The following is a 121,896-nucleotide window of genomic DNA, read 5'->3' as shown; positions in this document are numbered from 1 at the left end:
AAGAGTTATAGGGGAGATGCTTTCAACCTATGTTGCTATCCCATTCTTTGTCCAACTTTCACCCAGGAGATTTAGCAAACACTGATATGTCTTGTCTGATGATTGCCAAATGGTGATTTTCGAATTCCATCATTCCTTCTAAGTTTGTTTTTTTTTAAGAGAGTGATAGAGGATGCACACTCGAGGGGGGGGGCAGGGAGGAGGAATAGAGGGGGAGAGAGAGAGAGAGAGAAGGAGAGAGAGGGAGAGAGTCTTAAGTAGGTCCCACACCCAGCACGGGGTCAGTGAGACCCTGACGTGGGCCCCGATCCCACAGCCCTGGGATCCTGGCCTGAGCTGAAATCAAGAGTTGATGCTCAATTCACTGAGCCACCCAGGAGCCCCTATTCCTTCCAAATTTCTAGTTGCATTCTATCCTAAGGAAGACCTGTCCCTTTTCTCCTCACTTATTCATTCATTAAACACACACACACACACACACACACACACATCAGCGTGGACTCATGGATCCTATTTTACTCCATGGGACATAATCTCCTACTATCATCATTTATTTTGATGTTCCAATTTCCCAGATTTGGCCAGCGGGAGTCCCTTCAAACGGACTACGTTGTTGTTTTGAAATGTCTCCTTCACTCTTCGAGCATTTTCATGTTTTCTGGCACGACAAGAAGGTCGAGGCTCACTTACGCTTTCTCTGTCCCAACCGTGAAATCAGGTATTTCTTCAAGGATTCCCGGTTCCTTTTAGCAGAAGATGGTGTTTCAATCTGGATGTTAGGTGTTCTCCTGGATATAGGGCTGCTGCTCCAGGGTTCTTTCAGCGGACAGAGCTAGGAAGTATGTACACATAGATATACTTTTATGTATACTGAAAGCCTTAGGTTCACATCAGTATCTCCAATTCCAATCTGACCACTCAAGCCTTCTTCTTTTCTCCTTTCAATATTTGTAACCCCATTCTCCAACAGTGAGGAATGTGGCTTCTGTGGTCCTCAATATAGCTTTTCATTTGCAGAGTCCCCTTGTATATACAATTGGCTGCCTGACTTTGCAGGACTGCACCCACCTTCCTTGTTTTGGCTCTGATCTCCACGCTGGGCTGACTTCCTAGCTGAATAGCGGGACGACTGTATTCTCCTGGGTAGATGGAAAAGCAGAGAGAACCAGTCAGTAGAGAAAGATACACAGATAAGTAGACACAGAGGGGGAAAAAAAAATCACAGAAGGATATAGAGAGTACCTTTGAGTTCCTGAAAGCTTTCCAACTCCTGGGTCTACTCCTTTGCTGCAGCTGTATTCCTGCTCCCGGCTTCTGTGAGAAGCGTGTGCAACCTTATGATACAGTTCTTCCCTTTTGGTTAAGCTACTTCAGATTGGTTTCTGTTACTTGCAAACAAAGAGTCTTAAGCAAAGGTACATTTATATCCTGACTTGCCCTACAAAAAAGAAAACAAATTATGGAAATAATCAGGGCAGAGGGAAAATAAAAAAATTTGCCCACCGAAAATGCATACCACATGGTACTATACCGTTGCTTAACATGGGCTGAAATATTAGCTCCAAGATTTCTAGTGATCCAAACAAAGTGTGAAACACTATCCCTGACAAGAGTTTATGTCTCTGGATTTAAAAACAAGCCAGCAACTGGAGCATGAATAGATAGATCATTGGAAGAAAATGCAGAGTCTACAAGTGAACCCTTCAACAAATGGCCAATAAGTGGCAAACCGTGTAGCCATCTGGAAGAAAAAGAATTTGGATCCATCACTCATCCCATATACTCAGTCGCTGCCAAATGGATGGATGTTTAATTGCAAAAGACTGGAGGTCTAAGTGCCCACCAATAGAGAATTAGTTAAATAAATCAAGGCACATCCCAGCAATAAAGTGTTATGGGGATTGAAAAAAAATAGCAAGGGGATGCCTGGGTGGCTCAGTCCGTTAAGCATCAGACTTCAGCTCAGGTCGTGATCTCACGGCTTGTGAGTTCGAGCCCCGCGTCGGTCTCTGTGCTGACAGCTCAGAGCCTGGAGCCTGCTTTGCATTCTGTGTCTCCCTCTCTCTCTGCACCGCACCCCCCCCCCCCCCCACACACACACACTCTGTCTCTCTCTCAAAAGTAAGTAAACATTAAAAAATTAAAAAAAAATAGCACAGACCTCTGTATATATTGCTGCAAAATACCTTCATGCTATATTATGTAAAGAAGGCAAGGTAAAGTAAGTGTGTAGAGCATGCTACCATTTTTGTAAATGAGGAAGTCTTGGCTTGTATGCACATGAAAAAATTCTTCTGATGAATGAGAAAGAAATATCTGCTTGGGGACAGGTGTGAGAGGTTCTTTCTACTATATACATTGTTATGCTGAGGGATGAACCATATGTATGTACCACTCTTTTTTTTTAATTAAAAAAAAAAAACTGGTGAAAATTAGACAAATCCGCTGATGGAGAAGACGAGCTAGTCTTGACAGATTGAACGGACAGCAGGAGGGGCTAAAAGTTTTACCTGCCCCCAAATTCCCACTGCTAGTGCCTATTTTCACCCTGAGAAGCCATCCTTTTCACAAAGGATTATCTCCCGAAAGCCTTTATTGTGTTATCGGGGAGGTGTGTTGCCAGCAGTGCGGTACACGTAAGGAACGTTTTTATGGAGGTCTGCCCAAAGCATTCTATTTCCTAATTTTGCCCATGAACATTCTATGTTAAGGCGAAACTCCAAGCCTAACTATGGTAGATGTATGATCAAAATTTGAGCACAGTAGTGATTGACAGCACGCCAGTCCGGAAGCCAGACTACCTGGGGCTCTAATCTCAGTTCACTTATTAGCTGTTGGAGGCTAGTCAGTTTCTCCATCTGTTAAAATGGGGCCAGTTACAATGCCCATCTCCAATTTATGTCAGGAGCATGTGCGCCTTAGGGCAGCCAGTCCAATGGCAACAAAATGTGGCCCACGTAAGACATCACAATTCTTCTAGCACAGCAAAAAAAAAAAAAAAAGAAAAAGAAAAACAAGTGAAAATACTGTTTATCCCGCTGTGTAAAATACATGATCACTTCATGTCATCAGTAAGATTATTAGTGCGATGTCTTACAGTCTTTTTTTGGTAAAGCACATATACATCTATAAGTTCCAACCAGCACATCCCACTTGGGACTGGCCAATTTTTAAGTGCTCAAGAGCCACACGAGGCTGGTGGCGGCTGTAGAACACCGGCTATCTAGCACGGAGTAGGTGCTGAGTGCTAAAGTTTAAATTGGAAGCATCCCCTGCAGTGTGCACCAGCCTACCCCATGAGTCCTCTGGAAGAGATGCCTACATTTGGGGGTAAATTAATAGGATTCTCTTTAAGCCCACGATTTACTGGACCTCCATCCACTCTTTAATTCACAGACACGAGGTGTGGCAGAGGGTTGCAACCTATGCAAAGGAACAATTTACATAAGCGCCCCCCCCCCCCCCCGTCTCCGTCCCATTATCCGGTTATTCCTATTCCGGGGCGGGGGTGGGGTCTGTTGTCTCCCCAAATGCGGAGGGCCCGGCACCACCACCGCGGGGAAGAAGCAGGCGAGTGGGAAGGCCCTTTAAAAAGGGGAGGCGGTGGTAAGAGGAGCGCTGAGCCTCCGGAGAACAATTACGGCCGTGGAGAAGGGCCACGTTTAGGGGGCGGTGGGTGTCAGAGGGGCAACGATGGAGGCGGACGAGTTCCGAGAGGCGGGAGGTTCTGCCGAGCCCGGCGAGCGCTCGCGGCCCCGGCGCGCGGGCCCAGGAGCGCGGCGAAGGCGCCGGGCCGCAGGCGGTGGGTCGCCCCGGTCCACTCCCGGCGCTGGGCCGCAAACGCCGCCTGGCTTCCGCCTCCCGCGTCCGCTGTCTCCCGGCTCCTGAATGGCTGCGGGGCCGGGATTAACCTTTCACCGCCGCGCTCTGTCCAATCACAGGCTCGCTCTCATGCCGGCGCGGGGCGAGCGGGGCCGAGCGGAGCGTGGGGGCGCGGAGGGGGCGGCGCGGGCGCCGGTGGGATTCTTCAAGCGGCTGTGCGCCGTTGCCGCGGGCCGTGCGCGGGCTGCGGGCGAGCCGGGCTCTGCGCAGTCTCCGCAGGCGCGGGCGGGAGGGGTCGAGGCGGAGGCGCGGCGCGGCGCAGGCTGCTCCAGGCCCAGGTGAATGGAGTAACCTGACAGCGGGGACGAGGCGACGGCGAGCGGGAGGAAATGGCGGCGGCGGCGGCGGCGGCGCCAGGCGGCACCGGGAGGCCTGGGCTGTGACGCGCGCGCCGGAGCGGGGTCCGATGGTTCTCGAAGGCCCGCGGCGCCCCGTGCTGCAGGTGAGGCGGGCTCCCGCGGAGCCGCTTTGTGTGCGGGGCGGGGAGCGGCTGCGCCCGCCTCGGCGCGGAGGCCCGCGTGGGCGCCCGGGCCCGGACCCGCCGAGGAGGGCAGCCGGCGCGGGCAGATGGCGCGCGGCCTCGCCCGGTCCCGGGCGGCGCGGCCTGCGAGCCGGGCGTCCACCGGCCCGGGCTCCGCGCCGCCCGGCCCCTGGCGCCCCTCCGGAGTCGGCGCCGCGGAGGGCCGCGGTGCGGTCGCGCTGGCGGCGGCCGGGGCCGCGGAGCCCGCGCTGCCGCCCGCCGGGCCCGCGGAGAGCAGGCTTTGACAGGTCCGGTTACGCACGCGGGAGCGGTGCGGGACCCGCGGCGGCGTCCGGGGAGCATCCTCGGGACCGCGCCGGGCCTGCTCGGAGGGCAGGGAGGCCGGCTGTCGTTGCTGGCGGGGAAGCGCGAGCCTTGGGGTCCCGCCCGGCGAGGATTGTTCGTGTTTATTGGCAGGTGACCAGATCTGGGTCCCCCGGGGCGGGTGGCCGGGGCCATCTTTTCGCCCCTCCCCTCCGATGTTTTTGTTGCCAGAACGCCTGAACCCTGCAGAGGAGCCTTTCTGGAGGGTTTTTCATCCCCGGGAAGTCGGTGTATGTTTTTAGGTGAGCGCATCAGATTCATGGGGATGGTCTAGAAAAACCGAGCTGCCCCGAAGGCTTTGCCCGCAGCAGAGCTAACACACCCCGTAATGTGTCTTTAATTGCCCGGAGATTTGTAAAAACAAGGATGAGTGAGGAGTCCTTTGCTCTTCAGGGTTCAGTCTGTGCGTTTGTGAAGAAAAGTCATTCTTCCGGGGACCCGCTGCTGATCCACATGAAAAGTCTGAGCATTTTTAGGATTATCACGAGATAAGCATTCATCTTATTAAAGAGTAATTAACTTTGAAGCCCGTGCCGCTGGGAGGTGCTTCTGGCTTTGAATTTTCTGAATCTTTACCGTCCCGATTTTCAGTTGTCTTCTGTTGCTTGTCTTTCAAGTGCAGCACACTCAGTGAATGGAAAAGGACGGGCGTTAGGAGTTAAATTACTTGGAAAGTACATATTTTTTAATGTGCTCTCGTAAGAGGTTCACTAAATTGAAAATGTATTGATGTAAACATGTTGTTTTCTCAGTAAGAACCCATCTGAATCGAGAGCTCCAACAATTTTTTTTTTTAACGTTTATTTATTTTTGAGACAGAGAGAGACAGAGCATGAACGGGGGAGGGTCAGAGAGAGAGGGAGACACAGAATCGGAAGCAGGCTCCAGGCTCTGAGCCATCAGCCCAGAGCCCGACGCGGGGCTCGAACCCACGGACCGCGAGATCGTGACCTGAGCCGAAGTCGGACGCTCAACCGACTGAGCCACCCAGGCGCCCCGAGAGCTCCAACAATTTATTGGACAATGGATGATGGTGAAGGATTCTGAATGAGACTGCGAGGGAGTAGTGATTTTAGGACTGTTAGTATTTGGGGGAGTGTCATTAATATCTGGGCTCTGGAATAATCAGTTTATTTCGCAGTGTTGTCTTTGGAGCCAGTTAGCTACCTGTGGCGTGTGTACGTTACATAGAATATGTGGTCTACACACAGACATATATGGACACGTGCATATAATTATTTCAGAACTTCATTTTAGGTCACATAAAACTTACTCTCTTTATAGGTTAGAACTACTATAAACATTGCTTGTAATATGATGGTCACTATAAACACTTAAATAGCAACATGGGTTAATGGATTTATCCATGGTATACACATGCTGTTTTAAGAAAAGATGTATTCATCAATTTAATTCGGGGAGAAAAGATCTTCTTTTCCTGCAGTTAGTTTAACGCGATCAGCTCACCATCAGAGGTTAAGTTCTGTCGACTGTATTATGCCTGCGACTCTTCTGTATGAGTTGGTACAGCAGGGTTTTTGCCATTGCCAAGTTTTCTTGTCTTGGGTTTAGAAGACGTTTTATTTTGATGTGGCTCCTGATTCTTGCCTGGTAGTGATTTGGGGGGTGGTACATAGGTGGCAGCTCTTTCGGTGTAGTGCTGCCTTCTAGGAATGACGCTTATGACCCTGGGACTCTCCCCTGCCACCATCCCACGTGCGAGATGCTTGTTTCATTTGAGAAAGTAGGTATTTCGTAGAGGTTCCCTCACTTGTGACCCGGTTAACATCCTGTGGTCATTACTTGTGGCAAAGGAAAGAAAGGAAACGTTTATTGGTAAAAAGTGCCTCCTTCTTCTGTGCCAGGATGTTTCGGTTGCTTTTATATACCTGCTCCTTCAGACCTCCCTGAGACAAACGCAGTATCGTCCTTCTTTTACATGCAAGGATATGAAGACTCCGATTATTGACCTGAGTTGTCAATCTAGAAGTAGCAGTCAGGAGTCAGTCGTGGTTTGATTTCAGAGTCCTTGCGTGTGGGCTCTTTGCAGTGCACTCCGTTACTGCGAGTGGATTTTAGGAGAAAACCTGTGTAAGACGCGGGTGAGTCCTGGGGCGCCTGGGTTGCTCAGTTGGCTAAGCATCAGACTTCTACAGCTCAGGTCATGATCTCATGGCGCGTGAGTTCGAGCCCCACGTCGGGCTCTGTGCTGACAGCTTAGAGCCTGGAGCCTGCTTAGGATTCTGTATCTCTGTCTCTCTCTGCCCCGCCCCTGCTCAAGCTCTGTCTGTCTCTATCTCAAAAATAAAAGTAAAAACACTAAAAAAAAAAAAAAAGACAAAAAAAAAAGACAGGTAAGTCCTTAGTTAATATTTGTTGACGGGGCACCAGAATGGCTCAGTCGGTTAAGCATCTGACTGGCTCAGGTCATGATCTCAAGGTCAATGAGCTTGAGCCCCGCGTCGGGCTCTGTGCCGACAGCTCAGAGCCTGGAGCCTGCTTCCGATTCTGTGTCTCCCTCTCTCCGCCCCTACCCTGCTTGTGCTCTGTCTCTTGCTGTCTCTCAAAAATGAATAAACGTTAAAAAAAAAAATTTTTGTTTTAATTGCTGAATGAATGGAACTTTCTCTAACCTTAAATATTCTGGTGACCCCTGATTATCGGAATCATTCATATTTTTTTCTTTTTTTGTGGTAAAATCGGCATAACAGAATTTGCCTTTTTAACCAATTTTAAATGAGCCGTTTGGTGGCGTTAAGTACATGTCTGTTGTTTTGCAGTCATCACCATCATCCATCTTCAAAACTTTTTCATCATCTTCACCTGGAACTCTGTCCCCATTGAACATTACCTCCCCATTCCCCCCTCCTCCCACACCTAGGCACCCCCATTCTGCCATCTCTGTGAATCTGACTGCTCCAGAAACCTAGTATATGTGGAACCATACAGTATTTGTCCTTTTGTGACTGGCTTGTTTCAGCTGGCATAGTCTTCAGGGCTCGTTCATGTTGTAGCATGGGTCAGACCCTCCTTTTTTTTTTTTTTTTTTTTTTTTTTTTTTTTTTTGTTAATGTTTATTTATTTTTGAGAGAGAGAGAGAGAGCGCGAGCGCAAGTGGGGAGGGGCAGAGAGAGAGAGAGAGGGAGACACAGAATCCGAAGCAGGCTCCAGGCTCCGAGCTGTCAGCACAGAGCCCGACGCAGGGCTCAAACTCACAAACCGTGAGATCATGACCTGAGCCGAAGTTGAACGCTTGCTTAACTGACTGAGCTACCCAGGTGCCTGTCCGACTCTCCATTTTTAAGGCTGAATAATATTCCTTGTATATGTGTATACACGCCACATTTTTTTTATCTGGTTTTTCATGGATGGACGCGTGGGTTGCTTCTGCCTTCTAGCCTTGTGACTAACGCTGCTGGGAGCATAGATGTACAAGTGTCTGTTAGAGTCCCTGCCTTCACTTCTTCTGGGTATATACTCAGAAGCGGTCAGGCTGTTTCTTGATCATCAAAACGCTAGAGTCAGAAGTTACTGCAGTATGAGTTTTCTGAGGGTTGCTCTAGGCGGTTACACTATCCTACAAATAATTCCCCTCTGTTCAGAGATGAGTTTAGTCTCCCTGAGTCCCAGGATGTACTCATTTTTATGATCTTGCTTCCTATCACTGCTTGGTGAGTAGATGTGCAAGGAAGTGAATTCATTCAGTTGATTCATCGTGGGGCTTTGGAGTGCTCTGATGCTGCCAGAGGGCGAAACTGGGAAGGTCTGTGTTCAACTTGTGTAAACAGTAAGTTGAAGCCAAGTGATTTATCTTGTTTCCCTTGTGCTCTCCCTTTTGGACATTCAAGAGTTTACTTCGTTCAGAAAGGCCAGTGGATGTATGTGTGTTATACCGGGTCTTATTCACAAGTTTCTTTGGAATATTTTTTCCTTTCGTTACGCGCTTACAACTTGCCGAAGTAGGTGATGATCTTACGAAGCAGCACCCTGTCTTTTGCAGTCTACCTCCTGAGCCTGTGAGGTGGATCTTTTGTTCTTTATTTTCTGATTCTTTGATGTTCATCAAATCCTTTGCATGCTACAGGCTGATTTTTTTTTTTAGTTACAACTAATTTCCGCTAAGGCGATTCTCGTGGTAGTACAGTCTGTGTAGACATAGCCATTTACTACTTTATTATTTGTCTACTTTGAGAAAGGATTTGAGACTGTCTTACACTGATGGACTGATTTGAGAAGACCGAAAACAGTGGCCTAAGTGGAGGGGTGGAGTGTGGACGTTGCTGGAAGGAATTATCGGTGAGAGGCTGAGGGCAAGGACAGCCTCAGCATCTGCATGTAACCCAAGAGGTTTTTTGTTGTTGTTGTTTTGTTTTGCTTTTAATTTTTATTAGTCAAAGCAAAAGAGGAAACAGAACTAATTATATAGTCGGCATTGACTAATGAGAGGAAGTAAGCCAGGAGAAGCCGACTTCTCTCTCGTATGAAGAAGAATCCTTTGGATTCTTGCATAAAATGACATTAACAATAGATGGAGGAAATGTGTTGCATTTTACAGATAGGGAAACATTTTGCACCTGCCATTTTAGAGAAAGCGGAGAAAAGCCTCAGGCTTCAGTAGTACAGGTGTGCCTCGTACTGGTAATTTGATTCGTCAGAGTTTAGTTAATTTATCTTTCAGGTGATGTCCCCGCAATATCAGTGGTCTCATTCAGGCTTTTGGCCGATGCTGAATCACGATCCAGTCACAAATGAACCCTTTTCTGGATAGCGTAGGCAGCCAGGATCTTCCAGATTCTCTCTGCCAGTCTTTAGGAACGCGTGTCAGTTGCCTTTCTTACGTGGTGGTGTATACTCAGTGAATGAATACAGAGAGCAATGCATTATTTTTGAGGTCAAGTCCAGCTGATGAAATTGAAATCATCAGTCATATGAAAAGGCCTTTGTTAAAACAGATCCCCGAGTACAGAGTGGCTTTCTCGTTCATCTGAAATTGTCAATGAATTGTTAGGATTCCTTTTCATACACAAAGTTGCTTTACATTTTAAATAAGTGACTAAGAAGATGCCACAAGAAAACATTGTCAGAGGAGGTCCCTAAGCCTGTTACTGGAAAGAAGACAAAACAATTAAGCTTTGGCCCTCGCGTTCTCATCTTTGAGGCTCATGGTAATAGTAAGTGTTGGCTGCGTTAAGGTTGATAAGATAGTAAGGGTGGAATAGTGCCTGGCATAGAAGGTGCTCAGATTTGCCTAATGAATTGATTAATTTATATTTACTTTTTTTTTGGAGTCGTCCTCAGAAGCCAAGATAGATTTACGGAGCACGATGTTGCTTGTGTATTAAGGCTTTTAGAAAGATCATCGTTCTTCTTCTTTTGGACAGATCATGCCATCTGTCCTTGAATCTGATTGGAATTCTGTCCAAGAATCTGATTCTTGAGTCTCCTCCATTTGTGATGTACATATGATTAAGTGCGTAGAAACATTGTGGACCAAGAGAAGTGTTAAGAAACTCATAGAAGAAAATTGCTATAAAAATCGGGAGTTGTACCGGTATCGAAAGCATTCTCATTGTTGAGGCAGCCTGACTGTGGTTGTTGTGACGTTGCTTCTGTTTTTGCCGACAGCCCGATGTACGCAATGAGGTAGCGATTTAAAAAAACACGTTTGGAAAATTCCTCTGGGAATTAGGTGTCTACAAACCCATTCAGAATTTCAAAAACGACGTATTGAACTCAAGTAATGAGAGGACGATCTCAATGTAAAACTCGATCTTTGAAATGATGTAGAAAGGTTCTTTGACCAAGGAGTTAGATCAGCAAGACGATTGGAAGGGGAAAAGAAAGGCAGCAGCAGACTTATCTAATACTTTGAGATTCCAGGACTTGTGTCTTTCTGTTGGTTACGGCCTAGGAGGGCAATTAACCTGTCAAACCCAAAGATTTGAAGGCCTCTGGTCAGTGGTATTTTAAGCTTTTTCCACCTTGGAGAATTAAAGATTAATATTTTACTATAGCATCATAGGGATGTCCACACTGTATCAAATAGTGCAGCTATCTATCTGACTTGGGTCTCTGTGATAGAGATACCAAGTGTACTAATGCCTTTATATTGCTAACTCTCCCTAAGTAACCATTATCCTCCTATTATGCATGAATAAAACATCATCCTGGAATCTGTATTTCACACCATCATGAACTGTTTATATATCTGTCACACATCCTTGGTGTAGGCCACTGGTTCTTACTCTGTAGACAGAGACTACGGATTTGATGAAAGATGTGAATCTTATTTCCAGAAAAACGTACATACTCATAATTTCACATAAAATTATACGAGGTGCAGGGATCCCTCCTGAATCCTATCTGCACGTGCTTGCTTAGGCCGTGTCTACACAAAGACAACTAAGAGGTTAACTAAGGAGCAGTGACGAAATTCTGGATGGTTGACGCACAAGTTCCACACGATGGATGGAATCGAACGAACAGTGCAGAATAACGTGTGGTCAAGAAGCCTCTGTTCTAGTTGGCTTGACTTCTAAATGACTGGCCGTGTGGTAAGCGCAAGTCACCTTGGCCTTTCTAGATTTTAACTTTCTCACTGGTAAAATGAGAACATTTGCAAGCCTCTAAATATCTTCTAGTCAGTAGTCTTTAAGGCACCCCTAGAACTCCGGGACCTCTCCATTTCAAGCGGAGGGTTTCGACTGAACATGAGGCGTGGAAAAGAGAGGCTGCATTTTTCTTGAGTATTAAGGTTTGTATACAGGGACCACGGGAAAGGAGACCACGGAATTGTGGGCGGGTCTGAGCAGGGAATGTAAAATGCAAACGTGGAGAAATTGTCTTGAAAAGTATAGAGAGAGCCAGATTTTGCCTTGACCGGATGGCAGACTCTTTCAGACACAGTTGAGACTTTTCGTCGTCTGTCTCTGCTTCCAGTACAGCTCAGTAAATGTTGGTGAATGAGGAGAAAATTTCACAGAAGCGGTTTGAAGCCTTCTACCCGACCAGTATGGTGAGGAGCCAGTAACCCATCAGGAGGCCCTGGGTACTATTAATGAGAAGAGTGTCTACTGGGAACCCTGGTACTTTAATTTTAAAAGCTTTTATTTTGTGTTGAACACTGTACTGAGAGCACCTAGCTTCTTTCCCAGTCTTGTATAGCTAAACATTAAAAAGGGAAACTCCCAAACCTATAAATCTTTAGATGTACCTGCTGCATATACTAAACCCAAGTGATTTATTGATCTTAGGCCAAACATAATTTGGGGTGTGTTTATTCTTTTATTTTTTTATTTTTGATAGAGACAGAGCGTGAGCAGGGGAGGGGCAGAGAGAGAAGGAGACACAGAACCCGAAGCAGGCTCCAGGCTCCGAGCCGTCAGCACAGAGCCCAACGCGGGGCTCGAACTCACAAATTTCAAGATCATGACCTGAGCCGAAGTCGGACGCTCAACCGACTGAGCTACCCAGGCGCCCCAATAATTTGGGGTGTTTTAAGGAAAAGGCAGAATTTTGTTGCTAAGAATATGTAAACAAATGATTAAACAAACCAAACCAAACAAAAATCACCTAAGGCATTGGAGTGCAGTAGGTAAAATGAGCCGGAGGTAAGGCAAAAGCTGTAATTTCTTGTCTAAATGCAATTAGCACCTTCAAAGGAATGATTCTTTTTTTGCTTATCTGATACATGCCTTTAGTGTTCAGCCCTTCTTCGCTAAAATATGGGAAATAGTCACTGCCAAATAGTGCTTCCCTTTGGGGATATAAAAAATTCCCATCGACATACGATGCAGTTCTAAAGGAGAATGTTGTTTTGACACTCAGTCTTTGTAAACACCTAGCTTTTGTGTTGGTGAACATTAGGAAAAGAGAATTCTGGGAAGTTTGTTTTACTTGTGAGCTGGGTCTGTACTTTCGCCAAGAATAGGGAAAGAAGTAATTGTTTTAAAGCCTTTCTTTAAAGCACGTGCACAGATTGGCACACACATAGCGCGCGTACATATACACGTATAATACACGTATACGTGTATGAAGCCTGTATTATCTAGGTCTCTGCAGCAGATGCTCGGTTAAAGTGCTTACTTGTGTTTTCTGTATCGAGTGAAGACCAAAATCACACAGTGCGTGGTAGTTTCGGGAATATTAATTTCTCTAGTTTATTTCACCATGTCTGAACCCCCTTCATGATAGCAGTCTCGTTTCAGGTGGTACTTTTTATCATACTAGAGAAGTTCGTTTTGTAGTGTTTGTATCAGGTAGTCAATTGTGTTTAGTCATCAGTCGAATGGAATAAAGATACTAGAAGAAATGGCGGGATATCAGTTATTGTGTGTTTATCGAGCACCTGGGTTCCTAGACTAGAAAGGCCGAGAGGAATGTCAGTGGCCGGGGCTGATTTCAGCTGCCAGCGGCTTTAAAATTAAAGCAGTATTTTTACTTAAATGTGTTTGTGCAGATTCAGCTGAAAATGAAACATTCAGTTTGCTTCTGTTATTTTTAAATTGCATTTTACTCTTTTTCAATCCCCTGGGGAGATCAAAGGGACCATATCCAGGAGCACCTTATTTTGACTAGCAGATCGGTGTTAATCGACCCCTCCTTTGAGATTATCGAGTATTGTGTATTGTGGAAATAAGTTGGGAGTCAGAATTCAGGTAGAATTCCACCTCTCCCATTTATTGGTCAGTTGGCCTTGGGTAGGTTATTTCAAATCCCTGTACAATGGAAATGACACTTGCTTCAGGGCTGTTTTGAGGATTCAATTAGATAATAGATAATTTAATGCTCCATTAAGGTAAATCTTCTCCCTTCCCTCTTCCTGTGGGAACTTCCGGTATTTCATAGGTACCATGGTAAATGAAGAATTTTTGCATATTGTATTAAGGATTTTTACTTCTCTTTTAAAATAAACTTTAAGTGAAATCAGTTTCAGCTGATAAACAGGAAAGTACCTAAATCACAAGGATGTACAAAGTGAACACGCCCAGATCAAGAGCAGATATGACCAGTATTTTACAAGCTCCTCTCAGTGCCCCTCCCAGGCAATTACCCCCCCCCCCCCCCCCCCCCGCCCGCCCCGGTCCCCTGCCCAAAAAAAAAAAAAAAAAGCAAACGCCGTACTGACTTTTCCTTATTTCTAACTTTATGGTAGTAGAAGTTACATGGTATGATTTTGTGTTGGGTCGCTTCACTTAACATCTGAAGTGCGTGAGATTCACAGTATTCTGTTGTATGAATATGTCCATGTTTACTTGTCTGTTGTATTGTTAATTGGACACTTGTCTTGCTTTCAGTTTTGGCTGTTAGGAGTAGTGCAGTTCTTTTGCATGTTTTTTGGTGAATATGTGTCTATTTCAGTCGGCGTTCACTGAGAATGGAATTATTTGGGTTATGGGATATGCGTATATTCAGGGCAGATACTTCCAATTTACAGTTCTCCTCGCCTTGTATGAAAGTTCTCCAAGCGTCACATCCTTTCCCACACTGGATACCATGTGTCTTCATTTTGACCGTTCTGATGGGTGTGGTAGTAGCTCATTGTGGCTTAATTTGCATCCTTCTAATTGCTTCTGAAGGTTATTGGCCGTTTGGTACCCTGTGCTGGGAAGTCCTTTGCCTACGCTCCATTTGCTTCTCTGCCTGTTCCTTACCGATCTGTAGAGATTGTTTCCGTTTCTCCTACCCTGGCTTGCCTTTTCACTCTTAATCGGATCATATCATAAACAGACATTTTTAATTTCGACGCAGTCCACTCTGTCCATTTTTTCCCTGTATGATTAGTACTTTCAGCGTCTCGTCTAAGAAATTTTTGCTTACTCCAAGGACATGAAGGTATTCTCTTAAGTTGTTTTCTGAAGACTTTATTGTTTTACGTTGCACGTTTAGAACTACAATCCAGCTGGCACTGATTTTTGTGTATGACTTAGGAAGGAGTCAAGACTCACTTTTCCATCTGGATACACAATTAACCCAGTTGTTATTTGAAAAGACCATCCTTTTTGTACTACACTACAGTGTTGTTTTTGCCATTAATTAAATAACTCGTATGTTTGGGTCTGATTCCATGGCCTGTTCTGTTGCATTGTTTTGTGCCATTACCCACACTGTCTTATGTATTGTAGCTTTATATTAAATATTAAGAAATCAGTTGACCTTTTTTTTTTTTAGAGAGAGTGCACGTGCACTTATGCTCATGTGTGAGCGGGGGAGGGGCGGGGGGAGAGAGACAGAGAGAGAGAGAGAGAATCTTAAGCGAGCGCCATGCTCAGTGCAGTGTCTGATGTGCGTCTTGATCCCACGACCCTGGGATTGTGACCTGAGCCAAAATCAAGGGTCAGATGCTCAACCGACTGAGCCACCCGGGCGCCCCTAAATCAGTTGACTCTTGAGTGTTAAGCCATCCTTGCATTCCTGTGATAAACTAACTGGTTGTGATGCATGATCCTTTTTATGCATTCCTGGATTCAGTTTGCTAACATTTTGATTAGTATTTTTACACTTTTGGTTTGAGAGATAGGTCTGTAATTTTACTTTAACCATGATCTCCTTGTTGGATTTTGTTGTCGAGTTTATGCAGGTCTCACGGAAAGAGTTGGAAAGGATCCCTTTTCATTTCCGTCCTCCCGAAGGGTTTGTTGTTAAGATTGTAGTTGTTTCTTTAAATGTTTAGAAGAATTCACTCTAGTGAAGCCATCTGGGCTTGGGAGTTTTTAATAATCTTTTTTTTTTTTTTTTTTTTTTTTTTAAAGCTATAGGCCTCTTCAAATTTTTTGTTGCTTTAGATGTTAATTTTGGTCGGTTTTGTTTTTCAGGGAATTTGCCCCCTTCTGAAGTACTTTCTTTAGCCGCTACTAAGATGTAACTGATACTAAAAATAGAAATAACCAGATAAAACTTTGCTCCACTTGGAAAAATTGCAACTTTTTAAAGAGATTGTTAAGTGATTTAACATGAAGAATACTCTTCATTGTGGTTCATGGAAGAATAAGCAGTGGTTAATGCCACTCGAATTAAGTTTTTTAAATACTCTTCCAGTTCGGGCACAAGTGTGATTTATGTGGACAAAGTTAGTTCCCTGAAAACAAATTATATTCAAAAGCTATTGTTATGTGGAATCTGTAATTAGATTCGGAGCTAAATTTTTAATCTTTGGCCACATTGCATTTTGGATTAATTTGACTAGTGAATTATAATTTAACATGTTCTTGGTTCTTTGCAGGATTGTTTCCAAGTGATAGTAAAAATAAAAATAAGTCGTTAAAGTAGGAAGTAATAGCACCTTAAAAACATTTTGGGAGTGGGGCAGTCCATATTGAAATAACCTCTAGGATTGGTTCTTAGTGGTAAGAATTGTCAGCATTTATTCATTCAAAAAGATCCTGCTTGTGCCTGGCACCCCAGTTGGTTCTGGATATATAGATTTACTGTCTTTAACTGAAACTGTTGACTTTCTGAAAAAGTGGCACTCGATGAGACCTACAGTTGAGGCTGAGGGGTGGGGGTGGGGGGGTGGTATATGCAAAGGCTCTGGGGTAGAAAGGCCCTTGGTGGATGTGTCTGCAGGGAGGAGGTAGAATTACACAAGTCCCAGTTAGAGATGGATGCAGGGCCGTGTGCAGTAAGGATTTTCGATTGTATCCTCTAAGTGCAGAGGGAATGCATTGAACTTTTGAGCCATCTTGCTATACTGGTTTGACTCACGTTTTCCCTATACCTAGTTACATGGTGCTTTGAGCTCCATTAATATTCTTCTGTTTTTAATCGCTTTCTTTTCTTCCCCCTACCTAGGACTGATGGTTTTTGGTAGTCCTTGGCAGGAGGCTGGGTCTGGCAAATAACAAACATTTACTCATGCTTTTGGTGTTGAGTGCATTCAGACAGTTCACTTACTGCCTCGGTCCCTTACAGACCTCAGGCTTTATCCATACAATAAGGCGGAAGCAGATGTAGAAAATTCCAAAACACATTTGGGGTGTCCTAGTGGCTTTGCTGGATTCTGGTAGTATAGGAGGTTAACAACACATTGCCTTTGCAGGGTTTGGTAGCTGCCGGTTTTTTGCCCTTTGGTCTAGTGTGGATTCTTTTCTATGTTTTTTTTTTCTTTCTTTCTTTTAAGAGGGCTGTAAATATTCTGAAAGATGTGAGCCTGCACGCGTAGTTTTGGTTCCTGCTTCTTTCCCATCCTTTGTAGTCCCCAAATATGTCAATAATGTCACATGCTCTTAATTGTGCCTCACGCAGCGTGTTCTTTAGTGAGGCTCTTGCAGTGTTTCACCTCCTCCCCCCAGTACCCAAGTTCTCTTTTTCACGCCTAACATTGTATCTATTTTTTTAGTGATTTGCCTATGTGATGTAGCCACTGAATTAAATGTAGGTGTTGTGGGATGATGTAGGAGAGAGAGAGGAGCCAGAGGCTGACAGCTCCACAGACAGTTCCCGTTGTAGACCCGAGGGGCTCCCGGGTGGCTCAGTTGGTTAAGTGTCTGATTTCGGCTCACACCATGATCTTGCCATTCGTGGGTTCGAGCCCCCTGGCGGGCTCTTTGCTGACAGCTTGGAGCCTGGAGCCTGCTTCAGATTCTGTGTTTCTCCCTCTCTCTCTCTGCCCCTCCCCAGCTCGTGCTCTGTCTCTCTCTCTCTCTCTCTCAAAAATAAACATTAAAAAAAAAAAAAAAAAGAAAGAAAGAAGGCAGAGGCTGAAAGGCAGATGAGGTCATGTGCCCAAGATCTCGTAGCTTACAAATGGATCCCGTCACCACTCTGACTTTGGAGCCCACTTCTTTTCCCCTCTCATCTGGATTCTTTCTGTAATGTGTGTGTTCTGGGTTTAATTGTAACTGAGTGAAATAAGGGCGGTGACCTCAGGAGGCTGCATTTGTTCTGATGCTGCTTCTCTTCTCTTTTTTGAAGCATCTCTCGAATTTCCATAATGGACATATATTTTTTTTAATTGTATTTAGCAGTAATGAATCTCCATCTTTCTTATTAGATCAGGTTTTGGAACAGCCTGAAGTTCTCTTGATCGCCAAGTGTGGATCTCCAAGTAGCCATGAGGTAGCCAAGGATAGAGAATCATCCCGAGAGAGAGAGTGACCAGCCATCCTGCCTCCTCCACGGTTGGGATAAGTGGGTGCGTAGTGCCTGGGACAGGGGACTTGCAGTGTGCAAATAGAGAAAGTTCCTGTATGAGTAGAGGCAGTGATTACAACGAGGAAAAGGAAGGTCCTTTCTAAAGGAAAGAGTAAACTTCACAAGTTCCTTGTTTTATCCGTCACCGCTCCTGCCTCTGGGCCTTGGAGGGCCTCATACACAGAGCCCTTGGCCGAGATGAACTAGGTGGGAGCCCTTGGCGTGTGCTGAGACTAGAAGAGCAGAGGCCCAGATCTTGTTGGAGCCCGCGGGTTCTTGGCCCTGGTGGGGCTGCGCGGGAAGCCCTTTAGGCTGTGGCTCCTGCTTATCCTAACCTATCCTGCTGTTTGGACACTTGTGTGGGGCAGGTGCCACGGCACAGGGCTTATGATGTCCTCAGCGTGACTTGCCTGGTTTCTTTTCTTCACATGCTGGCTCCTCCCCCGCATGAGGCCCTGTTACTGTCCCCTCCCGGACTGAGTCCCTCCAGGACTGAGCTCCCGCCCGGCGCTCACCTTCTCCAGAACACAAGCCGGCGGTACGGATGTCTCGCTCAGTAAATATTTGTTGAATGAATGAATAATTCAAGGGGCAGGAGGCAAAACAAAGGTCTTTTAAGTGGGGAAAATCACCTTAAGCGCCCCCCCTTTTTTTTCCCCCCGTGTGTTTTGATAGTCAAACATCTGTATCAGTGTTTACTAGGGTTTTGTTTTTCACTTTGTTTGAAAAATATTGTCAAACTCATGAGCTATAGGAATAGTCTAAAGAGTTCCCACACCATTACCTACATGTACCAATAGGTAACATTTTGCCACATTTGCCTTCTCTCTCTGCATTCCGTTGTTACTTTTCTGAACCTTTTTAGATCAAGTGGCAGGCCTTACACTCTTCACGACTGAATACTCGAGGTAGATTTTCTAAGAACAAGAGCAGATACTCTTACATAATCACAGTGTAGTCACCGAATTCGGAGACTTTAGCATTGATGATGACGGTTACATTTCACCAGTGTCTCTGTGGGGGGAGGAAAAAATCTTTTCCTCTGGTCTCTTCACGGATGGAGCCTGTGAATTAAATTGACAAAGGCCAGATGAACCAGACAGAAGATTTGTTTGGCATATGCACACTGGAGATTCACCCGGGAGGAGTGAAAACCCAAGGAAGCAGTTAGACTTGAGAGCGTATGTACCATTTTAATAAAGGGCGATGTATTTTGGACGCGTGACAAGACAAAGGAATGAGAGTTGGGGCTTCTGGGGATGGTCAGTCGTGGGAAGGGAAATAGATGAGGGAGAGTAACAGGGGCTATGGTAGTAAGGTTTGTTTATGCAGATTCACATCCTCCGGGTCTCTGGGATAATTAACGTCTCTTCCTGGTACTGGAGTAGGGAGGAGGGACACTTTCACAAAGCGACGTTTATGTCCTGCGTTGAGGCAGAGAGGGAAAGGGCAGAGAATTCCTCCCGCAGCTGCTATTTCTCCGTTGCCTTCAGCCCAGAATACTCTTTACGCCAAAGTGGCCTGTTTTCGGGTGGCCTGTGCTGCTTCAGCCCAGTGATGTCCTTTATGGCCGTTGTCCTTCTATTGTACGGGATTCAGTCCAGGAACTGCACCGTGTGTGTTGCATGTAGTCGACACGTTTGTTTCCACTTGGAATCTGGAATCTTTTCTCAGATTGTATCTTCTGTGATGCTGACATCTTTGAAGAGCAGGAGCCAGTTGTTTTGTGAAATGAACCGCAAGTTTCGTTTCCATGTTTCCTCATGATTAGATTCAGGCTTTGCAACTTTGGGCAGGAAAATCTACATAAATGACGTTTCTTTCTCAGTTCATCACATTTAGAAGTTACATGTCCGTTTGTCCCAGTCCCAGTTTGTCCCAGATGTCACTGTGGTTAAGGGTGTCATCTCTTGGGTGTTCCAGGGGCAACGTTACCAGTTCTCATTAGGGTTCGTAGGTAATCTGTGCAGAGATCCTTAAGATGACGTAAATATTCTTTTGTAAACTTCACCCAGCATCTTTAGCATCCGTTAATGACTCTTGCCTCAGTTAGTAACGTGATGGTTAAAAATGGTGATTTTTTTTTTCTGTCTTTCCTCTCCGTTTATTAGTTGACGTTAAATAGAACTTTATCTAGATTTCACACCTAATAAAACAACGTTTCTAAAGCGAGTCTTTGGGTTTTCCCAGTTAGTTATGTTGTAACTTTAGAACTGTACATTATTGCTGAAACATTTTCAAGGTTTCTATCCAGTCAGGTTGCGTTAATGTGCAAGACGATTTTGCCGAGGTTCGGAGCTCTGGGAGGACAAGGCTGGCGGGATAGGATAGCTGGATGCTGGCAGGATTATCATTGTGCAGATGGGTGCCTCTGTACCTTTGATGGCTTCTGATCAGCCCTGAACTTTTCTTTGTTGCGGGACGGGGCAAGGATGGGGTGTTAAACTTGTGAAAATAATGTGGGTGGTTTAAAGTCTTTTAAAAGTAAGAAGTATCCAAATTGAATTTGTTATTTGGCCTGCAAAAAGATACATATTAATTTAAGGTTAGATCAGTAAGGCTTTTTTCTCTACCTGGAATTAGTTAATGAAAACCAAATTTATTGATATTTCCAGCTTTGCTTTAATTCTGTGCAAGTCAAGTATGAGACGACCTTTCCTTTGAAAAATCTTACAGTTTTGGGGAGAAATCGCTATAGCAATAGTGTCTAATGTGGAGCAGAAGATACAAATTAAGCCATGATTTGGTGGTAGGGTGGGCCCCTGTGTGCTGCGAGAGAGGGGAGTCCAGTGATAGGTTTCAGGTTCTTTGGGGTGAGCGGCAGGTGGGGGCCCGGAAGCGGAAGCTCATGTGAAGGCTGGGATACACGAGTCCTGGGCTTCTGGGGAAAGCGGAGAACACAAGTGGGTGCCCGACTTGCGCTCCAGTGCTTGGTGCTTCCCCCCCTTGCCCGGAGCTTTTAATATGTTTCTTTCCTGACTCAAGTTGACTAAACTGAACGGCCATCATAGTCCGCGGTCTCTCAGACTCGTTTTGTCTCAGGACTAGCCTCTCTTTAAATTTGTTTTTCTTTTTAATGTTTATTCGTTTTTGAGAGACAGAGAGAGACAGAGTGTGAGCGGGGAGGGGCAGAGAGAGTGGGAGACACAGACTCCGAAGCAGAGAATCCGAAGCAGGCTCCGGGCTCCGAGCTGTCAGCACAGAGCCCGACGCGGGGCTCGAACCCACGAACTGCGAGATCATGACCTGAACCGAAGCCGGACGCTTAACCGACTGAGCCACCCGGGCGCCCCAGGACTAACCTTTCTTTAGTATTAAAATGTTCATGTGTTGTATTGTGTTAAAACAGCTTAACATAGAAAATGGTGGCCTTTTTTTTCTCTCATGGATGTTCTTATGTGATATGTAAAAGACAAGAAGAGGGTCACGAATTGAGTAAATTCTAGCACTTGTTGAACAGTGTTTTTATTGAATAAAGGACAGACTCTTGAAATCAAACAGTAGCCTTAGAATTCACCTTGAAAGTTAGCGGTGTATTAGGTATTTACCTCTTGAAACAAACTGAAGGGTAAATGTCCTTGTAGGTAACCTGAAGGGGAGGGACAGTTCCAAGTGCCATTTTGGTGTGTAGGAATGTTGTCTTTTTAAGAAATATTCCAAGTACGTGGGCCACTGGCCGGCAGCCTAGAGATACTTTTTATGTGGAGATTTTGATGGATGATATTTGTTAAAATGGTGTTTGACCTGTATTCAGTTTCGGTTTTGGACAGATCTACTTTTAGGCTTTATGACATTGAGATGTAAACATAATATGTTTGTTACAGATTTACAGAAACCCAGAAATTTGGTTCATAGAGTAGTGCGAGAGAAGGAAGCTAGTGAATTTGTGGTTTAAGTCATAGAAGCTAGGGTAAGTTTTACCACATTTAATGGCTTAAGAAGGGAGAAGTTTAAAAAAAAAAACTTTTTGTTTTCTTTGTTTTTGTTGGTTTTAATCTAAAGTCTAAATTATTTCTCTCTAGATTTATTTATTTAAGTAACCTCTACGCCCAACATGGGACTTGAACCCATGACCCGAGATCAAGAGTCACATGTGCTACCGACTGAGCCAGGCAGGTGCCCCCGGAATCATTTCTCTCTAAACCGTGGTCTTACTACAAATCATCCTCCACGTGAAAGCTTGTTTTCCAGTTCTAAAAGCAATAAATTGTTCGAATTGCAGGAAATTTTAGAATGCAGAAAAGTTTTAAGGAAAAAGATGGCTTATGGTCATAATCCTATCCTCAATTTTTGGATGAATTTTCTCTCTCCATTCTTTCCTCCCACCTTTTCTTCTTTTGTTTAGTTTGTAATTTGACTTTGTCATGATCTTCCTCTAAATAAAAGTGCTTTGCTGTTTTCCATTGTATTCCATACTGTAAGCAGTTTTGTTCATTACAAATTTTAAATTTGTAATTAAAATTTTTTGTTAACATTTATTTATTTTTGCGAGACAGAGTGTGAGTGGGGAGGGGCGGAGAGGGAGACACAGAATCTGAAGCAGGCTCCATGCCCCGAGCTGTCAGCACAGAGCCTGACTCGGGGCTCGAACTCATGGACTGCAAGATCATGACCCGAGCCGAAGTCGGACGCTCAACCAACTGAACCACCCTGGTGCCCCCAAACTGTCATCATTTTTTAAATGTTCATTTTTGAGAGAGAGAGAGAGAGAGAGAGAGAGAGCGAGCGTGCGGGGGAGGAGCAGAGAGAGAGGAGGACTAGATAGGGATGGCAGTGTGGTTGTATAAATCCTGCCATACACTGAGCATTTTCTGTGTCACAAGAACGTTTTTTCTACCAAGCTTCATATACGTGATCTTAACCAGATTCTCAATAATAGCTTAGTATATTTTACAGGCAAGGAAACCACCTTAGAGGGAGCCTGATAAACCGGGGTCTTCTTGAGACTGGACCCCTTGTTGGCTTTCAGATGGTTTTTAAATGATAGATACTTAAAAAAAAAAAACAGTTTGCTTTCCGGCTCCCCAGGTGCCCTTACCCCATGCCCCTCCCACGTGGCGGGCCTCGGAGAGGAGTGACTGTAAGTGAGAAAGTATTAAGGGGTGAGGGCATCACCTCGGCTTCTGAAGGTCAAACGGCTGAGACTGCTCGTGCCCCGACTCTAACTTAGAAAAGGAAGGTCGGTGGGAGTGGTTTTGAAACAACTTGGGTCCTTGCCGTGCACAGAATCCTCTTTGAAGGAGCCAAGCTTTGGTGCGCTTAGCTCAGTCATCATTTTAAAAGCTCCTCCCCCTAACGTACTTGGATGGCAAACTCTAAGATTTCTCTAGTATTCAAGTTCCAAGAAATGGAAGTTTGTTATTTGGCATGGATATTGTTTGAGAATATATTTTATGGGTTTGTTTTGTTTTGTTTTAAAGACGAGTGTTGAGGAAATATAATTGAAAACAGAACCTCCTCTTTCACCCAGAAAAATCTGTCCACGCAGGTAGAGGGAAGAAAACAGTTTTCTTACTGGGTAAGCATTAAACCGGAGGGCCACGGGCCTCACAGGCTGTCCGCTAAGCAGGCTCCAAAGACCAAGAGATGCCACTCTTCTGTACAGTCAAGTGGTTATGACACTTGACATCCATGTTTTCAAGATAAAATTCCTCATTTCCTCATATCTTCATGACCAGAGGTAGGTTTTGCGGTTTGGAGTTCGGTGACAAATGAGGCCCATCTTTACCTAGGAGACTGGGAGACGTCGGGCCTTGTCTTTCTTGAGGGTTAGGTTTCAGGGATACCTTTCAGGTGCTAGGAAAACGTTCCTGAGATGGGAGACCGGCTACAGGCTCTTTGGCTTTTAAAGAGATTCACTTCCGTTTGGAAAGTGTGGAGAAGGAAATTGTGAACAAAGGGAGGGAGGGAGGGAGAATCTCTTCCCTTTATGATCCGCTGGGAGAGGGAAGCCTCTTACTTGTAACTTGCCTTTATGCCAGTAATCGTCTAGACCCATCACTTTGCATCTATAAGCACGGACTCCCTTGGTGATTTCAGGCTTGGTGGGTAAAATGCCCCGGATCTCCGACATCGTGTTTGTTGCTGGGATCCAAAGGCTCTTCAAACAGTCCTTAGTTTTATCTGTTTTCGCTTACAGGAGTACTTCTGACAGCATTTTACCGTCACGGTGTTAACGCGTGGTTTTCTTTGCTTCACTATGGGACTTTAGAGTAGTCGGCACGTGCTGGGCTTCGTGAGAGTAGGAAGGAAATCCGGACAGCGATACCTGTGGAGTTAAGAGTGTCGGCACCTGTGACGCGTGACGATGAAGTGACTGAGTTGCAAGTTGTGTTACCGGTCTTGAAAATGTGTACCGGCAAGCTCTGGATGCTTCTGGACCTTAGATCAGAATGGTTAAGCTGTCTGTTGTCACAAGCCTTTGTCTGAAGGGCTAGGGCTGGAGTTAGATGCTAGTTAATGTGGGTGAAGTTTGTTGGTTCGGACTGAACCTTGACCGAGTGTCTGATACCTGGCATGTCTTTTTCGGAGCTATCTAAAAGGGGCTTCTCAAACAGGAGTTTGCATGTTTGTAGTCGAAGTTCTGATCATCAACTAAAATGAGAAAACTTGACCTGTTGGCTCTGTATCTGTGAACACGAAATAAGTTTTCATTGTACTTGGTGCGTTAACTCTCTGACGTCAGTACCGAAATGCCTAAGGAAATAATTTGGGTAACAGTGATTTTGTAAGAGTGGAGCTGAATTTTAAAGCATTGTCAGCTTTATTATTTTAGTTAATGGTGTTTTGAGAAAAGGTGCGAGCGAACGTGAATGACAGCGGGGTGGAGCGTGACAGATGAGGCCTTGATGGTGGACTGAGTCTGTATCTTCCCAGGTGGTGGGACAGAATGCAATTAAGCGTCACAGTAGGAGGTAGCTTTAGAAACCCACACAGGCGCCAGGAGAGGGGAGATCTGCTCCTGGGAACCTGGGAAGCATGGTTACCGACCCACATGGTGTTCCCGCAGTTTCAAGGTCAGATTTTACCGGCGGGGGGGGGGGGGGGGGGGGGAATGGAATTTACTGCCAAGAATTCTCCCTTCTATCTAACTGGATTGTGCCAACAACCTGCACGCGTTCTCAGTTGTACTAGAACATAACAAAGGCTAATTTTGAAGGCAGCTCTTTCAGGTGTGTACTGTTTTCTTGACTCTGAGTAGAAAAATAAGTCACCAGGAATCTTACTCTGATAAGTATGCAAAGTTTGTCGAATAGGAATTTTCTTAAAGTTGGTTTTTAACAACGAGTTTAATGTTCTAAAATATTCTCTCTGATTGCTTTTAGGTTACCTAGGGTGTGAATTAATACAGACTTGGAAACTGAAAGAACTTAGAATCAGCATTTTGAGGTAAATATGTACATACTACAGCAGTGCTAAGACCTGCTTTGTTAACTGACTAGCAAAACGAACTTGTCTGTGAAATGAGAAAGCGTCACCTGTGCTCGAATGGCCTTCGCCCGACTAGACCAGACACGGATGAGTTTCACGGTTTCTTTTCCCGAGCCTCTGGGAGTGGAGACACTGCAGTCATTAGCGTAATGAGCACGAGCAAGATTTGGTGTCAAAGCCGACAAAATCAACATTTGTTATTTAAATGAAGCTTCCTGTGTTAACACACTTCCTTAGTTTTTGATCTGTGATCTTTTACCAGAACCGCACTGAATTTATAGTTCTTTATAACAGTATTGTTGGGGTGTGTTCTGAATTCTTTTATTCATGAATGAATTCTGTAAGAGAGTTTATAGTGTGGATTGAACTGTTGTGTTTTTAATTCCATTCTGATAAATTGAAATTGCTGACAGATTTCATGGCACGTATCGCGGTGATTGGGATTTCTCAGCCAAGTGCCTCTTTCGGTGATCTTCGTTTCTTTGGTGTACGTGAATTTAGGAAGTGACATATACGTGGCCTTGCCATTTTTACCCCCGTTATTCTAGCTGCTATCTTTAGATTTTGTTTACTGTGTTTGATTTTCTTGTATTCCTTTTGCGGCCTTTTCTTGAACTTTCCTCTAACTTTTTCTTTTCCCCAGATCTCTGGGAATTAGGCATGCTATTGTTGCCAGCCCCCACTCTCTTGTTCTTTGTTTTAGAATAAGACTTCATATCCTAAAATAACCCAAATGTCTTTTGTTTAAAATGTAATACAAAATAATGGTCTTTTATTTAACTCTTCTTATCAATGGCGCTTTCTTGTAGATGTGTTTATATTCAGTTTTAAGTACAGGAATCTTAGACTTGGCTATTTTTGCATTTATTTTTAGAGCAGAAGCTTGGGCATGCTGTGATTTTCCAATAAACTGCTATCACAATGTCAAAATGCAGCTCGGACAACAGCAACACAGAGATCTCAAACATTAAAACGGTAAATCTGTGATTTATCTATCATACGTGGAAAGAGGAAGAGGGTTTGTTCGTGTGTTTTACTAAATTATTTCTGAGAAAATACTACGTAGAAGCTACACAATGGCCTCACCAATTTCGTGGATGTAAATTGTTTGTCCAGAAACTTAAACTCTGTCATCGAGGAGCCATCACAAGGCATTGTCTGTTGGCTCTGCGAAAGCAGTTAATCAATAATCAGTTCATCTGTGAAACTACAGAACGTTTACTTACCAGCAGGGATTCAGAGCTTTTCCTGAAGACCAGCTTAAGGGGAAAAAAAAAATCTACTTAAACACACCAAAGAAAGTAAAAATTGGCAAAATTACAGATTGCTCTGTTTTCACATTATTGGATTACCTGTTGAGGTTTTTCATCTTGGATTCGCTTTCCCTAAATAGGAAGTATCTCTGGGGCCAGCCACTGTACATTCAATCGGTGAAGATGAACTTAACTATTGTGACCTTACGGAAAAGCAGGTTGAGAGGGTTAAATCGCGGTCCCCTGTCTCCTTGCAGACCCTCTCCCGCACCCGCCCTCCCAGGAGAGGGTGTGGGTTTCCAAAACCTACACAAATACCTTTGGAACTGTGACGATTCTGTTCTGTACGTTATTGTGCGACAGTCGTGACTCTCTTGTTGAGTTTATCAAATACTCGCTTGAACTTGGTTCTTCTGCACGCGTGCTCCTACACACGTGTGCCGGTAGAAGAATCAGGGTGTACATGCATCCCTGTGCAAATGCGTGCCAGGTGACCTGATGTCTGCAAGGCACACAGAAGCCGTTTGAAGGTTTTTATCGTCACTCACGTGGGCACGGTTTTCATTCTACAAACTGCACTGTTTGTCTGCCACGTTCTGGGGGTGGCTTGGTGTGGCGGGCGAACCGAGTGTGCAAGGGAGTCCCAGTCTCACCACTCGTACATATTTACTTTTCGAGAGTCTTTTTTTGGAAACAGTTTCAAACGTACAGCGAAGTCACAAGGTTAAGAGTGGGGCAGAGAATCCGCGCTTTGCCCCATTTGCGTAACGTGTTGCACACATTTGCTGTACGTGTATGTGGTTTCTTTGTCTGAACTATTCGAGGAGAAGTTGCGTACATCTCATGGCCCTTTACCCCTGGACACCGTGGGGTCTGCTTCTTAGGAATAAGGCTGCTTTCTTAAACAGCCTTAGTGCCATGACCAGCCTCGGTGACTTTGACAGTTCTATCAGGGGCTCTGTAATGCCCTCTGTGGCATCGTTCTGCAGTACAGGATCCAGTCTGAGATCACTCACTCCAGTTAGCTGTCATGTCTCTTTATAGTCTTTCATCTGGAACGTTTTTAGAGTTTTTCTTTGTATTTTACACATTTTTAAAGGATACAGTCTCCCTTTGGAAAAATAGAACATTCTTCTCATTTATTTTTTTAGACTCTTTCTCGGGCCTTATTAGTTACAGTTCTGCCACTGTTATCTCTGTGAGAAAGAATGGTGGCAGCGGTGACAGCAGCAGGAAGGGGTGTCGCGGGTTCCTGGCTCCACTTGGTGTTGGCAGGTGAAGGAAGAACTCTGTGGGGACTGGCATTGCCACCTTCCTCCTTTTTTATTCTCTTCGGCGGTCAGGATTTATGCTGATTTCCTGACCCCTTTTGCCATAGTTGTGATCGGTCTTGGATTGGCATTTGAGTTGGGCGGAGGCCGAGGGAGGGGGTCAGGCTTTCGGCATAAGTCGTCCCAGACAGTGAGCAGCCCACGGTAAGGAAAATGCAGAATGGTTTGACCGGGTGGTAGTCGGTGGGAGGGGCCTGTGGTCTGGGCCGTGGGCCTGCAGAGTGGCCCAGTGGACCTCAGGAGATGAGGTGCCGTGGCTTTAGCTTTGGGTTCTTGGCAGCCGTGTTTGCTTAACCCACGGGCGTGCAAGCAGCGGGCCTGAGGAGTTGAGAACAGTGAACGCTACGCGGGGGGGTAAAAAGAATGGTTGGTGGGGCTTTGGTTCGGTAGACGATGAGCGGATTATTTCTAGGAAGAACACAGTTGGTAGCGTTCAGACCGTGCTCCGCAGTCCTTTGCTCGCCGTCCTCCTCCCAGAGGGATGACGAGAACGATCGTAGGTCATCCTGGCTGGTCTGTGCTGTCTGACCTGGCCGCACCTGCGTTGCTGCTGTCCTCGGCGCCCGCAGCCCTGTGTCCCCCACTACTTACAGGAGATCACACCGGCACTGGCCAGATGTTGAGTTGTTGTCCACTGAACTGACCTCTGAAATCAAGGGAGACTGGAGACTTCTCGTTGGATTTGATAGAACAGCTTCAGTCGCTGTCCTGTATCGTGGTCGTCCATTTCACGCGTCAGGAGATTCAGAGGTTCTTGTCAAGGAACGAAGAGTGGGCTTCTTTCCGGTTTCATGGAGTGATAACAGTGAAAAAACTCCCAAGCAGTGTGCGGGCAGAAATTTCCTTTGGGGGCAAATAAATGCTGCTGACAGTCAGAAAGCCGATGGTGGACTGCCACGTTGAGGTCTGAGACCCTGACCCTCTGTGTGCAGGTTAGGAGTTTGAAAAAGACTCGGGTTTAGTTTGTCATTTTACATAATCCAATTCCTCTTTGGGAAAGAATACGTGAAACACAGAAGAGCCCTTACCTACCGTGAAAAACTCAGAATGGTTGCCCTTTGTCTTGATTCATCTAGGATATGTGTAATTTTAAAGGTAAATATTTAAATCGTTGGTCAGCTGTGCAGTTGAGCTAGGTTGTCAGTCGAGGAAAAGACCTTGTGTGTTTACGGTCTTTAGATACAATGGCGAAGTGTTGGCAGGTATTTGAAACTTCAGTGCCTTCCAAACGTTCTCTCGCAAGTTTATCGATAGTGGCATCAATAGAATTGATAATGCTTGAAAATGTTTGTTTATGCACGCACGTGCTTCGCATGTACATATGTATTTAAAGAGGCATCATATTCATATTTTCTTTTAAAGGTATATGACGGGCATGGTTCTCTATCAGTCAATACAGATCCGGATTTTCTTCGTGAGTTCAAAGTATTGTATGATAGAACTATACCATCATTTACGTGCTCACTTCTTATCAGTGCTTTTGAAAGCTATTGCTTGTTCCCAGGTACTAAGGCATCAGTACGTATCCGTGTCCTTGTTTCTTCGTGTAGTTGCCTAATTATTTCAGACCAGTTTCTAGGTGTGGGATTGCCGGGTCGGAAAGTACAGAACGCTCGACTTTTGAAAACGATCCTCTTAGATCGAGAAAAAGCTAAAACAGTGACAGGGGAAGTTTGCAAGGGTCCGGAGGAGTGACACTGTGAGGTTTCTCTTGTTTCTTGGCTTTCTTTCGTCCTTAACCCCGCATGGTGGGGTGACGGTGTTCTTTCTCCCTTTGCAGTGAGCTGCGCTAGAGCAAAATGCAGTGAGAAAAGCACTGGATGAATGAAAGCCCTGCTTTGCAGCCCCTCAGCATGGCGGGCCTGCAGCTCGTGACCCCTGCCTCCTCACCAATGGGCCCTTTCTTCGGACTGCCATGGCAACAAGAAGCAATCCATGATAACATTTATACGCCAAGAAAATACCAGGTACTACTGGAGCGTTTCCACTGAAATGGAGTCAGTTAGCACGTAGTCGACATGTCTTCTGTAAAACCCATTTACCTTTTCAAGCTCTCCTCTTCTGAGTAATTTCCTCCTTCCAGATACTTTTGTTCCTAATGGCCCTTTTCTTCTCTAACATCTGCCGGCCGATTGACGGCCGATTGACGTAATCATTTTGTTTGTGAAGTTCCTTATTGTTTCCCCTCCGAAAACCTCTCCCCTCGCAGTACCCGCTTGGGTGTGTCTGTCCTCAGGAGCTGGGAGGGAATGGAGACGGGTTCGAACCACCACCAACGGGCCGGACCACTGTACAGGTTACCGTAAGCTCGGTTCTTCGTGTTATTCTTGGGGAGTTTTCTGTCCCCCCTGCAAAAATAATTCTCAAACAGATTGTAAACGTTACCCCACGCGTGTTTCTACAACACAGCTGGCCACACGTCACAGGCATTTTCGCGCCTGTGATCTCCTTCTGGAAAGATGCAGAGAGTCTGTGTTTTGGCAGACTTAGCAGAGGAAGATCTCAGGAAGTAGTGAAGTTTCCTGAATTAAGACAGAACCCAGTTTTCCCAGTGTTGTACCCAGATAAGAAGCGTGGCATCTTCTTCCCCACTGTATTTCTAGGTGGAACTGCTCGAAGCAGCTCTGGATCATAACACCATAGTCTGTTTAAACACTGGCTCAGGGAAGACGTTTATTGCCGTACTACTCACTAAAGAGCTGTCCTATCAGATCAGGGGAGACTTCCACAGAAACGGAAAAAGGACGGTGTTCTTGGTCAACTCTGGTAATGCAGAAATTGTTTTATCATACTGTGTGGAGGACATTGGATGAGATTTTACGGTTGAGCACATTTTTTAAAAAAGTTTATTTATTTTGAGAGAGAGAGAGAGAGAGAGAATGGGGGAGGGGCAGAGAGGGAGGGAATCCCAAGCGGGCCCTGAGCTGTGAGCACAGAGCCCGGCATGGGGCTTAATGTCACAAACTGTGAGATCATGACCTAAGACCAAACCAAGAGTCGGACGCTTTACCGACTGAGCCACCCAGGGGTGTCCCGTAAGCACTTTTTCTCTGTGGCTATTAAGTTAAACGATGGAACGTATAGAGGGTTTGAAGAATAATATACTTGTTGAGATTCTGAGAGCAGAAATAGCAGTTAGTCTTATCTCTTAACTTTATAGTACTTCTCTTTTAAGCGTCAGCCGTTTTATTTCACAGATGTTAAACTTCAGCTTTTTCCTTAAACGTATTTAATTCTGATGCTCCGGTTTTTGCATGGGCTGCCGTTCGGAACATAAGCTAATCTGTGTCGTCACAGTTCTTCCTGGTTATATTTGTTTTAGCTTTGCAAAGTCCATCAAAAAGTGCTTGATTTATGAGACTGGTAGCATTGTGATTTGTGATTTTACTATGCCAATTACAGAAGGGGAGGTAGGTGCTTCTTAAAAGTTATTCAGTCAGAGTCTGTGATCCTGGATTTGTGTTTGGCTTTACATATTCAAACAAAAAGTATAAAATGTGAACCTGAGCTGCTGGGGCACTGGTCTCCTTTCTTGTTTTCAGATGGTCTCAACATGTGATGTTCTCCTGTACTTTAAATATCTATGAGACCGTCTTATTTCTTGGCAAAACGATCTGATTTTACTGAAGAAAACAGGAGTGGGGGGTGGATCTGGAGTAGTTCCCATTCCAGCCTAGAAGTTCTGTTCTTAGGTTGGGAAAATCGGCTGTAAAGAAGGAGGGTGGCATAGGGTTCTCTGAAGTGAATGACGGGGGACCAGGTCTTAAGTCTAGTAAGAGCATTTTGGAGGCTCACCTTGGAAATACGGTTTTCAATTGGCTATCTAAAAAATTGGGGGTTAGGTAATGATATATGATAATAAGGATTTCCTTAGCTGTCTTAATCATTAGTAGTCCAGAGAGCCAGCTACGTAAGATTTGTCCTATTTACAAGGAGTGTTTGTATCTGTAATCAGCAAACCAGGTTGCTCCACAAGTGTCAGCTGTCAGAACTCATTCAGACCTCAAGGTTGGGGAATACTCAAGCCTGGAAGTAAATGCAGCTTGGACAAAAGAGAAGTGGAACCAAGAGTTTACTAAGCACCAGGTAAGACTTGGAAAGGAATTTCCCTTTGTAAATCCCTACGAGTCCTCGACTTCGTCTATAAGATGACCTTTAGTCTTGGTTGTCTTTGTTTAGTTTGAAAACTCGTTCCTGTACTTTGTCAGCCTAGGAACTAGCCCTTCCGTACTCTTTCTCACGGTCTGAAACCAAATGAATAGGAACGTATAATGTTGCTCTTACTGCACAGAAGAGAAACAGCTTTGCAGTGTGATTTACTGGCTGGAAAAACACAAATTCTGATGACGTACTTCCCGCTTGCGGATAACCTGCTTTTCAGAAAATTTACGCTTGAGTTAAGTGTCTTGAGACTGGAGACGCTTCTCGGTTGAGACCTTTGGGTCTTTGGCCAGAGACTTCCTCTGACTTACACGTTTGTGTGGAGCCAGCGTGCGTAGAGGGTCTTTTTGGTGTTGGTGTGTCTGAAGCGGTTAGGAGATGCCCCGTAGCTCAGCTGGAGCAGTGCACACGGACTAGCGTGTCTCACACACGGGGTTGAGCCCTCATCAATAAAACAGTGAGATGTCCGCACAGAGACATCTGTGCCCTGAAAAGAACATTTGGTTGGTGTCTTCTTCCAGAAAACCTTGTCAGTTCAACGGGGAAAAAGAGGAAAACACAGGGTGAATTGTGTTGTCGTTTGATTAAAGTAATAGGTCTCATCAGTCAAAATGGGGCTAATAGGAACCTGAAAACCTGAAGTAGTTTTAGGAGACTTACCATAAAAGCATGGTCGCAGTTATCAAGAATTTTTTTCCCCTCATCTGTTTCCGTATTTGCCCATCTCTGCTTCTTGGTTCCAAAGTACTAGCTTGCATACATTTAGAACGTCTGTTTTGATTTTGACTAATGAGTTCCTCACTTCTCGCCTACAGAACGGTGGCTCCGTAATCTGATTTAACAGAAGTGTATCCAGGCAGGTAGGCAGGTGAACGCACGTTCGTACACTGATGTCGGCTTTCTTTTAGGTTCTTGTTATGACCTGCTATGTCGCCTTGAATGTTTTGAAAAATGGTTACTTATCGCTGTCGGACATTAACCTTTTGGTGTTTGATGAGTGTCATCTTGCGATCCTAGACCACCCCTACCGAGAAATTATGAAGGTAAGTTTTTAAGTGTTTATCAGTCTTAATGCAAGTCAAGTTCCTGAGAATAAGCGGTGTTTTTATATATCAAAAGCAGTAATATCCGTTACCAGTTTTGGGAGCTTCGTTCCCTGTATGAACGAATGAATGTGAAATTAATTTTCGCTGAGATCTATAATAATGAACTGTCATGCGCAACCTATAGTAAATCTAGTCCTGGGATAAACTTTTAAGCATAAGTAAACGAAGTACGTAATGCGTGATACATCCATTATGTCATTTGTCGTAGCACATTGACATACGCCTCTTGGATACAGGGATCTTTGAAACAGGCTCCAGTCATTCCATAAGTGATACTTTTAGTGTCTGCCCATCTTCCTGATTTGTGTCGGTCTGGCAGTGTCTCTGTCGTCCTGGCCTCGCAGAACGAATGCCTCACTGTCAGCATCTCTTATCGTGTCAGCTCTGTGAAAACTGTCCATCGTGTCCTCGTATCTTGGGACTGACTGCTTCCATTTTAAATGGGAAATGCGATCCCGAGGAATTGGAAGAAAAGATTCAGAAGCTGGAGAAAATCCTCAAGAGTAACGCTGAGACCGCAACTGACCTGGTGGTCTTAGACAGGTAGGCGCTCGGCTGGAGTTTCCCCTTCCGTCCCTTTCCTGGGGCCTCCCGGGCAGCGCCTGTACAAGTGGACGGGTGCCTGAGGCAGGGAACGAGCGAGTCTGAGAATCCTTAGGGCGGGGACCTCCCCTTGTCTCCACAGAGAACAGCAGATGGAGGGGCTTCGTCTCTCAGAAGATGGCATGAGCGTGGGCCCCTCCTGTTTGCTGCTGTGGACGAGGACCGGGAGCCAGGACAGGAAGCTTGTTTCTGCCCACGTGTGTGCGCGGTCGTTCCACGCGGTGTCTGCGTGATACTTTGCAAGAATACGACTTTATGGATAGAATTCAGTGTTTTGTGCTATGTTTAAAAAAAAAATTTTTTTTTAATGTTTATGTTTGAGAGGGAAAGAGAGACAGAGCACGAGCAGGGGAGGGGCAGAGAGAGAGTGGGAGACAGAATCTGAAGCAGGCTCTGCGCTGTCAGCACAGAGCCCGACGTGGGGCTCGAACTCACGAACTGCGGGGTCGTGACCTGAGCTGACGTCGGACACTTAACCGACTGAGCCACCCGGGCGCGCCCCTACGCCACGTTTTAAACTGATTGGAAAAACCCCAGTGTTTTGCAAATGGGTGTGACCGTGTGAGAACAATGTTGTTTATGCTTTCTGGGTTTGTGTCTTTGAAAAGGTAGCTGCTTTGAGTTTCAGTAAAACGTGCACACATCCACACTTTTTGATTTGAGTTGGTGGATGGGAGCTTATACCAATTAGGTTTATAATTAAGTTGATTCAATTCACATTAAAGCATCCTTATAGGCGATAGTTCTTGGAACAGTTATAATGACTAGAGAAGCCGATTTCTCAGGGAGTTAAATCAGACAGGTTTTGAAATCCTGGCTTCCACTGACTGGGAGCTGTATGACTTCAGGCGAGTCCTTTATTGTCTTGGAACCGGTAAAATGATGTTGACAGTGGTTTCGGGGGATTCCTTGATGATCAGTCACGTTGATAACGTGGAAAACAGCTTGCAGTGTACCTGCCATTTAATAGGAACTTGGGGAAAGATCTCTTTGTAGAATGAGAAGAAAAGGTAATGTTTCGGATCCATGGGATGTAAGGATTCAAAAAACATGAAATACACGCGTGAAATACAAATCTCGCCACCTTTCGGACGTGGTGTTTTTGACTTCCTCGAGCCAGAATGAGCTGATGTGGCAGTGAAAGGCTGTACTTTTGTTCCGAATTAGATTGGGAAGCCTGCAGTACTTGAAGTTTGCAGAAGTAGAGGTATTAGGGCACTTAAGTAAAACTGATAAGTGGTCTATTGAATCTGGTACTTCCCAGTTCTCTAAGCGTGACTCTCTGGTTAAGTATAAATTCTGATGGAGGATAATGAAAACTGTAGTATTTACACATGTCTTTAGTGTATTTCATTTCCTTAATGATTGTTAGTGCTTTCATTTAAAAATTTTTTTCAACGTTTATTTTAGAGAGAGAGACAGCGAGCGCGAGCATGAGCCGGGGGGGGGGGGGGGGGCGGGGGGGGCGGGGCAGAGGGAAAGGGAGCCAGAATCTGAAGCAGGCTCCAGGCCCCGAGCTGTCAGCACAGAGCCTGATGGAGAGCTAGAACCCACAAGCCACGAGATCATGACCTGGGCCGAAGTTGGACGCTTAAGCGACTGAGCCACCCAGGCGCCCCAGTCATTGTTAGTGTTTTCGAATATTATGTGGTGTTCTCGTTGTCCTAGTTCATAAAGGCATAAGAGATCCAAGGATGATGCCATAATCGGTTCAAAGTTAGGTGAGTTTTCCTTACAAGGATGCGGTAAAAACACATTAAAATAAAGTTGAATTTGCAGATGCTAAGAGTTTCGAGTAGTGTGGAGGTGGATAGATTCAATGATAGCATTTTCCCTCTATGATCCGCCCCCGTCCCTATTTCTGTGTCTGAGAAGTAATCATTATTGAGTTGTTTGAGTATCTCGATGCCCAAAGAGGCAAAAGCTGAAAGTCTAAACCTACAAACCCTGGGGTAATAAGGTCATGATAAGACTCACAGAATTCTTTGAACGTGGGCTCTAGACAGTCACTCCTAGAGCCCTCCTGAGCAAGCGTAGCACATCTGAAAGTGAGCACCCTGGGAGGAAGACCACTGCGAGCCTGCCTGTGATCCCAGGGTGTAGACACATATTCGGGGATCATAGTGCGGGAGTGAGTTCACTGTGGCAGTGACACCCGTTGTTTCGTTACAGATACACTTCTCAACCGTGTGAGATTGTGGTGGACTGTGGGCCGTTCACGGACCGAAGTGGCCTCTATGGCAGGCTGCTGCTGGAGCTGGAGGAGGCGCTGAACTTTATCAACGACTGTAACATATCTGTGCGTTCGAAAGAGAGAGATTCGACTTCAATTTCTAAGCAGGTAAGCGTGTACAAGTAAGTAGAGAAAGTACGAGTTGAGTTTTCCTGTCGAAACGACAGTGTGCTTCTCATGAGGCTGTTGGTATGTTTTAGTTCAAGGACTCGTCTTCTTATTCCTGGACTTTTTTCATGGAACAGATCGTACCGGGTTGAGTTCATGGTCACCTGACATTATTAAATGTCGACCTCCTTGGTTTCAGGAAATAGGTTGGAAAAAGGAAAACAAGGAGGTGGGTTGGGGTCCGTTGTTGGGTCAGATGAGTTAGTCAAACCCTCGGGCTGAACGAATTCTTCTGCTGTTACCCGTGTGTAACTGGGTCTGAGCCCATCGCTCCTGAGTGGTACAGCTTTGGGAGGAGATCCTTTTTGATCAGTGGTTCTCAGAGTGTGGACTCCAGATCGGCAGTGTCAGCATCCCCCTAGGACTTGTTAAAACAGATTAGGGACCCATCCTTTACCTGCTGAAGCTGAAGCTCAGGGGAGGGGTTCAGCTGGCTGAGACGTGACAAGTTCTCCAGGTATCCCGATGCATTGAAGTTTGAGAACCATCATCCTAGGACTTTGCAAACCATTTTTTTTTTTTAATTTTTTTGTTTAACGTTTATTTGTTATTGAGAGAGAGAGAGACACGCAGAACATGAGCAGGGGAGGGCCAGAGAGACGGGGAGACACAGAATCCGAAGCAGGCTCCCGGCTCCATGCTGTCAGCACAGAGCCCGATGCGGGGCTCGAACTCACAAACTGCGAGATCATGACCTGAGCCAAAGTCGGTCGCTCAACCGCCTGAGCCACCCAGGTGCCCCACAAACCTTTTGTGAAATAACGCTATTACGTCGGAGTCCAGATTTCTCTCCTGATGATTTTTTTCTGGAGCAGCCGTGCTTAGACTCTTCTCAGCCCTTGATTTCTCATTAAGTCTGCATTCAACCCAGTTTGCCTTTTACTGGCCTGCAGACCCGGCAGTCCCTCAGTTACAGCCTCGTTAGGGATTTACATTCCACTCTGAGCTAAGGGCGGAAGATGTGGCTCTCTGGGCATAAAGTGCAAGGAAAATTCTCTTGCTCTTGTCTGACGCCTCAAAGAAAATTGCTCTGCTACATAATTCACCTTGCATATCTACCTGGAAGTCAGTGATTCCGTTTTACTTGTAACAACAGACCTGAAATTAAGTTTTATTAACCTTATACGGGTGCATCTTTTATATTCTGTTAATGATTACCTTTTCTGGGGAAGACAAAAGGATGGTTCTGGGCATACACGTGCATGAAAAAGTAGAGATTGAAAAGCCCACCGGCCGCCCCCCTCAACCTTGGGGCCCTGGCCTCAGTGTCTGGATGAGTGGGCTGAATGTATTTTGAAGGGGCCGATTGGAGACACCTTCAGTCCCACTTGAACCGTGCGTGAAAACGCTGCGTGATGTTACCATTCAGCATTCGGCTCTTTCTGTTGTCCTGTAGATACTGTCAGACTGTCGTGCCGTATTGGTGGTCCTGGGCCCCTGGTGTGCAGATAAGGTCGCTGGGATGATGGTCCGGGAACTGCAGAAGTACATCAAACACGAGCAAGAGGAGCTGCACAGGAAATTTCTATTGTTTACAGACACCTTCCTAAGGAAAATTCATGCACTATGTGAAGAGCACTTCTCTCCTGCCTCACTTGACCTGAAATTTGTAACTCCTAAAGTAATAAAACTGCTCGAAATCTTGCGCAAGTACAAACCGTATGAGCGGCAGCAGTTCGAGAGCGTCGAGTGGTATAATAACAGGAATCAGGATAATTACGTGTCCTGGAGCGATTCTGAGGACGATGACGAGGACGAAGAGATCGAAGAAAAAGAGAAGCCGGAGACCAATTTCCCGTCTCCGTTCACCAACATCTTATGCGGGATCATTTTCGTGGAAAGAAGATACACAGCAGTTGTCTTAAACAGGTAAATAAACGTCCGAGATTAGCGGCTCTTCCCGTAGTGGAGCGAGGCAGCTTTTGGCTTGCTGAAGGGATGCTCTCTAATCGCTCTGAGACTGGCGGAAGGCCCAGGTGGGTGGCCTTCACTCGATACCGTCGTGGGTCGTGTGCGATGCTGTACCGGCATCGACCGGGGGGACGTGCGTGTGACTGTCGTGTTCCCGAAAGGCTGGGTCTGACGTGACCTGAGATTTTTTTTTTTCTTGAAGGATGTCCATCGGTCGTGACCCGTTTGACACAGAGAGCGAGTATGGAAAACTTCTGTGACGTTACAGTGAAACACTTTTTGTCTCCCGTTTAGTTGTCAGATGCAGTTCAGATAGTTCACCCGTGACTGTGTGTCAGGCCTTGTGTCGAGCATTTCACACCAGGCTTTCCCCTTCACGTAATTGGAGGATAAATTTTGCCGTGGAATCATCGTGGTTATTTTGTTGCTGCTGCTGCTGTTAGCTTTTTCCTCCTGACAAATGTCGATTCAGGGTTGCAGATCCGTGGTGGAAAAAGTTGAGAACTGGGTTTGCACTTTGGCTTGGTTCATAGACTCAGAAGAAAATAAAAATGTTGGGGAAGCATTTTGAGAATATTGGCAAAGGATGACCCTGCATCCAGACTAGGCCGTGGATGCCCGTCTCCCCCCTCCTCTTTGCCAGAAGTTGATTCTTCCTGGATGTCGGCCCAGCCAGGGAGCGGTACTCCAGATCTGTGTCAGACGGTCTGGTAACGTGTGGTTCTTCCTGGTTTGTGTACAGATGCTGTGGCATCAAAGGGCCAGAAAGGGGCCTTATTTTGTGCTTCAGACAATCAGACGACGATCTGTTTCTCTCTGAGATCCATTAACTGGCCAGAGCTGATCTCTAAGAGCCAGTTCCGCGAGTAGTGATCTCTGAGGAGAAATTCGGCTTTGGTTCCTGTGGTAATTTGGGATTTCCCTCCCCCCCCCCCCCCCCCCCCCCCCAACTGCTTCTCACTGTTTTGGGGCTTTGAAAACTTACTTGAGTAATGAGAAATTGGACTCTGGGGTAGTCATCTGGCGGTTTTTAGTCTGGTAATTTTCATAGTCATTGGGCCTGATCCTTATGATGAATACAAAGTAAAATAATGTTAGGTAGTGAATTACATTGGAATCCGAAGTTTAACGTTGGAAAGGGACTCATTGACTATCTAATCCAGCCTACTTATTTGTATAAAAAAGAAAGGGCCTCAGGAGGAAAAGTGATTGGCTCCGAGTGAAATTGCTAGGCAGTGGCAGAGACAGTTCTAGAATCCTGATATCCTCCCTCCTAGTTTCCAGATCCTTCTACAATCATGATGCCCTTGGGCATCACAGAACACTAAAAACCAGCGCTTTATAGTGGGCAGACCATCCGGGACACAGACCAGGGAGCGCATGACCGTCAGGATTGTTTCTTAGAATGGGGGAGAGGCATTTCAAGGGTCAGCTCCAAGCTTCATTATAGCCCTGCCCCCAGACAGGATGGTTTAAGAATTAAATACACTTTAGGGGACTTGGAAGAAATGGGGTACATTTTCTTCTTCTCCCTCTTCTCTACGTGAATTCTTCAAGGTAGAGCTGTGCCAGTTTTCACTGCAGGAATACTAGCCTGAAACCGTGTATCAAAAACCAATCAGTTATTTCCTATTGGCTTTGAGGATCAGATTAATTGTGATCAGCTTTCATGAAAAGTGCCTGGAATTTAGTGTTGGATGATGAATCAAGAGCGGTTTGAGAGTCAACTTTATGGGCAGCTAATGAAATATACAATAGAGGTCTTGTTCCAGTAAGCTTTTTAATAAGCTTAGAAAAACTTCCTGAAATCCACATTCTTTCCTTCCATCAGTTTAATGGGAGGAAAACCCTTCCTCAGTGAATAGTTTCATGGGAGTCTAAGCTATTGTGATACATGGGCAGTTTTGTCCTCTCCTAATTGAAAAAAATGAATCATAGCTACTTCTGTGTGTAATGTAGCCACGTGTATAGTCTTAGGATTACACTTTTCCTTTTGCCTTATGTATGGGCTTTATGGTTTATAACTTACCTTTAATTTTGTTTTGTTTTTTTAGTTTATTTTTTGAGACAGGGAGTGAGAGCAAGGGAGGGGCAGAAAGAGAGGGAGAGAGAGAATCCCAGGCAGGCTCTGCACTGTCAGCACAGAACCCAGTGCAGAGCTTGAACCCATGAACTGCGAGATCATGACCTGAGCCGAAACCAAGAGTCGGACGCTTACCTGACTGAGCCACCCAGATACCTTGGTTTCTAACTTACCTTTTAGATATATATTTAAAAATTTTTTCTTCTAACGTTTATTTTTGAGAGAGAGAGAGAGATACGGTGTGAGTGGGGGAGGGGCAGAGAGAGAGGGAGACGCAGAATCCGAAGCAGGCTCCAGGCTCTGAGCTGTCAGCACAGGGCCCGACGTGGGGCTCGAACTCAAAGACTGCAAGATCATGACCTGAGCCGGTTGGACGCTCAACCGACTGAGCCACCCAGGAGACCCGCTTTTAGATCTATTTTTAAATTTTCCAACACTCCATGAGACAGGAAGGTGCATGTATTAACTGTATCATAGATGAGGAGGTGAAGACTCCGTTTGTGATCCTCCCAAAATAAGGCAGATGTGGCCCTTTTCACTGTGTCATTTATTAGTCTTGTATGACAATCGAATCTGACACGCCTGGGTTTACATCCTCTCTCTACCCCTCTCCCTCTGTCTCCCTAGTAACTTAAATGTTTACAGAAAAGTTGTAAAGAGATTACAGAACTCCCTTGTCCCCCTTAGTTGGCTTCCCCCATCCATTGTTAACATCTGACATTATCGTGTACATTTGGCCCAACCAGGAAACTAACATTGGTGCGTTACTGTTAACCAAACTTCAGACTTCAGTTTCATTTACCAGTTTTCCCATTAGTGTCATCGTCTTAACCCCAGGTAGCATGTTGCATCTAGTTGTGTGTCCCTGATCTCCACTGGTCTCTTGTATTTTCTCTTTTTCTGTGGTTCTGATGACCTTGACAGTCTTGAGGAGTACTGGCCAGGTAGTTTGTAGACTAGCTCTCAATTTGAATTTGTCTGATGTTTTTCTCAGGATTAAAATAGGGATTTAGGGGGGCGCCTGGGTGGCGCAGTCGGTTAAGCGTCTGACTTCAGCCAGGCCACGATCTCGCGGTCAGTGAGTTCGAGCCCCGCGTCAGGCTCTGGGCTGATGGCTCAGAGCCTGGAGCCTGTTTCCGATTCTGTGTCTCCCTCTCTCTCTGCCCCTCCCCCGTTCATGCTATGTCTCTCTCTGTCCCAAAAATAAATAAAAAACGTTGAAAAAAAAAAAAATTTTAAAAAAAATAAAATAAAATAAAATAAAAAAAATAGGGATTTAGGATATGGAAGAATACTGTAGAGATGAAGTGCCCTTCTCATCACATCGCATCAGGGGGACTCATGGTCATCGACGTGAGACATCACCAGTGACATGAAACCTCGTCACGTGGTTATGGTAGTGTTTGCCAGGTTTTTCTTGGAAGGTGTTCTTTTTCTCCTTACTTTATTCTGTGGAAGCAGATCACTAAGCCAATTCATTTATTATTGGAATTCTTCTGTGAGGAAAACTTCTTCTCTCTTTGATCCTATTTATTATTTATATTCATTGACTTAGGTTCTTTTCTCACTGTGGACTCGTTTATTTTTTTAAATATTTTCTTTTAGGGGCGCCTGGGTGGCTCAGTCGGTTAAGCGTCCGACTTCAGCTCGGGTCATGATCTCACGGTCCGTGAGTTCGAGCCCCACGTCAGGCTCTTTGCTGACAGCTCAGAGCCTGGAGCCTGCTTCAGATTCTGTGTCTCCCTCTCTCTCTCACCCTCCCCATTCATGCTCTGTCCCTCTCTGTCTCAAAAATAAATAAACATTAAAAAATTTTTTTTTAAATAAAAAAATATTGTCTTTTAACATTTATTCATTTTTGAGAGATAGTGCACGAGCAGGGGAGGGACAGAGAGAGAGGGAGAAGTGGAATCCGAAGCAGACTCCAGGCTCCAAGCCGTCAGCACAGCCCAACACGGGGCTCGAACCCACGAACCACGCAATCGTGACCCAAGCCCAAGTCGGACGGTCAACGGACTGAGCCACCCGGGCACCCCTCACGTTTGTGTGTTTCGCACTTCAGGCTTTAACCTGACATTTGGACATTTACCTTGTTGCTCTCGTTGTTCTGCTCTGAGCCATTGGGGCTCCTTGAGGTCAGCTTCTGTGTCCCTTCAACGTGCCCTCATCCTTTCTGTTGTTGATCAGCCATTTCGTCAACGAGCCCCAGTTCCTTTTATTTCTACTCACTTTTTTAGATGTGTATTTTGTGGAAGCTATTTAACTTTTACAAAAAGTGTTTATTATTTTGAGAGAGAGAGAGAGAGAGAACATGCGTGGGGAGAGGGGCAGAGAGAGAGTGGGAGAGAGAGAGAATCCCAAGCAGATTCCACACTGATAGTGCGAAGCCTGACATGGGGCTCGGACCCACGAATTGCGAGGCCATGACCTGAGCTGAAATCAAGGGTTGGACGCTCAACTGACTGAGCCACCCGAGCAACCCGAAAGTTATTTAACTCTTTAAAGCCTCAGCATCTTCATTTGTAAGATAGAAATTACTTCTCTGTCTCTTAACGTATGTAAAAATGGCTGTTTTATCACCTGATACAGTAGGTGCCATTTCCTTACGTGCTCTACACACACGTTTGGGGGCGCGTAGTGTCTGCATACTAGAACCATCGGTGATGGTTCTTTTGGTGGAATCGCAGAGGAATTACATTTGATTAATTCATGTTGTTAAAAAAATGTAGGGTGTAAGGAGACTATTAAAAGCTATTGTTCACATATTTTAGTACTTGGCAGACATTTCAAACGATGTGTTTGTTTCTTTGAGTTTTTTTCCCCATACGGTTGTCTGCACAAATTTGCAAGCTTAGTGAAATCACAGTTCTAGTTTTCTGAATCTAGTGCACATATTTCCTATTTCTGACCATGCTGCTTCGTTTTTTGTTTGTTTGGTTTTTTTTTTAACATCTATTATTTTATCTTGAGAGAGAGAGTGAGAGACAATATCCCAAGCAAGCTCTGCACTGTCAGCACAGAGCCTGACGCGGGGCTCCATCTCACAGACTGAGATCAGGACCCGAGCCAAAATCCAGAGTCAGCCACCCAGCCCACTAAGCCACCCAGGCGCCCCTGCCCATGCTGTTTCTGATGTAACTGGGAGGCGATGCGTGTAACACAATGCATTATGTGGGCTGGTGCCAACTGAGTGAGCTAGGTACAGAGATTTAGAGCAAACATCTAAAAACTCTCAGTTTTGACAGTGATGTCTGCTGCATATAAGACCATTGGCTCTTGAATATTTGTTTCATTTTCTTAGTAAATTTTCATGGAAGTTGACAAAAAATACCACTCTCTGATGGATTTGATACTAGAAAAAAATAAATAACTGGTTCTTAGCTGCAGATAGTTTGAGAAGCTCTGTGCACTAGAGAGCAGCAGGGCTTAATGAACCGCTTGCTTGTGCGACAGCTGACAGACACTCAGTGTGAAACTCAAAAGAAACAAGTAAGACTTCGTGGCCTCTGTTCATGGTACGGCGAAGTCTCTCAGCAGTTTGCGTAACTCGCTTGTGAGCTCCCTGACCATCCTTGTTTCTCTGGAAGCCTATAGCTTTGTCTCAGGAGTGTGATTAGGCATCCCCTCATTTATCTGATAAAGTTTCCTCTCTAAACACCATCATCATAAGTATATAGCGTTTAATTACTGCTTCCGAGAGATTGGGTTTGTTCATGTGCATATTGTCTCTTCTGTCCTCTGCAGTATTGATGTGAGTTTCAGTAGGAGAAATACGTTTACTCTTTGTGCCTTCTGCTTCTCAGCTCGTTGAAATCTGCTAACGTGATCATGTTGGCAAAGTAAAACACATCCTTTGCCTGACTGAATGAATTATTTTGCCTACTGCCTGACATGAAGTGCATTTTTTAACCTCTTGATGCTTATTTGCATACACAATCCTTTGGAAGTACCTATTTCTAAGATAATAAATTTTGTATTTCAGGCATGCGATTTCTTGGCCTGTAACGCTTCTTTCTGTTACTGACATCGTAAGCTTATTATAATAACTAAACAAAGCTTGGAACATATTAAGGAGGTTTCTGATTCTGAACATTTTAAGTATTTGAATGTAGAACAGACGTGTAAACTAACCTAGACATGCATGTGTTTGGCTGATCGGGAGGCAGGGAGATATTCTAGATGGCCACTCAAGGTTTCTTCCAGCTCTTTGATATTAGTCTGTTTCATGTATTTAAAAAAAAAAAAAAAGAATGGTTTGACTTAAAAATGCAGTTTTCTATTAGGAATTTATACTATGCGTATGACTTCAGAAGAACCATCTGGAATCACTTACGTCAGGTGTGGAACCATTTATCCCGCGTGCTGAGTTTTTGAATGTGGATATTTCCAAAATAGCTGTAATGGCAACGCTAACTGTTAACCTCTGTCCCCGAGTAACGTGACCCCCCTCCTGTAGCTTTCTTCCATCTCTCAACCAGAAGGCCCGCTTTAGGTTACTGGCGTTCTGGATTAATACAGAGCAACAGGCAGGAGGAGGGACGAGTTGGGGAGCCTGTCTTCAGTGACAGGATGGGATGGGGGCTCTGGCACCGACTGCCGTGCCGAAGTCTGGCGTGTTCTGTTGTGCAGAACTGGGGTGGGCGGTGGGGGGGTGTCAGCGGCCTGGGGGCAGGAAAGTGTTGGGCCTGGAGGCGCGCCTCGGCAGACAGGCATCCGTTGCCCTGGAGCTCTGCTTCCAGTGATACAGGGCGTTGTGGTGAGATTAAGATAACCCTGCTGTTTCGCACACAGCAGGAGCTCTCTTAGTACATGTAGCCGGAGAATGAGGTTTCCCTCGCCTCCGCCGCCCAATCCCCTCTTGGCCTCAGGGTGTTGGTACGCATTCTGCAGAAGTTTGGCCATAGAAACGGGGGCTTGACTGCAGCTGCAAGGTGTGTGTGTGTGTGTGCGCGGCTTTTTCACGATAGGTCCTGGCCTGAGGCCAAGATGTTTGAGGATTCCATGTTTCTCCCTGCCTAGCTCTGTCCCCTGCTGGGCTACATTCCTAGTAAGTCCTCACTGCCAAATTAGAAAGTTGGACGTACTGTGGCCATTTTGTTCGGCAGGCGAAATCAGCCCTGCATTTGGCGTTACAAGTGTTTGGTCCACAGATCGACGCGGTGAAGAGTGGCAGTGATTTCTGTTTAAGCTAGTTGAAAACAAAACGTAACAAAACAAAACAAAAAACAAAAACCACCATGACCCGTTTTGTTAGGTATGTTGGCGAAAAATACACGTAATTTCCATTTGAAGGGAGACCTCACAAACAAAAAAGTTTACATTTTTTTTTTTCTCCCTCAGCAATGCTTAACTTCCAAATGTATGTAATTTTCTTAGATTGATAAAGGAAGCTGGCAAACAAGATCCAGAGCTGGCTTACATCAGCAGCAATTTTATAACTGGACATGGCATTGGAAAGAATCAGCCTCGTAACAAACAGATGGAAGCAGAATTCAGAAAACAGGAAGAGGTAACTTAAGTTGAAATAATTGTACAGTAACAATTTTCAGAATATGTATGTAGACATATATGCATACATATGTATATATATGTACACACACACACACACACACGAACTCTGCTCATAGGAGCTCCCTTTCTTCATAGTTGCTTGGCGGCATTTTCGGTCGCATAGAATACTTGCTCATAGATGGACTAGCCGTCTCCTATGAGGTAGCTGTTTGGTGATTCATATGTTCAGAATTAGAATAGCCGTCTAGGAAATCAATTTGGTCTTAATTACCATCAACCATTTCATTTTCCTTTATTGGACTGGTGGCATTTCCTAGAAAAACAAAGCATGTGTAACCGTAACTCCTGTTGACTGCGTATGACTGAGCTACAAAATGAATTTGTTCTCCTATAAAGTGTTTTGTTTTCCGTTTAAAGTTCTGCCTTGAATACTTCAAAAATAATGCTATATTTTAAAGATTTGGGCTTAAAGTTTTTCATACATTCTAAGATTTTAATATAGGAGACAGCATTGTAAAGTTGGGAAACCTAATATAGTGCTCTGGCTGGCAAACAAAAAGTTTTTATTTGAAGTTTGTTATTTAACTTCAAGGTAGACTAATTCACATTGGCGTTCGTTTTCTATGTCGTAGCTATTTGATAATATTCCAAGTTTGGAGAGTCTAACAGCCAGTATGATAGATCTGTTTGAAAGGCAGCTTACTTTATAATTTAACTTCTCCTAGATTGGGAAATGGTGTTATTTTAAATCTAACATAAAAAATTGTTCACTTACCTTTTTTAATGAGTAGTTCTGATTCCTTAAATCAAAAATGTCCCAAGATGCCAGAAAGTAAATAATGCCTTACTTGTAATTTTGAATTACAAGTGTTTTAGGGATTCTAGTGAAAGAGTCTTGCCGTCTTTGGGAGGCTGTTGGCACAGTGTCACGGCCGGAAGATACCCTATGTGAGGTCAGAGTGTCAGCAGGACTCCAGAAGCGGGTTCATTTGGTCACTGTTGGCTGCGTTCTGTGGTGGCCATTGAAGAAGCCAGCCTCTCCGCCCGGAAGGCTTTCTGTGGCTCGTGCGTACTTGTGTACAGCAGAAGGGCGCTTTGATTTTTCAAGTCGCGCTCAGCTGAAAATAAACCAGAGTCTCTCTGCGCACGTGTCAGAAACGGCAGTTTTCACTTACTGGTACTGCACCGTTCCTTTGGAAATTTCTTAGAATTGCTTCTCTTGGTGGACTTTTTTCAGGTACTTAGGAAATTTCGAGCACATGAGACCAACCTGCTTATTGCGACAAGCATTGTGGAAGAGGGTGTTGACATACCAAAATGCAACTTGGTGGTTCGTTTTGATTTACCCACAGAGTATCGATCCTATGTTCAATCTAAGGGACGAGCAAGGGCACCGATCTCTAATTACATAATGTTAGCAGATACAGACAAAATAAAAAGTTTTGAAGAAGACCTTAAAACATACAAAGCTATTGAAAAGGTAAGTTCCGAGAGTCAGTAGGGTGTCTTTAAGTTTTTGGTGTTTTTTTTTTTATGTGCAAAGAAATGGGTAAAAGCAGTTTTACCTACAGAGCGTAGTCTCAGCAAGGGTGTGCAGTGTGTACATTGTAAGAAAAGTCAAGTAACCACAGAGCCAGCAGTATTTTACGAACTGTTTGAGAGCCCACGGTGAAAATGGTCCTGTGGATTGTGGGGGAAAAATGCCTGGAAAGTGTGTCCTGTTGGTGTGGGCGCTGCAGTCCCAGTTGAGGGGCTGAGTTGTGGAGCCGTCACAGGGTGATGACACAGCCCCTGTGCGTGTGCGTGTGTGTGCGTGTGCGTGTGTGTGTAGATACGGTACCGTGCAAACCTTGTGCACGTGCGGTGAGTGTCTCCACGGTTGGAGCTGGGGCGGGGGGAGTGCTCCGGGAGGGAGTTTCTGCATCAGGTGACTTTGGAATTCTGAAGCATGTTTAGGAGAGAGCGCTGTTGCACGTCAAGAGAGCTTTTTCCGTAGATGCAGAGGCAGACAACTGACATAGGGCAACACGGCATTTGTTCTCCTCGTAAAGTCTGTTTTTACAACGTCCAGATCTTGAGAAACAAGTGTTCCAAGTCCGTTGATGCGGGTGAGACTGACGTTGAACCTGTTGTGGATGATGACGATGTGTTCCCGCCATACGTGTTGAGGCCCGATGATGGTGGTCCGCGAGTCACGATCAACACGGCCATCGGACACATCAACAGGTATGATATGAAGTCACTTGCGTGGAAAACCTAGGAGTGTTACAAGGCTTAGGTCTAAACCTGCGAGTATGGTAGTGTTTACCTGTTGCAGACAATCACCAGTCTTTGCATTTGTGGCTTGTAATATTTTGGTGAGAGAAAGAAAAGAAGTTGCTTTTTTCCACTCATGCTCCTTTTTGGTCAAAAGGTAAAAACTGTATTGCACGGTGATAAATGTTTAGGTTTTGCTGGAAGGCTGACTTAATGAAGGCATGATTTTTTTTTTTTTTTTAAGTTTATTTATTTATCTTGAGAGCGAGAGAAAGCACAAGTTGGAGAGGGGCAGAGAGAGATGAGAGAGAGAGAATCCCAAGCAGGCCCCGAACTGTCAGCGTGGGGCCTGACGCAGGGCTCTAACTCACGAACTATGAGATCACGACCTGAGCTCACGTAGGACGCTCAACTGCCTGAGCCACCCAGGTGCCCCAAGGGATGCTTCTTTTAATTAGATTTAATTTAATTTTACCTTGCTCACTGAATTTTTTTTTTTTTTATCCTGAAAAATCTCGTGCCATGAACGTTGAGGGATGTTGAATTTTCCATTAGCTGCGATATTACAAGATGATGATACATTAACTTGTATTTCTGATCATGGGCTAATTTACTTTGTCCAGAATTGGTAATAACCTTTCCAAGAACTAAGAAAAGCAGCTACGTGCCTAGATTATGTATCAGGATAAGTTTCTGTGCAGAGGCAAAATAAAGCAGCAACCGACATAAGATTTTTTTTTTTAACTCTTTAATTTGAAACCATTTCACACTTTAAAATGTTGCAGGGATACTGCAGAGAACTCTCATACGGCCCGCACCCAGAGAGACCCATTCAGGTTTCGCGAGAATGTTTTTGATAGGGAGAGGATCCAATCCAGGATCAGGAGTTGTGTGTGTTTTTCTCATCTCTCCAGTCTCCTTCAGCCTGGAATTATTCTTCAGTTTCCTTGACTTTAATGACCTTGAAACGTTTGAAGCTTACAGGCCAGCCATTTTGTAGGCCGTCTCTCAGCGTGGCTTTATCTGCTCTTTCCGACGTTGAGCCCCAGGTTGTGCACTGGAGCCGGCACATCACAGAAGGGATGCTCTGTTCCCATCCCGTCCCACCGGGCGCGCTCAGTGTCGATTTGTGCTCTCACTGGTGGTGGTGGCTCCTGATCACTTCCAGAAGGTCTGCCAGCTTCCTCTGTCGTAAAGTTGCCTTTTCTCCCTCCATAGTGTGTGTAGTTCGTGGGGAGGTGGTTTAAGACCGTGTAAAATTTATTCCTCTTCCTGGTTTCACCCATTAGTTTAAGTATCCATTGATATTTCTGGCCTGAATTGATCATTGCTGTGGCATCTGCAAAATGGTGATTTTCTGATTCCGTTGTTCTGTTTGCTGGCATTCTGCCGTGACGAAGAGCTTTCTCTTTTCTCCACTCATTTATTCTTTTTATTTATTAATGTTTTTATCTAATACAAACTGAGGGACTTCTGTTTTATTGAGTGGGTTATATTCTGTTCACTATCATTTATTATTTGTTTTGATGTTACAGTTATCTCCGATTTGGCCGTGGAAGCCCCTTCAAGCTAGTCTTTTTTACATCACCATTGTTCTTTGGTCACTTCCTTATTTTATGGCACACTAAGATGTTCTAGATTTAACTCCTATTTTCCTTGCCCCAGCCTAGATATTGGCTGTTTCTCCAAAAGCTTCTGGTTTTTTTTTTAGTGGCAGATGAGTGGTGTTTAGAAACCAAAGTCTGAGTACTAAGTGTGTTCATTGCCTCTGGAGTATTGCTACTCTCAGGCTCCTTAGTCGACAGAGCTAGAAACTGTGTGTGTGTGTGTGTGTGTGTGTGTGTGTGTGTGTGTGTATTCACATGCACATTTATAGCTGTATTTATCTGCATACCTGACTACCTTTATGTTGTTACGTCCACTTTTACCGTGACACCACAGGGTTCATTCTAGCTTTCCTCTTTTCCATCTTTGTTTCTGGCTCCTTCCATAGTGAGAGATAGGACTCCCATTGTCCTCAAAATAGTTACTTTACGTTTAGTATCCCTGAAGGTAGGCGGTCTCCTACTTCGCAGGGCTGCCGCCGTGTTTGGGTGTCCCGAATGCACGGGTCATGACCTTGCAGGGCAGCTGCTCATTCTGCTGCCCTCCTTGTGTGAGTCCTGCCCCCGCCGGATTACCTTCCTGTCCCAGCCAGCGCCCTCCTTGCTCAGTCTCAGTGCCCTTGAAGCTAGCTTCCTGCTCCGTATCCCTCTCCTTGTACTGCCGTGGGGTGTGGTGGGAGGGCAGGGGCGGTCTTCTTGTTCTGATGCTTTGTGATATGTCAGTACCGGGCTGTCCTTCCGGCCTCTTCTGACGCCTTCCTTGGGCGGGGCCTGGTAGTTTGCCAGGGCACATAAGACAGTAAGGACCAAACCCTGGCCGTGTGTTCTCCTTACGGATTCCGCGCAATATTTTTCTGTGCGGTATGGTAGCCCTGGACGTGCCTTTTTAAATTCGAGTTTTAACTTTAATCAAAGTTAAATAAAATTCGAAGTGAGTTTCCTAGCTGTCCTCACCGCATTCCAAGTGCTCCGTGGCTGCTCTGTCGGACAGCGTTGACACTGACTGTCACGGCAGACGATTCTTTTGGACGGCACTGTTCCATCTTACTGAAAGTTGGAAGCAGTGGAACTCACGCTTCCCGTGTCAGTACCAATCCAGTGGAGGGGAAGAGGGACATAAAAACTTAAACTTTAGGATATGACCACCAAAACGGATTTTTTTCCCCTATTTCTCAGTTGTGGATTTAGCATCAGAATTTCTTTTTCTTCACAGATACTGTGCTAGATTACCAAGTGATCCGTTTACTCATCTAGCTCCCAAATGTAGAACTCGAGAGTTGCCTGATGGTACATTTTATTCAACTCTTTATCTGCCAATTAACTCACCTCTTCGAGCCTCCATTGTTGTAAGTTTAGAAAAAGAAATGATTGTGCCTTGAAAATATGTCACTAATGGGGTTTTTTTTTCAGCTTCTCTACGCCAATGCAAGTTATAGGTAACTTAGGTTTAGACCTTTTTTTTTCTTAATTTTATTTAATGTTCATTTATTTTAGAGAGTGTGCGGGGGATGGGGGCAGAGAGAGGGAGATGGGACCTGACGTGGGCCCTGCACTGACAGCAGAGAGCCTGACACAGGGCTCGAATCCACAAACCATGAGATCGTGACCCAAGCCAAAGTCTGATGCTTCCCTGGCTGAGCCACCCAGGCGCCCCACTTTAAATCTGTTCTCCAGGGAAGGTTTATAAGTCTCTTTTGTGGTCAACTGCACGTTCAGATCCTCAACAGACTGCATAGCTAGATGACCCCTAAAGTTTCCTCTGAGATCTTACTAGTATCAGCGTTTCTGACCGAATCCCTCAGCTGTGGCTTACGATACTTCCAGGAGCAGAATTTATTAAATGTGTTTGGGCTTTTGTAGTTGTTTGGTTGTTCACCTGAAAATCTGCCTCTGTGTAACTGCTGTGCTTGGTCCCAGTACTGATTTCCAGATATTCCAGGATGACTAATTTCTCTTACATATGAAAATTTGTGCTGTTGATGTGTATGTTATAGTCACATTTTGATAGATCTTTAGTTTGTTTCCTCTTCATAGATTAGTCGAACTAAGATACGTTAAAATCTTACTGAAATCTGTATTCATTAAAATTGTCAGATCTCCATCATAGCTGATCTAGGTTTTACTGGGCAGGACTTTTAAAAATGGCCGTTTCAACTGTGGAAATCAGGGTTTTAACAAACTTGTTGGCATTTTTCAAAATGAAGAACTTTACTCTGGTAAAGTTCAGCTTTAAAGATGCTGGGGCAGAGGCTTCCTAGAAGTCGTATGTGCTGATGATCAATAGCTACGCTCATGTACAGTGGAAATGTCTTTTGTTACTTTCAGGGTCCGCCAATGAGCTGTATACGATTGGCCGAAAGAGTTGTAGCTCTCATTTGCTGTGAAAAACTGCACAAAATTGGTAAGAGTGATTGAAAAGCACATGCAGATAAAACTCAGGTTGAAACCCTTGTAAAACAAAAGCACATCAAGGACCTCTGAACTCGCTGCTCTCCTTGTGCTCTGGTGAAGGCGGACGTACGTACGTAAATACGGTGTAACGTGAGGGTCCCGTGACATGTACCAGCTTTGAGGCCCCAGCTTCCCTGCGAATACCTGTAATGTATTTGCTCCCTTTACTGACCCCTTTTCAACACATAAAGGTCTTCTTGTAACTGTTGAGTCATGAGCGTTTGTGTTTTAATGGGTCGTTTTCTCAGATCGGTTTGGTTTACAAATTAATCCACTTAAAAAAAAAGGGAAGTCTTGTTGTCCATAGACTTTGTAAAACAGAGTGCTGTTTCTCTGTTCAGACATCATTTAAAAACACTTTTTTTTTTTTTTTTTAATTGAAGTGTAGTTAACACACGATGTTACATCAGTCTCTGGCGTACGACATGGTGGTTCCCCAAGTCTGGACGTTATGCTGTGCCCCCTGCAAGTGTAGCTGCCATCTGTCACCATACAATGCTATTCTAGCACCTTGCGCTATACTCCCTGTGCTGTGCCTCGTTTAGACGTTATTTCTGCATCTCGGAGCAGAGTTTGTAATCCTGCTCATGTTGACTTTTATGAGCGCCAAAATAGCCTCCCTGAAGCATCACGTCCGATTACGCTGTGCTATTAAAGCAAAGCTGCTTTAGTTTTCACCCCCCTTCCCGTTGCTTTCTAATATCGTGCCTCTCTGGATTATTTACTTATTAGAGAGGCAAAATCCGGATTGTTTATGTTAATTCTCGGTACATTTCCTAGGTGAACTGGATGACCATTTGATGCCAGTTGGGAAAGAGACGGTTAAATATGAAGAAGAGCTCGATTTACATGACGAAGAAGAGACCAGTGTTCCGGGAAGACCAGGTTCCACAAAGCGAAGACAGTGCTACCCAAAGGCAGTTAGTATCGGTTAGAACTGCATATGAATCTAGCCTTTCTGACTTTTTATTTCCTGCTCCCTCAAATCTGCATTCCCCTGCTTGGCTTCCCAGGCCTCGTAATTTGGCCCGCTTGGGATCTCAGCTCGCTTCCTCCCATCACTGCTTCTGCCAGATCAGCCGGCCCCTCCTCGTTCCCGTGTGCGCTCTGTGCTCTTTCCCACTTAGGACATTGCTTTTGTATTTCTCCTCAAAAGGAGTTTGGCCTCATTTGTCAAATTCTGTCCAGAATGAGTTCGTTCCCTTTAGAGAGGTGTTTTTTGTTTCATTCCCTTTAGCGGGAAGACGTTGGCCTCGTTTGCGTTCGGGACTAAGACAAGAGAGGATTTGCACGATAAGATAGTCAGGTGGAAGGGTGCCCGCTCAAGGATTTGTCGGGAGCCAGGATGTGGCCCGCCTGCGGTCAAAGCCAGTTCCGCCAGCGTGCCGCGTCTGGCTAACTCTGTGGCATCCTGGCAGGATTCATGTCCTAAGACGTCCCTGAGTCTGACTTCCGGGCAGAGCCGTACTGGACTGAAGGTCTTATTGAAAAAATACTTGTTAAGATTTTTCCCCCATAAGAATTACAAACAGGGGCGCCTGGGTGGCTCGGTCAGTTGAGCGTCCGACTTTGGCTCAGGTCATGATCTCAAGCCCCGTGTCGGGCTCTGTGCTGACAGCTCGGAGCCTGGAGCCTGCTTTGGATTCTGTTGTCTCCTTCTCTGTCTGCCCTCCCCCGTTCACGCTCTGTCTCTTTCACTCTCAGAAATAAACATAAAAAAAAAAAAAGAGTTGCAAACAAAAGCAAAATTTTGCTGTGTATTTTTCATCCTAGCCTAGAAGTATGGTTCTTCTGGGGTTTTTTTTGCAGCGCTGTTGAGCATTTTACTTTTTAGAAGGTTTTCACTCAGCTGAGCATTTTCAAGATTCAAAATCATGTCAGTTGTTTAAAAATGATGAATATTAACCCGTTCCCTGAAATGCTTGTTTCCCTCAGTTTTCCTCAAGGGTTTGCTTCTCTGTCTTCCTACTCGACATTTACCCCGGAGACCACTGGGCTTGTTTCCTGTGACAAAGGTCGTCAGTCATAATCAGTTTTAATCAATAGATACATTCTGGATTATCTGGCATTCTGATAACCCTGTCTCCTCACCAGTATTTCTGTGCCTTTTAACTACGGATGCAATTTATGCCCCTGAGCCTCAGAAACTTCACGACTCTGTTGCGTAGGGTTGTGTGACTATTGAGAGCTTGGAAACAGTCTCAGGCTCGTTAAACTGCATTTTACTCCTATAACTACATAGCCATTAAAAATGATACAGATCTGTATTGACCAAGAAAGATGTTCTCATTGTAGGAATTGGAGATAAAAGAAATAAGGTGACGACAGTCTTTGTTGTGTCATTCCATGGGTGATGAAGCACACGTGTGTGTGTATGTTGATCCACGTTTGCACACAGGAAAACATCTGGAAGACGATGCAGTCTGTCAAAAAGTTAATAGTAGAGGTGATATCTGAGCAATACAGTTACGTGGGACTTGTAAAATTTTGCATGTTTTCTGATATTCTGCAGTGAGTAAGGACTAAAAGCCCCAAGGAAGAGTTCTCTGATCAAAAGAAAGAGCTGAAATGAAGAGTGTTTCTAAGAAAATGCCCTACAGGGTTTGGTCGTTTTTATAAAGTTTTGGTGTTAGAGTCAGCAGTGCATTATAAGGAAGGTGACCATGGGCCACCAGAGCCCAGGCCTGAGCAGCGCTGGCTGTCCCCCAGAGTTAAGGAATGAGGCCTCCTGCCCTGGGTGTTTGCTTCCCTTTTTCTCATCAGCTTTTAGGAAAGCTGCAAGTAAATTTGTTTGTTTGTTTGCCAGTGTCTGGACAAGAGGCTGTCACCCTTGCTTAAGTTTTCTTTCTAATTTTAGATTCCGGAATGTTTGAGGGATAGCTATCCCAAACCCGATCAGCCCTGTTACCTGTATGTGATAGGAATGGTTCTGACGACACCCTTACCTGATGAACTCAACTTCAGAAGGCGGAAGCTCTATCCCCCTGAGGACACCACGAGATGCTTTGGAATACTGACGGCCAAACCCATACCTCAGGTAGACAGCTCTTTAGGACTGCTATCGATAAGAGGGAACGGCTAAAGCTATCTCTCGTTACCTCAGAATGTTTGCTGCTTAAAAATCAAGGTGTCCCTTCTGTTCCCCGGATTGACAGCGTCGTCCCCCCTCTGAAATGAAATATTTGTGATGGAATAAAATACCTGTTAACTCTGGGGATGCTTGATTTTTCTTTTTGCTAAGATCCCGCACTTTCCTGTGTACACGCGCTCCGGAGAGGTTACCATATCCATTGAGTTGAAGAAGTCTGGTTTCACGTTGTCTCTCCAAATGCTTGAGTTGATCACAAGACTTCACCAGTATATATTCTCTCATATTCTTCGGCTTGAAAAACCTGCACTAGAATTTAAACCCACAGACGCTGATTCAGCATACTGTGTTCTACCTCTTAACGTTGGTAAGAAGGGCCCAGACTCTGACGTGTTGGCCGATACTAGCTGGAAAAGGGAAGCTTGCGTAACGTTAGTTTATGGTGGCCGCTAGAGAAATCTCTTACTAGAGACCACTCCAAATTAGACACCTACTCGGATACGTAGCTTAAGTAAGAATCCCACCCGTATTCTGTTTTAACGAGCTAAAGAGTCTTTTCCTTCCCTAAGTGAATGACTCCAGCACTTTGGACATTGACTTTAAATTCATGGAAGATATTGAGAAATCTGAAGCTCGCATAGGCATTCCCAGCACAAAGTATTCAAAAGAAACACCCTTTGTTTTTAAATTAGAAGATTACCAGGACGCAGTCATCATTCCGAGGTGAGTGTCTAAGCGGAGCGGGGGTGGCACTTTGTTTCGGGAGAGTCGCTCCCTCGCGTGGAAACCCAGGGGGGCCGTGGCATTGATGTATCTCCTGGGAAGCGTAGGTGTCTCTTCCTGGTGGGGCCTGTTCTCCCTAGCTGACTTCCTCTTGTGAGAAACCACACCTCGGACGCTGTGGGTGGAGGGGTTTGATTTTGTGAAGTTCAGATCATCTACATGCTGTTGAAAGGCTTTCTTAAAATCTTCGTCCTTTTTTTTTTTTCCAGTTTATTTATTTCTTAGAGAACGAGGGGAAGGAGAGAGCGAGGGGAGGGAGAGAGGGAAGAAGGGAGGGAGAATCCCAAGCAGGCTCTGAGCTGTCAGCGCGGAGTCCAACCCAGAGCTCAGACCTGCGAACCGTGAGATCATGACCTGAGCTGAAGTCGGATGCTTACTGACTGAGCCACCCGGGCACCCCAAAATCTTCCTTGTTTTAATCCCCAAAGTCTTAAAGAATTTGATTGTAAACAATAGCTTCTTAAACTTCTTATAGGGAATAATGGTATTAAATGCAATGAAGTAGTAAATCAGGATGCTTTTTTTCTTATTTTGTAAGAATTTAGGGGATAGTTTCTGAGCAATAAACTTAAATATAGGAACCTTTCATAAAAGTAGAGTACTGGCTGTAATTCGGTCTTTCCTGATTTCTGTTTTTTTTTCTTCTTTGCAACTTAAAATCATATTTAAAAACTTTTTTTGACTTTATTATTATTCATTTTTGAGAGACAGAGACAGAGTGCTAGCTAGCAGGGGATGGGCAGAGAGAGAGGGAGACACAGAATCCGAAGCAGGCTCCAGGCTCCAGGCTCCAGGCTCCAGGCTCCGAGCTGTCAAGCACAGAGCTCGACAAGGGGCTCAAACCCACGAACTGTGAGCTCGCGACCTGAGCCGAAGTCCAACGCTTAACTGGCTGAGCCACCCTGGCGCCCCTTAAAGTCCTGTTTTAAATGGTAGCTGCCATCAGACTGTTAATACCATGGGTGGTGCCTTCATGCATTTATGTGGCAGGCACCTTTCACGTTCAGCATGTTTGTAATGCAGAGTGCTTGCTCACTCAGTTGGTAGGATGTTGAGAGTGTTCTGCCCCGTATATATTAGTGAAACTAAGAGAGAGTTAAAGGTGCCATGTAGCTTTCATGTGTTAATCAGAGTGATCAGAGATCTTTAGAATGAGGTTAACCATAAGGTAGGGCGGAATGGAGAAGCAATTTTTACTTAATATAAACATAATTTTCATCTGACACCCACTTCAAATATATTATTTGGAATTGAAGTGTTCATCAGCGCTATTTGTTTTTAACCTTTGAACTTTAAAATCATAATTTGCATTTTCATATTAAAAACACGCGTTGAGAATAGTCGCCTCAAATGTATTGTTTTTCTTTTTTAGATACCGTAATTTTGATCAGCCTCATCGATTTTATGTAGCTGATGTATACACTGATCTTACCCCACTGAGTAAATTTCCTTCCCCTGAGTATGAAACCTTTGCAGAATATTATAAAACAAAGTATAACCTTGATCTGACCAATCTCAACCAGCCACTGCTGGATGTGGACCACACATCTTCGAGGTAAGGGGTTTCAGAGATGGCATTTGACTGTCACCTGAGGCACTATTTGCAGAGGTCGGCAGACAACCAGAGGGGGTCACTGTCCCACTGCCTGCCTGTCAACTCTGAAACCGGGAGATTCTTTGCACAGAGAACTGCCCAGGGTGGGGTCCAGGAGTCCTCAGTTTAAATGAGCTCTTTAGGTGATTTGTAGGCACACTGAGCTAGACAACCCCTGTGAAGGGTCGGGGTGGCGGGGGGGGGGGATACTTCTTTTTGTTTGATAAAAATATTTTGAAATTCTTATAGACTGAATCTTTTGACACCTCGCCATTTGAATCAGAAGGGGAAAGCCCTTCCTCTAAGCAGTGCTGAGAAGAGAAAAGCCAAGTGGGAAAGTCTGCAGAATAAACAGGTAATGTGTTCACTATTACTCTAGCATCATTTACTATTTTGAAACGTTAAGTTTGACTTCTTTATCAGCAGGTTGAACTGAGTGACTTAGGAAGTTTCTGGAAGATCCCCAACACTTAGGCTTTGTCATGTTTTAGCTAATACCGTGTGTGAACCTGTATTTGAATGGCTTTTTGGAAATATGATGGGTTTCCTTTGATACTTGGTCCATTGGCAAAATTCGATTCATCCTTATAAATCCTAGATTAAATCCCATTCAGCCTTAAGCCTTAAGCCTTAAAAGGGATTGCTTTTAGAAGTAAGACTTTACTAATATTCACGATTTTCGTCTTTATCCATTAGTGAAACTGGTCTTTAATTTTTTATTCTTTTGTGTGTTTGCCTTATATTTGTCCACATTTTTGCTTATTCAAAGATCCTGGTTCCAGAGCTCTGTGCTATACATCCGATTCCAGCATCACTGTGGAGAAAAGCAGTCTGTCTCCCTAGCATACTGTACCGCCTTCACTGCCTTCTGACCGCAGAGGAGCTAAGAGCCCAAACGGCCAGCGATGCTGGCGTGGGAGTCCGATCACTTCCCGTGGATTTTAGGTATGCCTGTGCTGTCAGCCAGAAGGAGCGCGGGGTTACGGAAGCCTGTTTGCAGAAGAACTGCATTAAGTTCCGATTTTAATTTTATATAAAACAGTTCTTAAAAGCTTAAAAAGAAAGCACGGATGTCTCACACATGAAATAAATGCATCCTTTGATTCCTACATTCTTGTGAAGTTGCACAGGGAGAAGGGGGTCGTTCCTCCTTCAGTGATGGCGGTCAGAGCGAAAACGGAAACAGTTCTTTGTTGCCCTGCTGACATTGGAAGACCACTTCCTCTTCTGTAAAATCAAGTCTATATTAAATGGCAATTGCCTCAAGATGTTCCTTGTCTTTTTCTCTTCCCGCTAGGAAAGTTTCCGCGTTCTAAGGAAATTATTGGCTTAACCACTCAGATTAATTTCGGTTACCCAATTGTGGAGACCACAGTGGTTCCAGGGATTAAGGAATCTTAAAACAGGATAGTAGTAGTCACAGCTGCATTTGCTGAGTACTTACCTCGGCGTCAAACACTGGTTCGGATGCCGTGGCCTGTCTTGGGTCATTTAATCACTAGGACAGCCCTGTGGGGTAGGAGTGGTCAGCCCTCTTCCGAGTGTGGGAAGCCGGGGCGCAGAGAGGTTCCGTAAATCACGAGCTCATTAGCCGGAGGGCCTGGGATCCCAGCCCAGACGGTGGCTCCGGGTCCCGTTGCCAACCCCGCGCGTCGCCCCCACCCCGCGCTTGCTGTCGGGCGGCGGATTAAAGCGGTGCAGGGAGCCACGTCCCGCTGCCTGACGTACTCGGGGCAGAATTCCGATATGGTGATTTCTGCCTCGGAGACTTGTTTCTCCTCCAAAGTGGGAGCTCGTTTGGAGGGATCGTTATTTTACTTATTTATGTCGTTGACGTTGTTCTTGCTCTGGACCTCGCCCTTTTGAAGGGTCTGACGAAGTTGTAAAAATGTCTTTGCAGATACCCCAACCTAGACTTCGGGTGGAAGAAATCTATTGACAGCAAATCCTTCATCTCAATTGCTAGCTCCTCTTGGGCTGAAAACGATAATTACTGTAAGCACAGCACAATTGTAGTCCCTGAAAATGCTGCACGTCAAGGTGCTATTAGAACCTCCTCTCTAGAAAATCACGACCAAATGTCTGTGAACTGCAGAACGCTCTTCGGTGAGTCACCCAGTAAGCTCCAGATCGAAGCTTCGACAGATCTCACGGCGACCAACGGTCTTTCGTACAATAAAAACCTTGCCAATGGCAGTTGCGATTTAGCTAACAGAGACTTTTGCCAAGGAAATCAGCTGAGTTACTACAAGCAGGAAATACCTGTACAACCAACTACCTCATATCCCATTCAGAATTTATACAGTCACGAGAACCAGCCCAAGCCCAGCGATGAATGTACTCTCCTGAGTAACAAATACCTTGATGGAAATGCTAACACATCTACCTCAGATGGAAGTCCCGCAGCGGCCACGACGCCCGGTACTAACGAAGCTGTTCCCGCGCCCCGGGACGGGAGGGCTTCTGCGCAGAGCCCTTGTCCCGGCTACTCCTCGAGGACTCTTGGCCCGAACCCTGGACTCATTCTGCAGGCTTTGACCCTTTCAAATGCTAGCGATGGGTTTAACCTGGAGCGGCTTGAAATGCTTGGTGACTCCTTTCTAAAGCATGCCATCACCACGTACCTGTTTTGCACTTACCCCGACGCGCACGAGGGCCGCCTTTCCTATATGAGAAGCAAAAAGGTAAGAAATACCGTGTTTCTCACTCAGAGTGAGCGTTCGGCGTGCCTAGGACGTGGGGTCACGCGCGGGCTGGTTTCAGAGGACGAGGGATCGCTCAGACGGGAGGCTGCCTTTCCCTGATGAAGCCCCCAAGGTTTGGGGCGTCAGCTGATCTGTGTGTGCCTTGTGCATGGATGGAAATTCAGCTCTGATGGGACCGTTTGCGAGAATACGTGTGCTCGCTGGGTCCCCAGGGGGTGTGAAGAGGTACGAGGCGTGGTTGTTTGGGGGGGGGAGGGTGCTCGCGCTTGAATTTCAGTGGAGAGAAAAGTTTATCTGGGAGAATGCCGTCTTGGCACACAAGGCATCCGGACCTGGAGAAAACACAGGTCTTGCGCGGAGGAGCTCGTCTTCAGGGTTTTTGGAGGGTGAGGAAGGGAGGGGAGCTCGGTCGACTCCCCGGCGTAAAGGGGGTGACGCCTGAGCTCCGAGCACGCAGGGGACCGAGAGCCCAGAGGAAGGGTGTGACCCCACGCCAGCGGGAATCAAGATTTCAGGAAGGGAAGCGGCCAAGGTAAAATGTTTAAACGATGATAAAAGAGGTGTCTCAGGGCAACACGTCCGTGCTTGACGTGTAACTTACAAAGCTGCTCGTTGCCCCGGACGCTCAGAGAGAAGGACCGTCGCTGGGAGGAGAAGGCGTTCATGGAGGAGGTGCACTGGCACCTAGTGTGTAAACAGTGAACAGACGGCAGGGCGCGTTGGCAGCACTCAGTGACCCAACTGTGGCAGCAGGCAGAGGAAGGGGTAAAAGGGCAGGTGTGGGAAGCTCTGTCGTGGAAGATGTTCAAGGCTGGGCCCAGGAGTTTGCGCGTGTTTGGGATGTCGGGGGCACTTTTCGCGTCAGGGACTCTTCCCGTTCTGGAAGCGCTGCTTGTACGTGACCGCAGCGGCCTGAGTCCAAGCGCAAAGCCAGACCGAGCGGGGCGATCGGCTGGGCTTTTGCAGAGTGTAAGCAGGCAGAGTAGGGGATGGTTCTCGAGTTCCAGCAGTGAGGACAGGACCGAGGCGAGTAGTAGTTCGGGGGGAATGAGAGTTGAAGCTCACGCTTCCTGAGCGTTTCCTCCAGCCAGACGCTACTTTTGCAGCCTTATGTGTTATATCAGTCGCCTAATTAAATTCTGCATACTTTTATTACATTTAAAAAAAATGTTTAATGTTTATTTATTATTGAGAAACAGAGATAGAGCACGAGCAGGGGAGGGGCAGACAGAAGGGGAGACACAGAATCCGAAGCGGGCTCCGGGCTCCGAGCTGTCAGCACCGAGCCCGACGCGGGGCTCAAACCCACGAACCGCGAGATCGTGACCTGAGCCGAAGTCGGACGCTCGGCCGACGGAGCCACCCAGGCGCCCCACTTTTATTACATTTTTTAGATTTTGTGTATAATTGTATACACTTTTATTATCCCTCTTCTGTAGACGAGGATCCTGAGGCGGGAGCTGTTAGCTTGCCCCAGGGTCACGTGGCAAGTACGTGGCGGAGCCCAGACAGTGCGGCTTCAGAGACCGTGCTCTTCACCGTCACACTCCCCTACCTCCGATGTCACTCTGTAACACCGGACACTACACTGAGCATTTTACAGACCTCGTTTACTCTTCTCACTGAGCCCCTGGGGGCTGGATAACACGCCTCCATCTGGCAGGTGGGGAGACTCCTGCCTGGAGAGGTTGCTTTTGGTTGGCGTAGGGTTACTTAACTTGCCAGTCGGGAGGGCGTCGGAAGCGAGAACCCGTTCCTTCCACCGCCCTTCTCACTGCCCCTCCCTGTGATTGGGGGGCAGAGAGAGCCGTGATGCCGGGGTGCCCTCGTGTAGGCTGGGGCCGTGGCGGCGCTCTTGGTGGGAGGAGCACAGATGGAGGAATCGGGGTGAGGATTAGGGTTTTCGGACCTCGTGGAAAATGAAGTGAAACGTTGGGATCGTTGAGAATTTAGGACTGAACTACAGCGTGGGCGAATAGTCTTCATGAGAGTGATAATCAAGGCTGTCAGAACAAATGGGGTCACCAAGAAGGTGGTTGTAGGAACAAAACATCAGAGGCTGAGAATCGGCATAAAGCGTTAGCACACGTACTCTGTTAGGTAAGGAAGAAATCAGCGTACGTTTCCGAAATAGCATCTCTGCGTCTGCCCGGACGGCCTTGGCTCCTTGCTTCCAGTAGAGATCATCGTTACTCCCTCAGCCCGGTCTGGTGTCCTGAGCAGGCCTGAGCCCCTCGCCGGTCTTCGCGCGGACTCCACGCACGCACCCCCGCTGTCGTTCCTCTCTCACGGCCCTCCCCCCGCTTGTCGAATGGCCTCTAGTTCTTTCCTCCTGTTCCGTCCCGCCACCCGTGCCGTCTCCGTCCTCCTGTTGCCGGCTGTGATGCTGTGATTCTCCGACTCTGGAAAAGGATGCTAGCGTCTATCAGAGCCCTTACGTTTCTGACAGCGTGCCTCGCGTAGTGCGTGTCACCTGCAGACACCGGTCCCCCCCCCCCCCCCCGCCCCCAGCTGTGTCGCCCGCAGGGACTAGCAGTCCCTCAGTTTTCTGACTGTTCTCTCAGGGATGTGGGCACCCGTTCAGTGGTCCCGAGTTCCCCAGAGAAAGGGCTCGTGAAGTGCTTCCGTAGAAAGGAACCTGGTTTATAGAAAATGCATATGGCGTGGACCGTTCCAGATCCTTGTTTCCAAGTTTTTACTAGACGTTTCTAGGTAGAAATGTTAACGAGTGAGTGAGTTAGGGAGGACGTGGGGTCTGTAGGAAAAACACAGCACAGGGCAAACAATGAGGCTGTTTTATTGATGTGAATAAACATGGAGTTATTACCTTTTGCTGTGTTTTAAAATGATTGAACAAAAATGTCATTTGTGGCTTAGGAGTATAAAATGATTTTAGCTCCATTTACTCAGTGCCAGTTTCCGCTTACAAAGCTAGAGTCTGTGGCATTTCCCCCCATTTACTTCATTACGAATATTGTGACACCTTAGATGCTTTACAGGGATTCTTTTCTATTCTGATAGTCCCAGTTGGCAGTTTGCATTTGATATCATCAGGGTGTGTTGTTGTTGTTTTTTTAAGTTTGAAACTGTGTGAATTGTTTGTTCTGACTTTATAGGGAATTTGCGTATTAGTTTTTTCTGATCTGCGTTTTTATATCCAGAAGTATTCATCTAACGACACTAAAGGTTGTAGAATACACGGGCACGTAAAATTTCTTACCGTGAATAGGCAGAAAACCTGTACGTTCTCTATAATTGATGACCAGTTGTGGTGATACGAACAACATTTAACTAAAAATGTGTTTATCTGCCTGGTGTGAACTCCAGCAGTGGGCATTTATGGATAAGTGTCTTACACATTTTTTCTGCTAAAGGTCAGCAACTGTAATCTGTATCGGCTTGGAAAAAAGAAGGGACTGCCCAGCCGCATGGTGGTGTCCATATTTGATCCCCCTGTGAATTGGCTTCCTCCTGGTTATGTAGTAAACCAAGACAAAAGTAATACAGATAAATGGGAAAAAGATGAAATGGTAAGTTTTTGGTAACTGGAAGGACTTCTACTTTGGTGAACGGGGAGAATTTTGTTCTCTTAATTTTTTGTTTCTTTTCCGTGGCATATTTGTAATAGAGTAGGAATTTGATGTGTTAATTTCTCTAAGGAGACTGTCTCTTCATTGAATTCAGAAACGTGTTAGATATTTTTGAGGCGGGGGGACAATTCTATCATCTTCCTTTTCCAGAGGTATATGATGTTGCGACTCTGAAAAAGAAGAAAACAAAACTCCAGAATATTTCACTTTGTTACCCTGTATTACAAGTGAGGACAGACCCTTAGCTCTGTTCAATAAAATGACTCTTCAGTGGTCTGTGATCTCCTATCTATGAAGTCATTAATTTCAGTAAAGCCTTGCTTTGTAGTTCAGGGATTTCTCAGTGAGGACTAGGCCTTCTCTAGTGAACTAAAAAAAAAAAAAAAAAAAAAAAAAGATCCTAAAGGTCGTAGTTTTTTGGAAACAGTTTAAATTTTGCCAGGGGCTTGAGACGACCAAGTATTAGCTGCAGCGGCTTCATTTTGTCTCGTCTTGAAGGCCACCAGAGGGCACCTCGGAGGGCTCGTGAGCCGGCGGAGCGGTCGGTCCTTCCCCGTGGTGGGCGGCTGGGGAACGGGAGCGCCTCTTCCAAAATCAAAGGCGATCTCTCTGGCACTTGGCTTTCTTGGACATTTATTTTGCATTAATGAGAAGCTAGATCGTTGTTACTTCATTTTTCCTCCAGGCCAACGCTGAGAATACCGTTTCTTTCACAGATTATGCCTCCTAAATATGTGCTCTGCACGTCTTCTTTCTGACACGCGCGGCCCGGTTCCTGGGCTCAAATATTTCCAGGCCTGATGCTCTGCGACCCTGTTTTGATTTTTATCTCGTCATTGAGCATATTTTGAACTCGTGCAGTATTTGAGATGATTTCAGTGTCTCACAGAAATTGACCCCCTCTGGAAAAGCATCAGAATATTTTAATGCAAGTTGGGTTGGAAAAATTATATTCGTTCCTGATTTAGAAATGGGTGGAACCTTCGAGGAAAATATGTAGATTTTGAGAACGTTAGAGAAAATATTGCATCTCTATGAAAAACATTCCAGTGATAATTATTCTGCCTTGTAAGCAGTTTCATAATATAATCGGCTCTTCAAAAAAAATTAGCATCAAGGTGACATTGACAAGTCCTTTTGATTTAAAAAAATTTTGTTTTAAGTTAGAACAGACATTTCTTATTTTCCTTAACATTTCAGATGACCTGGCACCATGACTTTTGGAATATATCAAAGATCCTGTTCGTATTTTCACTTAGTAATTTACGCTTACTGAAACAGACACAGGAGAGCGTGTGCATTCCTGCTTCACCCGCCTCGCTCCTCCCCACGTAGGTTTAAGAGAAACCTTTGCATGCGAGTGCAGAAGGTAATAACTCAGGTAGAAGGTTGACTTGAACTGGAAGCGAGAAGAGTTTTATGCTGGCATTTTTCTGAAGAGCCTGAAGTGTTCTTATTTAGGGAGGTCGGACCCTGCTATTTCGCAGATAGAGAAACTGAAACCCAGAGGCATTAAAGAACTTTGCTTTGTGATAAAACCCAGTCTTTGGGGTTGGTGTGTGTATATTGCCAATTTCAGACTGTGGGAGCATCTTACTGAAGATATACGAAGATTCTATTTAATGAAACGTTTTTTCACTCTGATTTTTTGTTTTAATGGCAGTTTGCCTTTTTTTAGTGCAAGGACCAAACAGTAGTCAAAACAGCTCATGTTACCTCGGAAGAGTACAGGGCTTTTTGCAGGAAGTAGTTCCTAGAGGTCTGCCACTATAGTTTCTTCTCATATTCTTCCGTAACCTTAAAAACGTTTTATAAACGTTTTTTATTAAAAAAAAAAAAAAAAACATTCAGGTATGTTGTTGTAGATACATACATATCTACATTGGCTCACTACTCGTCTTTATTTTCAAACAACTACACTGTCCCTTTTGAGTCCGATTTAAAATGAAATATTTGCGGTATTTAAAAAATACTTGACGAGGTTTGAAAACTTTTGTCAGGAAATCTCTGGAAGGTTGTTGCTATCAAAATTGAAGCAAACTCTCCTGCCTTTCGCCCCAAAGGAAAGGAAAGTCTTTTTGTTTTATTTTTTTTTATTTCTTGCGCAACAGAAATTTGGCATCTCTTAGCATTGCAAAAAAGTTACATCATTACTGAATCCTAGCCCATTATTAAGGTTGTCATTCACAAATAAGCTTTTGCCAAAGAAATTGGAATTAGCAAAGATCTCCTGACAGAAATTGGATTGTTGTGTTTCATGTTAGTCTAACTTTTCTTCTGTTTTTGTCAGTTATGCTATAATCTGTTCCTCTGATTACTGTAGCACGGTGGAGGGGAAAAGCATAATTTCCCAAATTCGTAGCTTAGTTCAGTGATCACTTTTAGTTTTCAAGCAGAGCAGTCTAGTTTTACGTTATAGCAAATGTACTTTGATTTGCAGTGGAAAGTGGGGACAGACTTTCCCATGAATCCCTATTGCCCATTTTTAATATTCTACAGATTTTTAAAGCAGTTGATCTTTTTTCATATATTTATACTCTACATTGCACAGATAATGCTTTCTCTGCATCTGGACTTTAATTTTATTCATTTGAAAATCTTTTCGAAACATTTTAAAACTTTGTCAGCAAAATTGAAGACCTCTGTGATCGGCCTGTGAGTGCTTTTATTGTGTGTCTGCTGGAGTAAGCCTCCTTAGCTGCAGTCGTGCCTCGCGGACATTAATTTTAACTTTATATCCACGTACAGAAATCCTTAACTTAAAGCTTCATACTGGCTAAAGGTCATTTTATAACTTAGAAAATGAACATTCAAAGAACATGTTTCACTTTGTTTATATGATTAAATAACTTATTTTATGTTAATTGAAAACAAATGGCCGTGATTTTAAAGTTGCCTTTTAGTATTTGTGGTTGTCATTTGAAATTATCCACAACCCTGGCTTTTATTGAGTTTCAGACCCTTTTAAAAACAGCAGCTATGTCTCCCCTCCTTCCCCATTCCCCGTCGTTTCAGACAAAAGACTGCATGTTGGCTAATGGCAAACTGGACCAGGACTTTGAGGAGGACGACGAGGAGGGGGAGGATCTGACGTGGAAGGTTCCAAAGGAGGACGCCGACGACGAAGATGATTTCCTGGAGTATGATCAGGAACATATCAAATTCATAGATAACATGCTAATGGGATCGGGAGCTTTCGTAAAGAAAATTTCTCTTTCTCCTCTCTCAGCCACTGATTCTGCATACGAATGGAAAATGCCCAAAAAAGCCTCCTTGGGCAGCATGCCATTCTCCTCAGATTTCGAGGACTTCGACTATAGCTCTTGGGATGCCATGTGCTACCTGGATCCCAGCAAAGCCGTCGAAGAGGATGACTTTGTGGTGGGGTTCTGGAATCCGTCGGAAGAGAACTGTGGCGTCGACACAGGGAAACAGTCCATCTCTTACGACTTGCACACCGAGCAGTGCATCGCGGACAAAAGCATAGCCGACTGTGTGGAGGCCCTGCTGGGCTGCTATTTGACCAGCTGCGGGGAGAGGGCTGCCCAGCTGTTCCTCTGCTCCTTGGGGCTCAAGGTGCTCCCGGTAATTAAAAGGACTGATCGGGAAAAGGCCATGTGCCCCGCCAGGGAGAATTTCAACAGCCAACAAAAGGCCCTTTCAGGGAGCCGGGCCGCCGCCTCGGTGGCCGGCCCGCGCTCCTCCGTCCTGAAAGACTTGGAGTACGGTTGTTTGAAGATTCCACCACGATGCATGTTTGATCATCCGGACGCAGATAAAACACTGAACCACCTGATATCGGGTTTTGAGAATTTTGAGAAGAAAATCAACTACAGGTTCAAGAACAAGGCTTACCTTCTGCAAGCTTTTACGCACGCCTCCTACCACTACAATACTATCACTGGTAAGAAGCCCCAGCCCGCACTCCGTTTCTCTGAAACGGCCACCTTGCGTTAACTGCGTTATTTGGGCCCCGTTAGAGAAAAGCTTCCTGCGCATGTGCAGGCTTGGTGCTTAACGTGCACGGTGGAGGGAGGGAGCAAGAGAAAAACGAAGGCGGCTTTATTTTCCTCTGCTTTCCGGGAGCCCTGCGCCTTATCCTTGGCAGCTGGCGGCCTGGCCCTCCTTGCGCGCTCGCGTAGACGTGCCGCACAGGGGAGTTTGAGCCTTCGTATTCTGTTGTGTTTTTCCCATTTGAATCTTCCCCCGGTGGCTCTCTGCTGCCTGTTCAGTGCTGGTTTTGGTTCTTGATTCATCCATACATTCTGGATGAACTGTCACATCTTTTTATGGTTCTTCCTGAACGGAAAGGCCCCTCCCTTTCTTCAGGTCCCTTTGGATCTAAAGATGAGCCGATGAAAAGGAACTTCTTCGGGGAGGGCCTCATTGCCCTTGCTCTCGCTCTTGCTGCCGTCTCCCACTCGGCACTGCGCCCCAGGTTTTCCTCTTCTATTTAGTAGGTGCCCGGGCCATCAGATTAGAAGGGAGATTAGGTGCCTGGAACTGCTGTCAGCTTCAGCTTGTGTAAAGCCTGTGTACTTTTTTCTGTAGTCGAGTAGTAAGTGCTTGAATCTGGAATCCCAGAGCAGAGTAGAGGGTCTGTATTAAGGAAAACAATAAAGGTTAAGATGATCAGAAAAATGCAAAGCCAAAAAGTAAAAACCGATCTGGCCCTGAACTGGAAGGACCGACAGCACGGAGGGCTGTTTCTCTTTGTGCAGAAGCCGATGGTCCCTCCTGCCCTCTGCGGAGTGAGGGGCCCTGCCTCGGAGCTCCAGGTGTCCGGGACGCGCTGCCCCATCTGTCCCTGCCCCAGCCTCCTGGCTTGCGCGGGTCCTGCTGGGCATGGTGAGGAGATAGGGGTGCCGGCCCCAGTCTGGGGGCCTTCTCCGGTGTGGGCAGCCGACCCGTGGTGCCTCGGGTCTTTGCGCACGGCCTCACCTCTCCTTTCTCCGGCCCCTTGTTCGTGTCAAACTCCACAGTTCTTGCGCAGGCAGAGAAGGGGGTTTTCTAGTATATTGGCTGGCCTCCCGGGTGGCTGTTGTGACCCAGGAGTGGAGAGGCAGGGTGGCCGGGTACACACTCCGGAGTGGGGCCAGAGCGCGGGGTGCGCGGGCAAAGAGCACACTGTGTGAGAGTTACACGGGGGCAGAGCGCAGGGTTCGGGGTTGCACGGGCTCAGAGCATGGGGAACACGGGGTGCGCGGGGATCAGTGCCGGGAGCACGAAGTGCGGGGGGGGGGCGGGGGAAGAGCAGGTGGGGCAGAGGGGTTCGTGGGGCAGGGCACGACTGGCCCCAGACCGCCGGCGCGGGAGCGAGGCTGCCGCCGCTTCGGTGGCGCTCAGCACCCGCCTGGCCAGCCCTGCGCCCCCCGGGTGGGGGTGGGGGGGGTGCCGCCCTGCTGGGGCCCCCTGGCCGGTGTGGGTCCACTCGCGCAGCGCTCTTTGGGCCACCGTAGGCTTTTAGGACCCCCAGTTTATAGATACGAAATACGCTTTCTTGGCCAGATTGAATTGCCAGAGGCTTTAGTAAGTGTGGCACGTCACACGGCTTGTCACTGGAGCGGATGCATGAACTTCGCGAAGCCCGCCAGGCCCGGCTGCGGTGGGTCTGGGGCCCCGCGCGCGCGCGGGCGCTGCGGGTTACCGTGCGGGAAGGCGCGAGCTGACGGCTGCGCCCTGGGCCGCCCGCAGATTGTTACCAGCGCCTGGAGTTCCTGGGAGATGCGATTTTGGACTACCTCATAACCAAGCACCTTTACGAAGACCCGCGGCAGCACTCCCCGGGCGTCCTGACCGACCTGCGGTCCGCGCTGGTCAACAACACCATCTTCGCGTCGCTGGCGGTCAAGTACGACTACCACAAGTACTTCAAAGCCGTCTCCCCCGAGCTCTTCCACGTCATCGACGACTTCGTGCAGTTCCAGCTGGAGAAGAACGAGATGCAGGGCATGGACTCGGAGGTGAGTGAGGCGCCACCGCGGGCGCTCCCGTCTCCGGACGGAGGTGACAGCCGCGCGCGCTCCCGTCGGCCCTTTACCCTTGACCGCGCCCGCGGGGCCGCAGCGCGGACCTTCGGGGGAGGGAAGCGGCCGGGGCCTGGGGCCGGTCGGATCGGGCCACCCCGGCTTCCCCTGCCCAAGCCAGCATGGACCTTAGGGCTCGTGCGGTTTATTCTGCCTTTGCTTGTTCCAAGGGGTCAGAAAGGTTCGCTGATGCTTTGTCAGGTAAGCGTCACAAACGTGTGTCTGTTCTGCTGCTGCTGCTTGAAAACAGGAGAACTCACTTAAAAACCAGCCTTCTGAGATTTTAGCCGGTGGCATGTGAGAGGCTTCTGGCCTGAGTTCAGCCCGAGGTTCTTGCGTCATGGAGCTCATTGTAATGTGTTCCGGGCTGTTTTGGTTTGTAGCAAAGGATCTCACTTCCATCTTTCCCCTCTGATCCTTCACTGCCATCCTTCTGCATGCCTGTGTGTACCCAGGAGAGCACTCTCGGGTCCTGTTCTCCACGTCCTGATGCCTTTGTTTCTCTTACTTTTGTAGATTTCTTGTAAGGAGGCAGGAAATGTGTGTGGCATTCTGGTGGCCGTTTTAATTGTTCCTTCGGTGATCTGCACCTTCCCTTCTTTTAATTGCCCCAAGCCTCGGCTGGGGAGCAGTGCATTTCCTTTGACTTGCGGTGAAAGAAATTGGAGGTGTGGCCGCGAGGGAAGTGTCAGACCCTGTAAACACTACAGAGCGTGTGCCGAAGGGGAATCCACGTTCCCCGGCGGGTACTCGTCCAGGGTGAATGGTCCGAGTTGGAGCACAGCTAGCAGTGGGACCACGACTTAGGACCAGCTCCTGTGTTCCCAGTAGGACTTCTGGTCTCGTTCTTCAGAAGCGTTTAAGCTTAGAATTTGAGGCACCGGCCAAACTTCGATTTCAGCCGTTGTTGATGACAGTGGGCCACGCCAGTTCTGTCGTGTCCCCTCTTGTCCTGACCTTTGTTTACATAGACGTATGTATTAGGAGTCATAAAAAGTGATTAGAAATGTCAGTGGTCTGGCTTTTCTGACTTCCTGTTGGATCTTAAAGTCTCTCCACCTCTCCGGGCCTCGGTTTCTTCTTTTGTGAACGGAGAGAATTAAACTCAGTAAGTTTTAAAATTCCTTTCTACCTCAAAACCATGATGTACCAACAGTAAGTATCTTGTTTTCCCAAGAGTCAGCATTACAAGTGGTTTATATAGAGCTCTGTGTGGCTAAACAGTCCATCTAGAAATTAAAAAAAAAACCTCACGTCTTTTTTTGTTTCTCACAAGTAATTTGTGTTTATTTTATAAAATACAAATAAGCAAAAGGAAGATTAAAGTTACGCGAATATGCTGCCTTAGAAATAACCAGCACTGACGGTCTGTGATGTTTTATTGCCAATGCGTATAAACATAAACATGCATGAACTATCAAGTGCCATTATATGGTGCATAGTGTACCACAATGTGTTTTTTTCACTTAATGTGTTGAGGACACCTTTCCGTGTATCCAGCGGCATTGCAACTTCCAGTAGCTGCACAGTAGTCGATATAGCTCTAGTGGAATGTATTTAAACAGTCCGTTGTGCCTAGATATTTAAGTTGTTTTTACTTAGGGCTTTTAATAAACATAGGTGTGGCAAATACATCCAGTACCTTTTTCAGATGAATTCCTAGAGATGGAATTACTGTTCAAAGAATTTTGAACTTTTAAAAGGCATTAGTATATTCATAATTTTTCATTACATTAACTTGAACACGTGTCAGGTACTCTTAATAGGCAGTGCGTACTAAGGGGTTTACTAAAAGGGGAGCTTGGAGAAATCTGTCTTCTAGTAGAATTTCCCTGGCCAAAAGTGGTAACTTCTACTCCCCAAAGTAACTTCCACAACCCTTGCCCGTGCTGTACGGATGGATCAGTGTTCTGCCTAATCCTTGCCAAGCCGCTAGGGGGTAGAAATGTTTTAAGATGAAGTTCTTTGATGAAGAGTGGATTTGAAAATTTTTTTCATACGTTCATTAACTATTTCTAATTTTGTGTTAAAGTTGATTTCGTTTTCACTTAGAAGTACTCTTTTTTCCCTTTGCCGAGTATAGAATAATACTGAATGGGGAAGGGAGTTGTTTTTGTTTTTGTTTTTTTCTTTGAGAAGTTGGAAAAATCTTCTTTTTAGGTAAGATAATGTTTATGAAGAACCTGTTACAGTGTAGTAGGCGGTTGCCCCAAATGGTTGGTGGTATTACCCTTGTTAAAGGTACAGTAAGAGTCCTTGCGGAGAAAAGAAACGCACTTCTGTGGAACGCCTTTAAAGATGGTCTTTTTGCTTACACATCACTTTTCTCTGTGTAAATAGCTCAGGAGGTCTGAGGAGGACGAAGAGAAAGAAGAGGATATTGAAGTTCCAAAGGCCATGGGGGACATTTTCGAGTCACTTGCCGGTGCCATTTACATGGATAGTGGGATGTCCCTGGAGATGGTCTGGCAGGTGTACTATCCTATGATGCGGCCGCTGATAGGTACCGTTCGCTCCCCTCGGAAAGAAACAAAATCATCCTTAAAAAAGAATGACAAGGATATCACGCACGCTGTTCTTTCGTTTTGATTACAGAAAAATTTTCGGCAAATGTGCCCCGCTCCCCTGTGCGAGAATTGCTTGAAATGGAACCAGAAACTGCCAAATTTAGGTAAGGCAGAACGTGCATGGAAAAAATTAAGTTGCTTGAAAACGAGGGTGGCGGTGGGGGGGGGGGGGGGGAGTTGTCAGAGATGTCATAAACTAATGATTCTGAAAAATGTTTACACTGGGGCATGCGCTCTGCACTTTATATTTGTGGTCTGATTGACTTTCCCTTTTGCTTTCATAGAGTAACGTCGCGTTAAAAGCGAGACGCAGCCCCGTCTGTCGGGGTCCGCGCCCCCGTGCGCTGCACGTTTCCTTGTGTGCTGTCGGCTTGCACACCACCCCCCACCCTCCCGAGTGCGTGCTCAGTGCTGATTGACAATCATAATAAATAGTTCTGACTTCTGATACAAGCTGTTTGGTTTCTTCGCAGCCCGGCTGAGAGAACGTACGACGGCAAGGTCAGAGTCACGGTGGAAGTGGTGGGGAAGGGGAAATTTAAAGGCGTCGGCCGAAGCTACAGGATTGCCAAGTCCGCGGCAGCAAGAAGAGCCCTCCGCAGCCTCAAAGCCAATCAACCTCAGGTTCCCAACAGCTGAAGCCCCTTTTTAAAGTGAAAAACACAAAAAAGCAGAATTAAGGGGAAAACCATTGAAATTGACAAGGGTGATTTCAAGTCGGTAGTGAGCGGAATGAATCGAAGGCAGAATTTAAAGGTTGTTTGATAACAAGCTAGATTCCAGAATAAAACATTTAACATATGTATAAAAATTTTGGAGCTAACTGTAGTTTTAGTTTTTTGCGCAAACACAATCTCGTCTTCTTTCCTCACTTCCGCTTTGTTCAGATCACAAGAGTGCTTTAATGATGACATTTGGCAAGTGTTCAAAATAATTATCGGCAGTTCTCTTTTTGTTTGGGGTTTTTGTTTTTGTTTTTGTTTTTGTTTTTGTTTTTGTTTTTGTGTTAACCTAGTTTCATTTCTGTCAGCTTCGCTTAGTGGTAGGAGGCCAAGGAGCTTTACAGCTGAGACGGCCCCTGGATTCCGGGGGGCGTCCTCCCCTCCTCAGCGTGGGCGCCGGCACGGGTCCCCCGGTGGCCCATGCGCCCAGGAGAATGGTGCGGTTTGCCAGAGGAGAAGAGTGCCCGCACCGTCCTTTCTTTCCATGCCCTGTCGTGTAAGACGATGTCTCCCGGTCGCCGTTGCACTTAATAGATAGTAAGGGACAGATTTTTCATTAACGTTGGCTGGCACGTTGGTGAATCAGATTTTCGTTTTCTCATGCCACGTAGTCTTGCATAGAAAAAGGTTCTCGCCTTACAAGTAAAGCCGTCATGGATGTCCTTTTGATTTCCGATCCTTTTGGAACAAACTATTTTACATTCCCTTCATTTTATTATGCATTTAAGATGTCGAGACCGTGTGATACTTGCAACTCACTAGTGTGGTTGTGACTTATTACAGGATTATATTAGCGTTTCTGTCGTATGTGTCCTGAAGGCATCTTGAAAACCAGAATAGATATGTAGTCTCTGGATTTTTTCTAAGCACCATAATAAAAAGGATCTTTGGCTAAATACCCAGTTTTACTAAAAACCTCCTGCTAGGTAGCTCCACTGATGGAAATTGTGGCAAACGGTTTTGCCCTGTAGGCTGTTGCTCTAACAAGATAACCTTTAGACATATCACACCTAAAATATGCTGCAGATTTTATAAGTGATTGGTTACTTATTTAAAGAAGCAAAACAAAGCACCTTTACCGTTAGTCTCTTTTCACGTCAATGTCTTACTGTACTTTTCACAGTGTTGCATGCAGATCTCACCTACCAAAGCCGTGCTGTTAATGCCATGGAAGTGTAACGTTTGTGATAAACTGCCGTAATTTTGATACATCTGTGATTTAGGTCATTCATTTAGATAAACTCATTCTTTCCATCTTTGGAAAAGGAAAAAAAAAAGAAAAAAAAAAAAAACATTTTTAGGCATTTGCCGAAGTTTCTTTAATTAGACCTGTAGGCACTCTTCACTTAAATACCTCAGTTTTTCTTTTCTTTTGCATGCATTTTTCCCGTGTTTGGTGCTACGTTTATGTATTATGCTTGAAATTTTAATTTTTTTTTTTTTTTTTTTTTTTTTTTGCACTGTAACTATAATACCTCTTAATTTACCTTTTGAAAAGCTGCGGGTCAGTCCTGCACTCCCACCGACACACCAGTAGAGGTTTGCTGCAATTTGCTCTGTTAATTATGCTTGAAGTTTAAGAAAGCCGAGCAGAGGTGTCTAATGTTTTCCAGCACATCATCCTGAACTTGATGCTTCATGTAATGCTGCGTTTTTGTTTTCAAATACACTCAGATACTGTATTTCTTGCTTTACCTGCACCACCCACCCACCCCCCAGAGAAACACCTCTCTCTGCACGCGTGCGCAGGGAAAACGGTCAGCTCCACTTTCTAAGGAGACCTGAGTTGGAGGGGGATGTTAAGCTTCTCCAATGTTATTCGTTGTCTCCGGTCTTAAGTTTCAATTGCTATCTAAATTATTCAGTGTGTCTTTGAGCAAATTGATTTGGGTAGACTCCTTTTGAAAATACTTCTTTCCAATTTGGAACCTTTGCTTTCTATTCGGTTTTTTAAAATAAAACCTCAGTGTCAGATCTCCTAGCAAGTGAACACCAAGCAACTCTTGAATTATATTAACTGTAAACGTGTATAATTGACAAGTAAGGCTGGATGTGAATTGTACTTGTGAGGGTGATTTTGTGATAACGTTCTATCACAAATCTCTTCTTAATTTATAAACTACCTGATGCCGGGAGCCCAGGGCTTTGCATTGCGTCTAATGCACTAATCCCAGCGTTAAGGGATTCTCTCGCCTCCTGGCACCAAAACCAGATTGTTTCACAGTTACAATTCCCGTTGGGAGAAAAATGCCTCAATATATTTTGTAACCTTAAGAAGAGTATTTTTTGTTAAAACTAAAAAGTTCAGACTCGGATATGATTAGGTCATACATTCTCAGGGGTTCAAATTTCCTGCTACCATTCAAAATGTTTTCTCAACAGCAACCTTTCGCTATTCCATTTTTCTGTTGTTGGGGACAGATAGCTAATTTTGATCTGTGACTCACACTCGGACGGATTCTGTGATCCCCTGGTTTACGAAGTCAAAAAATAAAAACTCGAGTTAGACAAATGAGATGGGTTACGAACGCTTTCGTGCTGCTGATTTTTAATGCTGTAAAGTCCACCCCCCCCCGACCCCCAGTTTAGCTTGTTGAAATGTTTTGCATCCATTGATTAAGGAGGAAAATCACTCTCTGTCGCCCCACTTGCCACCCGCGTGTGTCGTCCCTTTGTTCCTGTGATTGCACTGTGAGAGCGAATGTAACGGAAGCCCCGCGAGCCGAGGGCACTGGGGGGGGGGGGGGGGTGGGGGGGCGCCACGGGCACGTGTGTGCGGGGCAGGGCGGGGGGTCGGGGGGTGTCCTGAAGAAGCAGCTGCAGAAGCTCCTTCCGATGATTGTGTGGAGGTTAGTGGGGACGAACCTTCGTTATACAGATTTTTCCTTTCTCTCGTGATCTCCTTTCCACGGTCCTAACTATGCTGCGTTTTGTAATAGCTTTGTCCCCCCTCCGTTCTGTTCGTGTAGCACAGAGAAGCCTTGCACTTGGTACCATGCTTTACCTCATTTCAAGGAAAATCTGCTTCACGGAGAGGAAGAAAAAAAAAAAAAATGTGGTTTGGCCTCGCTGCTGTTTTGATTTGCCGGATTTGAAAAAGATGATTATAATGCCTGCAATGTGTCATATACTCGCACAACTTAAATAGGTCATTTTTTTTTTTTTTTTTTTTTTTTGTCTGTGGCATTTCTTACTGTTTGTGTATGACAGAGATCTGTTCACTGAACTCTTAAGTATGTTTTAAACGTATGTGTTACTCTTTTTTTTTTTCTTTTTCGGTTTTCCTTTAACGTCATGTGAAGTGATGAAAGCTAGAATGACCTCTAACACTCCTGTAATTATCTCTTAAAAATACTAATATTTTAACATTCTTAATAGCTGGCCCTCAGAGAGATTCAGACTGCCCTGCCTAAAGAGCAAGAGACTTGAGGCCGCTTTGCTTCTGTGGGTTCGGTTCCCAGATGCGACCGCTCACCCAGCAGTGGGCTCTTTGCCATCCTTCTCCCCCCGCCCGGGGCGCTCTGCGGGGACTGCGGGGTGCAGAGAAGCGTCGAAACGCAGACCGACCACGGTTCGTTCCGTCTTCAGGCCCGGTTGATTTCAAACCTTCTACCTTCCTCTGCTAGGGTACCGAATCCTTTCACACAAAAGTTAAGCCACCAAACTGAGACCCTGGATACCTTTATTTAAACTGCATCTGAAATTAATGTCGGAGCCCTCAACCCAGCCCGTGCTCTCTGCGGAAGAGAGACTCGTGTCGCGTCCATCAACCTGTACGGCCGTTTTGATTGCATTTGAATAGGTCTATTTTTTCAGCCACTGATTACTTTTCGGGAATTCAGTTCTTTCCAAATAAATTTCTTTATTTTATATTGTACATGAGAAGTTTCTAAGATATGTTTAAGACCAAGAATGTTAAAGTGATCTTTTAACAGTTGTTGGAGACCCTGGTTAGCAATATCACGGGAATTTACATGGAGACTGTTGTATTCTCCACTCGCAGTGAAAATGGTCTTTCAGAACTAACTTGTAAATATATTTCAGTCATCGATTGATTGGTCTTTTTTTTTTTTTCCCCCTAGTCCATTTTCATTCGGACGTCAACCACAGACACTTTAAATCCTACAGAGGCACTCAGAATTCACTGCATCAGCAGGGTTACATAGCAGAAATGCAAAGGTGAACCCCAAGTAGAATCTCTGGCTTTTTCTGCTGTAAATAGAGTGAAGGAAAATGACTAAAATCGAGAAAAACTAACATGATTTGATTGACAATAACATATTCACCATCACATGCTGCAGCTGTTTTTAAGGAACATGATGTAATTCATTCATACGGTCACCATGCTGCAGAAATACGCAGTGCACCTTATGGGTCCCAGTTCCCTTTAGTTGTTTCCTTTTGTAATAATTGTAGCAGAGTCAATCTCCAATAAAGTTATGGTCTGTTCATTTTGTGTCCTCCTTTCTTTTTCTTTTCTCGTTTTGATTCGTTTGGATTCAGGTCAAGCGGGTGATAACACTTAAAATAGTTGTAGCAAAAAGGACCCGTGAAGTGTGTTAGTTCCATGGTCCTATGAAAATGCACATTTTCATAAAATGAAAGGTCTGTCTCCCGAGCTCTGCTTCACGCTGACTTGTGGGGTGGCATAGCAACAATTGTCTTTTTCTTTTCGAGATTTAAATCCTAACCAGTGTGTTCTTCTGAAATTCTGCCACATTGAATGTGTTCCGAGTCCTGGGTTATCATGTGATACATTTGCCACGTTCCTTAAGTGAATTTGATTATTCTGAAACCAAGTGGTTCAGCTTCTCTGTCTTTAGAACGTACTCCTGATATTTATTGTTGGCTGTGCAAGAATTCTGTGATTCCAAGATTTGACCCGATCTTTCTGTAACTCGGTAAACTAAGGACTACTAGAAATGATTTGACTATAGGAACAAGACGGTAAGTATAAGTTTCTCAGAACGAGAAAAAAAAAATCTTAGTTTTCCTTTGTGAAAAGTTTAATCCCTAACTTTTCCCTTCCTTCCACCTTCTCTAAACGAAAGGAGAAAAAGCCTGTGTATTTTCATTCTGAGGAGTTTGGTTAAGGGCCACGTGCGTGTGCGTGCCGGTGTCACGGCCCAGAAATCACTGGCTAGTTCAGGCCGAGCATCGGTCCGGTCCCACCGCCCCTTCCTGCCACCGTGACCCTGCCCTCCCCTGGCTTGCAACAGAGAACACAGCCGGGCCGAGCATATCGGTTTGCAGGTCGTGATGTGCGTGAAAAGAATCCAGATGGAAGTGAAATTTCTTCTTTCTACGGATCCATCGGCATAACCTGGCGCGTGCCGCTTCACAGCCGGCTGGGTTGTAAACAGACTTGTCCTTGCAAAGACGCCAGGAGCAAGGGAGGTGCACTCACGGCAGAGGTGCGGGCCGAGAGCTCGCTTTCTGAGCTGCCTGCAAGGCAGTGCGGGAACGACCCTTCGATCTTTTTCTTTCTTCTTTTTGTGGCAAATCACGCATGAAACTTTCCCGTTTTTGCCATTGTTCGGTGTACAGGCCGCTGTCGTACAGCCGTCACCACCATCCGTCTCCAGAACTTTTTCTTCATCCCACCCTGGAACTTTGTATCCGTGAAACACTAACTTCCCTTCCCCTCCTGCCCCCAGCCCCCGGCGTCCACCACTGTACTTTCAGTCTCTGGATTTGACTCTTCTCCTGTGAGTAGAGTCAGACAGCATTTGCCCCTTGGCATCTGACTTCATTCCATTCAGCATAAGGTCCTTAAGGTCCATCCGTGTGGGAGCAGGTTCAGAACTTCCTTTTTAAGGCTGCATAGTATTCCATTCTGTATATTCACACGGCGTTTTGCTTACCCACTCATCCGCCGATGGACGTCTGGGTTGCCTCCGCCATTCAGCTCTTGTGAATAACGGTGCTTCGGTACTGGTGTCCACACACCCTGCATTCCTGCTTTCCGGTTCTTCGGCGTGTACACCCGGACGTGGGATTGCTAGCTCCTAACAGTAATTCCGTGTTTAATTTTGTGAGAGACTGCCTTACCGTTTTCCGCAGCAGCTGCCCCGTTGTACATTCTCCTCGGCACTGCATCAGGGTTCCGGTTTCTCCACATCTTCACCAGCACTTGCTTTCAGGGCTTTTTGTTTCTTTGGGTGGTTGGTGGTTTTATCACACCTGTGCTAACGGATAGGAGGTGGCGTCTCATAGTATTGATTTGCAGTCCCCTGATTATTAGTGCTGCTGAGCATCTGTTCATGTGCTTGCGGGCCATTTGTTTTAACTTCTTTGGAGAAATGTCTGTTCAGGTTCTTGGTCCATTTTTGAATCGGTTTTCGTGGTGGTGGTGAGTTGTAAGAGTTCTTTGTATTCTGGGATATTAAGCCCTTACCAGATTTGTGATTTGCAAATCTATCCTCCCCTCTTGTGGGTTGCCTTTGACTCTCTTGGAACGTTCTGAATCGCAAAACACATTGGCCTCAAGGCTTCCTTCTAGGGCCTGTGGGCCCATGACAGCGAAGGTTTACTGAACATATACTAAACGCCTGATCTGTGCTACGTTTCATTCGTTTTATGCCACTTACTGCGCACCGCAAGTATGGACGTGACTGCTACTGGAGGGCAGGAAAGCACAGAGATTCTAACTGAGATCCGGACTCAGCCCGCCTGGTTCCCAGCACCGCGTGACTTTGGCTAAGTGGTTTAGCCCTCCTGGCCTCACGCCCTTGCCTCTACCCTGAGGAACGGCATCGTTTGGATTCAGTGGCAGGTTGTGTACATTGCTGGGCGCGGTGCCCCACACGTCATGAGCCCACAACCAATGCTCATTGTTACTGCCGCAGTCCCCCTTTTGCAGACGGGGACAGTGAGGCACAGAGAGGTGAAGTTCGCCTTCCTCAGAGGGGTGCACCCTGCCCGTCTCGGGTGGACGGCCATTGTCTTCCCTGTAATCCCAAGTCTGCAGCTTTGAGAGAGGCCTTGTCCTGTGTCATTGCCTCAGCCCGAAACGGTCCTGGCCCTCCTCCCTGCCGCCTCTACTCCTCCAGCACTGCCCTCCTGCCTGGCAGACCTAGCCGGGCGCCTCCTTCCCACCACCATCAGCCTGTGCCTGTGCTTTGGTCCCTGCCACTGCCCCCCGTGTCTATGAGCTACAGGCATGCAAAGGACTGTGTCCTCACCACCACTACGCGTCCCAAGTCCCAAATGCTTCTGGACCACAGTAGAACCTCGCTAGATGCCGGTGTCGGCTCAGTGCCGCGGTGTTCTCCATCTGCTGTCCGTAGATGTCCGTGATCCCTCAAGAGACGTGCCGTGCGGGTCAGGAGGGAGGTGGGCGTGGGCACAGAGTGGGGAACATCCCTGCTTTTTACAGTATTTTCTCCAAAGAGACTAGGACCTGGCGTTTCTAAATATTGTCATAGTCTTGGGTGAAGGCTAGGTCCCCTGGTCATTCTGACACCTTCGGGACACGTCGAGCTAAAGACCCGGTAGAGAAATACCCGGAAGAACCTGTGGTCTTCCTGAAGATTCGGTTTAAATGGACCCCGAATCTCATAGCGGATCTTTTCCCTTTTTGCTCAGACTACCAGGCAACTCAGGGCCAGGTTTCCGGTAGGCCTCCAGTTCCCTCTACTGACTCCAGCGCTTATGCAGCACCTTCTGGGTGCAGGCCCTCCCCCGGGGGGTGCTGGGGGCAGAGCAATGAATAACGGGAAGTTTTTGCCCTCGTTTCAGGCCATTGTGTTGTGGTGCATCCTGGTGGGGAAGACAGGCCGTGGCCAAATCGACCATAGTTGTTTCCGGGGAGCAGTTCCCGGTGTGCCCATTAGCGCACGCGTCTGTAATCACAGACGCCCACCTCGCGTCTCCACCCTGTCCTGTAGCAGCATGGGGACTGTCACTGTCGCACTGTTGCCACAGACCCTTTGGGGAATGGGAAGGGCTAGGACAAACATGTTGGTACTCCTTGGTCCAGAATATATTTCTTAAGCAGCCTACTAAGTGTCTGACCTGAGGCTGACCTACGTGAGGAAGGGGCTCCTTGAGGAGGCAAAGAGTGCTCTAGTCACAACTTTGAACTTGGCGCTGGCTTTTGCTGCTTCGGCCAGGGGGCCAGCATGATGGGTGGGTAGAGCCACACTTCACACACTGGTGATGACAAGACAGCCACCCGTGGCTCTCCCCGTGACAAGGGGGCCGGGGGGGTGGGGGGGGGTGGGGAGGCAGCGCCCTCGTCGTTTCCTCCCACCCAGAGGCCAGGCTCCAGTGTGGGCAGACACAGCGGGACAGAGTTGCTTTTATGGGAAAGCGCGTTTGAGCTTCAAGTTCTTTTAAGAGCCGTAAGGCCACTTTGGGTTTTATTTGGCGGTTAGTTATTTTTACTTATATTTACCTATTTGGGAATAAAGGGCTGAATCAGTCCTCTTAACAAGCCAGGATTCCAACTTGCGGTTATGTGTATAAATAGAAAACCGAGGCTTTCCAGAAGTAAGGCTCCCCGAAACCAGTTTTGTTGACAAAGGGGACGTACTGTCAACCAGCGGTCTGAGCATCTCGAGGCATCTGGGATTCCTGAGTCCCAGACACGCCCCCAGGGCGATCCAGCTTTAACCCTCCTGCACCAAGGATGCTGAAAGGAGCCAGGCAGCCAGTGTGTCCAGGAGTCCGCACCGCAGCACAGCCCCCGGCCAGCCACCGTCTGGTCAAGTCATTAGCCTGCCGTAGCCTCTGCCTCGTCCTCTACGGTGAGGGAGTTGGCCCACGGGATCTACTAACAGTCGACACGCAAAGCCACGAACGTTGAATTTGCAAACGCAGAAGTAATAGAGATTGGAATCCTGGCTAAGACCACGAATTCCTAGAAGCCGAGCTCATGTCCTTGCTCTTTTCGCTCAACACATTTATGCGTTCGTCCGTGAACATTGGTCCGGCACCCCCTGTGGCCGGGGCCCCTGTGGGGCCACCGTGGAGTGAGTGACATTCGTCAGTCAGACGAGTCCGTCACCTGTGCAGAAGCTTACGCTCCGTGGGGGTGTGGGAGTGGGGAGGGGAGACAGATCTTAATAGAAGAAATCTGATCATTCTGGAGAATGATTCTCGCCGGGAAGACAATAAAACAGGGTAGTGTGATCGTGTGAAAGGCTGGGGGGAACGTGACCAAGTTTAAATAGTAATGACAACATTTATCGAGTGCTTACTGTCCTAAGCACTTTCCCTGTGTTTCAGGTCAGAGGAGGTATGACCGCTGCTCTCATTTTACAGACGAGTAAAGAGAAGCCGGGACTCTGAAGACATCCCTGAGAGCCAACAACACACAGAGGCTATATTCAGGGTTCAAGTTCCGGTGGCAATGGCTGTGTGTAATCAGTTTCAATCCGGTGTTCCCTCTGATAAAGGACTGACTAGGGCACAGTAGAAGAAAGCCTGGACGCTTAGGGCTGATTTACTGACAGGGTAGTACTTGAGCTGGGGTTTTGAGGGATGAATAGAAGTTCTTACAGAACGTCTCACTATAGTGGTCGTTGGTCTGTGGTGCCGTAGACATTGCAGTCTTTTCAGTAGAGCACGTCATTCTTTGTTATTCCTTTGTTATGACACCTGCCTATATCATAAAGCCCTGATTTTGAGTTCTTTAAGGTAAGGAATTCTAAATCTTCCAAATTAACTCACATTTTACCCCTAGTTTATGATTTCAACACGGATGATGACATCCCTGGACACATTCTGAGGGCAGGCTGTATTTTTCCGGGCTGTGCTTTTAAGCCTTGACTTCCGTAAGCTCGTCTCTCCCGCTCTGAGTCTCGGGTTCCTCAAACATAAGGTGGGGGGTTCAGCCGCACCAGCAAATGTGAGTTAGAATCACAACAAAATCAGCATCTCGGGGAGCTGAGAGGCCCAGGCAAGGAACCGCGGGAGTGGAAACTGTCCCCTGCCGTGTGTGCCGCGGAAGGCCCGGGGGGGCCGGGGGCCCCCTTCCCAGCTCAGCCAGAGCTGTTCCCGTTTTATCTGTTTTATTTATTGAGCTTTCTTACAACATCGCGTGGGAAGAAAGGGCTCCACTGCCAAAAACTAATGTTGGAGAACCACTGGGACACAAGCCTGCTAGGACCCTGCGACTGGCCGTCTGTGGTTCTCTGTGGGGTTCTCCCCCCACGGTCTGGATCTCGGTACCGTTTCCGCACTCTGTAAAGCGGCCGCCGTCCAGCCCAGCTCTGGCTACCTTTTCGCTGATAGGTGAGCTAATCCCCAAACGCGGCAGCAGCGGCCTTACAGCGAGGGTTTCTATTACCTCGTTATGAATTACGGTGGAGTGCCCTGGTGAAGGGTCGAAGGTATTTGAGATCCTTTGGGAGCAAATGCTAGATATTACTAAAACGAGACTCCATTTAATAGGTGATAAATCTTGATATTGTAAGTTTAATATAGTTTGATGGTTGTAAATCCAGTGAATCTACTGTAGGAATTTGCTGTACGTTGCGTTTATGAAATATTTAGTCAGGTGTTTTTAAAGGTACGGCTTTTCTCATAAGGTACTAATTTTTATGGGCTCAGCAAGAAAATTTCATACTGGTGTCACCCATGCTGCCGTTTGTGGGACTTGGAAATGAAAAAGGAAAAGGCACCGCGGGCTCTTGCTTTTTGTATTCTAGGAAAGCTCTCCGAACATTTGGCAGTAATAGCCAAATCAAGAAGTAGATATTAGTGTATTTAAGACTATACTTTAGGATTAGAAAACGATAAGACACAAACCACTTAAAAATAAGCATACATTTGATGTTTAGACCGCAAACACTAGAAAGGAGCATACGTGTGGGGTTGAAATACGGCCGCAGTGTGGATGTTGGGGCGAGCCTACTGGGTTGATGGCCACGAGGCCTTGAGTACATCGTAAGCCATGTGGACTTGTTTTCTATTGCTGGGCAACAGGTTCACATAAATTCGATGGGTCAAAACAGTACACATTTGTTACCCCTCAGGCTTCTGTGGGTCAGGAGTCTAGGCACAGCTTAGCTGGGTTCCCTGCTTAGGGCTTCACAAGGTCGTGACGATCAAGGTGTTGCCTGGGCCGTGGTCTCATCTGGCCTGGGATCCTTCCAAGTTCACATGGTTTTTGGCAGGATTCACGTCTTGCAGGTGCAGAACTTCCGGAAGCTTTCTTCTTCAAGGCTGGTAGGAGAGCTGCCCTCCCCCCCCCACCCCCAGTCTCTTTTCAGGGAAGGCTTGGATCCTTTTTTTTTTTTTTTTTTTTTTTTTTTTGAGTTCACCCGATTAGGTCAGGCCCACCAAGGATGATGCCCACTTTGATTAATTTAAGGTCAACTGATTAGGGTCCTTAATTACATCTGCAAAATAATTTCTCCTTGATCGTATACCATAACGTATGACAGTGACATCCCGTCATATTGCCCACACTCAAGGGGAGGGTGTTATTTACAGCTTACACACCAGGGGATGGGAGTCTTAGGGGCCATCTGAGAATTCTGCCTGCCATACCACAGATGTGACCTTCCGCAAGTTTCTGTACCTCTTGGCGCTTCCCCTTTGAGGGCTGTCAAACGGGGGTGGTGATTCCTACGTGTCTTGGAAGGATCTCGGTGGCCTCCGTGAGAGAACGTGGAGTAAGCTGGGGAGCCTCAGGTGCTGTGTGCCAGGTGCCACGGGCAGGCAGGAGGGGCCAGGTGTGGGGGTGCCACTAATGCCACGGTTCTGCTTCGGCTGACGACACCTCAACAACTCTGTGACTTACCATAGAAGGGCCATTCGGTGGGACGGGTTCTCCCCTCCTCCCTGCCTACCCCCTGGCTTCCCGGCACCCCTCCCCCAAACGGTCCCCGTCGGTCACCTTCCATTTCTCAACCGACGTGACCCCGGCCGGAGGCAGATAGGGGAAGACACGTTTTTTACGCAGTTGCCGTGGGTCTCCGGCAAGCTATCGGTCAAACACTGTTTGGAGCACAGATAACTGCTTTTGCCATTGTAACCAAAGGCGCACTCCCCGCAGCAGCCGTAATTACAAAGGCAGGGAAGTGGAGGGAAAATCCATCTCATTTAAAAGTGTTTTAGTGTCAGCAAACACATTGCGATGCCATTAAGAAAGTTTTCGTTAAGGACACGTTGGACTTGAGGTTTTTAATTTGTTTGAAGTGTTTTGCTAAAACAGAATTATGTTGGAGTTTACATAAAAGTAGAGACTGACATGAAAAGTTTTAACTTAAGCAGCAAAATATAAAGGCTAATCTTATTTAAAAGTAATATGTATGTCTTGATTGAGTGCCCAGATACGCTCAGCTGGGACTTTTTAGTGGAATCGGGTCTAAGCTGTTACACTGAGTTATACCGAGAAGGTTTTCCTGAGCTTATATTGCCAGACCTGAAATACTCTTGTGGCTGCATTTAATAAAGAAACGAAAGTCTTGAGTAAGGGGATATGATTTTTTATGACAGAAGGAATGCAAATAACTTTTAGTCTCATTGCCTTGACCGGGTTCGGTTTGATTTGATGGAGTTTAATAATGACTTATAACCTGTGCTGACAATATGCAGGCCCGCACAACGTCATTTAACTCATTTATTCTGCTTGCTGTAAAAACAAAGAGATGGCAAATAAATATATGGAACGTTCATTGTTTGTCAGAGGGCCCAAGCCAAGAGTTTTCAGTGACCTTTTAAAATATGGTCCCAGGCTAGTACTAAAATGCCTGTCACTCAGCACACACACTTGACCTTCTAACCTGTGCATCTTGTGTTTTTTTCTCTTTCAAATGGGCGTATGCATTTCCAATCAGCTGCAATAGTTCGGGCTCTTGCATTGGAGGATTACTGTAAATTGCAGCCTGACAATTACAATACGCAGGGCACCGGCGAGTTATTAATGGGCTCGCCTACTGATGGCCTTTCAGCGCAGCCTCGGACCTGCTGAGACTCAGCCTAATTAGATCCAGGGGTAGCGGCCCCTGTGGATGAGGTGAGTTGAGGGTGGGTGCGGGGGGGGGGGGGGGGTGTGGCGGGAAAGGGCTCCCCGAGACCCCGCCTCCAGCAGAGGAAGATATCAATTGATTATGGATGGCTCCTGTCCGCCATGTCGGATCTCTGATTCACCTCCTCCTTAATGACTTGTATTGGCTTAAGGAGCTCTGCACGATTTGACAACGTCAACCTCAGCTGACAAAGACCAGCAGGTGACTTTAATTGAGGGCTTCTATTGCAAGAGATTTTATGCAAGACAGAGCAACAGTTCAACAGACACAAAAGAGGCCCGTAAAAAAAAAAAAAAAAAAAAAAAAGTCTGCAGCCGTTTCTGGGAGACTGGGAGCAGACCCGGAGTTAGCTACTTTACTTTCGCTTCGTTTATGCTTTTTTCACCCCTCCGGTGGTGGGATCAGGAAGGGAGACCCCCTTTCCTAGCCTCTCCCCCACCCCCCACCCCCCACCCCCCGCCTCCGCCGGCCCCTGGAAATTCTGCCGCCGTCTCTCCTCTCTTGGGTTTCAATATTTATCTTGAGGGATGAATTATGTCCAGGCATAAATGATGTTTGACACATCTCGATGCTGGGGGGAAAAATGAAATGTTTCACTGCTCTGAAAAACATTGCCCAGAACACATCACGCGTCCTGAAAGAACGGAGCACGCTGTTTAGTTTTAACAAAATTAAACGGACGGCCTGTCTGAAGCGTCGGAAGGGCGGAGGATAATGATCGGTGAGCGAATGAATGAATGAATGAATGAAAAAAAAAATGATGGCCGATACGATCGCAGCCCTGGAGCCACCGGAAAGGAGGGGGGAGGGAGGGCTAAGCGGGGTCCAGCAGGAAAGCTCTAAACGGGAGGGTCCGTTAGAAAACCCTGGAGGCGATGCCTTGGTGTTTTGCAGGGTTGACTCACCTAGAGGTGTGTGTCGTCCAGGTGGGTGTGCGGCCAGCACCTGCTGCCGGCCGCTGGCATGAGCCACGTGCTCGGGCCCGAGAGGGGCTGCGCTTACCTTCTTGGACACTGTATCGGCAGCCTGTCCCGCCGGCCCTCGGACCTCCACGTCCTCTTCACCCCCCACCACACCCGCCCGTGCACTTAACACTCCTCCTCACCCGACTTTCTACCACGATCCCAAAATGCCAAGTGTTTTCACGCCTCCAGCTTCGGCCTGTGCTACTCTCTCCGCCCGGAGGCCCCTCTCTCATCCCTCCCTCATCTCACAGGCTCCTATTTACCCTTCAAAGCCTCCGGCCCCCTCCTCCAGGAGACCTTCCAGTGCCTCTGCCCTGGCATTCTGCCTCCAGAGCCTGCACGCCCACCCACTCCGCTGCAGGGGACGGGGAAGCACCTGAACATCCGGCCGACCGGCCAGAACCCAGTTTGCACCCCAAGGAAGGGGTGTCACAAGGAGTGAAGGCAGTGCTGGGTTCTGGGGAAGGTGGGTAGAGGTGGAATTGGTGGTGTGGGGGGGGGGGGGGAGGTTACCTTAAAAGGGAAATGGACTCTGAGGCTGGGCAGGACTCCAGGGCCGTGGTGGCAAGGTTGTCCCCACAGAGCTCGGACCCGGGACGTCTGTTGGGTGCCAGTGCTGGATGGTTGAAGGGCTAGGAATGCTGGCCCAGAAGGATTCCTGATTTGACATAATGTGATAAGGAAACTCCAGGATCCCATCAGCCTACAGCCTACCTTGGTCCGTGAGTTCTGAACAGGTTGGTGGTTGCCCCGTAGCCCCCAAACGGGAAAATCCATACACTCCAGCCTCCCCACACACTTCCACTGTCATGGCCCCAGTCTCCCTGCCCCTGCTCTGTTGAACAATCGTCCGTCTCCACCTGGGCTGCCCTGCCCAGCTCTCAAGGCAGCCCCTCCTCTGAGAAGCCTTCCTGGATTCCTCATCTTGGTAGAACTATTTCCCGAGTCACATGTTATCAGTCTTACTCTGCGTTCCTGGAGCCCTACCTTGAGCCACTGGGGGCTGGGTCTCAGGATCATCTCTGTATGGCCCAGGGCAGCCCCAGGCTGTTGAATGAGAAAGCAAAACAGAGGAACAGATCCCAAAGCGTCATCCACAAGTTTCGGAAGTTAGGTTGCTTGATTTTTGTTTTTAATTAGGACTTGGAACTGTTGAATACTTATTTGGCAATGAGTACCTTTATTAAGTAACTGATAAGCATAGTAATCAAGGGTATCTTATTTGGCTGCTGAACATCTACTACGCTACGGATTTTGTGGAGGTTGGTGGCTCCTGCCATGGAGGTGGTACCAGTCCAGGTGGGGAAATGGTGCACAGAGGCAAACAGAACAACGTAGTGAGAAGAAACTCACACCTGGACCGAAGAGAAAGAGGTGGTTGGAGGTGGGGGATGGAGACGGAGGGGTGATGGAGATGGATGTAGGGAGATGGGGGTGATGGAGACGGGTTGATGGAAATGGGTGTAGGGAGATGGGGGGTGATGGAGATAGGGTGATGGATATGGGGTGATGGAGATAGGGGGTGATGGAGATGGGTGTAGGGATATGGGGGTGATGGCGATAGGGGATGATGGGGATGGGGTGATGGAGATGGGTGTAGGGAGATGGGGGGTGATGGAGATGGATGTAGGGAGATAGGGGGTGATGGAGATGGAGGTGATGGAGACAGATGTAGGGAGATAGGGGTGATGGAGATGGGGGGGTGATGGAAATGGGTGTAGGGAGATGGGGGATGATGGAGATGGGGGTGATAGAGATGAGGGGTGATGGAGATGGGAGTGATGGAGATGGGGTGATGAAGATGGGTGTAGGGAGATGGGGTGATGGAGATGGGTGTAGGGAGATGGGTGTGATGGAGATGGGGGGTGATAGAGATGGGGGTGATGGAGATAGGGGGTGATGGAGATGGGAGGTGATGGAGGTGGGTATAGGGAGATGGGGGGTGATGGAGATGGGGGGTGACTGAGATGGGGGTGATGGAGATGGGTGTAGGGAGATGGGGGTGATGGAGATGGGGGGTGATGGAGATGGGGGGTGACGGAGATGGGGGTGATGGAGATGGGTGTAGGGAGATGGGGGGTGATGGAGATGGGGGGTGATGGAGATGGGTGTAGGGAGATGGGGGTGATGGAGATGGGGGGTGATGGAGATGGATGTAGGGAGATGGGGGGTGATGGAGATGGGGGTGCTGGAGATGGATGTAGGGAGATGGGGGTGATGGAGATAGGTGTAGGGAGATGGGGGTGATGGAGATAGGTGTAGGGAGATGGGGGTGATGTAAATGGGGGTGATGGAGATGGGTATAGGGAGATGGGAGGTGATGCAAATGGGGGGTGATGGAGATGGAGGGTGATGGAGATTGGGTGATGGAGATGGGTGTAGGAAGATGGGGGATGATGGATTTGGGGGTGATAGAAATGAGGGGTGATGGAGATGGGAGTGATGGAGATGGGGGTAGGGAGATGGGGTGATGGAGATGTGTGGAGAGAGATGGGGGGTGATGGAGATGGGTGTAGGGAGATGGGGGTTATGGAGATGAGGGTGATGGAGATGGGGGTGATGGAGATGGGGTGATGGAGATGGGGGTAGGGAGATGTGGTGGATAGAGATGGGGGCATCCTGGCTCTTAGAGGAAGGAGAAGGTGGGGAGTCTCTTTGTCATCATCCCTGGTGCCCAGGATGGGGGCAGTCTGAGCTCCTGCAGTGCAGGGACCCTCACAAAGCATCTTTCCTACCCGAGTGTCTAGTGCAGAGCTTGAAACCAGAGGTTTCCAGTACGTATTTACTCAGTGAATAATGTTGAATGTGCAGATTGCATCCTGAGTTGACACTCCAGCTTGGACTTCAAGCCCGGCCCGGCTGTCCCAGTGCCTACCCAGCCTTTTCCCATGGGCACGGGAGACTCACTGCTTCCTCTGCTTTACTTTGCTCGGTCAATGCACCTGCTATCCTCCGTCTCTGGAAATGCCTTCTTCCTCCTCCCTCCTGCTCACCTCTCCCTTAGCATTGCCTCCTCTCGCCCTCTCTCCAAGACTGTCCTCCGCTTCTGCCTCTCCTACTGGCCTGCCTGGACTTTCCTCATGACCCCTAAGCGGCAGCTCGATCTTCAGCCTCCCTGTCCTGCTATTTGTGTCCGTGCAGTTGTCAGACTTTTTGGGCAAAAATAGCCCAGACCATGCCCTGCCCTCAGATGGCTTTGTCCTCCCCTTTTCTCCACTCCCTGCCTCCCACCCTCCTCGTGTGGCTCCTCAGCTGGCCCACCACAGCTGTCACCTGACTCCAGCCCTCCTCTTCCACTCCGTCTTCACCCCCTCCCCACCCGCGCTCGGGCCGCACAGGACCGGGCTCCATCCGTTTGCTGGGCGACCTTGGGCCGGCTACTTAGGCATGACCCTTGGTTCTTGTGTGGTTAAGATGAGCGATCTGGTTGCAGTGGATGGTGCGAGGTGGGGACGACGTGACACGACAGAAAGAAGCATGGCTTTGGAGTCCGGCAGGGCTGGGTTTGCACCTGGATTGTGCCCCTCAGCAGGCTGAGCCCCTGTGGGGGCTCTCGGACGGTTGAAGTCATCTTTGTCCCTTCGCTTGTCACTCTGGAGAGGACAGCGGAGCCGAACTTCTTCCCTGCTGGGAGGCTCTCGGAGGAGGTTTGTGAATTTCACACTCCTTCCAAAAGCGCGGCCGTGACGGATGGCTGTTCCTGGCCAAACCTGGCCGAAGTGGGACCCGCATTTCAAAGTGGCAGGCTGCAAAAGGCAAGGTAGGGGGACGGAGGGTGGGAAAGAAGACTTGGCAGAGGCGGCGGAGGGCTGGGAGAGGGGCGGCTGGGGAATGACGTGCCCGGGAGCTCACCCGGGAGGGCACAGCCTGGAGGGCGGTGTTGCCCCGGTGGCTGTCCCTGCAGAGATTAGGCCCCTGGCACCTCCCACGTGTGAACCTGCCGGCCCCCACCTAAGGGGCTTCGGTGAGGGAGGAGTGGCCCGTCAGGAGATTTGGCAGCTAAAACCCTAATCCCCCGGTGGGGTGCGGAGATGCAGCCCAGCCTCTGGAGCAGGTCAGATTTTAGGGGCTGGGGGCTGTGTCGACTGCCTCCTCTGCCCTCTGCAGGGAATGCCCAGACCAGACCTTCCGCCCTCCTCCCCGGGCCTCATGCTGTTAGAACCGAGCAGTGTGACGGCCGTCTGGGGCGTTCGGATCTCCCAGCAGAATCCTTCCCTCCCTCAGACCATTTTCTAAACCAGGAGACAGAGAGGTGCAGAGAGTAGATGTGGCTCATCTGTGTTCTCACCTCCCCGGCTGTGGAGCCGAGGCAGCGGTCAGCCCGGGACCCCTTTCACTTGAGAGCACCTGCTACTTTCTTCATCTGTTCCCCCACCCTCACATCTTCTAGGTGGTAGATGTTTCTTCTCCAGGGTCCTTCTGTTTCAGTCCTTCCCGAAGCAGCAGGGACAATAGAGACGGATGGGATTTTGAACAGGAGTGTGTCTGTGAGAAATCACAGGTGACAAGAGCCGGCTCCCCGTCTGGCGAAGGGATGATGGGGAGGAAGACATGGTGTGAAAGTAGGAAACCTTAGCAAGAGACGATGGGGGTTAGGAGCATCCCTCAGGAAGGAGTCTGCAGACTCATGATCTTGTGGTGGCTAAGGTGCCTTGAATTCTTTTTGGGGTGACAAATAAATGATGGGGATGATGGTGGTTGTGGTCATCGTGGTGGTAGTGGTAATGATGGTGATTATGTTGATGGCGGTGGTGGTGGTAGTGGTGGTGGTGGTGGTGGTGATGGTGATGATAATGATGCCGGTGATTGTAGTGATGATGACGGTGATGATAATGTGGCGATGATGGTAATGGTGGTGATGATGGTGATGGTGATGATGATGGTGGTGATGATGGTGATGATGATGGTGATGGTGGTGATGATGATGGTGATGATGATGATGGTGGTGGTGATGATGGTGATGATGATGGTGATGATGGTGATGATGGTGATGGTGATGATGATGGTGATGATAATGGTGATGGTGATGATGAAGATTATGGTGATGATGATGGTGATGGTGGTGATGATGACGGTGATGGTGATGGTGGTGATGATGGTGGTGATGATGGTGATGATGGTGGTGGTGGTGATGATGATGGTGGTGATGGTGATGATGGTGCTGGTGATGATGATGGTGATGATGGTGATGGTGGTGGTGATGATGATGGTGATGATGATGATGATGGTGATGGTAATGATGATGGTGATGGTGGTGATGATGGTGATGGTGGTGGTGGTGATGATGGTGATGGTGGTGGTGGTGATGATGGTGGTGATGATGATGGTGATGATGGTGATGGTGATGATGATGGTGATGATGATGGTGATGGTGATGATGATGGTGATGATGGTGATGATGATGGTGATGGTGATGATGATGGTGATGATGGTGATGATGATGATGATGATGGTGATGGTAATGATGGTGATGGTGATGATGATGATGAAGATGATGGTGATAATGGTGGTGGTGATGGTGATGGTGGTGGTGATGGTGATGATGGTGATGGTGGCGGTGATGATGGTAGTGGTGATGATGGTGATGGTGATGATGATGGTGATGATAATGGTGATGGTGATGATAATGGTGATGGTGATGATGAAGATGATGGTGATGATGATGGTGATGGTGATGATGGTGATGGTGGTGATGATGGCGGTGGTGATGATGGTGGTGGTGATTGCAATGACAATGGTGAAGATGATAATGATGGCAGTAACTCACTGGGTAACTTTGGGTAAGACGTTTATCTTCACCGCATCTCAGTTTCTCCATTTATAACATGAAGAGGTGGAACATCAGCCTCCTTCCTCCTGTGAGGTTCTGTAATCCAAAGAGAGGATCAGAAGGATGTAGGAAAATCTTTTAGGAGAGAAAGAAAAGGGACCGGAGGAAAACGCACCAATTGGGACCAAACAAACAGGAGCGGAGGGAAATTGTTTGTGCGGCCACGAGACGAGAGAGCAACCTCTCCCGAAGTCTCTCTCGTCCTTAGCCTGGGAAGCCCGCTCCTCCACCTCTGGGGAACCAAGAATCTCTCCGGCTGGAATGGAAGTGAGTGACCAGCACAGAGGGCTGACCGTACCTGATTTCCCAGCCAGCAAGCCTCACCTGCTAATTACATCTACCAGGCCTGCCTCCACCGATTTTGGCCCCACAAAATCTCCACCCCGCCCACAAAGGGTCTGGAGCAAATCATTAAAATATCAGGTTTCCAACCCCTGGGGGATGAGTAGGTGCTAAAAAGAGGCCAAGCTGTTTTTGTCAAAAACCAATCAACTCTCACACACCAAATATCCCTGCTTGGTGTGGGCAACCCGCCTGGTGTTTAGGGGTGTGAGAGGCAGCGGGAGGGGTAAGGCGGTGGGGGCTCTGGGAAAGCGCTTAACCCCAGGGCACCAATTAGTTGCCCTCAGGGCCAGACAGAGCCGCGGGGAGCCAGGGAAGAGAAATTACCCTGTGAAGAACCTACAGGTTCTCCACCAACTGCGGAAGTTTTTGAAAGCTCAGGCTTTCGCCCTGTAGCACGGGGTCAGTCTTGCTCACCTCTTATAAGGGTCACATGGGTCCGTAGCCGTGGTCGAAGTTTGCAAGCTACAAAGCACTAAGGAAATGCAATTCATTCATACACTCCTTCCCTCAACAAAGCCTTCTTAGAGCAACCGCTGTGTGCCAGCCCCAGAGAGGCTGCTGGATCCTAACATTCTGCCCTTGGCCGCCATGTCTTCCTTTCTCCGGGTTCTCCCTTGACCTCTGTGACCACAGCTTAGTCTCCTGCACTGGCTCTTTCTCTGCCTGACCTTGGATGTGGGCGTTCCTTGAGCTCTTCCCTCAGTGCTGCTCTCCCTTCTTCCCTCTCCTCATGACCTCTTCTACACCCATGGCCTTGATTACCCGCTGTGAGGACGGCTCCCCGGAACGTCGTCTTCAGTCGAGACCAGTCATGCTCCCTTCTGGTCTCGTATATCTGTCCATCCCCTGACTTCCCCTTGGATGGCCCTTCACATCAGCTCCTTGAGAACCGATCCCCTTCCCAGCCTCTCCGAACCCACTGCTCCCCCCGGTGCTTCCTGTCTTAGTAAAGGGCTTCCTTTAGCTTCCACCCAGTTGCCCAACTCAGAAACGTGGGAATCACGTGGGTCCCCTGCCTTTGCCATCTCCCCATCTGCCTCCCGGTGAGCCCTCTTCCTGCCAAGTCTTCTTCTGTTAGAGCTCCTGGTTTGGGTTGTCCTTCTCAGGCCAGGCAGGACACATCTCGGCAGCCTCCCCACTGCTCTCCGTCCCCCACTCCAGCCTTTTCTGACCCCTTCTCTGCGCGGTCACCGCAATGGCGTTTCTGAGATGCCAGGCTGATTCTATCACCGCCTCACTTCCGGGAGACCTCTGGTCCTAGCGACTGTTGCCCTGCATAGGGTAATAGGGGAGCCCCTCCATAGCCTCCATAGCTCCCGGGGTCTCGCTGCTCAAGGGCCGCCTTCCAGTGTTTTTCACCCGCTCACCACCCTAGGTCTAAACCGGCCACTCAGCACCATGGGCCTTAATATCCCCATCTGTGAAAGGGGGGATAGATAACACGTGCTTAACGCACAAGATCGTTGTGAGGTTTGAAGGAAGTAAGGCGGGTTCAGTTTCACAAACAGGGTCATGAATGTGTGTGTGTGCGCGCGTGCGTGTGTGTGTAGCAGTGTGCCAGGGAGTACAAAGAATTGCAGGGTAAGTATGAGGCACTTTCTTATAATTTCGCTTTTACTCAATTCTTGAGGCCCAGTGTCTATCCATCTATCTATCTTTTTTTAACATGTGTTTATTTTGAGAGAGAGACAGGGACAGAGACAGAGCACGAGCAGGGGAGGGGCAGAGAGTGGGAGACACAGAATCCAAAGCAGGCTCCAAGCTGTCAGCACAGAGCCCGACGTGGGGCTCGAACCCACGAATGGCGAGATCATGACCTGAGCCGAAGTCGGACGCTTAACCGACTGAGCCACCACCCGGGCACCCCACCAATATGTATTTATATTAAAACAAACATGAGCATATCATGGAATCGAATGCAGATTTTGCATCCATGGAAAAGAGAAACATGAGCTCTGGCAGACACGATGGTGGCCTGCCCACATCTCCTCACCTAGAGAACTTCAGGTCTTACCGCTTGTCTCCCAAATGCTGTGGAAGCTCACTTCTCCTCCCCCGTGCAGGTCAGAGGGCTGGGAGGCGAACACCCCCTGGTGGCAGCCCTCAGCCAATGAGTGGCTAAGGGTGGTGTTGGTGTATCAAGGCTGCAGCTCCCGTGTTCACAGGGGTAGGAAGTAGGGCGGATGGATAGCTCAGAGGTGTGTGAGCTTGAGAATTCATGGGCTCTGAAGTGTGCAAGCTCTGAGGTGTGAAAGCTCTGGGGTGTGTGGTCTCTGAGGTGTGTAAGCTCTGAGAATGCATGGGCTCTAAGGTGTGAAAGCTCTGCGGTGTGTGGACTCTTGAGGTGTGTCGACTCTGAGGTGTATGAGCTCTGAGAATGCGTGGGCTCTGAGGTGTGTAAGCTCTGAGGTGTATAAACCCTGAGATGTGTAGGCTCTCAGGTGTATAAACCCTGAGGTGTGTAAGCTCTGAGATGTGTAAGCTCTGAAGTGTATAAACCCTGAGGTGTGTAAGCTCTGAAGTGTGTAAACCCTGAGGTGTGTAAGCTCTGAGGTGTATAAACCCTGAGGTGTGTAAGCTCTAGGGTGTCTAGCTCTGAAGTGTGTAAGCCCTGAGATGCGTAAGCTCTGAGGTGCATAAGCTGTGAGGTGTGTAAGCCCTGAGGTGCGTAAGCTCTGAGGTGTGTAAACCCTGAGGTGCGTAAGCCGTGAGGTGCATAAGCTCTGAGGTGTGTAAACCCTGAGGTGCGTAAGCCGTGAGGTGCATAAGCTCTGAGGTGTGTAAACCCTGAGGTGTGTAAACCCTGAGGTGTGTAAACCCTGAGGTGTGTAAGCTCTGAGGTGAGTAAGCTCTGAGGTGTAAAAACCCTGAGGTGTGTAAACCCTGAGGTGCGTAAGCTCTGAGGCGTATGGGCTACATTAGCTCCAGAGTCCCCAGCAGCACCCGGGGGGCAGTTGCCCACCACGGTCACAGGCTTGCCCACCTAGACTTTTCCGGCCACCTTCCCTTCCTTGTCTCATTTTCCCGCTCCCTGCCGCTGTGTCCTGGGCTCCTTCCTCTCCCCCAAACAAACCCCTGCCCCTGCACCCCCGCCTGGCCTCAGAGTCTGTTTCTGGGGGGAAGAAACTAAGCCACGAGACCCCCACCACAGCAGCAGCAGGAGAAGCAACCATAACGACAACAGAAATAGATTCCAATTAGCAGGTTCATCGTTTTTCACACATCATCCTCCCTGAATCTTCCGTTTCCTTCGCAGGGGGCACATTTCCAGGTGAGGGTGCTGAGCCGCAGGGGGGTTACTGGGCTCGCCCCGGCCTCATGGCTCACGAGCACAGCGCGGGGACTCCAGCTCCGGAAGCGTCTGGAGCCCGCGCTCCCACCTCTAGGCACACGGTCGTGTGGGTGCCCTTTGGTGGAACCGTCCGGAAGTTCGACGCTGGGGAAAGCTCTGGTTGACTGGAATCCAGGAGGTCTGGGCCGGCCGGGCCGCTGCCGAGGGGCCCCGTGGGCCCAGCAAACCCCTGGGCCGTTCCTCATGCCTCACTCACCGCTCTTTTCCAAACGCTCTGCCTCTTGAATCGCTCTCTCGTTTTCCCACCGGCTAACTCTACTGGGCGCCACAGCTACCTTGCCGTCCTCCCAGCTTGCTGAGTGAATGCTTGCGGGCCTCCTTCCAGAAGGCAGTGTTGGCTCCATGCTGCCCGGTGGGGCTTTTCAAGGAAAGCTCCAGATCCAGATCTCTACAGGACATTTCCCCACCTTAAAATATGGGTCGCTACTTAAAAACGTTTAAAATCCACCCTCTGGTCGCCCGGTTGGCCCCATGTGGGGGCTGGATTTTGCCCACTGGCTACCAGCTAGTGGCCCCGGGCTGCGAAGTGATACGGGCCAGAAGCTACGGGGGTAAATGGGCCATCTGCCTCTCCCGCAGGGGAGCCGAGGTCCCCCCGGCTTCCATTGTGGTAAAGGAAGGGGCCTGTTCCCCGGGCCCAGCCGGCCTCGGCGGGTAAAGACCTTCCGCCGAAGTGTCCCTGCTTGAGGCTGAGTCCGGACCTCCCTGTACAACCGGGGAAACCAAGGCCGACGGGGGAAATAGTGTGCCAAGTTCCTACCCTCCAGACAGCGTCTGAGCCAGAGAAGAGCCCACCCCTCCCCGGCCTCCTGGGCTGTTGGGTCCCCGCAGGGCGGCGGCAGCCTCCTCGCTGGCCTCTGTGGGTGGCTCTGCCCATTGGTTAGTTTCCAGAGTCCGGGGCCGTGGAGTTTTGCTGACAACTGCCAAAGCCCAGGCTGAGTGGTAAAAGCCACCAGACTTCAGAAGGACTGTGGGTGTTTATTTAAAACCTTACAAACAGTTTACAGCCAACGGAGCACAGTTTACAGGCAAGGACCTCACTGCCGGGCGGCCCTGAGGGGCCGCGCAGAGGGCACACGGCTAGTCACTCCTCTGTTAGGGGCTGGTGGGGGGTGGGCTGGCTGATGGGACCGCCTCACCGGCAGCACTGGGAGGCTCCTGGCTCCCTCGGGTCTCCCCGCCCCCCTGCTGTGCACTGAATTGTGTCCCCTCAAAAGATGCTGAAGCCCTAAACCCGATACCTGGGAATGTGACCTTACGTGAAGATAGGGTCTTTGCAGATGTAGTCACGTTAACATGTGGTCATCAGGATGGGACCTGATCTGTAATGACTGGTGTCCCCATGAGAAGGCCCTGTGAAGAGGGCCGCCTGGGTGGCTCAGTCAGTTAAGCGTCCGACTTCGGCTCAGGTCATGATCTCGCGGTTCGAGAGCTCGAGCCCAGCATCGGGCTCTGTGCTGACAGCTCAAGGCTTGGAGCCTCTCTGTCTGTTTCTCCCCTGCTCGCACTCTCTCTTTCAAAAATAAATAAAGATTAAATAATTAAAATATATATATAATTAAAATTAAAAAATATATAAATAATATATATAAATAAATATATATTAATATATATTTATATACTATATATACTATATAGACACTATATATACTATATATATAAATATAAATATATATAAATATATATATAAATATACTATATATGTACTATATATAGTATATTTATATACTATACATAAATATATTAATATATACATAATATATAAAAATATTTTTTAATATATATAAAATATATAATTAGAATAATTAAAATATACATACCAAAAAAATATATATATATATATAAAGAAGGTCCTATGAAAACACAGACACACACAGAGAGGAGAAGCCCCTGTGGCCATGGAGACAGAGTTGGGGTCATGCCGTCACAAGCCAAGGACTGCCATGATCCCGGGAGCCACTGGTAGCTGGAAGAGGTAAGGAAGGGTTCCTTCCGGAACCATCAGAGCCCGGCCCCACCGATTCCCTGACTGTGGACTTCTGGCCCACGGCACTGTGACAGAATACGTTCCTGTTGTGTGATGCTGCCTCCCTGGGAAGCTAACGAGCCCCCCTCCTCCAGGTCCTCTGCCGGGACCCATTCATTGCCCACTCCCACCCACGGCGCTCTGGGCTCCAGACCCACATATACAAGTGCTGCTTGGCGGTGCCCACCCGGACGCTCCTTGCGCCCCTCCAGCCGGGCTTCCCTACAGCAGGGCCTGGCTGTGTCCTTGTGGTGCCCAGGCAGGCATCGGCGGCCTCCGTGCTCAAAGCTCCTGGGTCCTGGAGCAGGTGAGCAGGAAAGTGGCAGATACCACCCGTGGGCCGAGAGCACGTAAGCGACAACAGGATTCCTCGGGAGGGCAGAGGATGGCAAGGGAGAGGGGCAGGTATCCTGCCTTTGAGGGTGGGATGAGCCAGAGGCCCTCCCCCAGGCGCGGGGCCATCGAGTCTCCGACTGGAAGTCCAGGCAGGGTCTCCGTAACCCCTCGCTACTTGGTTGTATGGGGACCAACAGCAGCGGCCCGTGAGACTGCAGATCCTGGGACCCTCCCCAGACCTGCGTACTGAGAACCTGCATTTGACCAAGGTGCCTGGGGCAAGTTGCATCACAGAGGCCAGGTGCTGGGCTGTGGATGGGAATGTGGCTGAACTTGTTTTTCCCGTGCCTCTGGGCTCAGCTGGGCTTTCCACAGGAGCCGGACAGCGCTTGAGACCTGGGGGGGCCCGTCTTGTGTCGAGAACAAAAGAGGACATTCCAGACTTTAGGGGCCCCCGGACTTGTCTTCCTCCTCTGCTTCCAGCCAGGTGCTCCAGGCAGAAACCCGGGGTGATGTGGAACCCTTCCCTCTCGTGACCCTCTGCCCTTGCCTGGTCACCAAGCCCAGGAAGGCAGGAGGCCTGGTGTCACTCCGTCCCCGTGGTCGGTCTCTTCTGCTTCTTCCCGGACAACTCTGGGGGGGGCGGGGGGGGGGACAGAGAGTGGGAGACACAGAATCTGAAGCGGGCTCCAGGCTCTGAGTTGTCAGCGCAGGGCTCGAACTCATGACCCGTGAGATCATGACCAGAGCCGAAGTCGGTCACTTGACCCACTGAACCATCCAGGCGGCCCCCCAGACCTGCCTTTTCTAAGCCGCTCTTCACCTGGTGGCCAGAATGACGGTAAATACGCTTAATTCCCGTCAAGTCAGGCTCCTGCTTAACCCTCGGAGCCCTCGAGCCACTGGCCCCGTGTCCACAGAAGGCCCCGAATCCCTTCCGAGGCCCGGAGACGTGGCCTGAGTCAGCCCTGCCCCATCTCGTGTGGCTCTGCCCCCACCTGCTGCTCTTGCCACCTCCGGCTCGTCAACGCCCGGTTTGTGCCCCTCCGTGCCCCTCCCCGCCCCTCCCCTTGTGGGGGTGTTTTTTCCTGCTCATTGGCTACCTCACCCCGGCGATGGTGCGTCGTCCGGGAGGCCTCCTTGCCCCCCACATAAGGCTGGGCCCCCCCCCCCCGACATCTGCGCCCACGTGTCCCTGTCTCTCCTCCTCCACACTCGTCCCAGCGAGTGATCGCTGGTGCAGCTCTGGGAGCGCTTGCCGGAGGCCAGGGGCCCGCTGTGCCTGCGTGAAGCCTTCAAACGCTGCGGGCACGGGAGAGTGGCCTTTGGAAAAACGTGAGGACACTGGTGTCTGCCGGTGGCTCTAGCCCGAGCGGACCTCGCCGCACGTCTCGGGTGGCTAGGAACCGGCCAGGGCGGCTTCCTGAGGCCCCCGGGGTGAGCCGGCTGCAGGTGCATCTACCGTGGCCGGAGACGTTCTGGGAGTTCAGGAATCTTGAGCCCTGGTGCCCGATGATCTTGGGCACGTCAAGCAACCTCTGCAAACCTCATCTTCCTCCCGTGAAAAAAACGGGGACGGACTGGCTTCCTTAAGGAATTGCTGTGTGTTCGGTGCGTCACATCAGATATCTAAACAAGCTGACAAGTGAGCAAACACCATCTTGCGGCGAGATCGTGGGCGGGTCCCCTTCCTGCTGTGGGCTGTCCCCTCCTCTGAGCGACGAGGACCGGGCAGGCGCCCAGGGGACCCGGCTGCACCTGGAGACTGCAAGGCCCTGGGCTCATTGGCCTCCCAGACAAGTGACAAACTGGCTGACCCGGTCTGTCTGCTGGGCAGGGCGGTGGGGTGGTGGGGGAGGGCACGATGGTTTGATTGGAGGCCATCCCCCAGTGTCCGCAAATTCGCTTGTGTTTATTTTCCTGAAAAGCTAAATAAGCCAGTGAGACTGAGCAGCTCCACACCAGACGTGCGTTTTCATTGTAAAAATATTTTTGCGGGTCGGAAAATTGCACCAAAATGTTTTCACAGGCAAATCGCTGCCGTGTGCTGCTCAGCCCTGCGACCAGCGGCCACCAGGGAAGGGGCCGCCGATGTGCACCTCGGGTACGCATTCCAGCAATCATAGCAACAAACGTGCCGGAAGCACCTACCACGTGGCGGTTTGCCAGTAAGTTCGCAGTGATGTTTTCACCCTCGCGTGTCCCCGTGTGGCCCGTGTGATTGTCATTGCCGTTGTGGCCAGTTCCTTTTTGCAGATGAAGGAGATGAAGTCCAGAGAGGCTGAGTGACTTCTCTAAGGTCACACAGCCTGCAAGGGGCAGAGCCAGGGATCCGGGTCTGTCTGACTTCAGAGTCCGGGGGTTTGCCCCACTGCGGTGCACCTCCGAGGCCCTCGTTCAGGTCTGGAGCACCCCCTGGGCTCTCCCTCAACCTTCTTTATCGCTCTGGTTTCCCGCAGTTTTCTAGGGTGAAGTTATCTATGGAAAGTCGCACAACTACAGCTTGTTGCCAATCTAGAGAAAGCTGAGAACATTCCATGCACGTAGGACCATCAGAGCCAGAGAGGCTGGGAATCTGGTCCTGTGCCAGCACAGAGCAGGTGAGTGACATGGCTGCCCCGACACCGTGGGCCACGAGGCTGGGCTGAGGCCCCCTGGTCCCCCAATCCCCCTGCTTCCAGGCCCCCAGCCTCCCAGCCCGCCCCCCGGCCTCCCAACCCCCCCGCTTCCAGGCCCCCCGGCCTCCCGACCTGCATGGCCGTCCTTGTTACCCGCCTCCGTGAGGCTGGACCTTGTACACAGATGTCACCCACACAGCTTGGCTGCGCAGCTGAAGTCCTTGACGCACACATTTATACACAAAGACACGCCAGAACGTGTCACAGACCCTCACAGAGCCACAGCCCCTGTCACAGAACATATCCCTGTGAGCCGTGATCTGAGGACGCACCGTGGAGTCCCAGGACCATCATTTTCAACTATACGCAGCCGGTGGGAAAAACGGGAGTGAAAACCAATCTAAACGATTCAGGTGATTCCTCCCTCCTTCCCCCCCCAGGCCCACGGAGGCCGCCTGCCACCGAGCGAGGCCTGCCTCCCGCCCTGCCTCAGCCCCAGCTCCCAGGAAGTCACAGGGGCATCTTTTTCCCCAAATGCAGCTCCAGACACCCGCCAACCCCGTGGCCTGGTGCTCGGGTGGGGAAGCGTGAGGCGCCGGGTGCAGGAAGGGAAAGGGCCGGGCTGGGCGCGCTCGGAGGCAACCGTCGCTCCCGGGCTGGCGGGGGCACCCCGGGGCGGTGGGAAGGACGAGGGCTCTTGTGACTCTCGCCATCGGCGCCGTTGCGGCCGCTGACCCTGGCAGGAGATCCACCATGTGGGTTTACTGACCTCCTCCTCGAGGACTGGGCCTGGCACGGATTTGTCGCTCATGGGTGCTTGGTGACGGATGGCGTGGAGCTCGGGTCCTGCTGCCCTGCCTCTGGCTCTGTGGATGACTATTCTAGGGCTCACAAGCCTCGCGCAGGGCCGGAGCCCCCCGTGACCGGGGGAGCAGGGGATGACAGTCCGTGGGGTCTGTCACGGCTGGGACAAGGACAGCCTCAGATGGAAGCTTTCGGAGCGGTCTGGTCGAGCCCCCGGCACACCGGTGGGGGCCCAGTAACTGTGGGATGAAGGAAAGTGCTCGGCTGTCAGCCGCATTTCCGTGTCAGGCGTCCATCCGCCCCTCAGCGGGCACATAAGGTCACGGCGGCCGGAAGAACACAGCACACGCTCTCGCTGTTGTCTCCGTGCGGCCAGAGGGAGGCACAGTGCCGGACACGGTGGGCGTCTCTGTGAACCCTGTCTGAACACGGAGACAAAGGGGATTTTATATACCACTTGCTTTTGCCAAACCAGCACAGCTGCCCAATCCTGGAGTGTGCATGTGTGTATACGTGAGGGGTGTGTGTGCGTGTGTTGGACACGTGCGAATGTGCACCTGTGTCTATGTGCACACATACGTGGGGGGGGGGGGGGTGAAGGGGACAGAGATCAGCCCTGTGGGCTCCAGGGATGGAGGCTAAGGAGGGTCCAGAGGGCCTGGCTGAGTCAGAAGCCAGCGGTCGGAGCAGATGGAAAGGCGTGGAGAGCATAGGACTGCTTCCGAAGAGGGGGCAGGCGAGTGACAGCTTCAGAGGGCAGGGGTGCGGGGAGGGGGGCCCGGCCAGTGGGGCCGTGCCGTCGCCGCCGCCCCGGAACAGCATTTCCCAGACCTCCCCGCGGGCCGGCCTCGCTGCTGAGCTCGTACAGACACCGGCCCATTGGGCCCTCGCCCCAGCCGCAAGGGGCAGGACTCTGACTCCCCTGGTCAGCAGAGGGCGTGACCCAAGACACAGGAAGTGACTCGTCCAAGGTCCCCAGCTGGCGAAAGGCGGAGCTGACGGCAGCCCCTGGGCTCGAGCCGCTGTGCTGTCTGAGGCTCCAAGGAGCGGCATGGTATGTGGACGTCCTGACTTCTGTGGATGGTTAATTTACGTCTCAGCCTGGCTAGGCTACGATGTCCAGCCACGCGGTCAAACGTTATTCTGGGTGTTTCTGTGACCACCGTCTTTGGCATGAGATGAACACTTACATCGGTAGACTTTGAGTAAAGCAAATTACCCTCCATTAAGTGGATGGGCCTCTTCCAAGCAGTAGACGGCCTGGAGAGAACAGAAGACTGACCTCCCCTGAGCGAGAGGAAATTCCACCAGCCGACGGACTTGAACGGAAACATCGCCTCCTCCCTGGTCTCCGGCCTGCCAGCCCGCTCGCCCTACAGAGCCTGGACTTGCCCGTCTCCATAACTGCGTGAGCCCATCCCTTCTAACGAATCTCTTTATTGTTCTGTTTCAACGGACAACCTTGGCCAAATACGCTTCCTCAGGAGCGGACATCGGTAGAACTGGGCAATCGGAAATTAACTCCCGTGGAAACTTCCGGGCACCCGGCGTAGCCCAGGCAGGGGTTCAAGCCGGCGAGCTGTGAGGGGTGAGGTGGGTTCTAGAGCAGGAAGGAGCGGAGTAGGGCAACAGGGGTGGCGGATAGGGGCCAGGTCGCCCGATACAGTCCACCTCTGCGCGTTCTCGCTGCGTGGCCAAGGGCAAGCCATCTCAGACCGAAGCTCCCGCCACCAGCCCACCAGCTCTGCCTGGGGAGCAGAGCACCTCGTTTGCCGCCGCTGGGTTCTCTCCCTGCTCCCCGGGCTCCCACGACATCATGTGTCATCCCCTTGGCGGTGGCCTCGGCGTAATCAAACACCCCTGAGTCAGATGTTGCAGAATTAACAATCCCCCACGTGGTATAAACAGAGTTTAAATCAAATGCAGTGAAAGGATATTGCCTTTTAAATCGACCCTGACAGCTGTGGAAAATATTATGCCCAAATAGAATCCTTACATACGACAGACATTAATTCTTCGAGAACCCCTAAACGGGTCCTCTGGATCGTTTGTAAGATTTTATTTTATTATGGATTGGATGTATTGAAGTAAGACTATAATCTTATTGTGCTCTGACCTCTGTTTTTATAGCTCTGTATAAACAGCAGTTACCGTGTTAGAGGGAGAGATGTTTACAGATGGAGAAATAAAAACACGCCGCTTTACTGTGCCGTGGAAACCTGAGACCAGCCCGAGGCAGGGCCTGGGTTTTGTACGTCAGAGGCCCTGTCCTGATGGGAGCAGACAGCTCTGACGGGCAGGAACGCCGGGCCGGGCATGCGTCCTCGGTTCCTTTCGGTGGAACAAGGGCCGCGGCTCCAGAGGGTCGGGTCCTCGCCGCCGGCCTCCCTCCGAAGGCTCCAACATTCAGGCAATTGGGATTGCTGGGCTGGACGCAGGTGAGGGTCAAGTTCACCCCCCCGGGGGGCTTGGTGTCTGTGTCTTTGTTGCTCCCTAGAACCGGAGGCTGTGCAGAGAGGGGACACGAGCTTTGGAGCAGGACAGACCTGGGGCCGGTCCCCACTCTGCGCTTAAAGATTCCATGACCTGGATTGAAACCGTCTGGAACACGGGACTGAGAGCGCCTGCCTCACAGGTCCTCGTGGGGGACAAATGAGACAATGGACAGAAGGCGCCGGGCACTCAAGAAAGTCCCTTTCCTCCGCCCCCACCCCTTTCCTTGAAAAAATCCTGTGATATTTTGGGGGCACCCGGGCGGCCCAAACGGTTAAGCGTCTGACTCTTGGTTTCGGCTCAGGTCACGATCTCACGGCGTGTGGGTTCGAGGCCCACATCGGGCTCCGTGTTCGCAGCGTGGAGCCTGCTTGGGATTCTCTGTCTCCCTCTCTCTCTGCCCCTCCCCCGCTCACTCTCTGTTGTCTCTCTCTCAAAAATAAATAAACTTAAAATAAATTAAAAAAAAATTTTTTTTAATCCTATATTTTTGTGACGGTGGAGCTGAGGGTTCCCGGTGAGCAGTCTCCTCACGGGGGCCATAGGCCACCTTATGGAGCCCAGTTAACCTCCCCAGAGGGGAGTCCCGGCCTTGGCTCCTTACTGACTGACGATGTGTGGACTGCCAGCTAGGGACAAGTGCCAGGAGAAAACAGGGCAGAGGAGGCATATGGGTAGCCGGGAGTTTTAGGAAGGGTGGCCAAGGAAGTTTTAACTGAGACATGAAACTGAGTCAAAACCCAAAGGAGTTTTCCACGGAATCTATATGACAGCGCTGGGGACGAGGTCGGGGACGTGGCGAGGTCAGACGGGGTCAGGTGTCCGGTTGGCTGTGTAGCCAGGTCACATCCGCCTGCTGGGGGCGACACAGGGCTGGGCACCAGCGTGCTAAGGACTCTCGACGGGCAGGCTGCTGGAGACCTTTAGGGGGTGTCATGGACTCAGTGTTCGTGTCTCCCCCAGAACAAATCCAGAAGTTGAAGCCCTAACTCCCAACACGATGTGTTAGGAGAGGGGGCCTTCATCTGAGGGGTCACGGGTTTAGATGAGGTCATCGGGGGGGATCCCAGGATGGGATTAGTGCCCTCATAAGAAGAGGGAGAGAGGGTATGGCTCTCTCCACTCACATGCAAAGAGGTCATGTGAGCACACAGTGAGAAAGTGCCCACTTACAAGCCAGGAAGAGATTTCACCGGGAACCACATCTGCTGCCACCTTGATCTTGGACTTCCAGCCTCCAGCACTGTGAGAAATTAACATCTGTTGTTTGAGCCCCCGGTCTGCGGCGTCCCGTTCTAGCAGCCCGAGCGGACTAAGACAGGGGGTTCGCCTATCAAGTCACGGCTCAGACAAGGACGCCATTTAGTTAGGAACGGCCCCGTCAAAGGCCAGCCCAGCAGGTGCTAAAAGCCAACCGCCTGCTGGGGAATTGTTAGAATGGATGGTCGAGCAGCTTCCACGATAAGTGATACCCTGTGGTTTGTATACACACGTGCACGTTGGGATAAATCAAATATTTCTCAAAGTCGTGTTTACGTATTGATGAGTATATTCATTTCTATTAGCATAGCAGTTGACAAATAGATTACCACGCCCACGTAAGGTGGCTCGTGTCGCCTCCGATAGGTCTGCCGCCAACTCGAGCCTTTACTCGTTTCTCCTGCCCTCGTGTCCCAAGCCCTGAGCTTCGAGGTTTCTACACGTTTGATCTCCTTGCCCAGCCCTCGCCAGCCCCGGCTCACTGGGGTCTTGAAGCCTCAGGCAGCGTCCTCCGTTACCAGCGGGGCTGTCTTCCATCAGCCGTTGTGCAGCCGTCTGGTGTGACCCTGTCGAGTCCCCGGGCAGACAGCCGTGAACAGAGCCGACATTGAAGGGAAGCCCGACCATCACACGCGTGTCATGTCTGCTCCGGGGCCAGGTGACGGTGAGTGCTCAGAGAGAGGGAGAAGGGCCAGGGACGGGGTCCGCTGTGGACCGGGAAGGGGGCACCCCTTCTCAGAGCGTGATGGGGGTCACCCCCCCCTCCCTTTCTGTCCTCCCATGTGCAGGTAGCTGGCCTCCGAGGGTGTGGCCCTGGAGGAGAGAAGGGAAATTATGGTTCTTTTCAAATGCCACAGGGGAAAGCCCAGACGGGTTCTGGGTGGTTCCAAACAGCGACAGATCCCGTGGCTCAATCCAAAGAGAACTTTTGAATGAGGAGCGCAGTCCTGGAGGGAAGGACCACGCTCCAGAGCTCAGAGGCGGGAGACAGTCTGATGGAGAAGGTGTGCCAGGACCCCCTCCGTCAGGTGAGGGTCCGGACTCCCTGCTCCTCCTTGATTTGAGTGTTGGGAGTCCAGGGCAGTGGTTTTCCATGGGGGTGATCTTACCCCCCACCCCTGCCAGGGGGCATTAGGCGATGTCCGGAGGCATTTGGGGTGGTTACACTGCGTGCGTGGGGTTGGTGGGGGGCATTGCTGCTGGCTTGCAGTGGGGTAGAGGCCAGGGGTGCTCCTACCTGGCCTACAAGCTCACTCCGGCCCCCACAACAAAGAATTCTCTGGCTCCAAGTGTGCATAGAACAGTGGGTGAAAAACCCTGGTGTAGACAAAGGTATAGCTCCGATGATGACCTCATAAGTCAGGAAACTTTGACGAAAGATAGACGTGGGCCCCATCTCCCTAAAGGCCTCTTTTGGGGTGTAGAGGCCCTGGGTGGGAACCACAAGTGATCAAAGCAGCAGCTCTCCCTGCCCCTCCCTGAGGCCCAGGGAGGGGAAGGGTCTCACCTGGTGAGTCAAGGCAGAGCCACGACTAGAACCCCAGTGACTCCTCATCCGGCGCTCGTTGTCCCAGCCCAGGCCCACTCAGTTACCTGGTTCACCTCGGAGACCCCGGGGCCCTGCCGGTCCTTTGCCTGTGTAGACAGTCCGTGCTCAGGGCTGGCCAGGGCTGAAGACGACACCGTGCCCACAACCTTGTTTGGGTGTAGACGGAGTTCCTGCACCGTGTGTGGCCCCAAGACGGGAATTTCTTTCCTTCTTTGGCTCTCTCCCGCCAGAAGCTGGACTGCACTCAAAGCAGGCCTGTCCTCCCGTCCCCGAGCCGCAGAGCCACGAGGACCTCCTGGCACGTCCGTCTCCTGGTCCCAGGCCCGCAAGGCTTCCACCCTTAACAGAAACCAGCGGCTCCTCGGCCTGCGGCCTGCGGCCCGACTGACAGACAGAATTGTCCTCTTTGGGACAGAATGGTGCGGTTACAGATTCCTCACCCCCAGATTGTTGCGCATGGGTTCACAAGGCACCTGGTGTCCCGAGGATGGAGGGACGGTGATGGGTACGGAGAGTCTGCGCCCGGGGCGGCACATGGATTTCATCTTTTTTTTTTTTTTTTTTACTCTTTATTTTGAAACAATTATACTCACAAGAGGTTGCAAGAACAGAACCAAGAGGTCCTGTGTGAGCTTTCTGCCACGGCGACAACATATGTGACTCCAGCACGTTGTCAAGATCAGGACATCATGTGGCACGATAGAGCGAATCAGACTTTAGGCTTCGCTTAGATCTCACCGGCATTCACACACGCTCAGGTTTCATTCTTTGTGTGGCTCTGTGTATAGTCCTATGACACTTTATCCCATGTGCAGGTTCGTGTGACCGCCACCGCGGTCACGATCCGGACTGTTCCGCTCTAGGAACTCTCTCCTCCTTCCCCTTGACGGTCGCTTCTCCCCCACCCCCCACCCCTCTCGCCTCTGTTTTTGGTTCCCGTTCTTTTCTGCAGCTCCATCGTTTGCCCAGATGGAGAATGTTACATAAATGGAGGAACCTTCTGAGACTGGCATGACGCCCTTGAGATCCATCCCAGTTGGTTCCTTTCTTATTACCGAGGATCGGTCCAGGGTGCGACGTACCAGTTTGTTTCACTCAAATTCCAGCCAAATGGTCAGGTCCGCCCAGTTGGTGGTGGCCGCCTGGGACACGGGGACAAGCGACGACCATCTCATCCCGGTCAACGGAGCGCACGCCATCGTGATCGGCGGTTCTGTCTTCCACGGTCTTCCACGCGCTCACTCGGCACGTTTTTTGGCACCAGCTGTGTGCCATGTGAACTGCACGTGAACAAAAGAGCTCCGGTTCTCGATGTCCGGGAGCTTGTGGCTCAAGAGAGGAGACCAACATTTAACAAGTAAATGGGAAAATACACAGTTAGGACTTGTGGTCGGGGCTTTAAGGAAAAGAGCGGTCTCGCCTAAACAAGATGAAGAGGCACGTTCGCGGAGGGGAACGGCATGCCAGGCCCGGGAACTGCATGCGCGGGGGCTCCGAGGCTGGGAAGAGGCACACGTGTTGGGAAAACGGAGGGAAGGCAGACGATGCGCCAGAGCACGATCCGGGGCCCGGGGCGAGGTGGGGCTGGATCATTCAGATCCTCGTAGGTGGAGGATTTTGTCTCCAGGGCGAGAGGAAGACTTTAAGAGCATTTAAGGGGGAGAGGCGACGTATGGCTTGTGTTTTACGAAAATGGCACCCGCTGTGGTGCGGCTATCGGACCATCGTGGGTGAGGACGGAAGCTGGGAGACTCGTTGAGAGGTCACGGTGGCCTCCTACGACCATGACCGTGGTGGCCTGGTCTAACTAGGCCTTTGGCAGTGGAAAGTAAGGGAAGCGGACAGGTGAAGCGCTCGACGGTCAGGAGGCGGGCCGGATGTGATCTGTGTGCGGAGGGGGTGAAAGTGCGCCGAGGCCCATGGCTGTGTGGGGCCTGCTGATGCTGCCCTGGGCTTCCGGTGATGGGGGAAGGGTCAGTGAGGTGGCGGAAAGAGCGCCGATGGGCTCTGGGCAGAGCGGCTGAGGCCAGATTCTGGCTCTACCGTATCCTGGCTGCCTGTGCTTAAGGTGACTTGGCTGTACCCAGTCTTGGCTTCCTCCTTATCCAACGGGGCCCCCGGCTGGGGTGGCACGTGCCTGGCCCCCAGCAGTGGCCGAAGCAGCAGGCGCCGCATAAACCGTAATCATCTCATCGAGGGCCCGAGCTGGGTGTTGTTTCGCCTGGTCACGCCCGCACCTCGCGAGTGCCTGCCACGGGGCAGGTGCCCCATAAAGGCTTGTGGATGTCTCCCCTTTCCTTGAATTTCCTCTAGGGTCTTCTTGTCCAGGGACACGTGGACAGAGTAAGGTGGCTGGGGGGGCCCGGAGGTGGCCGTGCAGGGAGCGCAGGGGACAGGTTGGACTCTCTGGGGCCCTCTGATGTGTAGGGCCCGGAGTGTTCGTTCATTTCGAGAGGGCGTGATTGATTCTACACGCTGGCCAGTGGAGCTTTCAAAAACACGGCCCCGGGGAAACGGGTTGGAAACGAAGTCTCTGCAGGCCCACGGGGGCAGCGATCTACCGTATTTCCTTCATCTGAAATGGATGTTCTTTCTCTGTCTTCCTACTTTTCGGGGTTTTTGAAGTCAGGATATACCTTGCATCTGCGTGTTCGCTCAGCATCGTGGGGGTTTCGTTCCCTCCAGAACTGTTGTTAAATCTTCCAGTCGATGGTATTTTATATCGAGGAAATCTGGCTGTGCTTGGCTTCCTGGTCCCTCCACCCCTTCCCGGTGATGTATTAAGTCACTGTGAGTTCGGCTGGACGACCCAGACAGATCCTGTCTGAAGGTTTTCGGAGTCCCTGGTGGTCCGTCTTTGCTGCCCAGAGCTTCTGAACGTACAGGGAGATGTTTTATTATTTGGTAGCATATAACTTCCTCAGCGTGGTCTCCCGGGGGATATTACTGGTGAACTCAGAGACATTTGCTCCGCATCAGCTTTGACCCTTTGACAGTGCAAACCACTAAATGAGAAGAATTCCCATCGATGACGTGTGCCCCGTAGGAAGCACATAAAAAGCGAGAAAGTCCACCGCGAGGCCGGCAGTCAGAAGGGAACGATGCCTTCCCCCTTGGGCCCCGGTAGCGAGCAGTCTTCTTTCAAGGAGCCGTTCGGGGTCTGGATGTCAGAGAGAGGCCGGCGCCTGACCCAACACGACTCGGTCCCCAGTTCAGCCAGCGCACGAGCTCCTATGTGCGCGTCAGGATGTACGGAGTGGAGGAACACCCAGAGGGATGCCGGGAGGAGAAACCCTTTGAACTCTGAGCGCAGAGGGGCCAGGGTGGGTGGGAGCCCCTGACCCCGTGGCTCCCTGTCGGTGGTGTTCCATCCGTGCGTGATAAGGGCGCCCACTCACCCGTGGGCGGTTCTGATTGTGGACCCGGCTGTCTGCAAGGCTGGCCCTCCCGGTCTCAGTGCTGGGGTTTGGGGACACACGGGACGAGCCCATCCCTTCCCCAAAGGGCAGGACTTCAGAGAGGCAGCAGCACCAGGCGTGGGTCTGAACCCCGGAGTTGTCACTTTTCGGATCCTCGCTGTGATGTGTCTCACGGTTTGACCTCACGGGTCAGAGAAGTAGCCCCAGAAGCTCCTTGTATGTTGTCAGGATGTTATGAGGACACTGTTGGGCACACGGCAGCATGTCCCTCGAGGACCCACGGAGGTCATTTTTCTCTCGCTTCAGTCCTGGCAGAGAGTGGACTGGCCCGGCCCCAGCGGGGCTTGCTGGAGCACGTAGGAGCCCGAATGGAGCGGCTCAGGGCTTTCCAGATGGTGGACCCCGGAGCCTGGGCATCGGAGGGTGGCTCAGGGCAGCGGTGTGGGTGGGTGGGTCGGGGGAACAGAGGGTGGGGGGAGCTCGGGCTCCTGACTGCTTCCCTCCCCCGCCCGGAGCAGCCCGTCTGCATCTGTTTTATATACCGCGGCTCTTGGCAAAATGATTTCTGAGAAAGGTTGCCTCCTTGGAAGGTGCGAGCCCAGCCTGCAGTCCTCCACGGCCAGCATCTGGCGACCTCAGCCTGTCACTGCTGATCTGACTCTGGGTTTCTCCCTGTTTCTCCTGCCCTGTTCCTCTTTGGCTGGTTTCTTCACATCTTATTTATTTACTTATTCATTCATTCATTCATTCATTCATTTTGAAAGAGAGAGCATGAGCGGGCAAGGGAGCAAAGAGAGAGAGAATCTCAAGCAGGCTCTGCACTGTCAGTGCAGAGCCCGACATGGGGCTCGAATCCACCAACCAGGAGATCACGACCTGAGCTGAAATCAAAAGTCGGACGCTTAACCGACGGAGCCACCCAGGCGCCCCCACATCATTTTCATTTGCACCGGGTGTATCTTTTCAGGCTGCTTCAAATCCTTTTTGGGTTTTGAGCCACCGGCTAACAGACACAGTGCTTGTTGCCATCTCGTCTGCACCGCTCTTGTGTTTAGGGCCCGGGTCCGGGGCCCTGAGAAGCTGGTCAGGGTGCGTGTGGGTGGGGGACGGTCCCAGGACCACCACCCCAGCATCCCCCCACCGCCTCCACTTCCCGCCACACGTCTTGACATGCACACGCCTCACTTGCACCAGGAGGGCGCCGCCCCCCCCTGCCCCCCCCCCCCCCCCCCACTCCCAGCCCTGTGCCCACTTCTTGTTCCTTCCTAAACTCTCCGGGAGGCCAAAGGCTTCTGGACCCAGGCCCTGCCCCGGGCCACATTCCTTTCCTAGAATGTTTGTTTGATTTTTCTTCTGCCCCGTCAACACCGGAGGAGCCCGAGGGCATGCAAGAGCTGTTTAAAGAGAAGGAAAAGCTCAGTCTTCAGCTCAGGAGCGGATTCCGGCTGGAGCTGGCCTTCCCAGCAGAAGCTGAAATCCCTGGTGGAAAAAGTGAGGGTTTTGGACCCAGGGAAAAGGTGGCGTTAACTGGCCAGGGGGAGCCTGAGATCCAGCTCCGTGTGGGGCCCCTCCTCTAGGAAGGGTATTTCCACCTCCCCGGGCATCGTCCTGGGGTGCTCCCTGAACGCGGCCACATCTCTGTCCTTGGGCCCCTAGGCCGGCCGTGGCTCGGGTCCTTCCCTAGATGCTGCCTCGGGCGGCACAGCCCGTCTCACAGGTCTAATGGGGGACATTCAGGTGGCCTGCTGGTCCCCACACTGGTTCCCCTTGCTGCTTCCCATCCCTGGGGCTTCTGGAGCCCTCAGGGAAAGGCAGCAGCAGGACCCCCTTGTGTGTGTCCTCCCGGCTGAGCCACCCTCCCCCCCCCCCACGCCCCGCCCCGCCATGGCTCCGGCAGACCCCTCCCCCTCTCCAGTCCCGTCCCTCCCCCATCCTGTACGTCCACCACCGCTGGGCTGCACCCCCCGCTGCCAGGTGCTCACTCACACACCCACACACACTCACACATGCACTCCTGTGCACAGTTCCACCATACTCCAATGGCTTACGTGTGCGTGTGTTCACACTCCCACACGCACACACACACACGCAGCTCTCCACAAGCTTGCCTCTCCCTCCTTTCCTCCCCAGGGAAGAGGGAGGATGGACATTCCCTGCCCCGTTCCCAGCTCAGCACGCAATGGTGCTCCTCTGACATCAACAGCCGGAGGTTCTTCTGGGGACCCGGCCCTCTCTGGTCTCAGTGCACCGGGTTCAGCCAGGCCTGACCCCACCGCGGATCCCAGGGAGCGAGCCAGGCCCGGGGAAGCAGAGGCCAGCTTCCAACTGGCCGTGGCCACAGTGCAGGGATGGGTACATGACCCAACTTGGCTAGAACTTTCCAGAAGGAAGCTGTCCCACTGGGGGCACTGGGGGACTGAGGGTCCAGAGCCACATGCACTGAACCCACACAGGAGGGAAGCAGAGTCCAGACTGAAGGGTGCGTTCCTCTAACACACAGGTGCTCAGGGCAGGAGCCACCCTTGAACTCCCGTTAGGGTCAACCCTCTTTGTGCAAATTAGTTTGGGCGAGGCTCTCTCCCCCACACCCAGAGGCACCTGGAGCAGTAAGGGGACAGCACTGGGGTGGTAGGTGGCGCCCCAAGGCACTTTGGAGTGGAGTAGGAGCTGGGTGGTGAGGCTTGGTGGGAGGAAGCTGGATCACCCTGGTTAAAAAGCGGGAGCCAGGACGGGAAGTCGGTCTTTCTCTGTCTGTTCCCTTTTCGGGACCTCCTGCCGCTGTCAGGCTGCTTGGGGTCCCTCGGAGAGTACCTGAGCTTAGAAATGTATGGGACTCAGGTGTGGAGGGACCTCAGTGACCCGGGCCACCTCCTCTCTTCCTCTGAAATGGCCCCCAGGTTGACTGTGGCCCAAGGCAGGCAGGACGCGGGCACCTCGGTAGGGTCCGCACACGAGTTAGGGCACCCGTGACAGAGTACCGGCTTCGTTTTGCTTCTAGATATTTTCTAACTGTTCTTTAATAAGCAAGACTACAAAAATCCACCTCTGGAGCAGACATCTGCTCTCCAGGGAGCTTTTCCTGCTCCCCCAGGCTGGGGTAGGAACCGCCTTTCCCCATGTTACTTCTGTGCTTACTCTTATCACTCGGGGCTGGGGGGTTGCTTGCTTACATCCTGCAGGACGTCCTTAGGGACGTCCCTGGGGACACGGACCGTGTCTTAATTGTATCTATTCCCCGGCATTCGGACCACATCAAACACACCGTAGATGGTGAGTAAACATCTACTGAGCTCAATGGACATTTCCTAGCCGGACACACTTGCACAAGATCTGGCCGTGTCCCTAAGCCTCAGTTTTATCTACGACAAAAGGGTTAATAAAAACATTTACCCAGAGGCACCTGGGCAGATCAGCCAGGTCTTGATCTCAGGTCTTGATCTCAAGGTTCGTGAGTTCGAGCCCTGCGTCGGGCTCTCTGCTGTCAGCATGAGCCTGAGTTGGATCCTCTGTCCCCCTCTCTCTCTGCCCCTCCCCTGTTCTCTCTCTCAAAAATGAATAAAATAAACCTAAAGAAAAAAACCCCACATTTACCCAAAAAGTGTTATGCAGATTCTGTCCGTGCTGAGCCCCCTCCCCCCTGGGCCCATCTCTGGGGTCACTTGGTGCTGGGTGGGCCGTTTCCAGCTGAGGACGGTCCCCCATCTCAAGGGCCTGGGTCTCTCTCCGCTCTGCCTGAGGGCGTTCTCCGGTTCCAGGTCACCTCTAGGGCTTATTCCCAACTAGACAATACATCTGAGAACGGCAGGGGCAATTACTGCCCTCGGGGAAACCCTCCACCGGTGGAGACAAGGGCCACCAGCGACGGTGTCCTCCGATGGGACAGTTCTAAGGGGCCTGTGATAAATTCCCGGACGGTCCGGGCCCCCGCCAAGTGGAGCCCCAGTGTCTGCAGAGGTGACTGAAAACCCTGTGCTCATCAGCCCCTTTCTTGTTCTTCACGGCATCATCTCCAAATAAACAACTGCACCCAAGTCCCGGTCTCGGGGTCTGTTTTGGTGAGTGCAAATGGAGACAGCTATTTTGGTGGTAAAATGAGGCAGTGGGTCTGAAGACGCATACTTGGTATAAGTCTGTCACCGTCAGCATTACTGTGATCATCAAAGTCATGCCTTTTCTTAAGGACCAGGGCTGCCTAACCGAATGAGGACAGATTTCACCCGTATTTCCACCCCCCGCTCCTCCCTCCCCGGCACAGAACCTGGTACCTTGTAGTTCCAGATCGGCTGACAATCGGACGGCCCGGGAACCTGTCCCTGGTCCTGGCACCTGCCAGGGGCCCCGCTGCAGTTGCTTTTTTCTGCTCTTCCGCCTTTGAACTGGAAGGTAGAGGCTCAAGTGTCCCTCTTGGAGCAAGGCCAGGGGCGTCCCCCCTCCCCGTGGGCCTGGCGGTCCCCGGCTGCTGGTTCCAGCAGGAAGATTCCATGATCTGCAGAAGGCAGCCATTTTCTGGGCCCAGATGGCTGCACCCCCAGCCCCTCCCCAGACAAGATGCACGTCCCTCCTGCTCCATGGCCCAGTGATTAAAGCAAACATATTCAAAGCAACGAGTTGTGCTGAATCAAAGGAAAGACCAAGAATGCATAAAACCCCAACGGTTTAAGTTTCATATAGGAATATCAAAGGAATATTGAAATATAGGAATATCAAGTACCAATTCGTTATTTTTTTTAATGTTTTGCATTTACAGACCCCATTTCAATGGGATGAAGCCTGCTCTCTTTGAGAGGCTCCCATATAATATAAACTTCATTGGTTTTAAAGGAAACAGATTGGAAACCTGGGGCACAGACAGGTTTTCTTGTTCTCTTTCTTGCACGGCTGTGAAGGGTCTAAAGGCAAGGAGACCCAGAGCTATTCGCCGATTTATTAGTGCAGCCATCGAGGGCTCGTGGAGGAGCTCTTGCCCGCCCGGGGTCATCCTGGATGCTGGGGGGAGATGTGGAGAAATGGAGGGCGTGGCATGTATGGTTCCTGCCTTGGAGGAACATGATTAGCACTTCTAAAGTAAGACTGGGGGGCGCCTGGGGGGCTCAGTCAGTTGAGCGTCCGACTTCGGCTCAGGTCACGATCTCGCGGTCCGTGAGTTCGAGCCCCGTGTCGGGCTCTGTGCTGACGGCTCAGAGCCTGGAGCCTGTTTGGGATTCTGTGTCTCCCTCTCTCTGACCCTCCCCTGTTCATGCTCTGTCTCTTTCTGTCTCCAAAATAAATAAACGTTCAAAAAAAAGTTTTTTTTAAATCAATAAATAAAGGCTGGCCCTTCATGCGTTAGGTTTCTCTAGAGAGACCCATAGGATACACACGCGTATCTATGCATGTGTGTGTGCGTGCGTCTATCTCCGTATCTATCATCTTACCAATCATCTATCTGTCTGTATCTACTGAGACATTTAAGAATGTAACTGTGGGAGCTGCTAAGTCTGAGATCTGCAAGTCGGGCCAGCAAGGAGTTGATATTGCAGACTTGGGTCCAAAGGCAGTGTAGGGGCAGAGTTCCTCCTCCTCGGGGAAACCCCCGTCTGTGCCCGCAGGGTCTTCGACGGATTGAACGAGGCTCACTCTCATTACGGAGGATAATCTGCTCTACTCAGAGTTTACTTACCAAATGTGAACCGCATCTAAAAACTACCTTCACGGCGACGTTGGCGTTCCACTAAGCAGCTGGACGCCACAGCCTGGCCATGCCGACAGGTGAAAGTAGTCATCCCACCCAAAAGGAGTATAAAGTCCAGTCCTGGATTCGCCTAGTTGTCAAGCCCCTCCCGTGTGCCCAGCCCTGTTGCGGGTACTGGAGAATAAGTGGGAAATAGCATGGCAAGGCTTGAGACCCTCTCCTTGTGGAAGCCTGATGATAAGGAAGTGAACAGACCCTGCAAATGGGTCCCTGGGGGAAAGTGACACAGGATGTTCCGGTGGAGAGAAGTCACGTGCAGCTCTGGGAGGAGGGAGAGCAACTCCAATACAACGGACAGTCCCCTTTTATTTGGGGAGGTGACGCCTCAGGGATATCCGGTACCAAGAAGGAGCCAGCAAGGCCACAAGTGCAGGAAAGTGTGTTCCTGGCAGAGGGAGTAACAAATGCAAGCCCTGAAGTGGCAAACAGTCTGGCATGTTCCCAGATCAGGAAGAAAGCTGGCCCATGAAGAGAGAAATGATGTGTCGTGCATGAAATCAGAGGGGTAGATAGTGGCTGGAATATTCTGGAGTCACTAGGCCATTTATATAGTTCTTCTTTTTTTTTTTTTTTTTTTTAAATTTTTTTTTTCAACGTTTTTTATTTATTTTTGGGACAGAGAGAGACAGAGCATGAACGGGGGAGGGGCAGAGAGAGAGGGAGACACAGAATCGGAAACAGGCTCCAGGCTCCGAGCCATCAGCCCAGAGCCTGACGCGGGGCTCGAACTCACGGACTGCGAGATCGTGACCTGGCTGAAGTCGGACGCTTAACCGACTGCGCCACCCAGGCGCCCCTATATAGTTCTTCTAAAATTAGGGGAAAGCCTTTGGAAAGTGCTAAGGAAGGGAGCAACATGATATGGTTTATGTTTCTTTTTTTCTTTTTGAGAAAGCGTGAGCAGGGAAGAGGCAGAGGGAGAGGGAGAGAGAGAATCTGAAACCCACGCCCAGTGCAGAGCCTGATGTGGGGCTCGATCTTGTGACTGTGAGATCATGACCTGAGCTGAAGTCAAAAGTGGGACGCTTACCTGACTGAGCCACCCAGGTGCCCCTGATCTATGTTTTTTGAGTCACTCTGGCTATTACGTGAAGGATGGGTCTAGGAAAATAAGCGTGCAAATGGGGATCCAAGTTCCGAGGCTGTTGCAAAACCCAAGGGAGAAGAAATGGCTTCTAGAATGGCAGTGTGAGGAGTTCTGCAAACTCTGTCCCCAGTGAAATAGCCATAAGTGGTGAAAATTATATTAAAAAAAAGCACTATCAAAATATCTTGAAATTGTTCTAAAAACATGCAACAAATGCAGAAATACTTATTCAAGAAAATCTAAATCTGTGGCACTTAGGCAAGAAAACATGATAAAAGTCATTCATATTAGAAAATAAGAAGCAAAGCTGTCTGTGTATTTCAAATGGCACGGTCTTGTGTGGAAAAATCCTAACTAGGGCACCGGGGTGGCTCAGTCGGTTAAGTGTCCAACTTTTGACTTCAGCTCAGGTCACGATATCATGATTCATGAGTTTGAGCCCCACATTAGGCTCTGTGCTGACAGCACAGAGCCTGCTTGGAATTCTCCACTTTCTCTCTGCCCCTCCCCTGCTCAAGCTCTCTGTCTCAAAATAAATAAACATTAAAAAAAAAAAAAAAAAGAATATCCTAGAAAAAAAAAAAAAAGAAAAGAAAAATCCCAATGAATCCTCTGAAAATGTGTTAGAACTGAAAAACAATTTCAGCCACATTGCAAGCCAAATGATTAATACACAAAAATCAATTGTATTTCTATATATTAGCAGTGAATAACATGAAAATGAAATTAAGAAGACAATTCCATTTATAATAGCATCAAAAAGAATAAAATCCTTAGGGATAAGTTTAATGAAAGAAGTATGAAATTGATACTCTAAAAACTACAAAACATTGTTGAAAAAAAATAAAGAAGCTCTAAATAATGGAAAGGCATCCCATGTTCATGGAATGGAAGACTTAATATAGTTAAAATGGCAATGCTGTACAAATGAGCTACAGACTCCATGCAGTCCCTATCAAAACCTCAGCTGGTGTTCTTACAGAAACTGCAGAAATTGGCAAGGTGGTCCTAAAATTCATATGGAAATTCAAAGGATCCAGAATAGTGAAAAGTCTTAAAAAAAGAAGTACAAAGTTGAAAGGCTCACGCTTCTCAATTTCAAACTTACCACAGAGCTACAATAATCAAGATCGTGTAGGGGTGCCTGGGTGGCTCAGTTCATTAAGCATCTATCTTCGGCTCAGGTCATGATCTCATGGTTTGTGAGTGTGAGCCCCGCATCAGGCTCTGTGCCGACAGCTCAGAGCCTGGAGCCTGCTTCTCTGTCTCCCTCTCTCTCTGCCCCTCCCCCCTTGCACTCTGTCTCTCTGTATCTCAAAAATGGATAAACAATAAAAAAAATTTTTTTAAAAGATAGTGTGGCATTGGCATAACAATAGATATATAGATCTAATAGATGGACTAGAACTGAGGGTCCAGGAAGAAACTCTCAAATATATAGTCAACCAATTTTCAGCAAGGAGGCCAAGACAATTCAATGAGGGAAAGAATAGACTTTTTAACAAACAGTGCTGGGACAACTTGAGATCCACCTGAAAAGAATGAAGTTGGACCCCTAACTCCCACTATATGCAAAACTTAAGTTAAAATGAATCAAAGACTTAAATGCAAGGGCTAAAACTATAAGAATCTTAGAAGAAACTATAGGAATAAATTGTTGTAAATTTGAATTCACAAAGCCTTCTTAGATACCAAAGTCCAAGCGACTTAAGAAAAAAACAGACAAATTGGATTTCATCCAAATTAAAAACTTTGTGCTCCAAAGGATGTCATCAAGAAAATAAAAGGATCATCTACAGATTGGGAGACATTTCGAAATTACGTAGATTTGACAAAGGTCTTGTATCTAGAATTTATAAAGAACTCTTATAGTCCAATAATAAAAGACAGAGAACCCAATTAAGAACTGGGCCAAGGATTAAAATAGATATACGGATGGCAAGCAAGCATATGAAAAAAATGCTAGGCATCCTTAATCCCCAGGGATGCACAGATCAAAGCCACAATGAAGATGCTCTTTCACACCCACTTGGATGGAACCCTCAGACGTTGCTGGAAGTATTGTAAAGTGGGGCACCTGCTTTGGAAGACAGTCTGGCAGTTCCTCAAACGGTGAAACAGAGTTACCATATGACCCAGCAATTCCAGGCCTAGGTATGTACCCGGGCAGAGTAGGACCCGCATCCCCACGAAACCTGGATGTGAATGTTCATAGCAGCATTATTCCCAATGGTCAAGAAAGCAGAAACACCCCAAAGGTCCACAACTGACAGATGGATAGAGCAGGATGTGGCATACCCAGACAGTGGAGTATTGTCAGGTGCGAAGAAGGGATACAATGCTGGCACGTGCTACAACGTGGATGAAGCTTGGACACTCGACGTGGAGCGCAAGAGGCCAGATTCAAGGGACCTCATCCTGTAGGATTCCATGTATATGAAATGTCCAGTGCAGGCACATCTCTAGGGACAGAAAGCAGGTGAGTGGCTCCCCGGAGCTGGTGGCGGTGGTGGCAGACGGGGAGCGGCTGCTAACGGGGCTTTGTCTTTGGGTGATGAACACGTTCTAAAATTAGATCGTACACTCTCAATACGTTATAAAAGTCCCTCTGTGACTCTGCTAAGATGCCCACTTTGAATGGATGAAATGTACGTGAATTACATTTCAATAGAATTGTGCACAGAAATTGCGGGCTAGGGAAGACGATGGTTTGGACCACGGCGAGGGGGAGAGGCGTGGGGAGCAGACGGTTTAGACAGATATTTCCAAGGCTTTGCAGATGGGTTGGACACAAAAGGTGAGGGGAAGGGCGGTGGGGGGAAACCAAGGATAACTTTGAGGTTTTGGTGCCTGAAAACTTCATGATATGTGCTGAGGGGGGAGCAGATGGGGGGGCGGATTTTTTGGTGGGGGAAACTAGGAGTTCTGTTTGGACATGTTGGAGCAGCTTGGGAGACATCCTAGCGGAGCCTCCGGGGGATACGAGGCAGACGCCAGTAGGTCACCGTCCCGGGTGGGCTCACCTTCACCACGGCCCAGAGGAACATTCGTACCGTTGCGTTTCCCTCCGTTCTATAAATGAGAAAACCAAAGCTTGGGAAGCATGATGCACGTGTGTAAGGAAGGGAAGCTTTTCATTTTTTTTAAAATAATTAATTTTTTTTAATGTTTATTTATTTTTGAGAGAGAGAGAGAATAGGGGAGAGGGGCAGAGAGAGAGGGAAACACAGAATCTGAAGCAGGCCCCGGGCTCCGAGCTGTCAGCACACAGCCCGACGCGGGGCTCGAACCCACAAACTGTGAGATCATGACCTGAGCCAAGGGTGGATGCTTAACCACCTGAGCCCCCCAGGCACCCGGGAAGCTCTTAAAAGGACCCCGTCTTGGGAGGAAACTGGGAAGAAGCCAGTTGCCTGATGCATCATTGAGCCTCTGAATTCACCAACGCCGGGGGCCATCCTACGGGAAATTCTGTTGCGATGAGAAAGTCCCATTCTTTATTGGTGAGGGCACTTTGAGCGGAAGTTCTTGCAGCTGGAAGCATCCTGACGGTCACAAGTCTTCCCTTGTGCTCCAGTGTTGTCCCATAGGATACTTCCGGGATCGGCCACAGCTCTCCCTGCTCCCTCTCCTTGGGGGAAAAATGCATCTGGGGAAGGGATGGCTTCAGGCATGGTGGGATCCAAAGCCCCTGATCATGTTGCTAGGACATACTTCTTGGCCTCAAGGCCCACATCCTCACAGCTCAGTAACCCAGACGAAACGAGGACTTCTTCACACACATTGAGCTAGCCTCGAATTTCCAAGAAGAACTCTTTTGGGGCCAGATCTAAATCACCTGTTTGCTTTTGTTGATGAGGGTGCTGGAAGAGGTTCAGATTCAGCCCTTCATTTTTTTTATTTGACAGAGAGAGAGCATGAACGAGGGGGGGTGGAGAGAGACTCTTAAGCGCATGAACGAGGGGCGGGGGGCGGGGGGAGAGACTCTTAAGCAGGCTCCGTGCTCAGCACAGAGCCTGATGCGGGGCTTGATCCAACGACCTTGGGATCATAACCTGAGTTGA

The 121,896-nt window shown here is 48.6% G+C and overlaps 2 protein-coding genes and 2 long non-coding RNA genes across 9 annotated transcripts; 3 read left to right on the top strand and 1 right to left on the bottom strand.

Moving 5' to 3' along the window:
- Positions 1–535: 535 nt before the first annotated feature.
- Positions 536–23,930, bottom strand: LOC131517999 (transcription initiation factor TFIID subunit 4-like). The gene is made up of 4 exons (XM_058740591.1): positions 23,828–23,930; positions 3,368–4,909; positions 1,243–1,438; positions 536–832 (listed from the first exon to the last, which is right to left on the bottom strand). Exons 1-2 carry the CDS (start codon positions 23,928–23,930, stop codon positions 3,936–3,938), a joined length of 1,077 nt encoding a protein of 358 aa, XP_058596574.1. The 3' UTR covers positions 536–832; positions 1,243–1,438; positions 3,368–3,935.
- DICER1 (dicer 1, ribonuclease III) lies at positions 4,060–73,135 on the top strand. 5 transcript variants are annotated; one of them, XM_058740195.1, is made up of 29 exons: positions 4,060–4,160; positions 25,183–25,246; positions 26,163–26,263; positions 29,653–29,839; positions 30,476–30,638; positions 31,828–31,958; positions 32,942–33,076; positions 33,522–33,682; positions 35,915–36,083; positions 37,540–38,012; positions 45,514–45,646; positions 46,886–47,128; positions 47,720–47,874; positions 50,722–50,854; positions 51,834–51,909; positions 52,740–52,879; positions 54,817–54,996; positions 55,201–55,414; positions 55,617–55,770; positions 57,203–57,385; positions 57,674–57,779; positions 58,194–58,369; positions 59,325–60,108; positions 63,504–63,659; positions 66,735–67,623; positions 69,414–69,682; positions 72,086–72,248; positions 72,341–72,416; positions 72,786–73,135. In XM_058740195.1, the coding sequence occupies exons 4-29, from the start codon at positions 29,693–29,695 to the stop codon at positions 72,949–72,951; spliced, it is 5,775 nt and encodes a 1,924-aa protein (XP_058596178.1). In that variant the 5' UTR covers positions 4,060–4,160; positions 25,183–25,246; positions 26,163–26,263; positions 29,653–29,692; the 3' UTR covers positions 72,952–73,135. The 5 variants fall into 5 exon arrangements, with proteins under 5 accessions (XP_058596178.1, XP_058596177.1, XP_058596179.1 ...); XM_058740194.1 differs by lacking the exon at positions 4,060–4,160 and adding an exon at positions 4,184–4,324; XM_058740196.1 differs by lacking the exons at positions 4,060–4,160; positions 63,504–63,659 and adding an exon at positions 4,184–4,324.
- Positions 73,136–80,871: 7,736 nt separating this feature from the next.
- On the top strand, positions 80,872–88,424 carry LOC131517705 (uncharacterized). Its single transcript, XR_009264752.1, has 3 exons — positions 80,872–86,004; positions 87,234–87,448; positions 87,565–88,424. It is a non-coding gene; the product is annotated as an uncharacterized LOC131517705 (long non-coding RNA).
- Positions 88,425–99,925: 11,501 nt separating this feature from the next.
- Positions 99,926–104,497, top strand: LOC131517702 (uncharacterized). Of its 2 annotated transcripts, XR_009264749.1 has the most exons (4): positions 99,926–100,691; positions 100,901–101,039; positions 101,331–101,471; positions 101,930–104,497. It is a non-coding gene; the product is annotated as an uncharacterized LOC131517702 (long non-coding RNA). The 2 variants fall into 2 exon arrangements; XR_009264750.1 differs by lacking the exon at positions 100,901–101,039.
- Positions 104,498–121,896: the final 17,399 nt, after the last annotated feature.

This window comes from Neofelis nebulosa, chromosome 7 (genome assembly GCF_028018385.1).
Source record: "Neofelis nebulosa isolate mNeoNeb1 chromosome 7, mNeoNeb1.pri, whole genome shotgun sequence".
In the NCBI taxonomy this organism is placed as follows: Eukaryota; Metazoa; Chordata; class Mammalia; order Carnivora; family Felidae; genus Neofelis; species Neofelis nebulosa.
This window is presented reverse-complemented; position numbering and strand designations above follow the sequence as displayed.

Bases quoted from the DNA above. Each gene is read 5' to 3' on its own strand.
- LOC131517999 (XM_058740591.1), bottom strand. From the start codon at position 23,930: ATGTCGGAGATCCGGGGCATTTTACCCACCAAGCCTGAAATCACCAAG. The intron at 4,910-23,827 runs GCAAGTTACAAG...GCTCCTCTGCAG, and splicing joins AGACGATTACTGGCATAAAG to GGTTCAGGCGTTCTGGCAAC.
- DICER1 (XM_058740195.1), top strand. From the start codon at position 29,693: ATGAATGAAAGCCCTGCTTTGCAGCCCCTCAGCATGGCGGGCCTGCAG. The intron at 47,129-47,719 runs GTAAGTTCCGAG...TACAACGTCCAG, and splicing joins CATACAAAGCTATTGAAAAG to ATCTTGAGAAACAAGTGTTC. The intron at 67,624-69,413 runs GTAAGAAGCCCC...GGCCGCCCGCAG, and splicing joins CCACTACAATACTATCACTG to ATTGTTACCAGCGCCTGGAG.